This window comes from Trichomycterus rosablanca, chromosome 2 (genome assembly GCF_030014385.1).
Source record: "Trichomycterus rosablanca isolate fTriRos1 chromosome 2, fTriRos1.hap1, whole genome shotgun sequence".
NCBI lineage: Eukaryota > Metazoa > Chordata > Actinopteri > Siluriformes > Trichomycteridae > Trichomycterus > Trichomycterus rosablanca.
In genome coordinates, this window is record NC_085989.1 from 22,711,386 (window position 1) to 22,831,921 (window position 120,536).

The following is a 120,536-nucleotide window of genomic DNA, read 5'->3' on the forward strand; positions in this document are numbered from 1 at the left end:
GATGCAAAGAGGCACACTAAACATCAGACTTTGTCTAACGATAGGACAGTGGAAGTTTCAGGGTCTCTATTCACTTGGCAAGTTATCAGTACTGAATATCAGCATTGTGGGTTGTCTGAGATTACGTAGACAGGCACTGGACACTTCAAGACGTTGGCTGGACACAGTGCTGTTTTCAGGCAAAAAAAGGACACAGACATCATGGAGTTGCAGTCTGGGTTCACAGAAATGTTGCTACATGTTTACATCCTACAACTTAGGAGAGTTAGCAGAGTTATATTTACAACAATTTGCCACAAAACCAAAAGATGGAACCATTATCCAGCAGCAAAACCAAGTAGAGGCTGGCAACAGATTTGAAGATAAGAGAGAATTGAGGAACCACACACACCAGACTCATGGTTTAATTTTAAAACACTGTACCTTCAATAGTCTATCAACATTCCACTCTATTTATTATATTATTCTTTTGCTTTTATGATATAATATTTTTATCATATTAGTCAATGCATGTTAATGTCCAAATCGTGTTCTTTTGCATCCTCTGTAGTTCATGATGTAATGATTTCTTTAATGACTTTAATTGTAGCATTTTAACATAAACATTAAAAAACAAAGAAATCTGTTTCTTGTATGTGGCAACGCACTTATGTAAAACAATATCAGTGTTCAAATCCTTCCTTCTTTCCTTATTAGGCTATCAAATTGCCTTTTTCATCCTCCCACTGACTACCCTTTGAATTTGTTTTAATTACTTCTTAGCCGGTGTTTCCTGAATTCAGAGCGGCACCAGTTGTACCATTCCTAAGATTGTGCCAGTTTTGGTGTGGAGGAAATGAGTTTTCTGCCATCTCTATCGGTGACGTGGAGTCTAGTCGTCTTGTTGTTCACCCTTTTGCTTATGTAAGTATGTCCACCAACCGTTAAAAGAAGAAAGTGTACTTGTAGCAACAATCATCCTAGTTGTGATTTCTTTTAAATAATATTTTGGACTTATTTTTAGTAAGTACTTTAAGAGATAAGACGGTAACAAATCTGTGATGCCACAGTTCGTTAGAAGTGCCAAGTGACCTGTTTCACAGGTGTCATGTTTTGGCTAATGAGTATTTTAGAAGGAATTGGGGGGTTGGGTGAGTGTTTAATTGTTGTAAAAAAAAACTGCTCTAACAAAAAATTTACAAAATTTATTAAAAGGTCCTCTGGTGCATGCAGTACATAAAAAAAAAATCCTTAAGGGGGCAGAAGACAATTATCAAAGTGTACATCAAGTTTTTCAGGAAAACAGTATACCTACTGACGATGTAGAGGTTTCTAAAACTTATGTATCAAATGATACACTTGGTGTTATATGGTTAAGAACATCTTCATGCTGTCATTAACAGTACAAGCTCAGTGATTTCTTTCCTTGGTTTTAGAAAGCATACCACTGCCATCTCTGGGTTTTGTGTTACTTTTTAGTAATGTGGTTTTAATTTAAACCTAGCTTGTGAAGTTGGACTGAGAGTCATAATGCTCATATTATTAGGGTTAAGCTATAAACCTAATCCTGTATCTTAAATGCCACAGTTACCTGGGCAATACTCCAGACAAACTGTTCAGTAATCAATTTAACTTTGTGTGGATATTATTTTTATTGGACTTTGACTAGCGTTCACGCTTGTGCTTCACTTTATCAATCGCAAAAATAATGCTTTTTATTGTAAGAATTGAATTTGAAATTGGATGAATGATATGTCCACATTGAGTTTAGGCTGACTTAATAAGAAATCGAATTATTCATACTGTTAATTTTTACTGTATGGCGAAATATAAGCTTTACACTGGTGTCTTAGATTTTTATATCTGACTTATAATTAACCAGATGTGCTGTTATATAAAAGTATTAGGACTTAACAGGTTTATGGACTGTTAAGAGATTGTATAACAGTTGATATAATCTCACCATGTGCTACGCAGCAGTATGCTCTAATGTTCATTAATGTAGCCGTTAATGCAATGCAAGTGGTGCATATAACCTTCTCTCAGAGCTTGCTATAGGTGGTTATTCTATAATACTATTTTAGGTTATGTTTTCTGCTTAAGTTGAGTTATCCCCACTTGATGCATTCTGCGTGCCGGCAGTTTCTATCTATTTGATCTGTTCAAAGCAGTAATGTATGCATAAACGTACAAGCCAGGTATTTTAGGTTAACAATAACAACAATGAGAAAACAACACAGCTGTGGGTAGAGAATACACTCCTCATTTGTTAAATGTTATAAATCTTCTCCAGTGTAAATTACAAGAGTCACTTCTAATGTAAAGGCAGTTTAAAAGCTGCTTGTGGTGAAAATGAACTCTGAGTGCTTGAGCCATTAAATCTCTGATATGTGGCAGTATTTAAATGGTAAATCTTGTTGAATGCAAGTTGGTAAGCATTTGGGTAATGTGTGTTTCCTGCAGCTATGGAGTTTGGCCCTATGGATTCTTTAAAAAGCTTGGGATCCCAGGACCAAGACCTCTGCCCTTCTTGGGAACCTTTTATTCTTACAGAAAGGTGAGTAACTGTCAGTAGCAGAGGGTAAATGTTGGTACTGACTATGTGTATGCAACTGATGGCTTCTCTTTGTCAACTATGCTTGTAATTATTTTTAGGGATTTTACAATTTTGATATGGAGTGTTTCAAGAAATATGGAAAGGTTTGGGGGTGAGTATTGTGCAAATCACAAGCTTTGATTGCAGTTTAATTAAATATTTAAAAAAAAACTGAATATATGTAATGAGACAGATCTCGCCACTAAGGCACCAGGTGTAGCATCACACCTGCAAGAATTGAAAATGGACCCAATTTTTATGATGCCCAACCATGTTAGAGCAAAACTGTGTTTAAAAAGCCACAAAGAAAGAAATTATGGGGAAAAAAATACAAATAAAAGCCACAAAATGGAAAATATCCACAGCTTGCAACTAAGTAAGTGGACAGAACAGGGATAGTGCAGAAATTGCTGGTTTGTCACAGTATAGCAAGCTGCTCAGAGCACCTTTAACAACCAGGTTCTTTGAAAAAGAAGGAACTGAAACCCAAAACAAGCCAACAAATAGAAATGCATGAGTGCCAGGCAGTTTTGTTTTTGTTGTATAATATACTTTCAATGCGTATACTGTATCTTATTCAAATACACACACATATATATACACTGACTAGGCATAACATTATGACCACTAACAGGTAAAGTGAATAACACTGATTATCTCTTCATCACGGCACTTGTTAGTGGGTGGGATATATTAAGCAGCAAGTAAACATTTTATCCTAGGAGTTGATGTGTTAGAAGCAGGAAAAATGAGCAAGCGTAAGGATTTGAGCGAGTTTGACAAGGGCCAAACTGTGATGACTGGATGACTGGGTCAGAGCATCTACAAAACTGCAGCTCTTGTGGGGTGTTCCTGGTCTGCAGTGGTCAGTATCTATCAAAAGTGGTCCAAGGAAGGAACAGTGATAAACCGGCGACAGGGTCATGAGCGGCCAAGGCTCATTGATGCACGTGGGAAGCGAAGGCTGGCCCGTGTGGTCCGATCCAACAGACGAGCTACTGTAGCTCAGATTGCTGAAGAAGTTCATGCTGGTTCTGATAGAAAGGTGTCAGAATACACAGTGTATTGCAGTTTGTTGCATATGGGGTTGCATACCTGCAGACCAGTCAGGGTTCCCATGCTGACCCCTGTCCACCGCCTAAAGCACCAACAATAGGTATGTGAATATCGGAACTGGACCACGGAGCAATAGAAGAAGGTGGCCTGGTCTGATGAATCATGTTTTCTTTTACATCACGTGGATGGCCAGGTGCGTCGCTTACCTGGGGAACACATGGCACCAGGACGCACTATGGGAAGAAAGGCAAGCAGTGTGGCAGTGTGATGCTTTGGGCAATGTTCTGCTGGGAAACCTCGGGTCCTGCCATCCATGCAGATGTTACCTTGACACGTACCACCTACCTAAGCATTGTTGCAGACCATGTACACCCTTGTATGAAAACGGTATTCCCTGATGGCTGTGGCCTCTTTCAGCAGTTGAAGGAAAACATCAATGAGTTTAAGGTGTTGACTTGGCCTTGAAATTCCCCAGATCTCAATCCAATCGAGCATCTGTGGGATGTGCTGGACAAAAAGGCCGATCCATGGAGGCCCCACCTTGCAACTTACAAGACTTAAAGGATCTGCGCACCTTCAGGGGTCTAGTGAAGTCCATGCCTTGATGGGTCAGGGCTGTTTTGGCAGCAAAAAGGGGACCAACACAATATTAGAAAGATGTTATGCCTGATCAGTGTATATAAACACACCCATCTGTTGCCAATAATGATTTCAGTTTTTTATGTATATTAAATGCATTTGTGTTGTTAGTCTTAACTATAATATTGCCCTGGTCTAATGTAGACAAATGCACATTTATTTTTCTCATTAAGAATCTATGATGGAAGACTGCCAATTCTGATGGTCTTAGATCTTGAAATGATCAAAGCCATTATGGTAAAAGAATGTTTCTCTGCCTTCACCAATAGAAGGGTAAGCCTGTATCATTATATAAACACTTACATTACCATATTTTTACATAACACAAAGTTAATCATTTTTTTAATCTTATTATGCACACATATGTAATATATTTCTCTGTTGTTTCATTTAGGAAATGAAAATGGAACAAGCTGGTCCCTTAGCTGATGGGATAACTTCTGTGAAGGATGAGAAATGGAAACGAATACGTAGTTCGCTCTCCCCCTTGTTTACTAGTGGACGACTAAAGGAGGTGCAGCTTTTCGAAGGCTTACGAAATGATATATTGTCCTTATAATGTTATAGTACATTGTCAGATCCAGAATTCCTAGCACCCTTGGTAAATATTAGATAACATACAGTAGTTATAGCTGTCTAATGTCCTAGCTTGTCATTGCAGAGGCCCAAGGTTGAAGTCTCAGTGGTGCCACTAGTGGTGCCCAACTGATACTGTTGGCCATGTCTTATGTTAAACCAAATAAAGGCTTAATGGTGAATCACCTCCTTGTAGTTGCAACATCAACTTCTACTGTCTATTTGAGGTGCTGGCATGGAAGAAGCAGACAGCTTTATGTGTGTTGGAAAAGGTGTGTGCTATCCTGCGCACTTCCTTGGTTTGCAAGGGCATCATGCAAGAAGCAGGGAACACTAAAGTGCTCAGGGTAATTGAATATATCCAAATTGGGATAATGCAATGGTGGGGGGCGGGGGTTTACAAATGTATGTGTTAATTAAAATACACTTAAATTGTAGACTAAAGTTTTCAACAAAACTATGTCACTATATATTATTAACACCATGGAATTTAGTACTGAACATTGCACAACTCAAAGTTAAAACCACTCATTGAGTAAGAAGCCGTGACACTGATGACTACATGTTGGTCAACAACCAATTTGATTCAATACCATCTACATCTCTTCATATAAAAATCTTGTATTATGTGTTAACCTTATTGTCAACACATCTCTGACAACTCACAAAACTTTTCTTTCTGCTTTTTTGCCTTAAATGGCTCTGCTGCAGATTATCTGTGTTCCTTGATTCTTTTTTAGCTTCTCTGAGCGCTAAGGATGCTTTTACAAGATCTCACTTTTCCCATGTTCTGGTACCTGCCTGGTGAAACGAGCTTCTACTGTTAAGTTTTTTTTTACTTTGCTTGCTAAGCGTGCGTTATACTATTACCCCCTTTATATAAAATAAAGTATATGTAAATGCAGCTTACAAAATTTCCTCAATGGCTGCTGTCACACATTTGATTAACCAATGTATGCAATTATAAGCTGTTGATTTCTTGGTTTGAAAAATAATGTTTAAGGAATGAAAAATTTTACCCTTTTCATTTCAAAACAAATTTGAAAGATGACAAATCGCTTTGTCATGAATAAGTTTATCTTATTTAATCCATTTCAGATTTTTCCACTTGCTGAGAAATATGCAGATCGCTTTATTAGCAGTTTAAAGAAGAAAAACCTGGAAGAGTCAGTTAAAATTAAAGAGTAAGTGGCTTTAAAGTGGCAACTATAAATAAATATATAATTATAATTAAGTATATAATATAATTTTATATATACATACATTAAAAGGAACATTGTTCTGCACAATTTTGCACAATTTCTATTCATTTGCAAAATTTTAGGTTAAACAATCAAATGTGCTGTTGGTTTGTACATTCCTCAGTTTTTTTCTCAATATGTTAAATGCAGCAAAATAGATGTGAATAAAATGTACGAAAGTTTGTTAATCATAAGAATATAATAAGTAGAAAATTATTAAAACATTTGACCAAGCAAAAAAACAAAAAGTAAAATTTGAGTATTTTTTTAAAATATGAATTTAATTGACTTGTATCAGTGTTTTGTACTTCTGTAATTAAAATGTAATTAGCAGTAAATTCATAAAGATTGATTTATTGTAAATTATAAATATATGTTAAAAATAAGGTTTTTTTTCTTTTTTTCAGGTTATTTGCTCCCTACGCCATGGATGTTGTCACCAGTGCTTCATTTAGTGTTGAAACAGATTCTATAAACAACCCAAATGACCCATTTGTTTCTAACATCAAGAAATTTCTCAACTTCAGCTTCTTCAGTCCTTATCTTCTGATTACCAGTATGTTCTATTCAGGTTACATTTACTTGTAGGTCATGTAGGTTAGTGCAGACAACTGTTTCTGCCATTTACTTGTACAGAGCTTTCAAGACTTGTTTATGATGTTATTCGTGTGGCTCATTTTTGTGGCTTGGTGATTTAAGCATAGACAAGCCACAAACCGCTGACAGGTTGTTGAACAGCCAAAAGTTATTAATGCCAGAGGACATGAAGAATATAGCATCTGGTACAGACCAACAGAAGAGCTATTCTGGGTGAAATTATGTAAAATTGTAATATTGATGATCAGGTGAATGTGTCAAAACACACAGGGAATCAGACTCTTTTGTGTATTAGTCTGCTTAGTCACAGGCTTGTCAAAGTGCCCATGCTAACTGTTCACCATTAAAAACACCTAGAATGGACGTGCATGCATTGGAGCAATGGAAGAAGCTTGTATTCAAATGCTTCAGCTGTATGCTCATAATTTAGCAGTGATGAAAACAAATACGTTGACAACTACACAAAGCAAATGTTCTCTTTCATGTTTTAGTCTTATTAATGCAGCATTGTAGGCAGGGTTTGTGAGTAAGTTTCTGGTGTCTGTGTAAATAAACTCTTTGTATTTCAGCTCTCTTTCCATTTTTAATTCCGGTCCTATCAAAAATGGGATTGACCTTGTTTTCCAAGTCAGCTATGGACTTTTTCTACGGCTCCTTGAAGAAGATCAAAGACCAGCACAACAATGAAAATGTATGTTATAATCAATTACATAATGTTACTGATTAGTTTATTTATTCATTAGGTTTTTAACGTTATGTTTTTGGTTATATTCATGACAGAAATGGTAGTTACTGGTTACACAAGATTCATCAGTTCACAAGTTCAACGTCAAACTCAATCATGGACAATTTTGTATCTCCATTTCACCTCACTTGCATGTCTTTGGACTGTGGGAGTGTCACTTGAGTAGTGTTTTGAGTAGTGTTTTTAGCTGCTCCACTCTTCGACATCTTGGACATTTTGACTAACAGATTACTAACTGGATTGCTGTAGTAATGCTAGTGTAACAGACTTTTCTGTAGTATAGTGTGCTGTGTTTACATATTGAGTGCATTTTGTCCCTTTGTGGATTCCATAATTAACAGAAAAGTGTGCTTCTCTACACACGTGATCATCTCTCTGTAGTCTGTCCTACGCAGTATTATTCTTCAGATAGTTTGTCTATGTACAGTTTATTTCTTATTTTATAAACTCAGCAAACTCTAAAGACGTTTGGTTACACTAGGACTGCCTCAGTGCAAATTAACCAGTAAATGTAGGGCACTTGAATGCTACGCAAATGAAAAACCATAAAACACAAACTTTAAATTTTGAATTTCACAGCAAATTGCATATTACCAATAATAATTGCTATTCTAAAGTGTATGTTATAGCACGATACAGCCTAACGACAGTGTCACTAAGCCCTTCATCATGACCCATTGTACTGACAATGTTTGACAGTAGGCTGTATGATTAAATATATGCACCTGTTTGCACTTGCTGTGCCTGAAATGACCAAATCCACTAATAAAGGGGGCGTTTACACACTTTTGACCATTCAGCATACCCTACAGCCATTGTGATAAAGCTCTGCTTTTTCTGTTGCTTTCAGAAACGAGTGGACTTCTTGCAGCTCATGATCCAGGGTCAAATATCTGATGAACAAGCCGAGAAAGAATTGATTGAGCAACCAGCCAAGGGTAAGAGCTGTTAAAAATCCAGAACTGTTATTCAAGAACTGTATTAAACAATGTCATAATCTATATTTTTTATTTAAGCAGATCATTTTAAAAAACAAAATATCCTTCCTTGTTGTTTACAGGGTTAACTGATCACGAGATTCTTTCTCAATCCTTAATTTTTATCTTTGGGGGCTATGAGACCACAAGCACCACCCTGACTTATCTACTGTATAATCTCACCGTAAATCCAGACTGCATGAAAAAACTGGTGGAGGATATTGATGACACTTTTCCCAATAATGTAAGCATATTTAAATATATAAAGTATATAACCAAACAAGTTGAACACAATTAGTCATGAGAGACATCTACACTTCACAGTAAAAAGTCCAGGCATCTTATCCATATATCCTATATACAGTGGGGAAAATAAGTATTTGATCCCCTGCTGATTTTGTAAGTTTACCCCCTTACAAAGACTTGAACAGTCTATAATTTTTATGGAAGGTTTATTTTAACAGAGAGAGACAGAATATCAACAAAAAATCCAGAAAAAAAACATTAAATAAAAGTTATAAATTAATTTGTATTTAATTAAGGGAAATAAGTATTTGATCCCCTACCAACCAGCAAGAATTCTGACCCCCACAGACCCCCACTGTATTTCTTCCATTTTCGATAATTCGAAAATGGAAGAAATACAAGATCACAGTCAATGGCCCTCGCTCTGGAGCTCCATGCAAGATCTCACCTGGTGGGGTAAGAATGATTCTGAGAAAGGTGAGGTCAGTCCAGAATTACACGGGAGGAGCTTGTCAATGATCTCAAGGGAGCTGGGAGCACAGTCACCAAGAAAACCATTAGTAACACACTTTGCCGTAATGGATTGAGATCCTGCAGTGCCCGCAAAGTCCCTCTGCTCAAGAAGGCTCATGTACAGGCCCGTCTGAAGTTTGCCAATGAACACCTGAATGATTCAGAGAAAGCTTGGGAGAATGTGATATGGTCAGATGAGACCAAAATTGAGCTCTTTGGCATCAACTCCACTTGCCATGTTTGGAGGCAAAGAAATGCCCGGTGGGGATGGTGTTCTTGGGGTCATATCCAGCATTTCTCTGCTCCCAGCTCCCTTGAGATCATTGACAAGCTCCTCCCGTGTAATTCTGGACTGACCTCACCTTTCTCAGAATCATTCTTACCCCACCAGGTGAGATCTTGCATGAAGCTCCAGAGTGAGGGTGATTGACTGTGATCTTGTATTTCTACCATTTTCGAATTATCGCACCAACAGTGGTCTCTTTCTCACCAAGCTTCTTGCTGATGGTCTTGTAGCCCATTCCAGCCTTGTGCAGGTCTACAATCTTGTCCCTGACATCCTTTGATAGCTCTTTGGTCTTGCCCATGGTGGTCGAGAGATTTGAACGGAAGAAACTGATTCTGTGACAGGAGTCTTTTATACAGGGACAGGACTAATTTGTGTGCCTCATGGGCACATAACCGGTCTGTGGGGGTCAGAATTCTTGCTGGTTGGTAGGGGATCAAATACTTATTTCCCTTAATTAAATACAAATTAATTTATAACTTTTATTTAATGTTTTTTTTCTGGATTTTTTGTTGATATTCTGTCTCTCTCTGTTAAAATAAACCTTCCATAAAAATTATAGACTGTTCAAGTCTTTGTAAGGGGGTAAACTTACAAAATCAGCAGGGGATCAAATACTTATTTCCCCCACTGTATATAGCCAGATGTATTTGGAAATGTGGCCATGAGCTTGTTGAACATCCCATTTCAGAAACAAAATGTCTTCTGATAAAGCTTCTCATAGCTTCTCAGAGAAAATTGAAGTATGTCTGTGAGAATTCAGTTAAAAGGGGATTCGTATGGCTTGGTGCTGATGTTGGTCAAGAATTATTTAGTTGATGTTCCAGAGCTGAGACTGAGATCAGAGTTCTGTTCAGGCCACTGTTTCTTGAGTTTTTTTAAACCAGACTTTTCTTCATGTCTTTATAGACCTTGCTTTGTGCACAGCCGCACAGTTAGGCTGGAACAGGAAATGACCTTTTCTAAACTGTTGCTGCAAAGTTGGAAGCGTATAATTTCCTTTATATAATTGATTATTACACCTGTTAGCAGTTGTTGGGGCTGAATCACATACATTCAAAAATTACAGGGGTGTCCCAGTACTATTGTCCATATAGTGTACTTAGTTAACATGTTGTTTTTAAAACCTTAGACGTTGATATTCTGTTGGTCTGCTATAGCTTTTTAATTTTATTTTTTTTATTATTAGATATTGAGGTCAGGCAATTCATCTTCCAAAGTTTGGGATACAGCTAAAATTATAACTTTGAGGAAGCCCAGTCAAGCAATGATCCTGGATAGTTTCACTTTCTAATCTGAACACTTACAGTAGATCATCACAGTTCTAGAAGAGTAAACACTAACGAAATGACATAAGATGACATACAGATATACATTTTTAAATTGTGATATTTGATCATATTGCCAAATCCATCTTGTACATGTTTTAAAATAAAGGAAACCTACGTAGACACTGGGGGAAAATGCCAAACATATTGCAAACGATTGGAGGCAAGGTTTAAACCTTGTTTTCTTGGACACTGGTGCTGTCCAGCTTCCCTGTTACCACTGTGCCACTCTAAATTCATATGTTCATGCAAATGTTTAATTAACAGGTTATTTAAAAAGATTTTACCATATCTGAAAATTTGAACAAGAACACCTGGCTTGCAATCAATGCTTCACATCATTCCAAAGGTGTTCAGTGGGGTTCAGTCCAGCTCTGTGCAGGAAACTGGAGTTTCCTCAAACCAGACACACCAATTTCTTTTTTCCTTGCTTTTTTGCTTTGATTGACTACTTTTTCTTTCAAATCTAGTGGTGTCCAGATTCCCAGATTGTATGTTGCTCTCCCACTGCTGCCCTGACCGATGGGAACTGCAGGCTATCATGCACCCTCTTTGACATGTGTGCAGTCACTGACCACATTTTTTTTTTTTACCTGTCCAAAGGCAAAGTCTTGCAGAGAGCCATATTGCATACAGAGAGTCACACACTGCTTGCTGCCACCATGACCTCTGCTGTTTGGACAGACAGCAATGAGGAACCCCTTTGACCTCCCTAAGGCAGAACCGATTGTGCCTGTTGGATGCCTAGTTATGTCACGTATGCAGAATTATGCACTGTTGTCTGTGAATCATTCATATTTACTTTAACTGGAAACACAAGCTGCTACTGTCTTGAATCCCAGAGTTTTCATGTCTGCATGCAATAGTCAGGAAAGGCCCTGTATTAACAAAGTACAATATAGGCATCCCCAGTACTACAATAGACACAATCATGATTGCAGTTTTCCTTTATATCATTTAAAAACATATTATCTGTACTTTATTTATATTATCAATAAAAATACAACTGTGGTGTGCTGTCTCATTTTATCAGCCAGCCAATGTACATGTTGTGCCTACTCACAACTGTATGTGCTTTTTGCCAGACTCCTGTAACCTACGATGCACTGATGAAGATGGAGTACCTGGAGATGGCGATTAATGAGTCGATGCGTCTCCTCCCTACTGCCCCACGTCTGGAAAGGATGTGTAAGAAGACTATAGAGCTCAATGGAATCACAATACCAAAGGGCACCCTGGTGGGAATTCCTGCATACGTTCTAAACAGAGATCCAGAGCTGTGGGAATCTCCTGAACAATTCAGACCTGAAAGGTACTGACTGCACTAAAAAGTTGTTGTGGATACAATGTATATTTATTTTTAATAGAACAGTAAAGGTATATGAACTTTTTGGGGGTTGATACTGATACCCGTTACCAGTCACAAATTACAGGGTTAACAGTTTCATTCTGTTACCGTGGGTCCAGTTCTGCCCTGAAACGCTGAGTGCAGAGCTAGATCACACTATAGACTGGGAATCAATTCATTGCAGTTCACTTACTTACACATTTGCTTACTCGCTCACACATGGGGCCAGTTTAGAGAGAGACCAGTCAACTTTCTAAATGGGAAGCTGTGTGAGGTTGTGGCATAGTCCAGGCCCAGAATGACTAATTGCAAGCCATAGTGGGTTACAAATTGCTAAAAAAAACACTTGCTAGTCTTCTGGAAATAAACCATTTAACCCATGTGTTCTGTTGTAATTGACCTTACCGCCTTGTTCTTTGGGGTCCAGAGACCCAATTAGGGCTGCTGCCATTGGTTGACCTAGTCAATGTCAATACTATGTTTATAAATGATCCTTTTTCATTTCTACAGTGTTTCCATTCATATAACCATTCATGTGATTTCCCTCAGCACTACTTGCTGCGTGCATGACCTAAGTCGTATTTGGTCCAGTCACTTCTTAATCGCGGAGATCCTGTAATACTGTATTTCTTAGCGAGTTCAGTTAGAGCGCATGAGATGCAGCAAAACTTTTACTTCTATATTGTTTCAATAAGCTTCTTATTCGCAGAGATTTTGGAATACCGTATTTCTTAGCGAGTTCAGTTAGGCCACTGCACACTTTGTTGCGCAAAAAGCTTCTCATGTGAAACACTTACCACTTTGTTTACATACGTAAGTTTTGAGTGAATGTGTAGGTTAGAATCTGGGCTCATTCTGTCGTTACTGTACGTTGGACTAACTGTCAAACTATTTTATTTCTGCTATAAGTTTAAGCACTTTTTGTGTACCTTATATAAGAAGCTTAAATGAGATTCAATCGTTTAGATTAATCGACTAATCGATAAAAATAGTCTATAAATCAATAGAAAAATAGTCGTTAGTGGCAGCCCTAGACCCAATTGTTGTGGGGTAAAATAAAATTACATTGAGTTCAAAAATAACCAAATTAACTTCAGAGAAGGAGTGGTGGAAGTCAGTCAGCTTTATAAAGAACATGAAGATGTATTTCCTTTAATCATGTGCTCTACCCCAAACAGAAGTGTATACATTAGAGGCTAAGGATATTTTATGAGCTGGTAAAGAGGCTCTGGAGTCTTAGGGACCCCAAAAAGAACATGAGGGTTAAAGAGACTTTAATCCACTTTAATAAAGTCTTGGTAACTGTCTTCATATTGCATGAAATCTTCAGCACACATCTGCTAATTGTGTAAACCATTTTTGAACAGTAAATGCAGTAACGTTGTGGACTGATTGGGCCTCAGCATTTGGTCAGTTTAGGATGATCTGAATCTCATAACCATAGAAAGCTGCTGTGTCATGAGAACTCAGATGTTCATACTTTTATATCTTGGAGGTATTACTAACTTGGTGGTGTCTCTGAATTCTTGTGATTGCTTAAGGTTCAGTCCAGGTAATGACATCAGCCCCTACACATTCATGCCATTCGGCCTCGGGCCCCGCAACTGTGTGGGAATGAGGTTTGCTCAGATGATCATGAAATTGGTGATAGTGAAACTGCTGCAGAACTTCAATGTGGAGACATGCAAGGAGACACAGGTAAGAGCACTGCTTGTGAATGTGTATTGAGCCCCAGTGTCTTGCACTGATATTCCATAAACCATTTATGAGAGAAAATAGTTTTCATAAACTCAGACTCAGTCTTTTCTTTTATTAAAGAGCCAACCTTATCCATTTCCCCTCTAACAAACGACTTGTAGGACAGTATGTCTAAGCAATGCTCTTTTTCTGTTCCAGATTCCCATTCAACTGAATGCTCTGTTTCAACCTAAAGTTCCTGTGACTCTAAAACTGGTACCAAGATCTCACCATGAGGAATAAGTCAACATGAGGCAGGGTTTTACTAAAAAAAATTATTTTTAATGATCAATATTTGGTGTTTTTTCACTAATGCTCATTTTAGGTTTTTTATAACTAGAAACAGCTTCATAAAAACAAATAAAATAATGAACAATGCTACATTGGTTCTAATTTAGAACATTAGTTCTTCTAAATTACAAAGTGATGGAGAATTTTTTTTCTTTTAAAAAATTTATACTTCTTAACTTCAGGTCTGGCAGGGTGTTAAAAGAAATTAGTAAAAACATCCACTTTATTTTTATAAATGCTTTATTTTAAGATGCAGCAAGAGAACAATGTTAGCCAGTTTGAACTAATGGACCTGAATCATATATTTTTAAACTACACACTATTGTACCAAGGTGTGTCCTGTATCATTTTTGTACTTTGATGTGTAGAATTATGGTTTTTACTAGGCAAAAAGACAGTTTCAGTTCTTTGCAGAGAAATTGTTGTGTTGGGCAGCATGATGACATTGGCTGCATCCCAAACTGCATTAACTATTATTATAAAGTCCTTAAAAGTCTCAGCAGTCTCTGTAATAGTTCTAATGACCAGAAATAATGATTAATTATTACCACTCATCCCGATTCTTATAATACAACCCCAAATCAGGTTGGGACGGTATGGAAAATGCAATTAAAAACAGTTTTATTTAAATGCAGACAGTATGAAAGAAAAGATATTTCATGTTCTGTCTGGTCACCTTCATTTCATTTGTTATTATACATTCAATCCTGCATTTCCAAAATACCAAAAAAAGCCTTTACCACTTTATAATGTTCCCATTCCATCAGACAACACTTGAAAGATGTTTTGGCACCGAGGATACCAAACAATTTAGTGTTTCAGGTTTTATTGTGTCCCATTGTTCCTGCAAACACGTCTTAATGTATGTAACAGTATGGGGTCGTCGTTGCATTTTTTGGTTTAAAATTCTCCACACATTCTCTATTGAGGTAAACAGGCAGGCCAGTCTACTAGCCATACCCTCTCCCTCCACAGTCATATTTTTGTAATATGTGCAGCATGTGGTATTACATTGTCTTGTTAAAAATGTAGCATATGTTGAACTTTTCTGCATTAATTCTGCCATCACAGAAGTGTAAATTATATTTGTCAAGAGCACTGACACAACCCCATACCATGACAGACCCTGGCTTTGGACATGTTGCTAATAACAGTCCGGATGGTCCGTGTTGTCTTTGATCTGAAACACAGTGTCCATTTCTTTAAAAAAAAAAAAAAAAAAAAAAAAAAAAAAAAAAAAAACTTAAATACTGATTCATCTGACCATAATTCATATTTCCACTGTGTGATAGTCCATTCCAGATGCCTCAGAGCCCAGAGAACTTGATGCCACTTCTGGACATGGTTAGCATAAAGCTTCTTTTCCGCACAGTAAAATTGTAAGTGCCACCTCTGAAAGTAACTCTGGCAAACCTTCGTCAAGCACTACAATACAAAGTAATCACTTGCCAATGTGGTTATATCAGCTATTGACGCCCTTGCTCTTCATGCACTGAAATTACTCCTGATTCCTTGAATCGTTTAATGATATTATGCACTGTAGAGGGAGAAATATGCAAATCCCTTCCAATCTTTCTTTGAGGAACATTTTTTACAATTTTCCAAATCATGATTACAATCACCTGTTTGAAATCATATCATTATTTAGTTTTTTAGCCGCATTACTAGCCCTAAACTGCCCCCGTCCCAACCTTTTTTAAATGTGTTGCTGGCCTGAAATGCTGGTTTATACTGCAATGAAATGAAAGTCAATGTAAGAAACATTGCATTTTTTATTTGCATCTTACATACTGTCCCAACTTTCTGATCTGGGGTTGTTTATCTTTCAGTCATCTGGTTATTATTTTATTAAAATCCATCTTTAAATTTGATGATCTATGCTGGATCTGTGTATCTGTCAGAGCTCTGTTGTAATGGACATAGCAACTTAATTTGATGAATTAATTAAATTGCCTAATGTTAGAATTCAGATGCACGGTCAAAATAAAGTTGTAGACTGCATATGAAAAATGATATTCCCTCTTACACCCGCCATGTGTTCACGGATGATCTGCATACAGAAAAAGTAGTGGGAGCTTGAGATTGCATAGATGAATACAGATGAAACAAATGAAGGGTAATACATTACAATATCCGAAAATGTAAATGTACCAATAAATTGCAATAAATCTTTATGCATTCCGTTAAGTCTGCTGCTTCATGATAAATCATTTTATGTTTCAATCAGCAGTGCTCAAACAAGAATTTTAACAGATCACGATTTGCATAAAGTTGTAGTGATTGATTTATTGTTGGGCATTCTTGATTGCTGTATGCATGAGCATCTGAACATTACAGCTGTTTACATAGCCTAAGAACTGGAAAGTAAGTATTAGTGTAACCATGTGTAAAATTACTCTCTGCTGATTTTGCTGACTTAAGAACTGTGAAGGAAGTAAAAACACCTTTGACTGGAAATGCTGATTCATATAAACAGCTCTGTAATAATGATACTCATCAGTAGTGTTGGCGCTAATGCAGTACAGTCATGAATTCCTGCAATCTGTTAACCTTTCCATGTTACTAAACAGGGAAATAGAGTTAGTTACTGGCCATATACACCAACTAGGCATAACATTATGACCACTGACAGGTGAAGTAAATAACACTGATTATCTCTTCATCACAGCACCTGTTAGTGGGTGGGATATATTAGGCAGCAAGTGAACATTTTATCCTCAAAGTTGATGTGTTAGAAGCAGGAAAAATAGGCAAGCATACAGATTTGGATTCCCTGATGGCTGTGGCACCTTTCAGCAGGATAATGCACCCTGCCACAAAGCAAAAATGGTTCAGGAATGGTTTGAGGAGCACAACAACAAGTTTGAGGTGTTAACTTGGCCTCCAAATTCCCCAGATCTTAATTCAATCGAGCATTTGTGGGATGTGCTGGACAAACAAGTCCAATCCATGTAGGCCCCACCTCACAACTTACAGGAGTTTAAGGATCTGCTGCTAACATCTTGGTGCCAGATACCACAGCACACCTTAAGGGGTTTAGTGGAGTCCATGCCTCGACAGGTCAGGGCTGTTTTGGCAGCAAAAGGGGGACCAACACAATATTAGGAAGGTGGTCGTAATGTTATTCCTGATCGGTGTACAATCCAGAAATGTTGGAGTTGGCAGTTCTTCAAAACACATCTAAAACAGATGATACAATCATACAAGATCAGCATTCGAAAAGGCCTAGCCTTGCCACCTTGCCAGTGAATCAGAATCGAGTCTTAACAAGTTATTGCAGGGTTTCTCAAGCATTTTACCCTGACTGTGTAATCCAGTCAAAGATTGTGGGTGATAGGCAGGCCTGTCTGTAGTAAAAAAAAAATGTGGCGCACAAAGTACGACAATTGTATTGTTACACAACAGAGAACATGCATAATGGAATTGCCAAACATGCATTACGTTTGGAATAAGTGTATGTATTATGCAGCAACAGACTGTTAATTGACAACGTTTTTCCCAAGCCCATATGGCTAAATGTAGCATAGTAGCATGATGGTTTTTTGAGGGCTTGAAAGTCATGCACATTTAGTAGTGGTTTCCGAACTTGCCTTACATGGACTGAAATTGCTCTGGATTCCCTGAATCTTTTCACATTATTATGTATAGTAGATGGTGAAAGTGTGTTTTTTGCATTAAGAAAGGATCTTATTAAACAGATTGACAATTCTTTTATTAAGTTTTGTACAGTGTTCTCAGTCACTGCTAAAGATGTTAATGATTAACCGATAAATAAATGCAGTTGAATAAAAGTGTAATTTAAAATGTCTAACAGCTAAATCTAAATTGATACTCACACTCAGCACACATTTGCTACCTCTGGGTACAAATAGGAAGAGTGCTACAGTTCTAACCCAAGCAGGACAACTTTTTTAAGCATTTATATTATATATATTTAAATCATGAAAACTCACAAGTTTAATATTATTAAAATCACAGGCATGGAAGCTGTTTTGCATCAGTACTGAGTTTAACTGCATAATAAACACTGCACGTGTGGATCTTGGTGTAAATGTATTACTCCAGTATAAAGTAATTGATAAACTATACATTCTATTTTTATAGCATTTTATTAAATGTCCCAGCTTATCTGGCAATGAGTTTTGTTTAGTTCAAGTCATTGTTTCCTGTTTTTACTTGCATTTAACACCCTTTTATACAGACCTTTGCTGTTGACATCCTGTACGAATATAACATGATACTATGACTTAGTACAGCGTGGGAATGACGTCCTATGCGTGGTAAGAAGATAACTACAGTGGGGCCAAAAAGTATTTAGTCAGCCACTGATTGTGCAAGTTCTCCTACTTAGAAAGATGAGAGAGGTCTGTAATTTTCATCATAGGTACACTTCAACTATGAGAGACAAAATTAGAAAAAAAATCCAGGAAATCACATTGTAGGATTTTTAAAGTATTTATTTGTAAATTATGGTGGAAAATAAGTATTTGGTCACCCACAAACAAGCAAGATTTCTGGCTCTCACAGACCTGTAACTTCTTCTTTAAGAAGCTCTTCTGTCCTCCACTCGTTACCTGTATTAATGGCACCTGTTTGACCTCGTTATCTGTATAAAAGACACCTGTCCACAGCCTCAAACAGTCAGACTCCAAACTCAACCATGGCCAAGACTAAAGAGCTGTCGAAGGACACCAGGAAGAAAATTGTAGACCTGCACCAGGCTGGGAAGAGTGAATCTACAATAGGCAAGCAGGTTGGTGTGAATAAATCAACTGTGGGAGCAATTGTAAGAAAATGGAAGATATACAAGACCATTGATAATCTCCCTCGATCTGGGGCCCCACGCAAGATCTCATCCCGTGGGGTCAAAATGATCATGAGAACGGTGAGCAAAAATCCCAGAACTACACGGAGGGACCTGATGAATGACCTGCAGAGAGCTGGGACCAAAGTAACAAAGGCTACCATCAGTAACACACTACGCCAAGAGGGACTCAAATCCTGCAGTGCCAGGCGTGTCCCCCTGCTTAAGCCAGTACATGTCCAGGCCCGTCTGAAGTTTGCCAGAGAGCATATGGATGATCCAGAAGAGGATTGGGAGAATATCATGTGATCAGATGAAACCAAAATGGAACTTTTTGGTAAAAACTCAACTCGTCGTGTTTCGAGGAAGAAGAATGCTGAGTTGCATCCCATGAACACCATACCTACTGTGAAGCATGGGGGTGGAAACATCATGCTTTGGGGCTGTTATTCTGCAAAGGGGACAGGACGACTGATCCGTGTTAAGGGAAGAATGAACGGGGCCATGTATCGTGAGATTTTAAGCCAAAACCTCCTTCCATCAGTGAGAGCATTGAAGATGGAACGTGGCTGGGTCTTCCAGCATGACAATGATCCCAAACACACCGCTCGGGCAATGAAGGAGTGGCTCCGTAAAAAGCATTTCAAGGTCCTGGAGTGGCCTAGCCAGTCTCCAGACCTCAACCCCATAGAAAATTTGTGGAGGGAGTTGAAAGTCCGTGTTGCCCAGCAACAGCCCCAAAACATCACTGCTCTAGAGGAGATCTGCATGGAGGAATGGGCCAAAATACCAGCTACAGTGTGTGCAAACCTGGTGAAGACTTACAGGAAACGTTTGACCTCTGTCATTGCCAACAAAGGTTATGTTACAAAGTATTGAGTTGAACTTTTGTTATTAACCAAATACTTATTTTCCACCATAATTTACAAATAAATTCTTAAAAAATCCTACAATGTGATATCCTGGATTTTTTTTTTTCTCATTTTGTCTCTCATAGTTGAAGTGTACCTATGATGAAAATTACAGACCTCTCTCATCTTTCTAAGTAGGAGAACTTGCACAATCAGTGACTGACTAAATACTTTTTGGCCCCACTGTAAGTCTGGGTCACACCCGGCCAGGGAAACAAATCCAGGCCCGTCTTGCTGTGAGATACCCGCTGCACCTCTTTGCCATTTCTCCTAAGACAATATATACATAAATATTAAGTTACCTATCTGCTTAAGTCTATACAATTGTTTCAATTTTTCTCTTGAAGTTAAGTCGGAGCATTAGTGTAAAATGAACTTGCGTTCATGCAGAAAATCAAACTCAGAGGTCAGCATGACATTCTTCCCACTGAATTCAAAACTAAACTGCACCAAAACTAGTCCATGAGACGTTCAAAATGCAGCCAGATGTCTCCTTTAATACAGATTTTAGTACACAGCTGCAGTGTTTCAGACTGACTGAGTATGAGCCAATAAAATCATGTAAATAAACTCATACTGACTTGGCGGGTTATAAATGTATTGCCTGCAGCAGATTCACTTTAGTGCCCTCTGCTGAAATAAGTATGCACTTAAACTGCAGAACTCTGAGACAACTTTCATTGCTACATGACTAAAGTTAAGCAGATTGCAGTTAGACCGAATTAAGGTTGTAAACACAATATACTGGTGCTGGTCATAAAATTAGAATATCATGAAAAAGTTGATTTATTTCAGTAATTCCATTCAAAAAGTGAAACTTGTATATTATATTCCTTCATTACACACAGACTGATATATTTCAAATGTTTATTTCTTTTAATGTTGATGATTATAACTGACAACTAATGAAAACCCCAAATTCAGTATCTCAGAAAATTAGAATATTATTTAAGACCAATACAAAAAAAGGATTTTCAGAAATGTTGGCCAACTGAAAAGTATGAACATGAAAAGTATGAGCATGTACAGCACTCAATACTTAGTTGGGGCTCCTTTTGCCTGGATTACTGCAGCAATGCGGCGTGGCATGGAGTCCATCAGTCTGTGGCACTGCTCAGGTGTTATGAGAGCCCAGGTTGCTCTGAAAGTGGCCTTCAGCTCTTCTGAATTGTTGGGTCTGGTGTATCGCATCTTCCTCTTCACAATACCCCATAGATTTTCTATGGGGTTAAGGTCAGGCGAGTTTGCTGGCCAATTAAGAACAGGGATACCATGGTTCTTAAACCAGGTACTGGTAGCTTTGGCACTGTGTGCAGGTGCCAAGTCCTGTTGGAAAATGAAATCTGCATCTCCATAAAGTTGGTCAGCAGCAGGAAGCATGAAGTGCTCTAAAACTTCCTGGTAGACGGCTGCGTTGACCTTGGACCTCAGAAAACACAGTGGACCAACACCAGCAGATGACATGGCACTCCAAACCATTACTGACTGTGGAAACTTTACACTGGACCTCAAGCAACGTGGATTCTGTGCCTCTCCTCTCTTCCTCCAGACTCTGGGACCTTGATTTCCAAAGGTAATGCAAAATTTACTTTCATCAGAGAACATAACTTTGGACCACTCAGCAGTCCTCAGCACCCAGCGAGACGCTTCTGACGCTGTCTCTTGTTCAAGAGTGGCTTGACACAAGGAATGCGACAGCTGAAACCCATGTCTTGCATACGTCTGTGCGTGGTGGTTCTTGAAGCACTGACTCCAGCTGCAGTCCACTCTTTGTGAATCTCCCCCACATTTTTGAATGGGTTTTGTTTCACAATCCTCTCCAGGGTGCGGTTATCCCTATTGCTTGTACACTTTTTTCTACCACATATTTTCCTTCCCTTCGCCTCTCTATTAATGTGCTTGGACACAGAGCTCTGTGAACAGCCAGCCTCTTTAGCAATGACCTTTTGTGTCTTGCCCTTCTTGTGCAAGGTGTCAATGGTCATCTTTTGGACAACTGTCAAGTCAGCAGTCTTCCCCATGATTGTGTAGCCTACAGAACTAGACTGAGAGACCATTTAAAGGCCTTTGCAGGTGTGTGTAATGAATGAATATAATATACAAGTTTCACTTTTTGAATGGAATTACAGAAAAAAAATCTACTTTTTCATGATATTCTAATTTTATGACCAGCACCAGTATATTGGGGGATCCCAATGTTTAGATATGTTCAAAATATTCCAATATAATTATGTAAAAAATGATAAACGAACATATTCCACTTGCTTGTGTAATGTTAGGACTTGTTGATATGGCAGGAATGGTTTAGAATGGCAGGAACCCCCAGGAAGATTGCCCCCTGCCCCCCAATGTTCAGTTCATGGCTACGGCCTTGGACCGTATATCACCTTTTAGAAATTTTTTTTAAATTTGCATCCAAAAGTACAAAAACAAAAAAAAAGTAAATTGTTAAGAGGTGTAATATGATTATAAATAAAGATTTACAAAATAGCCTGGCATGATTCTATGTCTGAAATGCTAAAAAACATACATTGTTGCTATATTAGACATCTTAATAAGTTATTTAACACTGCAAAGTCAATCCACACTTAGACACACTAATTCTTGTACTCACCCACTTACACCTGAGGACAATGTAGAGTTGCCAGTCCACCACTGACATGTTTGGAGGTGGGAGACACTAAAGAACGTGCCAAACTCGAGGCCCGTGGGCCAAATCCGTGTTTAACTGAGGCGGTTTTTCAACAAGTGATGTTGAGAAATAGTTACGAATAATCCCAAAATGTACAAGAAGAGAAAATTGAGGCAGAAGGAAGGGAATTTAATGAAAGATGGGAAAGTGAATACAAGTTTGTGTTTTAAGAAGAAAAACCAGTACATCTCTTGTGTTATGAGGCCATGTCTGTGGTAAAGGAGTACAATATAAATGTAGATATACTACATTATAAATGTACAGTATAAATTTGGCATTTTTACACCAACAACAAAATTTAGCCTACAAGAAAAACAACAAATTGTCCAAGAATTAAAAGGCAGACTGCAATCACAGCAGGACACATTACAATAGGCCCTTTGAGGGCCACCATAATGTGGATGTGGCCCTCGGTGAAAATGAGTTTGACACCCCTGCACTAGTAAGTAAAACTAACAAGGCACTCATATTACCTGCACTCATTGTCAATCAAGACTCGTCTGTTTGTATGAATATTATAAAATATATTTACACAAAACTCTCTTAAAGAAATGTGATAGGAACAAACTTTGTTTAAGTCTTTAGGTGTCATTTCAATAGCATGTGCTTTTTTCTTGCAGGGCAGCCTGTAAGCCCATAATTATATATACACATATTATATATATAACACGTTTGACTGTGGACGGTGATACCTGGGTTCCAGCAGTGTTCAGTTACGTTTTTGTGTGGTTCTAGGATTACATCTGGAAACATTGAACACATTAAATAATTGTAAACATTGTAAACATTGTTCAGGCAGTAAGCAAAATCTTGGTGATAGTAGTCTATTGATTCTGTTGAGTAGGTCTCACCTTTGGATTCTGACGTCATGTTGTCATTGTGAAGGTAGTTTCATGCTTATCGTGTTAGAAACTGTGACTCTAATAATAATACTAATAATAATAATTACCTGATACATTGTTTAAATTCCCTAGAAAGTTAACACAAAGTAATACTTAGTAATTATACACCAGCACAGGGGCTTAATAGTTTGAATTAGAAGTTTTTCGTCTTAAGTTGTGGGGCACACTATGTGTTCTAAGGATGAGGATTTGTTCTTTGGGCAGGATGTTCTCTCTGTGTCTGTGTATCTTTCCAGGTGAGTCAGTTTCCCAAGCCTCTCAGAAATATGCAGTAAGTAAGTAAAAGGGCACTTTCACTTTTACTATTACTGTAATGCTGTTTTAAAGGATTGGCACCCTGTCCAAGGTGTATTCCTGCCCTGTGCTGTGTTTTTCCAGGTGTCACCAGACCCACCATGACCCTGATCAAAATGAAGCAGATAGTGGATAGTGAAGTTAAATTAACACATTTAACTTCACTATCCACAATTAACACATTCCCAATTTAGACATTAATTATTTGTTTTTAATTTTGTTTAGACATTCATTTAGTACTTGATTGGGGCAACGCGCTCATCAGTGCTGCCGACTGACTGCGGGCATCTACACAGACATGATTGACTATGTTAGTGGTCAAAGCTCTGCGATGGAGGGTATTCCTGCCTTAGCCCCGTTGTTTTCAGGTGGAACCAGACCTGCTGTGACCCTGACGACTAAAATAAAGCTTATACAGATGAAAATGAAATAAAAAATATGTATTAATTATACGCTATTTTTGGGGTGGCATACTGGGTGCAGCAGGTAGAGTTTGGGACATAGTTCAGGCTCCCAGTTTGGGGTTCAAACCACTCTCTTTGTGGACAATGGTTTGAACCCCTGTCAGGACTGGCACAGAACTTTTTTTTACTTTTACTGTAATGCTGTTTCAAAGGATTGGCACCCTGTCTGAGGTGTTTTATACCTCACTAAAACACGCAAAAGGGGGATTGTCTGTTCTAAATTGCCTCTAGATTTGTGATAAAATACTGAAATATTTGTTTTTGACCTTTTTCTGTCTATAAAAAACTTAAAAAACATAAACAGATTATTTAATATATAAAATATTAAACAGGCTTTTTTGGTCTTTTTATGTACAATTTGTTGTATTGTGATTTAAGTGTTTTATATATTTTAAAAGCTGGTGTTTTTGGTATATACAGTATGTATGGAGGATTTAAATATCAACTGAATATCAACTGGTCTGAATAACTAAGAATGTCAAAATATATATATTGGCTTTTAATCAAATTAAACAGCTACATGATAAACCATGAACATAAAACAAAATTTATGTTTGGTATTTACCTAGTTTATATTTATTTTTTGAAATGCATTTTCTTCCCATTTTCCTCCCGATTTAGCGGACTCAATTTTTGTCTTCCGCTGCTGAGAGATACCAGATTGCATCCAAGGAGAGCACGTCACTGTACACACCTCTTCCGACACGTGTACAGCCCTCCTCTTCTCGCCCCTGCATTCTGCACAGGCGTCTCTTCCGCCAATCAGGGTCATTACACAGCGTATGAAGACCCACCCACCCACACATAGTCCGGTCCCCACCCTGCAGATACAGTGGCCAATTGGTATCTGCTGCAGGCACTGCCAATTATGCCCGCCAGATGGCGCCCAGCCGACCTGTGGCAACACCGAGTTTTGAACCGAGGAGTTCAGAAACTCGGTGCTGGTGTGCTACCTGTTCTCCTAGTTTATTATTTGATACATACCTGAAAGATATGGAATGCAACATTAGAATTAGTGCTGCTTTGCCTTTTTACCACTTTGCTTTTAAAATAATTAAAATCACTTAATAATTCATGTTGTATGTACTTGGTTTGGTTTGAGATGTTTAAAAACGTTTTATTAAAGAACACTTTGACGTTTACTGGCAAATGAGATAAAACTCACAGAACCAGAGCTACTGAACAAGCAGATGGTCTTTATTCAGCTGTATCATTTTATTAATGCTACTGCATTTTGTTCTGCCAGCCATCATTATTCACAATAAACTAACACAGTAAACAAAGACATGAAAGAATTGTGTGAAAGCAGATTTTTCATGAGACAGTATTCAATTGTTTCTTTATAGTTTTTTAGGGAAGCACAATATGATATTCCTGATACATTCCTGCTTTGTGCATAGTATTTCTGAGTGCCACTGTATCTAAATGAAGGGTAGTAAAAATAAAACAATAAATAACCAGGATATCTGCAGAACATTCTGTCTTCTGTTTGAGTCATCATGCTTTTAAATATTTATTGTTCCTGAAATTATATCCATTCATCTTGTTGCTGTTTATCCACATCGTCCTTAACCTTAACGTAACTGTCTTTTTCATTGAACATTGAATTGGCTCTTTTTATAATGTGTACAAAATAAAAGAGATAATTTGGTTATGTGGGCTACAAGTTAGAGAATAGGTTTGATTTGGTTGAGGAAATGTTTGTTTTATCTTCTTCACTATTCATAGCACTCACAAAAGTGTGCCAGCACTAAAGTTCAAAGGCATCAATAGCGTTCACATTCATAAAGAACCACAGAGGAGACCATTGTGTGGACAAATCTGATACTTTTGTGGAGAGACAAAATCACGTTTAAAGATCTTTTAGTTCCTTTATTCTTGTTCTGTTAAGTGCCAGTCTATGCCATATTCCCTCACTGCTGGGTCATCTGCTGTAAATAATTGATTAAAGTGGGCAAAAGCTCTTCACCACCTTCTCCATCAATGGGAAAGTTATGGTATTTCCTTACTGAGCTAAAGTCCCATTTTTTCATGGGACTTTTATGTGCAATGTACAATGAACAGAAATAGTGACAGAATGTAGCTTTGTCTAATTCTGTTGTCAATGTTGAACCAGTCTGTCCCTTTTCTGTCACAATTGTGGCTTGTTAATCAGTGATATGCAACTGAACAATTAAACAAGAAGAACATCGCAAATATCTATATATTCTATATTACTTTTTACACGGTATTGAAAATCAATGACCATATTTGTTATATTGAGTATGCCTGGGATACACACATTACCATTTAAGAACGTTTAATTAAAACAGAGCACAAAAGCACTGTGCAACACGCTCTCCTCCACGCATGAGCGGGTGGGCTGTGCAACATGTTGGCCCACCATTATCAATGTATGCCACTATACTAATTTTCCCCTCGTTCATTAAGCTCATTCAGGTCTACCTCATTAATATCTAATAAGTCAGGTAACTATGGAGAAAAATTAAGTAAGTGGCGAAGATTTAATACCAAAAAAGACGTCGCATGGTTTAGTTGTCTGGAAATGGTTCGGCTTCTGTAGGGATGATGCGCAACAGAGTAGAGTTTTGTGCAAAATATGCAGTAAATATTCTGGAAACATGAAGGAAAACATTTTCAAAAAATGGATTTTATTCATAATGGAACAACACACAGGTAAAGATTTGGTCTCGATTTGGTCTCAAGAAGAGAAGCTCAGGTAAGCAGCGGTTATAATTTTATGCTGCTGTGTGGTTGTTCTGGGTCGCGGACAGCCCCGGTTCTGGACTGATTTGCCTGTTTTCCAAGAGCCGCTGCGTTGATTGGTCATGGCGCTGCCGAAACTCGATCGATTTGCTGTCCTCCGTGCAGCCTCCTGACGGAACAGTGATCCATTGGGCATTTTCCTGAACATAGATGAAGTCACCAAAGCAATGCACGGGTGTGCGAATACTACTAATTTGATGCGTTAGTGCGTATCTATTAATTCGCTGCCGATACCAGCCAGCATAACAAATTGGTTAAGTGATAATGAAAAAATTTTTTTTTTGCTTGCTTTGTGCTTGGGGGGCAGTGAGAAAATCGGGGGGCAATGCGACTGCCCTGGTGCGGTTTACTGTGCACTTTCATTTTGCAATGATAGCAAAGCATTATCAAATATTTTTGATGCTCATTTCTTTAAAGTAAAATGGCTAGCATAAATGTCATTGTGAGATTCTGCTGGTTTGTTTGATATAAATATTGTCAATATGAATACAAATACAGCCTGTAATAATACAAAATATAAACAATGTAATTAGTTTCAATGTTTTGTGTTTTTAAGATATAAAGATGAGTTAAATTTACATTGCTAAAAAGTACACATTTTAAGCTTTCAAATGGTACCTTATATATCAGCAAGGGATGTGTTGATGATGTAGAACTTACTTACATTAATTATTGTTCATTTCTGTGCCCGAATACGGGCAGTGGCCGTTGTACTTTGTTAAGTTTACATTATATCGTATCATATATCTTCCTGAGACCCAGCAATTCATTTTCGTCCTCTGGGGGAAATGAGTCTGAGATCTCTAACTTAAGCACCATTTATGCAATCCATTCGATTACTAGTGTGCTGTATAGGGTACATCCTGGGCTTTTGAGTAATGTCACATTTGTGGGGGTGTGGCAAATGTAGCTCATGAACTTTCTTTTCAAAATGGCTGCCATCTTATATTTCACATATTATGGCAACAAGATCAGTTTTTGGTGATATTATGCTTCTGTTGCTGATAATCAAATTGTTTCATCTATATGAGAGTCTTAACTTTAAATCTTAAAGATTTCAGAAATGTCCAGCAATTTTAACCCTTTCAAAACACAACATTTATTTAATGTCCTTTGAACTGGACAGCAGTACTTACTACCCCCTGTTTTCTTTTTTTTTTTGCCAATTTCTGAACAAGGAAGCATAGGGCTGAGTGAGGCAGAGAAGATTTGATCAAGAATTTATGCAGAAGAGTCAGATTTAGAGCTGTAAGAAGAGGAGGCCTGTTGAACCACAGTCCAATGACGAGGTAAAAAATATGGGGCACTGCATTTGCCAAAATTGCTGATTGCATTACATGCATCACCATGCAGGAGAGCAGGAATCAAAGGAAAAACATGTGTCAAATATATTAAATGTAACAGGGCTGCTAAGTGGGTAGCACTGTCGCCTCACAGCAAGATGGTCCTGGGTTCGATCCCCAGGTGGGGCAGTCCGGGTCCTTTCTGTGTGGAGTTTGCATGTTCTCCCTGTGTCTGCGTGGGTTTCCTCCGGGTGCTCCGGTTTCCTCCCACAGTCCAAAGATATGCAAGTGAGGTGAATTGAAGATACTAAATTGTCCATGACTGTGTTTGATATAACCTTGTAAACTGATGAATCTTGTGTCATGAGTAACTACCGTTTCCTGTCATGAATGTAACCAAAGTGTAAAACATGACGTTGAAATCCTAATAAACAAACAAAAATGTTTTCAATGTAACATGTTTTTGTGTGTTTCAAAGACAAAATACTGCTTCCTGTTATACCATGCGTGATGCTGTAAATGTTGTGTGATGTGATTTTTAGGTGACTATTTAGGTGAATGCAGTTTGAAGAAAAACGCTCCACTCTGCGATGTTTTTCTTTTCTTTCCAGTGTTTCAATGTTCACTTGTGTTTCCTTTATCAAACTGTTTTAATGTAGGTAAAATGAAATGAAATTTAATTGAAATTTATACAAAAATAAATACAATATAATTACATTACACCATCCTATTTTTTAAACAAGACCCAATGTCCACTACAAAGGACAGATTATAAAAAAAAAAAATAATAATAACATTGTTGAAAAATAAAGTTTTGTACTATGTTTCTTTTAACCACAATACTTAAATTATCAAAAAAATCCTAAATATCAAAACCTTTTTTCTTCTGGGTCTCAGGAGGATATCGCAGACATCCCAAGTTGCAAAAACTCATTTCAGGGAGGTACCCCTGGACCCGGACCTCGACCATGACCCCCTAAGCCCAAAAAAAAAAAAAAAAAAAGCTAAAAAAGCTCTCGCACACACCAGAGAATATGGGTGATAACAGAACTTTTAGGAGCTGCTAACTGAGCTACTAAGCTAACTGTTCGCGTCACAAACACATTAATGTGTAATACATAGTGCACTAAATAGTGTGAAAGATAATAGATTTATGTTCCCTACATAGTGCACTATATTGTATATTAGAAAATAATTTATGTTCCTTACTTAGTGCACTAGATAGTGTACTAGATAATAGACTTATGTTTCTTACATAATGCTTTAGGTAGCGTATTAGTTAACGTATTTAGGTTCCCTACATAGTGCACTAAATTGTATATCAGATAACGGATTTATGTTCCCTACATAGTGCACTAGATAGTATTTTAGATATGAATGTATGTTCCCTACGTAGTGCACCAGATAGTGAATTAGACAATTGGTTTATGTTCCCTACACAGTGCACTAGATTGTATATCAGATCATGGATTTATGTTCCCTACATAGTGCACTAGATAGTGTATTAGATAACGCATTCATGTTCACTACATAGTGCACTAGAAAGTATAACTAGATGATGATTTGTGTTCCTTACATAGTGCACTAGACAGTATATTAGACAATTGATTTATGTTCCCTACACAGTGTGCTAGATTGTATATCAGATAACGGATTTAATACGCGATCGGAAAAAAGTCTGTGTCGCCTGCGTGCGAGTGTGTGTGTGTGTGTCGCTCTTGGCCGCTCGTTCTACTGTAGATTCCGGGAGATTTTATCTGACTTGCGGGCATCAGGGAGCCGCTATGTATATGCGGGAGACTCCCGGAACTTCCGGGACACTTGGGATGTCTGATATCGCCTCTTGTCAAAAGCATATCCAGATACGAGTGTTTTAGTCATATCGCCCAGCCCTAGATCACTGGTGTACAAGTGTAAACGCGTGAGCTTTACAGCGCGCAGTGAATCCAGGTTGAGATCCAGATCCAGGTTTTTCATGTGTTTTGTTCTTTCTATGTTTATAAACAGACACAGCGGCCAATGGCCAGTCAGCACTGACGTCACTGCTGAAGCCACGCTAAGTACAATAGACTCTTGAACTAGCTTATGATTTCGATGGAAAAGTAGTGAATGTCACAAATTGGAAGTAAAAAGCTGTAATGACCCCCTCGGTGTGAGAAATGATCGTCTGTTTGTGGTAGTTTCACTGCCACATGTAACGCACGTGTCGTCCGGTTCCAGGAACTGCAGCAGCGTTAACTGTTTGTTCTCCGGTCCGAGTCGCTCCAGGAGACGCTTTGAGTTATTGAAGGTTACAACAAGAGGAAAACCTTAATCCGAACATAAATTATGATTGTAAAGAGTTGCGCATTTTATTGACTAAAAGCTTGCGAGTGTTAGTTGTAAGTTTGAGGATTAAACACACACGCTGGAAGTTGAAGAAAAACTCCAGGTCGAGTGTTGCGTGTAACCGAGCTGCATGTTGTGACTACCAGCAGCAGCAACAGAGCGCTGTCTGACTGACGCTCAGCCATTACTTCAAGTTCCTGTTCAAGTCTTTTCTTCTTTTTAAGAAAATGGCTGATTTTACGGACGACACCGGAGCCCGGGCTTTGCTAGCCCTAAAGTCGGCACCGTGTAGTCCGGTGAGAGGAACGATTTCCCCGATGCAGCCGCTGTCTCCCCTCGCACCGGCCCTGGCTCGCTTGCATGCCCGCGACTTCGAGTTCATCATGCGCCAGCGCACTGTCACCGTGGGACGCAACTCCTCTCATGGATCAGTGGATGTTAACATGGGCCATTCGAGCTTCATATCCCGGAGACATCTGCAGATCACCTTCGAGGAACCGGATTTTTACTTGCGCTGCCTCGGTAAGAACGGAGTGTTTGTGGACGGCGTGTTTCAGAGGAGAGGAGCGCCGTCGATTCAGCTGCCCAGAGAGTGAGTTTCCATTCATATTATACTAGAAGTTGTTAATGTTGTATTCAGGTGCTCGTGTGTGCTACTGTTCTCCAAGTGATAATAACAAGGTGGACGGCTAACTTTAGCAGCTAGCTAGCCTGATCAGATAGCCCGTTTTTGTACTTTCCAAACACTTTATAAGTCTATATTGAAACAATCTCTATAGTGAACACAACCAAAGGTTGGATAGACAAGTCACTGTCTATGAATTAAACCAGTGATTAAAAGTGGAGTGTTTTAAGAAAGATAATAAACTTTACACAATCGATCATCGAAACAGTAATTTCCTCCGCCATTATCTTGTTTCGAAAATGCATCAAGTGTTGAATGTTAATAATTACTTTAAAACTTTAAAACTCCTAATTACGTTAACTTTGATAGCACGTGAATGAAGCATACATTATTAGCCAGTTGTAAACATTCTCTACCTAGTGAGTCGTGTTAATAGGCTTAGCTCACTAGAAGAGTCGACACACTTGGCTCCCAACCAACTCCGTTTGCTAGCCGCCCTCTATAAACATCACCCATGTCTAGCAATACTAACTATTTATTAATTTATTAATTTATTTATTTTAATGTCGGCTTTATCCCAATTATGCTTGAAGGGAAAGGGGGTAATTAATTGCAGTGCAGCATTCACACCAAGGGCACATTTAGAGTAACCAGTCCACCTACATGCATGCTTTGAGAAGTGGGAACACACCAGAGTAACCACAGGAAACCCTTTAGGTCTTTAGATCATTTATGTATGTATAATTTGTATGCATATTACATTTACTATAGATTAACCTACATACTTTCTTTAAAGATTTAAAATGCATGATCAGATCTACTGATCGGCTCATTTATTAGTTCATTAGAGTTGAATATGAATGTATACCCTTGAGAATTTGCACCACACATCAGTAAAGTAAAATATATAGAACATGAGTGCAATTTATAGTTCCTGATACAAAACCCTCAGGATTTGACTGCGTAATTGGTCCTAAAATAAAATCTTCACTTTCAGTCGACTCCCAAAGCTCATCTTAATGAACAGATTAAAGAGTCGATTCCTTCGTAAATGACACATGCCCGTAGCAAGTTAGCTGACCTGACAACTCCTAAAGTTGAACGACTATACAAGAGTTTAACTGATGTGCACTTCTGATTCCTAAACTGCTCAGCACAAACATGATTTTCCTGTAAAGTTATCGCCAGCTCGTTTAACTTGATATAAACTGTAAATGGAAGCAATCAGTGCGTGTGCGTGTTAGCTACAGCTAACACAGCCTTGTAATCACATCTTGTTTCTATCCATTATGTGCGTTTATGTTACCCTAGTAGTTGATATACTATGCGTAACAAAACCAACGTGTATTTTTTTTATTGAAGCTTAAAGGCTTTAATAGAAGTAGTTCTTTAGTAGTGTTTGAGGTTGGTAAGATAAACAGACAAAGATGAGGCCTACACTTGACGTCCTAGTACCAGGAGGCTTTAAGGGTAGTTCAGTGTCACATGTGGTCTCTAGATTTATATATAATTCCACCTTTATTAACACATCAGATGCAGAATTCTCTAATGAAACATGCATAAAAAATGGATAGTGGTGTAATAACAAGGTAAGAGTAAGCTGTGTGTACTTTGTAAACAGTATTTTGTTTGTGTGTGTGAGTGCAGATCTGATTGGCTCTGGCTCAGTAGCAGCTCCACCTCAGACACAGAGCTGTTAGACAGGCTATACACTGATCCCTTATGTCAACTGACTGATTTAGTTCAGCAAAGACAGGCATAAGTGTTGTTTAAAATCCGATTGCCAGTAGTTGTACTCAAACAGGTTTCTGTAAAGCCAAGAAAGAAACCAATCCCATATCAAATGCAGTTTTATTTATTTTCTAGGAAGGGAAAAAAAACCGTTGACCTTCAAAACCAGATAATTTGAATCGCTTATTTCACTTGTTCAATATTTATTTAAGCTGGGGGGCGGCACAGTGGCTCGGTGGGTAGCACTGTCACCTCACAGCAAAAAGGTCATGCGTTCGATTCCCAGGGCCTTTCTGTGTGGAGTTTGCATGTTCTCCCCGTGTCTGCGTGGGTTTTCTCCGGGAGCTCCGGCTTTCTCTCACAGTCCAAAGACATGTAAGTGAGGTGAATTAGACATACAAAATTGTCCATGACTGTGGTTTGACATTAAAACTTGAACTGATGAATCTTGTGTAACTACCTGTCCTGTCATGAATGTAACCAAAGTGTGTAAAACATGACATTAAAATCCTAATAAATAAATACATTTAAGCTGGGCTGAATCTATTTTGTAGACGGTGCCAATGTATATGCATAGTATTAATAGGCCTAAAAACAACAGTGGTCCACTGGCTCCAGGTTAGACCCCTACACTACAGACTTCCTGTACCTATTCAATGTGCTAAATATTTGTCATATTTTTACTTAGAATTAACAAAACATAACATTTGACCAGCGATGTCCAGACTTTTCCATAAGACTGCATGTAAAAACTGTAAAGCCTTTTATATGAGCTGTAGCTGTAACCTGGTTATTAAGGTACTGGCCCAGTAATTAGAAGGTTGCCGGTTTAAGCCCCACCACTGCCAGGTTGCCACTGTTGGGCTCCTGAGCAAGTCCCTTAACCCTCAGATTGTATACTGTCACAACTGTAAGTCACTTTGGATAAAAGCATCTGCTAAATGCAGAAAATGTAAATATGAGGCAATTAATATAACAGCCGATTTAAACCACTGTGGGGTTTACTTCACTTTCCTATTTTTCTTTTATGATTTCATCTTTTCCATCCTAATAACAAGTGAACAATTAAAATACAACAGAGCATGATTGTTTTATTATTTACAAAGTGCTTTATGTTTGCTATGTGACTAAATACAGTATATAGTAGCAAATATTAGACTAATAGACACATTTTGCCAGTCGACTGTCACGCTTATAGCTATCATAATCAAACATCACAAAGTCGTTATGCTTTTTTAATGGAAACAATGTAATGTAGAGCACTAACCAATTTTGCTCACGGTGTTAACGTTCATCTTAAATGTTCAAAATTTAGATTTAATACAGTCATATACACCAATCAGCCATAACATTAAAACCACCTCCTTGTTTTTACACTGACTGTCCGTTTTATCAGCTCCACTTACCATATAAGAGCACTTTGTAGTTCTACAATTACTGACTGTAGTCCATCTGTTTCTATACATACTGTTTTAACCTGCTTTCACCCTGTTCTTTAATGGTCAGGACCACCACAGAGCAGGTATTATTTAGGTGGTGGATCATTCTCAGCACTGCAGTGACACTGACATGGTGGTGGTGTGTTAGTGTGTGTTGTGCTGCTATGAGTGGATCAGACACAGCAGCGCTGCTGGAGTTTTTAAATATTGTGTCCACTCACTGTCCACTCTATTAGACACTCCTACCTAGTTGGTTCACCTTGTAGATGTAAAGTCAGAGACGATCGCTCTTCTATTGCTGCTGTTTGAGTTGGTCATCTTCTAGACCTTCATCAGTGGTCACAGGACGCTGCCCACAGGGCGCTGTTGGCTTTATATATTTTTGGTTAGTGGACTATTGTCAGTCCAGCAGTGACAGTGAGGTGTGTAAAAACTCCATCAGCACTGCTGTGTCTTATCCACTCATACCAGCACAACACACACTAACACACACTAACACACCACCACCATGTCAGTGTCACTGTAGTGCTGAGAATGATCCACCACCCAAATAATACCTGCTCTGTGGTGGTCCTGGGAGAGTCCTGACCATTGAAGAACAGCATGAAAGGGGGCTAAACAAAGCATGCAGAGAAAGAGATGGACTACAGTCAGTAATTAGAACTACAATTGTAATTGTAGAACTACAAAGTGCTCCTATATGATAAGTGGAGCTGATAAAATGGACAGTGAGTGTAGAAACAAGGAAGTGGTTTTAATGTTATGGCTGATCAGTGTGTAAATCCACAAAAGGATTTTTTTGCTTTGGATAAGAATGTCAGCGCTCTGTCTCTAAATAAGTTTGTACACAGAGTTGGCACAGGTACATTTGAGTCTCAAATCAGCAGGCTAAACTTCACATTCTTAGTTCAAATTAAAAGTCAGCTAATGAAAATAAATTTAATTGACCTTTTTAATTGTTAGCATTAACTATCAATGACTTTTTTTGTAGCTTATTGGTTAACCAGCTAATTATTAACAAATATTTGTAGCAGAATATTAACATAAAGCTTTATTTTTCAGATGGAAGAGTATAACTTGTACATAGGCAATTGCATATAAAAAGTTCATTTGCTGTGATTTATACTTTAATATGTGCACACAGTATGTGCACACAGTTAACCACATATCCAGTTATCACATACTGGTGTTGTCCTAATTACAGAGTAAATACTGCATGCTGCTGCATTTTGGAGCCTGACTTTTTTTCAAGCCATGTATTCTGTCTGACTTTTTGTGGAACCTAGACCTAACTTTTTTTTATTTATTTATTTATTTTATATAAAGTAATTTAAGCAGTGGTGCTTAACCACAGACTTGGTTTATGCTGCCCATGTTATGAGTAGCTAATCTACGTATGTACTGACAGAAATACTGCATTTAATTAACATTTGTCTAAAACCAAGCAATTTTTGCAGAATTGCAATAGAGGTTTAAGGTAGAAAATATTTGTCTGGATATGAGTTTCTCAAAATATTATCTTGGACATGGGGAGAATTTGGAGAAAAAACCCCACAGATTTTATGGCTGGTAGTTTCACACTGACAACTGGTGACATTTTAAACTAGTTTAACTTTGACCTGCTTCATGTTGATTCACAAACTCTAAGTGTACAGTTGGACATTACTACATACATAGATGGTTTACAGTCAGTCAGCAGGTTGAATAAAATGGTAAAAATTAGGGGTGTAACGATACACTCTACCCACGATGCGATGCGGTTCACGATACGATTTTTGTTCCTGATTTTTTTTAAACTAAAATTGAAGACAAATTATGACAAAGTTTCCTTTTATTATTTCTCTTAAAAAAAGAAAAGAAAATACTGTATTTGTGCTTATCTTTTATTTATCTAAATAATGAATGCCCTTTTATTTCTGAGGTAGGTACAAACTATGCAAAACAATTTTGAATTAAGCCCAATTTGGCTGAAAAACCCAGAATTTGGCAACCAGGCGTATAGCGCCAGTGACGTCAACCAGGCGAGGTGTGCCCTCTGCTGTTTAAAGTGAATATTGATTCATTTTACATGCCAAATTGATTTGAATTGTGACATTTTTGAATCGATTATTAACTGTCTTGTGATGCATCGTTACATCCCTAGTAAAAATGTAAATGTCTGTTATGGTTGGGATTTATTTGTTTTGTTTATTTATGTAGACCAAGTTAGCTTAGCTTGCTAACAGTGAGTGTGTTTATATGCTTACTAATAATGTGATTAAAACAGGTTCTGGTGGTAAACTGATACTTTAACTGATAATGTAAAAAGCATGTAAAAAGATAATGTACTTTATCTGAACTGAATTGAGGCTGATAATGAGTAATGTGATCAAGTTACCTGGTTTTCTGCCCAGCACCTAGTTCATTCAAATAATGTATACAGATAACTGTTCTACTTTTGCGTTCGCACATGTGCATCTGGAGATGCAATAGTAAAGATTACATAAGGCAAAAAAGTAACAATGGACGAAGTTGTTGACGTTTACAAGGTCAGCACGTAGTTATTTACCAGAATGGAAATGGCACCAAAGCTCATTCATGGACCAGAGCCAAGACTGAAGTTATGCTCGAACAGAGATGAAAAATGAAAACATACTCTTATTTATTAGATCACTGCTGTGTTTATGGGCCAGTATTTACATTAGTGTGCATGTAAGGAAATGTTTTAGGTCTGTGAATGTTTTGTTTATCTCTTAAGTTTAATGCTAAATAATTACAGCTGATGCATAGTCAAGTTTGTATCCCCAGTGCTAAAAATACGGCAGGTCTTATCTTTTATTTCTGGAATTCTGTGGTTGTCTTGTTGCTTACATCATTTGTTTACGTGATAAACAGACTGCTGAGTAGCTCAAGTAAACTGAACCTTTCCACAATCTGATAACTGCAGTGCTTGTAAACCCAATAACTGGATCATTGTCGTAATCCGACCATAGTGTGCATGTAAACACAACAGTGACTTGAACAGGTTTAACAGATTGCCAACAAACTCTCATGTGTACGAATTACACCTGATCTGGTTTCCTACATTGATTTTGTAAGGTAAAGTTGCACTAACGAAGTTTGCAAAACAAGAATGAATGCACAGCAAAAACTGCCTGACTACAGCCACATCTGTTTCTGTTGTGTTTATAAATATATAAGAAATAAGAAATGTTTTTTTTTTTGCATTAGAGGATTTGTGTTTGTATCTTGGTTACAGTTACATACAATTATCTCATAATTGTCGTTACGCTTGTTTGTCTGCAAAAAAAAGAGTTTACTTGTGATCTACTTTTTAGGTTGTTGACTTCATGACTAATTATTATACTCATTCACCTATTCCAGTTAAACAGTAGTAGTAGTTCTCTTTAGTAATGAAGAACTAAAAAACAATCCAATCCCACCTTGAGAGGTATTTGTGGCACTGGTAATTCCTAGTTCACACTACACGATGTTTGCCCTGATTTGTGCTCACCGACAGGTCGCGGCTAGCCTTTGCTCGAGAATTGAAACTCGGCTCTTGATCACTAAATATCTAGCATGTTAAATATCTGGACCAGTCGCACACTCAAAATCATGTAGTGTGAAAGGCGTTGTGAGTGGCAGTGAGTGCTTTGTCGAACTACAGCCAATGAGAAAGCCAGATAGGGGGTGAGGGGAAACCCTGGGGAGGAGGGGGCATAATATAGTTTCTATCAAAATACATCGGCACACACACAAGCTTTACAGTATTTGTGACCTTTTTGTCCACACCAAACCATAATACTCACACTGCATTGCAAAAAATACTTATTAACATTTAACTCACTACAGAACAAACAATCCCTGCTGGTCACGTAGCCCAATCCACTCATTTCATTAATTTTTTTCCTACTCGATTTTACACAGCACATCAGCGCACAAACAACTTTATTTGCTCGCTTATTATTGACGTGAATTTTTGGACATCATTTTTTTGGTATCATTAAACCCCTCGTCACTCGTCATTGCGTGTGTTTTCGTGACAAAGCGTAGTTTGGGAGACCAGATAGACTTGCCTAAGATTCCTCCTGGTGATAGATCGTGTAGTGTGTAACCCCATATCACCGATCAGTCGTGTAGTGTAAAATACACAATGACTTAAAAGACTCCCCATTACAAGAGATCCAGTTGTGTAGTGTACAGCGATCTGATGACTTGGAAAGTCGTGTAGTGAGAACTTGGCATTAGGTAATTCATGTACAAACCCCAATTTTTGAAGAAGCTGGGACATTTTGTGAAATGTATTAGCTGTAATATTACAACTGTTATTATAGTAATTTTAATACATATTTTTGCCCATTCTTGCTTGATACAAGGCTGTTACTTAACTCAACAATCCAAAGTTGCAGTTGTCTGATTCTTCACTTCATGATGCTCTGTACATTTTTATTAGGAGACAGATCTGTACTGCAGGCAGGCCAGTCACATGCTCACACTGTGTGTCTGCCAAACCACACTGTTGTGGCGCATACAGATTGACGCATGTCTTTGTCTTCCTAAACAAGACTAGCTAAAACAAGGCTAAACGTGGACTTCCCAGGAAAGGACGTCATCTTGATGGTTGCATATTTAACTCCAAACTCCAGATATATGCCTCCGTGTCAATGGTCCTGTTACACACATGCAACTCACCCATGTCGTGTGCACTGATCACCCTGATATATATTAAAGGATGTTGACTTTTGCACCTTTCGCTCCTAACAGGTCTAGCAAGTCCTCCTGATCTTTGGCATAGAAAACTCAACATCCGTTTTTCCTAAAAACAAGCTGAAACTTGGACTCATCCAACCACATCATATTTTTTTGATCCATCTGAGATATGCTTGGGCCTGGAGAACTCAGCAGCATTTGTACATAGAGTTTTATGACTGTTGTGTAAGTTTCAGGTTGCATTGGCCTGTGTTAAGTGACAATTCTCTCACAAAATTTGGCACAAAGTGGTGAGCCAAGATCCATCATTGCTCGCAAAGACTAAGACTTGATTGATCCCCTTTTTATACCCAATTATATCCTCCCCTGTTACAAGTTCAACTGCCTATTATACCCCTTCCAGCTTTAAGTGTTTTTTTGTACATGTCTTTGTCCTTTTGTGAATTATTTTGTAAAATGTCCCAGCTGTCCCAGCTTTTTTTGCTTTTTTCGCCCTGACTGAGGAGAGCGAGACGGACACACTCTACGACACGTGCAGTAGACGAGTGCATCTTTTCACCTGCACGAGGCGATTTTATATGCAGATCAGCTTTGCGTACAGTCACACCCTGGTCAACACGTCATTTCCCTACTCTGTGCAGATGCCATCAATCAGCCAGCGGAGGTCATAATTGCATTAGTTATGAGGTCCCTATCCGGCTTTTCCCTTCCTGTATGAACAACAGCCAAACACTGTTCATATAGCTGCCCAGCCGGATGGCAGAGCTGAGCTTCGAACCGACGAGTCCAAAATGTCAGCTCTGGTGTGCTAGCATGTGAAAAAAAACATAATAATTTAATCTTTCGTTAATTCAATTGCATACAAAGAATTTTCCTGTTTAAATGAGAAACTCCAAATGTGTCTGTACACAAAGCTGGTGCCTGTGCACTGAGGTTTAATGGGTTTGTATTAAAGGGACATTATAGCGGTTAATAAATTTGCCGGAAGTTTGTATTTTGTTCCAAGTTGTATGTGTTGAAAGATTTTAATTAATCGGTTAAACTCTTTAGTTTCATTTAAAACCATATTAAATCCACAGTGCCACTGTTGTTGCCACTGATGCTTTTTAAACTGGTAATCAAACATCATTAGTCATTGGTTTACCAATGAGCATTTATCATCCCATTAAAGTGTAGCACACATCACTGTTTTTCATATCAAAAAGACACATGCTTTATTGAGTAAAAAAAGTGTAACATATTGAACAGGACATTAATGTACAACAGTAAGATGAATATAAGTCTATTTTGTAGTTAATATCAGCTGATTCGGGGGGCACAGTGGCTGGGGTCCTTTTTGTGTGTAGTTTGCATGTTTTCCACGTGTCTTGTGTGGGTTTCCTCCCACAGTCCAAACACATGCAAAAAATTGCCCATGACAGTGTTTCTCAACCTTTTTTCAGTCACGGCACCCTTTAAAAGTGTTCAAAATCTCGAGTCACCCCAGTCTAAAATGTATTAAAAAACTTACATTCTGCATCCCTCGTACTGCTAACACACAAAAACACTACAGAGATGAGACGTACTGTGTTTGCATTGCATTAAGTTTCAGAAAAATCCTCTCTTGTGTAGAGATGAGCCTGTGTTTGTTTCTGCTTTAAAACATACGCGTCATGAACCAATCAGATTTAACATCATTAAACAAGTTTATAGTTTATTTCTCAATTATTTGTCATTTACCACTAGCACTGCTTATTGTCTGCATGGTTTTTCTGTAGCTCGGTTACGGCTCTCAAACTTAAACTCAAAAGAAGCTTTATTGGCATGACAAATACAGTGGGGCCAAAAAGTATTTAGTCAGCCACTGATTGTGCAGGTTCTCCTACTTAGAAAGATGAGAGAGGTTTGTAATTTTCATCATAGGTACACTTCAACTATGAGAGACAAAATGAGAAAAAAAAATCCAGGAAATCACATTGTAGGATTTTTAAAGAATTTATTTGTAAATTATGGTGGAAAATAAGTATTTGGTCAATAACAAAAGTTCAACTCAATACTTTGTAACATAACCTTTGTTGGCAATGACAGAGGTCAAACGTTTCCTGTAAGTCATCACCAGGTTTGCACACACTGTAGCTGGTATTTTGGCCCATTCCTCCATGCAGATCTCCTCTAGAGCAGTGATGTTTTGGGGCTGTCGCTGGGCAACACGGACTTTCAACTCCCTCCACAAATTTTCTATGGGGTTGAGGTCTGGAGACTGGCTAGGCCACTCCAGGACCTTGAAATGCTTTTTACGGAGCCACTCCTTCGTTGCCTGAGCGGTGTGTTTGGGATCATTGTCATGCTGGAAGACCCAGCCACGTTCCATCTTCAATGCTCTCACTGATGGAAGGAGGTTTTGGCTTAAAATCTCACGATACATGGCCCCGTTCATTCTTCCCTTAACACGGATCATTCGCCCTGTCCCCTTTGCAGACAAACAGCCCCAAAGCATGATGTTTCCACCCCCATGCTTCACAGTAGGTATGGTGTTCTTGGGTTTTTCTTCTTCCTCCAAACACGACGAGTTGAGTTTTTACCAAAAAGTTCCATTTTGGTTTCATCTGACCACATGATATTCTCCCAATCCTCTTCTGGATCATCCATATGCTCTCTGGCAAACTTCAGACGGGTCTGGACATGTACTGGCTTAAGCAGGGGGACACGCCTGGCACTGCAGGATTTGAGTCCCTCTCAGCGTAGTGTGTTTACTGATGGTAGCCTTTGTTACTTTGGTCCCAGCTCTCTGCAGGTCATTCATCAGGTCCCTCCGTGTAGTTCTGGGATTTTTGCTCACCGTTCTCATGATCATTTTGACCCCACGGGATGAGATCTTGACCCCAAGGGAGATCATCAATGGTCTTGTATATCTTCCATTTTCTTACAATTGCTTCCACAGTTGATTTATTCACACCAACCTGCTTGCCTATTGTAGATTCACTCTTCCCAGCCTGGTGCAGGTCTACAATTTTTTTCCTGGTGTCCTTCGACAGCTCTTTGGTCTTGGCCATGGTTGAGTTTGGAGTCTGACTGTTTGAGGCTGTGGACAGGTGTCTTTTATACAGATAACGAGGTCAAACAGGTGCCATTAATACAGGTAACGAGTGGAGGACAGAAGAGCTTCTTAAAGAAGAAGTTACAGGTCTGTGAGAGCCAGAAATCTTGCTTGTTTGTTATTGACCAAATACTTATTTTCCACCATAATTTACAAATTAATTCTTTAAAAATCCTACAATGTGATTTCCTGGATTTTTTTTCTCATTTTGTCTCTCATAGTTGAAGTGTACCTATGATGAAAATTACAGACCTCTCTCATCTTTCTAAGTAGGAGAACCTGCACAATCAGTGGCTGACTAAATACTTTTTGACCCCACTGTAAGGACATTCGTATTGCCAAAGCAAGTTACAGAGAAATAATGAAATTAACAATAAAAAAGAACAAATATATACAAAACAGTTACATGTGCAAAAATATAAAATAGAATAAAATATTAATAAAAACAGTGCAAAATAATAACAATAAAAATGATAATATTTACATCTCTCTGTAGGTGTGTGTGTGTCGTTTACTCTCTCCGCGATACTGAAAGTGATTTAAATTTCGACAATAAACAGCTCTTATTATGATTAATTCCCTCTACTGATAGAAGCGGAATGGTATTACAGCCAATAAGAAGAACTAAGAACTGCACAGAAATATAAATATATATTTTAACGGCTCCCAGAGGCGCGACTCGGTTCCTTTTGTTCATTTTAATGAGCCATTCAACAGAATCGGATTGTCAACCCGCGTTGACGTTGTAGCATGGGGAAAGGGGCGTCTGAGACAAAATTTTATGTTTGAGGCGGCTAATGGTCTATATTTTCATGATAAGTTGACTTTTTTTGTATTTTATTATTTTATTTTTAATTTATTTCATAATATCAGTAACGTGAGAATATTTCTGACGGCACCCCAGGGTGCCGCGGCACCCCGGTTGAGAAAGGTTGGCCCATGACAGTGTTTAACATTGAACTTGAACTGATGAATCTTGTGTAACCATTAACTACCTGTTCTGTCATGAATGTAACCACATGACATTAAAATCCTAATAAATAAATATCAGATAATTGAAAATCTACCTTTCTACCTTTTTATCTAGACTTGATGCAAAATACCCAAACCAATTTGTAAAAAAAATGTGTAGATTGACAGAGTGCAGGTTACAGTTTCATGCCATCTGCCATGCCATTCTGCACCATTAGGGGGCCTTGATTTCTTTAATCAGCCGTCTCTGTGCCATATGTGTTAACTTACTGCAGCTCTGAAGGTGCTTTAAAACCTGCTTCTTTGGTTACCTTGCTGCTGGCTGGTTGAATTGTGTATGTTTGTCACCTGCATGTTCTGCTAGGCCATTTTGCTTTTAACTCAGCCAACTGCCTTTTTTGTTTTGCAGTGGGCTGCTGTGTGATCTTGATCCTAGATGCAGGTAGCGTCAGGCAGTGGAGTGGCAGTTCCACCTTCTTTTCTTTTTAGCAGGCTGCGTTTATTTTTTTCTAGAGAGCTTGAGTTGCCACTGTGTGGTGGATCGAGTAGCTGGCATGGGTGGTAACTCGGCTTTCGTTTTTTCTTGATTTTATCACTGATGCCCCTGAGTTGAGGGGCAGGCGTATGGCCACCTGCCTTTTCTGACGTTTGCTGGGTTCAGCATATGTCCCTATGTGGCGAATGTCTTCTTTTTCTATTCTGTTTTTTATTACTTTGGCCACCTAATATTTTAGTTACATTTTTTTTTATTTTCTGTTTGTGGCTCTTTAGCCACAGCTCTGCCCTGGTTAAATGTTCTGCTATTGGATTGTATCTCTTGACCTCACAAATGGAGGTTTACCATCGGTCAGATTCCATACTAACATAAAACAGCTTGACCATTTGTGATTTTTAAAAATATATTTTTGTTTATGCATTTTCTCCCTTTTTCTCCTGACTTTAAGCGTATCCAATTACTCAACTGCATTATCCTTCCTTTCTACTTATGCTGATCCCCGCCCTGACTGAGGATAGTGAGACAGACACACAGCCCCTACGACACGTGTGCAGTACCGACGGAGAGTCACACCCTGATCGCCGGAAATAGACATTTTTAACCCACAGCATTAATTGAACAATAACAAATAACTTTATTTAAAGCAGCTAATGGCTAGCGGCAAAATAATTAATTCTAGATTGTAGATGCGTAGTTCTACTAGTACAAACTAAACTCTTATTTAACACAATAATAATAATAATATGCTCATTTTCTGTACAACCAGTTTAAACATGAAAATTGGAACAATTCAAGGTATTATAAGGAATGAATAATTTATTTATTTTAGGCTTATGTGTATACAAAGACTTTTCAATCCGCAGCCTTGCACTTGCAGAAACTGCTCCCTGCAAAAAAAAAAACTGTGAGAATGAACGTCCAGAAAATAACTTGTTGAAACTGAAATACATTTACACCGATCAGCCTCCTTGTTTCTACACTCACTGTCCATTTTATCAGCTCCACTTACCTTATAGGAGCACTTTGTAGTTCTACAATTACTGACTGTAGTCCATCTGTTTCTCTGCATGCTTTGTTAGCCCCCTTTCATGCTGTTCTTCAATGGTCAGGACTCTCCCAGGACCACTACAGAGCAGGTATTATTTGAGTTGTGGATCATTCTCAGCACTGCAGTGACAATGACATGGTGGTGGTGTGTTAGTGTGTGTTGTGCTGGTATGAGTGGATAAGACACAGCCGCGCTGATGGAGTTATACCACACTGTCACTGCTGGACTGAGAATTGTCCACCAATCAAAAATATCCAGCCAACAGCACCCTGTGGGCAGCGTCCTGTGACCACTGATGAAGGTCTAGAAGATGACCAACTCAAACAGCAGCAATAGATGAGCGCTCGTCTCTGACTTCACATCTACAAGGTGGACCAACTAGGTAGGAGTGTCTAATAGAGTGGACAGTGAGTGGGCACCGTATTTAAAAACTCCAGCAGCGCTGCTGTGTCTGATTCACTCACACCAGCACAACACTCATCCACCTAAATAATACCTGCTCTGTGGGGGGTCCTGACCATTGAAGAACAGGGTGAAAGCAGATGGACTACAGTCAGTAATTGTAGAACTACAAAGTGTTTCTATATTGTAAGAGGAGCTGATAAAATGGACAGTGAGTGTAGAAACAAGGAGGTGGTCATAATGTTATGAATGATCAGTGTATAACATATAAGACAACTATAATCCTCAAAAAAAGTTTTATTTTCAGCACTCGCTTGTGAAATTAGAAATGTTAGATTAATAACACGAAACATGCATGTGTGAAATGCAGCGTTTATGAAGGTTACCTGGCTGTGAAAATGTCACTCTGCAACACCATTATGTAACAACATTACAACATATTACACAATAGCAGGCTTACAGCACGGCAGATAAATAGGTAGATAAAACATCAGCCAACATTATTTAGGTTTTAGGTCTTAATACCTTATGAATAATTTAGTTTCTGTTTTGTTATCAGTTGATTGGTTGTTAACAAGTTGTTTTCGTCAGTTTGTTAATTTGATATTATAGCCAGACCTGTCAGCATAGTTGGTGTGTTTTTTAAAGTCATATTTGCTGAAGGTCAGTGCTTTTGAGTACAACCTATTCATCAGAACAGTCCGCCATTCAACTAACCTGCCTCTAGCCTTCCATTCATCAGTATGTCATTTGTGAAGAAAGGATTAATAATAACGATCAATACTGCAGTTGGAGGTGTACGCAGCTATCTTAATTAATCTGTTCAAACACATTTACATAGACCAAACTGGTCCTGACAGATGCCTGTAATATCTTTTCCTGTTTTGTGCATGTCTTATCAAAGTGAGAGACAGCTAAGTGAAGCTTGAAGCTTGTTGTCATGGTGCTTTCAATGGCTCTCTAACAACAGGGACTTAACCAGCGCTGAGTGTGTGCCAGACTTGTATAAATACATACACTGATCAGCCATAACATTAAAACCACCTCCTTGTTTCTACACTCACTGTCCATTTTATCAGCTCCACTTATCATATAGGAGCACTTTGTAGTTGTACAGTTACTAACTGTAGTCCATCAGTTTCTCTACATACTTTTTTAGCCCCCTTTCATGCTGTTCGGTGGTGTGTTAGTGTGTGTTGTGCTGGTATGAGTGGATCAGACACAGCAGTGCTGCTGGAGTTTTTAAATACCGTGTCCACTCACTGTCCACTCTATTAGACACTCCTACCTAGTTGGTCCACCTTGTAGATGTAAAGTCAGAGATGATCACTCATCCATTGCTGCTGTTCGAGTTGGTCATCTTCTAGACCTTCATCAGTGGTTACAGGACGCTGCTTACGAGGTGCTGTTGGCTGGATATTTTTTTGGTTGGTGGACTATTCTTAGTCCAGCAGGGACAGTGAGGTGTTTAAAAACTCCATCAGCGTTGCTGTCTCTTATTCACTACCAGCACAACACACACTAACACACCACCACCTAGGGCTGGGCGATTTTCACGATTAATTCGGTTAATTCGCATGAACGCTTTCACCCGATGTTAGAATGTGACAATCGCGATTGTTTACATACTTTATATTTTAATTAAAATACCAACATGTCACGAAGCAGAAACTGACCAGACGCCCGCGGAATATAAATCAGGGAAAGTTTAAAAACTTTCGGCGAAAACAGTGTACAAAATCAGGTAGAGTCCAAAACCAGCGAAAACCAAAACAGTAAACGGAAGACAACAAGGATTATACACGGTAACGGTTAGATTCAGTAATAAGGAGCGCAAACACGATCGGCAAAACGAGACACAAACAGAAGATTTTAATTAAGATTCACTGAATCAAACACCGCTTAACTGAATCATAATACGGAGCCGATGAGCGCGATCAGGATTGGCTGGAAAGTAACGAATTACATTTACTCGCGTTACTGTAATTGAGTCGTTTTTTTTGTGTACTTGTACTTTTTAAAGTAGATTTTACAGCCTGTAATTTTACTTTTACTTAAGTAAGTTTTGTACTAAGAATTGTAATTCGCTACATTTTAAATCACATCCGTTACTGAGTAAAAAAATCGCGTCTGGGCATGGCTGGATTACTGACCGGGCCAGTGGGGCCAGCACCCAGGGGCCCTTGAGGTCAGGGGGCCCCGGGGGGGCCCTGGCCCAAAACATTTTGCGATGCCTATCAACATTTATGATACAATATATTTTTATTTCCGAGGGCCCTCCATTTTAAGGATCCTCTGACTATTAGGGACTTTCAGGGCCCTAGCCATGCTTTTGGGGCCCCTAGCCATGCTTTTGGGGCCCCTAGCCATGCTTTTGGGGGCCCTAGCCATGCTTTTGGGCCCCTTATGAAAATGGATGAGGCGTTGTGGCACTGCTCTGACTTCGACTTCTGGCTATTAGGGGTCCTAGGAAAGAAGGGGGCATATTTTTAGAGGGCCCTGGTTATGAGAGCCCCTACCAGGGGGCCCTAGAGAAGAGCAGGGCATACCATTAGAGGGCCCAGACTATCCTTAATCCGTCCTTGCGTCTGGGAAACTGCTGCAGTGAATTCTGCGATAGGGAGTCGGATCTTTTGTCTCGGTTCCTTTTAAAGAGCCGTATGTATGTAACGACTCCCAAATGCGCGAATCGGTTCTTTTATTTTGGCTTAAAGGGCCGTTCAATAGAATCAAATAATTCTACGACACATAATAGTAGTTAATACAGTTTGAAAGTTTTATGGGACTAAAATGACACATTACACATCCTTAAATGTTTAAAATGTTGTATCCACCCCCCAAATCACAAGAGGACAAAATCAAAGCTGAGCTGAGTGATCACTTGATGCCCCCCCCCATGTAGATACTGATACAGACTCACTCAGTGGTGGAAACAGCACAGTACAGGCTTGTGTTCCTTTTAAGAAACCTGTAAAGAACTTTTTGTAGTTTTTTTCCTAATGTAAGGAGGTTCTGCTGAACATTATTTCAAATAAAAGTTGTTTGTGAGCTATTCTTAGATATAGATAGATAAGGATATAGATAATTTAGATCTATTTTGTTTTAATTATTGTTAATTATTGTGATATCGTTATTGTTATAAAGTTTGAGTCCCTTAAAAGGATAATTATAGGTGGGGGTGTTATTATTTTTGCACTTCTGCAGCCTTTAATTACAATGTAAAAAAAGAAATTTGAGTCTTATTTTAATTGCATTATACAAGAACAAAAAAAATCGAAATCGTAATCGACAATCGGGTATAATTTTAAAACAATCGAGATTTTTTTTTTTTTTGCAAAATCGCCCAGCCCTACCACCACCATGTCAGTGTCACTGCAGTGCTGAGAATTATCCACCACCCAAATAATACCTACTCTGTGGTGGTCCTGGGAGAGTCCTGACTATTGAATAAAAGGGGGCTAACAAAGCATGCAGAGAAACAGATAGACTACAGTCAGTAATTGTAGAACTACAAAGTGCTTCTATATGGTAAGTGGAGCTGATAAAATGGACAGTGAGTGTAGAAACGAGGTGGTTTTAATGTTATGGTTGATCGGAGGAAAAATGGGCAAGTGTAAGGATTTGAGTGAGTTTGACAAGGGCCAAATTGAAATGGCTAGACGACTGGGTAAGAGCATCTCCAAAACTGCAGCTCTTGTGGGGTGTTACTGGTCTGCAGTGGTCAGTATCTATCAAAAGTGGTCCAAGAATGCAAGTGGGGAGCGAGGGCTGGCCCGTGTGGTCCGATCCAGCAGATGAGCTACTGTAGCTCAAATTGCTCAGAAGTTAATGCTGGTTCTGATGGTCTGAAAGGTGTCAGAATACACAGTGCATCTCAGTTACAGGGCTGTTTTGTCAGCAAAAGGGGGACCAGCACAGTATTAGGAAGGTGGTCATAATGTTATGCCTAATCAGTGTATTTTCCCCTACCTCCCCTCCAGTCTCATTGTGTGTACAATTTACCTGATCATATTTACTTACTGCTGTAGACCTCCACTCCTGACCAAGGAGGACCGTAACTAACACACGCCCCCTCCGATACATGTGGAGTAGCTGACCACTTTTTTTTTTACCTGCACCAGGTATGGTTAATATGGAGATTAGAATTGCTTAAAGATTCACTTAGCCAATCTCCATTATTTCTTATTTTTGTGAAGATGCCATCAACCAGCCAGTCAAGGTTGTAATTGCAGCACTTTGGCCCTCCCTCCCCTGGACAAGCCAGTTATTTACATTTATGGCATTTAGGAGACACTTTTATCCAAAGCGACTTACAGTACTGTGACAGTATATTGTCTGAGCAGTTAAGGGTTAAGGGCCTTGCTCAAGAGCCCAACAGTTTGCAGCCTGGCAGTAGTTATGCCAAGTTCACACTACACGACTTTCTGATTTGTCGGGTCGCTGTACAGTTCACACTACACGACTGAATCTCTTGCACTCGGGAGTCTTTCAGTCGGTGTATATTTCACACTACACGACTGATCGGCGATAGGGGGTTTCACACTACATGATCTATCACCAACTGGAATCTCAGGCGAGCTTCTCTGCTCTCACAAATATCGTTTTGTTACGAAAACAAACACGAGAAGTGACGAGGGGTTTAATGATACCACATCCAAAAATGCACGTCAACAAGTAGCGAGTGATCAAAGTTGTTTGTGCGCTGATGTGCAGCGTAAAATCAAGGAGGAAAAATAAATGAATCTGAGTGGATTTGGCAACACGAACAGCTTGGATTGTTCTATAGTGAGTTGGAGGTTAATAAATATTTTTGCAATGCAGCGTTGGTGTTTTGTAGAGGACGATCAAGTCAGAAATACTGTAAAACGTGTGTGTGTACCAATGTATTCTGATATAAACTATATTATCCCCCTGTCCCACCTGTTTACACTCCTCTCCTGCGTTTCCCCTCACCCTGTATCCTGCGTTCTCATTGGCTGTTTGACATAGCACTCATTGCCAGTCGTGCAACTTAGATCAGATATCTGACATGCTAGAAATCTCGATCAGATCGAGTTGTTGAGTAGTTCGCACATAGCAATTGAGAGCCGAGTTTTGATCGCCGAGCAAACGTCGAGTTGCTCCCGAGCCGGCAAATCTAGCGCCGACCAGTCGCCGAGTGAAAATCAGGGCAAAAATCATGTAGTGTGAACTAGGCATAAACCAGCTTGAACCAGTGACCTTTTGATTACTAGTCCAGTACCTTAACCACTAAACTACAACTGCCCAGTTATTGTCTGTATAACTCGCATGTTGGAAATGTCAGCACTGGTGGGCTAGAGTGTTTTACCGCTGCACCACTTTTACATATTTATTTAGTTTTGAATTGTTAGGGATATTCAATCATTTCAAGTTCACTATGAAATGAGGTTAGATGTACCTCTTTTTTGTTTGTTGTTGGTGCTGATACATTTTAGTACAAACAGTTAGCGCCTCAAATAGCAATACATGCAGAGTGCACATTAGGATTTAGGTGCAGAAATGCACTTGCATGATAGTATTTATACTGTATGATGTGCACAGAGTATTACTAATATGTCATCTTTTAAATGAGAGTGTTTTTTTTTATAATATTACCTGTTGCATTGTGTTGAAGTGATGCACTCTGGTCAAGGTTTATGGATCATCTTGCATCATTTTTTCATATTACACTGGACAACAATGTTTTTGGCAAAAGTTCTGTTTTCTTGAATTTTTTTAGTGATGGTGACAGACCCATTCGAGCTGAACTCAAATGTAGTTTCTGATTGTCTGTATCACATAGAAATTTTGGGGAACATGAGATTAAGTTTTACTGATTATAACACATTCAAATCTTATTCATGTCATTAGTTCAACCAAGCTAAACGTGTTTTGCTTCTGATTTTTTGCTGCTGAGTGTCCAGCAATAGTCAGCCAGCATTGACAGATTCCAGTGGCCTTGGTAACATTTTTCCATTGTGGCAAATGTCTTGGTGAAAGCGCTCGCCATGTTCATCACTTACTGAATCAAGATTAGGGAGGAAATCCAAGTGTGAACTCAGGAAATGGATTTTCAATGACATGTTGCACTGCATCACTTTGTAAGCTTGAAGAAGGTTTAGTTTGGCACTCGATAGTTGCAAAAGAAAATTCTGAACTGATCATTCATGATGTGTCAGATTTGTGGACCTACAGAAATGCCCTAACTAATCTTGGCATCAGTTATTCTTGGGAACACTTGTCTAACATAACGAAAACCTTTCCCCTTTTTGTTTTCATCAGCTCAAGTTTTATGTCTTGTATCTTTTTTTGGGTCCACAACTGTTTTATGTGCCACCTTTTTTCTGCCCTGGAGTCAGATTCTGATGAATTGTTAGTGTGATATGACTCTTTTTAATCACAAATGAAGCAGCAATACTTGGTATATCTGAGCTGCAATCTGAGAAGCGGTGCCACTCTAAATCTCCAGATGTTTCAGTTTTAGTTGCTGTACTTGACGTGTTTCAACAACAGTTCCATGTTCTGGTACATTTCCTTCATGTGTGCAGCATGAAGCATGACAGGTACTGAAGGACATTGTCACTGTATAACAAGACAGCCTTGAGGCTTAACAATCATGAATAAATAAAATGGTACGTCATAGGAAATGTTCGAGGTGATTTTTGTTTTCAGCAGCTCAGAATACATAAGATACACCCAAAAGTGTTCAAGAAACAAAATCTCTGTTGACCATTGTTATCTGCAAATAATAATTACTGTTTTTATTAACCTTTAAAAAACTACACACGTCTTGTGTTTGGTGCACTTACACCCTTGTTAATAACAAACCTGTGTCAAAAGATGCAGTGTTTATGCTTTTGTGCAAGTCTGAACAAACAGACTTGACTATTTAATGAAGCTGCTATTTGCACCGGTGTGTGTGTTTTGTTTTCATTACTATCTTAATAACCTTGGTTTCATTTTAAAACACTGCACATGCACAGCAATTATGTGTTGAGATTGAGCACATAAAATGTTTAATTCACATGCATGATAAATATTTGTAAAAAGTAATGTCACATAATTAGCAACATAATACTCATTACCGAGCAATTCATACTAGTTTAGGACTTGTATTGACAAGAAAATGTAATATTTTATAGTCATTATTATGTTATGAAATACATTAACCTGATTGGCCTCCCAAACCACATGCTACTGCAGAGATGCGGGTTTGACAGGTTGAGTGGATGCAAGAAAGAAAAGAAAAAAAAAAAAGAAGAGAGAGGCTTGTCTGGGCTAAACACCACCACCAGTGCACTACTGATGGCTGAAAGAAGGTCTCATGAAATAATAAATCTACATTGAAAATCATCACCATACAGGTTTAGTGAAAGGTTTCCAACTGTCAGTTACTGTATGAAGAAAGAAGCGTGATGGTCTGGGGCTATTTTGCTGGATCCAGAGTCAGTGATTGGAATCCTGACCCAAAGAGGCTATCACAGTCTATCACATTTTGCAGCCTCATGCAATACCTTCTGGTCTACGTCTATTTGGTCAGAAGTCCAACCATACAGCAATAAAGTGACCGGAAACAAACCTTGAGTCTGGACTGAACAAGAACAAAGATGGTAGGCTTCAAATCAGGGAACTGCTAGCACAGTCTTCACACCTAAGCCCCTTTTCCAATGCACAGTACTGGGGTCAGTACTGGGGTCAGCACTGGGGTGGGAGGAGTGGGGGTCAGGCTGGGGTGACGTGGCAATGCTTATTGCGTCTTTAAGGCTTTAAATCAGGGAATTGCTGGCACAGTCTTCACATATAAGCCCCTTTTCCAATGCACGGTACTGGGGTCAGCACTGGGGTGGGAGGAGTGGGGGTCAGGCTGGGGGGACGTGGCAATGCTTATTGCGTCTTTAAGGCTTTAAATCAGGGAATTGCTGGCACAGTCTTCACATATAAGCCCCTTTTCCAATGCACGGTACTGGGGTCAGCACTGGGGTGGGAGGAGTGGGGGTCAGGCTGGGGGGACGTGGCAATGCTTATTGCGTCTTTAAGGCTTTAAATCAGGGAATTGCTGGCACAGTGTTCACACCCAAACCCCTTGTCTAATGCATGGTACCGGGGCTGGCGCTGGGGTGTTGGGGGGTAGTAATGGGGTGAATTGGCCATGCTTATTAAATCTTGGATGCAGACTGTATAGTGCAACTCGGCAGAGCAGATAGGTTCTAACTGTCACTGTGAACAGGAGTAGTATCTACCTATTAGGGCAATTTAAACATTTTCAAGTTTAAACTAATGTGCATGGCTACTTTAGCTTAAATTTGGTGATTTATATTTTCATATTTCTTACTTTTAATATTTTTGTTGGATACCTAAAGACTTGTTTTATTAAAGACTTCTATTCTATTGTCATTTAATCAGAATATTTAGATTTTTTATTTATTTTTTTATGCATTTTCTCCCAATTTTCCTCCCGAATTGGCGCACTCAATTTGTCTTCCACTGCTGAGGGATACCCGATTGCATCCAAGGAGAGCGTGTCACTGTACACGCCTCTTCCGACACGTGCACAACCCTCCTCTTCTTGCCCCTGCATTCTGCACAGCGTCTTTTCTGCCAATCAGGGTCCTTACACAGTGTATGAAGACCCACCCACCCACACATAGTCCGGCCCCCACCCTGCAGATACTGTAGCCAATTAGTATCTGCTGCAGGCACTGCCAATTGTGCCCACCAGATGGTGCCCAGACTACTGGTGGCAATGCCAAGTTTCGAACCGAGGAGTTCAGAATCTCGGCGTTGGTGTGCTAGTGGAATATCCCGCTGCGCCACCGGTGTGCTGAATACTACTAGGGTTTTTGCTCTTGGTTTGAAGTTGTACAGTCACAAAACAGAGTTGTTTTCAGTGTACTACTGAATATAGTCAGATTTAATAAAGGGGGGTAAATAAGAGGCTTTCTGAACTCTTGTATAGTGATCTGTCATTTTTTTATATTATGCATAAGCAAAGTATATTATTCAATTGAATTAATTTAGTGAATTTCATTGCAGTCTTAAGCGTATGCATTTGAAGACGCATGCACAATATTTCAAATTAAGCCAGTATTATTAGCTCTGCTGTCATTATTTATCATCAGGTTCAGCTGTTGTGGTTTAAATGCACAGACGTTGCGTTAGCCATACTGCTATCAGTATCAATAAATCTCAATAAATTAGTGTAGCCGTTCTCGTCTTGACGATGCAGCTGACATGGAAACTTTTTATATTAACCCATTTTTACTTTTTATTTAATTAAATATTATTACAATCCCCTATTATATTTATAGAGACAGATTTTTGGTTTTATTAACTCCAAACATCTCCAAAAAAATATGAAAAGTGGTAGCCTAGTGGTTCGAGCTGTGGGTTACCAATTACAAGGTCAGATCACAGCTCTGCTGTGCAGCTAGTGTTGGGCCCCTAACCCTTTTGGCTCCAAAGCTTCCAAAGAAGCTGGGTTATGCGAATTTTGTTTATTAGGATTTGAACGTCATGTTTTACACTTTTGGTTACATTTATGACAGGAACGGTAGTTACTCATTACACAAGGTTCATCATTTTGCAAGGTCATATCGAACACAGTCATGGACAATTTTGTATCACCAGTTCACGTCACTTGCATGTCTTCGGACTGTGGGAGGAAACCCACGCAGACACGGGGAGAACATGCAAACTCCACACAGAAAGGACCCGAACCGCCCCACCTGGGAATTGAACACAGGGCCTTCTTGCTGTGAGGCGACAGTGCTACCCACTTAGCCACCGTGCCTCCGGTTATGCGAATAAAGAATTTAATTGTACTGTACATGTGTATGTGTATACATTACAAAGGCATTTCATCTGCCCTAGATTATCATTATGATTATCCTTTTACTGGTTAACGCTAGTTACTGGGTTACTGGGAATGAAAATAATGATATTAATAAAAGACATCCTAAATGACATCACATTAATCCAAAGGGGGTGGGAAGAGTAATAAGTTGGCATCCCCTTACATCCCTACTCAAATCAAGCCCTGAACACAGCTCTGCTTTTCAGAACTGTTTTTGCATGACTATAGACATGCCTACTCATTGACAGTTGTATTTTAGTGGTTAGGGAACTGGACTAGTGCCCTGCCAGGTTGGCACTGTTGGGCCCTTGAGCAAGACCCTTAACCTTCAATTGCTTAGATTGTATACTGTCACAACTGTAAGTCGCTTTGGATAAAAGCGTCCACTAAATGCCAAAAATGTAAATGTTTTTCTGCCCCCTAGCCAAAAGGGTCCAGAACCGGGGCTGCATGATACCCTGCAGTACAATACCATACTTGTCAAAATATAGCACCATTCGTGCCATACCTAATTTGATACTGTCCGTTTCCAGTTGCACAAGGTTACTTGTGAAAGTACTAGAAGTTCGCTGGAGTTGAGGCTGTGACAGAATTTTCCACCAGATGTTGAGTGCAAATACGCAGTGGTATCTGTAAACAATAGCGAGAGCAACAACAGGACAATATTTACTTTGCCCCACTGAGGTTGTCTGTAGCCCTGTTTAAGATTGTTTTTTTCATTTCCCTGCTTTAATAAAATCTAATGCGGTTGGGTTTGAAATATGGCACTTGTATTGTTGTGAAAAATGAAACTATATTGTCAAAAAGAGCCATGTGTAAACACAGTTTTACATTCTTAAAACAGCTTTGGGCATCTTAACCCATTCTCTGAATCATCTGAATAAGCACTTGCTCACTTGTACCCAAGGTTAATATTAAAGATAAAATTAGCTAAACAAATAAGACAGCATTAGGACAGAAGAGAATAACATGCATGATTAAAGCAGGTAGAGGAGTAAACTCTGCTCTGTTGTTAATGTATGGAGGCTAAAATGTAACTGTACCATCACAGTTACAGGTTTAAATTATAACCAGGCTGGTGTCGACAGTATCTGAGGTGTTCAGTGGAGCTTAAGTATTGAGATTAGCTGCAGAATTTCTCAGAATTTCAGGAGCTCTTCACATGCGTAGCTTTAAGAACTTAATATTTTTTATTTGCACTAAACATCATAAAAAGCTACCCTGAGTAAAAATGAATCTGTAGACCGTGGTGTTTTACTCTAATTTCAAAATCAGGAGTTGCAAAATGAGTGCTACATACTGAAGGGATTTGTAATAAAATAAAATATGTGGATGGATGGGTTTGTACTCTTACCTTGAAGGCAGGGCTGCAAAGATAAAAACGAGAAAGCGTTATACTGTTTTTATACACATGTAAATTTGTGTGACTGGTAAAACCCTTTACAACATGAAACATTTGCTGTTTTTGCTCTTGATTACTAGTAAATATGCGTATCAGAATTAGTACATGTTGCAGCTATTTAAGCTAATCTTGGTTCTTTGATGATTTGGAACTTACTGTATGTAGTACCCTACGTTCACACTAGTGAGAAAGCAATAGGCAACCGTTCATTATGTTTTATGTAGAAGCGTGACACCGATAGAGAGACACACAACACTGGGTCAGACCTGTGGGTTACCAGCTGGAAGGTTGTGGGTTGGAATCCCATCTCTGCCATAAAGTTATTGTTGGGCCTATTGTAAGGCCCTTAACCCTTTCAACTCCAGGGGTGCCAAACAATGTCCAACCCTGCGTTCTCACCCCAGCTTCCAACAAGCTGGGATACACAATAAGAATGGTATTGTACTGTATGTGTGTATATGCATATATTACAAAAGTGTTCCATCTGCCTTCATTCATTTATTCATTGCCTGTTTAACTTTGGGGCGGCACGGTGGCTAAGTGGGTAGCACTGTCGCTTCACAGCAAGAAGGTCCTGTGTTCGATCCCCAGGTGGGGCGGTCTGGGTCCTTTCTGTGTGGAGTTTGCATGTTCTCCCCGTGTCTGTGTGGGTTTCCTCCGGGTGCTCCGGTTTCCTCCCACAGTTCAAAGACATGCAAGTGAGATGAATTGGAGACACTAAATTGTCCATGACTGTGTTTGATATAACCTTGTGAACTGATGAACCTTGTGTAATGAGTAACTACCGTTCCTGTCATGAATGTAACCAAAGTGTAAAACAGGACGTTAAAATCCTAATAAACAAACAAACAAACAAACCACAACTTTGTCCTATTTAGTGTCGCAGTGGGTACAATTCACCTGTCCTGTGATGGACAGGTAGGCCTTTCCATCACAGGGCAAACACATACAAATGTATGCACACATTCACACCCAGGGCAAATTTAGTAGCTCCAGTTAATCTGCCTTCATGTCTTTGGACTGTGGGAGTAAACCCACACAGACACAGGGAGAACACACAAACTCCACATGGCTTTGTTCCCTTCAGTCTCTTGCCTAAATTTAGCTTTCATTTAGCTGCTTTTTGCCCTGCATAAAACAAAGAAAAAATCTATAACTGAAAAAGGTTTCAAAATACATTTCAAAACACATATAAGATATTATATTTACGTATTAGCTTGTTACATTTTGGCTTAGAGCAAAATAATAAAATATTCATTGTTTGTCCTTGCTAATGACTGTTATTCATAAAATGTTGATTTATTACTGCTATATTGTAAGTAGACTGATATAGTAGTTGGTTACTGTAGTCACTGTCTGTCAGTAGTTTGTTTAAATGTTTAAATGTAGAAGTAGTTACAGTGTTTATTTTAAAATCACTTTGTGGGGCACAGAGGAAAGTCCTCTACCCTTTCATTCCGTTTTAATAAATGTTTATCCTGCCTTGTGTGGTTAAACATTAAAATAGTAAATGTTTGTAGCTCTGGACTAAATGCAGTGTTTGCAGAGGATTAACTTTTTTTCTTTAGTGAAGATTCTAGTTTCTTGGTAACCAGGCACTCTGGATGGATACAAACATTTTTAGAATAAAGGTTCACGGGTGGTTTATGTACTTGTTCTTTTTGTTCTAAATAGATGATAGTATCAGAAACACAAATACAACTGATGGAACAGTGTAATCAGAGCAAGTCTGTTTTATGATTGAGGGAATTTAACACTTGCACTTTTTTCTGTACTTACAAAAGTATGTTTAAGCTAAGTTAAGATTTTTGAATATGGTTTAAACTTACTGGCCTCTTTATTAGGAACACATACCCTGTCAGCACTCATTGTGGGTGTACAGTTACAGACTAGAACTGTTCTCTTTTTTCCATTAACAGTGTGTTAATCATCCTCCATTCTTGACCTTCACTTTTTTAATCACTGGATGCTGTTGGCTTTATGTATTTAGTTGGAGTGCTATTATCATCCCAACTTTGACTGAGTTGATTACATTTACATTTTTGGCATTTGGCAGACACTTTTTATCCAAACCGACTCGCAGTACTGCAACAGCATATGGTCTAAGCAATTGAAGGTTAAGGGCCTTGCTCAAGGGCCCAACAGTGACAACCTGGCAGTGGTGGGGCTTGAACAAGCAACCTTTTGATTACTAGTCCTGTAACCTCTAGGCTACAATTGCCCAACTGTTTAAAAATCCTAACAACACTCCTGCACCTACTACAACTGCCTAACTGTTACCATGTTAGTGTCAGAACAGTATTAAACATGGCTTACCACCCATCATCTGGTCGGTCAGTGGGGACCTCTGTGGAGTCCTTTTTTGATTGATAAATGGGGGTACAGGGGTGTGACAAATTATACAGAGCAAGAGATGAGCTACAGAGAGTAATTGCATACACACAGTCTATCTGTATGGTAGGTGTGGCTCATAAAATAACCATTTACTTAACATACCAGATAGGATGCACCTAAAGTGCCCGGTAAGTGTATAAAAACACTGAAATACTATTTTTCATGTAAATTCAATTCTTAAAAGGCTTTACTTCTGGTTATTTGAGCTAAGTTTGATAACAACCACTGATTTTTGGTTTAGAGGAACCACATCCTGAGCAGTAGTTCTACCTCATGCTCTTTAACATAAACATTTGACTGTAAAAATGGTACTTAGTCAGAATATAGGGGAAATGTAGCATGTTTTACACCTCCTTCCATGTCCTGCATTATCTTGACTGCATTCTGGCTACTTTACTTTAGTAGTACATACTGCTGCTGATTGAATGGGGTGCAACTTTTTGGTAAACAATGTTTGTGTTGTATTTTGCTGACCTTTGCTTTCCTAGGTAACAAAGGTACAATTTGACTGTTTTAACGTTTGAGGTGTTTAGTGAGGATTGGGTTCATATTAAAATAATATTTTATTGTTTTTCCTTCCAGGTGCACATTTCGTTTTCCCAGTACGGTGATAAAGATTCAGTTTACTTCATTGTACCACAAGGAGGCACTAAAGGAGGAGTCCCCTGTGTCCCCAGTACGACCCCTGTACCCGCAGATCTTGCCCTTAAAAATTAACATTCCTGACAATGACTTCAGAAACATGATGAGTCCCCTGCCTTCACCAACAGGAACCATCAGGTACCGTGGAGTTAAATAATTAATCGTACATTTGTGATCTCTTTAGGTTTATCGATAATTGAAGCCTAATACTGTTCACATAGCAGAGGTTGTCCTTAAACTTTATTCTAATTTAGAGATGTGAGATAACAGACAAAGAAGTCAGAGTTCCATTAATGCTGTTAAATGCCATTAATGCCAAACCATTAATGCGGTTAGAAATACACCATAATACATTTCCTTCTTTTTTTATAAAATGTATCTACCAGAAACAACAATAACTCTCATATTTCTCTATTATCTCCTTCTTTATTTCAATAGTGTTGTATTTTGTAGGTGTAATTGAACAAAAGAAAGACTCAGTGATTTACTCAGTGATTTCCTTCTTCTCTCTCACTCACTGTCCCCTTTGCCTGATACACAGTGACAGCTACTGGCAGGAGTAATTATACAACACAACAAATAGTAAAATATTTTTTCATTTTCTCAACACTACGCTTTGGGGCCATTTTAATAAAGAATTTTACAAAATATAAAGAAAACACCGGAAAAAAACCCAGTCCGCTGTCCGAATGTTCACTCACTGTGTGTGTATGTATATATATGTATGTATATGTATATATATATATATATATATATATATATATATATATATATATATATATATATATATATATATATATATATATATACAGGTGCTGGTCATAAAATTAGAATATCATAAAAAAGTTGATTTATTTCAGTAATTCCATTCAAAAAGTGAAACTTGTATATTATATTCATTCATTACACACAGACTGATATATTTCAAATGTTTATTTATTTTAATGTTGATGATTATAACTGACAACTAATGAAAACCCCAAATTCAGTATCTCAGACAATTAGAATATTATGACAAGGTACAATATTGAAGACACCTGGTGCCACACTCTAATCAGCTAATTAACTCAAAACACCTGCAAAGGCCTTTAAATGGTCTCTCGGTCTAGTTCTGTAGGCTACACAATCATGGGGAAGACTGCTGACTTGACAGTTGTCCAAAAGACGACCATTGACACCTTGCACAAGGAGGGCAAGACACAAAAGGTCATTGCTAAAGAGGCTGGCTGTTCACAGAGCTCTGTGTCCAAGCACATTAATAGAGAGGCGAAGGGAAGGAAAAGATGTGGTAGAAAAAAGTGTACAAGCAATAGGGATAACCGCACCCTGGAGAGGATTGTGAAACAAAACCCATTCAAAAATGTGGGGGAGATTCACAAAGAGTGGACTGCAGCTGGAGTCAGTGCTTCAAGAACCACCACGCACAGACGTATGCAAGACATGGGTTTCAGCTGTCGCATTCCTTGTGTCAAGCCACTCTTGAACAAGAGACAGCGTCAGAAGCATCTCGCCTGGGCTAAAGACAAAAAGGACTGCTGAGTGGTCCAAAGTTATGTTCTCTGATGAAAGTAAATTTTGCATTACCTTTGGAAATCAAGGTCCCAGAGTCTGGAGGAAGAGAGGAGAGGCACGGAATCCACGTTGCTTGAGGTCCAGTGTAAAGTTTCCACAGTCAGTGATGGTTTGGAGTGCCATGTCATCTGCTGGTGTTGGTCCACTGTGTTTTCTGAGGTCCAAGGTCAACGCAGCCGTCTACCAGGAAGTTTTAGAGCACTTCATGCTTCCTGCTGCTGACCAACTTTATGGAGATGCAGATTTCATTTTCCAACAGGACTTGGCACCTGCACACAGTGCCAAAGCTACCAGTACCTGGTTTAAGAACCATGGTATCCCTGTTCTTAATCGGCCAGCAAACTCGCCTGACCTTAACCCCATAGAAAATCTATGGGGTATTGTGAAGAGGAAGATGCGATACACCAGACCCAACAATTCAGAAGAGCTGAAGGCCACTATCAGAGCAACCTGGGCTCTCATAACACCTGAGCAGTGCCACAGACTGATGGACTCCATGCCACGCCGCATTGCTGCAGTAATCCAGGCAAAAGGAGCCCCAACTAAGTATTGAGTGCTGTACATGCTCATACTTTTCATGTTCATACTTTTCAGTTGGCCAACATTTCTGAAAATCCTTTTTTTGTATTGGTCTTAAGTAATATTCTAATTTTCTGAGATACTGAATTTGGGGTTCATTAGTTGTCAGTTATAATCATCAACATTAAAAGAAATAAACATGTCTACTGTAACTTTTTATACATATTTTGCTTATATTTAGTACATGTTTAGTTTTTAATAATGAAGTGCAATATTAAAAGGTATGGTTTGTAAATTTAATGTGGATACATGCACAAGTAAATTAATGCATGTTTTCCCCTCTTACTGTGTATTGTGATTGAAACCAGACTCTGATTGTGACAAATATGTGTTTATTTTTTTCTGTTTGTTCGGCTACATTGACTTGGCAGGGAATGTATTTTCATTTCTCCATGTGTTCCAGTGTTTTATTTACCATGCATGTGTGGAGAGGCTGTCTGCCCCCGGTGGCCGACATTGTCTCTGCACAGCATGTGACTGTGAGGGGTGTGTGTAGGCGTGCGTGTGTGTGCTTCTGTGTGTGTGTGCTCGTGTGTGTGTGTGTGTGTGTGTGTGTACACGCCTGCCATATATGGCATTAGCAGAGCTTTGCAGGCTCTGATTGGTGGAAGAGATCGTGTTGTGGTGTGGAGTTTTGAGCCAAGGATAGTTTCCGTTTTCCGTGGGCTCATAGGACCCCCCCCCCCCCCCTCCACCTTGGCCAGCCTCTACACCCAAAACAAACAGCATGCATGCTCTCTGTCCTTCCTGAATTTTCTTCTACCCCCCTCTGGCTTGAGCAAAGGTTTTCTTTTATCAGCCGGTCTGACTAGTTTTCCACTGTTGCGGATGTGTTTCTTTTCTTTTGTAGCATGCACCTTCAGTGCACAAGCTAGCTGGGGTTTTTTATGGCCATTTGGGGAAACTGGGTCATGGCCTGAACACATGACCAAACGACAGATGTGCTTAGTAAAAAAATTATACACGTGCATAATCTTATGCCAAAGTTTCGACAGCTTTTATTAAATTCCAGTTTTATTACACTGATTTTATAAATGACACAAGTTCACATCTTAATAAACTAAAAAGTGGGAACACTGAGCGTTAGGAATACCCTCGACAGTGCACCTTTCCATCGTAGGGCTTCGGGGACACTCCCACCCGCCCCACAATCAGTTGCGTCTGTGTAGATGCCCGGTCGGTTGATAGCACCCTTGACATTCATACTCGGAATGTAATAGATTGTCACCTAAGTGTACTGTATGTGTGTATAAAGCATTTTATAAAGCGTGTGAGCTAGCTTCGAATGACTGTAGTTTAATAGCAGTGAATAAAACCCCCCTTTTATACTATTTACTATTTGTTTTTAGCCTGAAATGTGTATTTGAGTCTGATAGAAATTATAGTTGGGTCCTAATATTTAAATGACATTGAATCTACACTTACTATTACTGCTATTTTATGGTTCTTTTGATGTAGTACTTTTTAATATTCTAAATAATTCAGTGTGACATACAATATCTGGCCATGAGAAAGAGGGAATTTCCATATTTACAGTAATTTACCTCTGGATCCAGAGCAGCTGAAAAGTTGGCAGTCATTGCTGAATTAAATTGCTGCTAGCCTTTTTGAAAACATTTCAGAGCACCTTAGAACCCTAAAAAGTCTTATAGAATATTTCTACCTTTCCATCGTAGGGCTTCGGGGACACACCCCACCCGCCCCACAGCCAGTTGTGTCTGTGTGGATGCCCGGTCGATTGATAGCACCCTTGCCATTCGTACTCGGAATGTAATAGATTGTCACTTAAGTGTACTGTATGTGTGTATAAAGCATTGTATAAAGAGTGTGAGCTAGCTTCGAATGACTGTAGTTTAATAGCAGTGAATAAACCCCCCCTTTTATACTATTTACTATTTGTTTTTAGCCTGAAATGTGTATTTGAGTCTGATAGAAATTATAGTTGGGTCCTAATATTTAAAGCCTTGTTTGTTTAGTTCTTTTGAATAAGTTAATAATCAACTCAGTCTGGTCTGTTAATCATTAGCTGTGGTAATATTTTGGCATTGATAATGTAATAATAAAAAATAAAGCTTAGAGCTGGAGTCTTTAGTTGGATGTTTGTTGACCGACACTCGGAGATCACAAGGAGGATGTTTCCAAATGACTAATAACCTCTCTAAATTCAGCATGTTGGTCAGGTTTTCACACTCTTTAGGCCACATGGTGAACATTTGGTCAGCTTGTCTGTGCTAACTGATACAAAACATGAGGCTTCTTGTTCTTGTTTTAAACTATATAACGAAGGATAAACCAGTATTACCCTCTAGTGGTTGGCATATGTACATATCATTAGCAAACCGCGACCCTTAACCTCAGCCCTCTAATGCCAACAGTCTTGGCTAACAAGGTACCACCTCGTGAAAGCTTATAATGCCTAACCTCGTTGATTTATGTTATTCTAAAAACCAAAAGTACACTGATAATCAAATCAATCACATTCATACTGGCCATTTTGGCCATACTCAAATAAATGCTCATCAAAACCCCAAAACGTTCAGTATTTGATCATGCTTTCTTTTCACTGCAAAACAAAAACGTGCAGTAAATCACAGCACTGCGACCCATACCCACAACAAAGAAATACACAAACATAAATTATATTACATAATCACTACTTACGAATATAAAGAAGCAAAAATTAAGTTGACAGTTTTTTTAAATATTTTTATTTATGCATTTTCTCCCAACTTTTTTTAAGCGTATCCAATTACCCAACTGCGTTATGCTTCCTCTCTACTGATGCCGATCCCCGCCCTGATTGAGGAGAGCGAGACTGACACATGCCCCCCCAGCCAGCAGAGGTCGTAATTGCCTCAGTTCTGAGGAGTCCCTAGCCGGCTACCACCCTGTATAAACAACAGCCAATTGTTGTTCATGTAGGCGCCCAGCCTAGTCGGATGGTAGAGCCCTGGGGCGCTACCGTGTTTTACCGCTGCACCACCTGAGCGCGATCAAGTTGACAGTTTTCAGTAAAATATATACTTTGCAGAAATATTAACTTAACGGGTCCGATTTTAAAATGCATGAGGGTCATGCCTACGTGGCTCTGTAGTCCGATAATGTTAGCAGCGACAGAGCCCACCCATTTAGAGGGTCAATTTTACTGTCTTTTATTCAATTGCTTTGCTATAGCTGGACCACCAAACATAGCACAACATTTGTATTAGCAGCAGTAGATGGTGGGGTTCTTTCATTGGACCCTTTATTATCAAACGCAGATTGAATAGGCAGGTATAAAAAATTTATTTGCTTAGATTTGTATTTGAAATGTTGATTAAATGTTGTATTTAAAGTGTTTAAATGTTGATTGTCAAACTATGAGTAGGTAAAATAAAATTATTGTTATATATTATTGTTATATATATATATTATTTTTAGGTTTCCTTCTGGTACATATGCACCATTAGTAACAGGTCATCTTATAATAGAAGCCTGACTATATCTGGGGCACTCATGTGGAACGGCATTAAATCATGCTAACCCACTATGAATGAATCCTTGAAAGCACAAGATCACAAAATTATGTCTATATGAAAATCAACCTATGATCAATTAATAAGAGACTGGAATCGATTTGAATTTTAAGGCCCAAGTGTGAAAATATCTTCAGATGATAAACAATATTGTGTTCAGCAAAGTAGTTGTCATTAACCCTTTACTTAAACAAATAACAAAAAATAATAATTATTACTATTATTACTATGATATTCATATATACTTAATTAGGTATGCTCTAAAACCAAGTGCAGTGGTACCTTGTTATTCGACATCCGATAAACTCGAAAGCTTTGAAACTTCGTCGAGAGATTTGTACCCTTATACTCGACATGAGTGTGCCTGCCATTTTGTTCAGTGCTCGGCTTGAGCGATGCGGTAGAACGTCATCAAAATGCGAATATGAGATGAATCTGCATTTGTGTGGAATAACAAATTCACTCTGAAAGCATCCACATGTATCTGTGTTTAGCTGGATTTTCCTCCTATTTCACTTTTAAACTTGTGCTATAAGCTCGGGGTGCTGAGAAATGGTGAGAATCAGCTTTTAAGAGAAGTAAGTAAGTTAAAGAGCAGGTTCTATTGATTTTAACTGTTTATGATTGTATTTCAGTGTTTTTCTATTATACTTGTGTTATTTTCAGTGTATAAGTTAAAAACAACCCCATTATCTTACACAAGCCTAAAATATATGCAGTTCCACAGGACCATGAAACGCATTAACAGGTTTCCCCATACATCCTTATGGAAAAAATACCTTGAAACTCAACGCCTTTCAAACACCACTTCCAGAACCAATTGTCGTTGAGTTTTAAGATACCACTGTAGCTCAATCATCAGCAGTATTTACATTTAACTGTCAGCATCAGTAGAATCGTAAAATTAAAATAGTAACAATAGCCAGGGTGACTTTGTGTCCAGAGTCTTCTGATCAAGTGTTCTCTCTGGTTACTTTTCCAGCGTAGTCTCAGAACAGAATGGCATTTACTGGGCATCATACACTCGCTTACTCACCCTGCACATAATGCAACATGTTTTCAAAGAGAATTGGGTCTAAACTGCAGGCAGGACAGGCTAGCACCAGCACTTTTGTGTTATGTATTCATGCTATTGTAAAACATGCAAAGTGTGGTTAATGATGTTAAAAAAGCATAAACATCCCTGAAAATAACGTTATATAGAGGGCAGCAAATGTTTCTCCAAAATGTATAGACACCTGTCATTGCTAACAGTGCATACTGTTGTGAATATGTGAATGTTATTGAAGTCAAAGGCACTAACACACATCCATTTCATAATGGACACAGGCTTTTAAAAGCTGGAAACGTCTGAATAGCTGTTTTTTTTTGCCCAGAGAACATAACGTCTGTTATGTTCATTAAGTTGTTTTTGTTCCATTTGTAAAAGGTCAGCTCTTACAACCATAATACACATTTTAGTTGTGTGTCTGTCCATTTCAGATGGGCCTGAGCCAGTTGAAGTCTGCCTTGTTTCTACAGTTTGTCTTAACTTGCTAAGCAAGCCGGTTTTGTTAGACCTGCCATCTAAAATATTACAGGTCACGGCCATGCAGTAATGGTTTAACTTGCCCACCTATGGCCAGACTCCCCAGTTCACTCTGGCAATTCACCTACTCTCCCAAAATCATTATGTATTATTATTATGTATACGCTGATCAGCCATAACATTAAAACCACCTCCTTGTTTCTACACTCACTGTCCATTTTATCAGCTCCACTTATCATATAGGAGCACTTTGTAGTTCTCCAATTACTGACTGTAGTCCATCTGTTTCTACATATCTTTTTAATCTGCTTTCACCCTGTTCTTCAATGGTCAGGACCCCCACAGGGCCACCACAGAGTAGGTATTATTTAGGTGGTGGATCATTCTCAGCACTGCAGTGACACTGACATGGTGGTGGTGTGTTAGTGTGTGTTGTGCTGGTATGAGTGGATTAGACACAGCAGCGCTGCTGGAGTTTTTAAATACTGTGTCCACTCACTTTACACTCTATTAGACACTCCTACCTAGTTGGTCCACCTTGTAAATGTAGTCAGAGACGATCGCTCATCTATTGCTGCTGTTTGAGTTGGTCAACTTGTAGACCTTCATCAGTGGTCACAGGATGCTGCCCACGTGGCGCTGTTGGCTGGATATTTTTGGTTGGTGGACTATTCTCAGTCCAGCAGTGACGGTGAGGAGTTTAACAACTCCAGCAGCATTGCTGTGTCTTATCCACTCATACCAGCACAACACACACTAACACACCACCACCATGTCAGTGTCACTGCAGTGCTGAGAATCATCCACCACCTAAATAATACCTGCTCTGTAGTGGTCCTGTGGGGGTCCTGATCATTAAAGAACAGAGTAAACGAAGGTTAAAAAAGTATCTAGAGAAACAGATGGACTGCAGTCAGTAATTGTAGAACTACAAAGTGCTTTTATATGATAAGTGGAGCTGATAAAATGGACAGTGTGTATAGAAACAAGGAGGTGGTCATAGTGTTATACCTGATATACAATATAGTGAAATACATATACTATACTGGTGCAGTTACAGATGTTTTATCTTTGACCCGATTGCTTTAAAAGTTTTTTGGAATTGGGCCTTCAGTTGGACAGCTTCAGGCCTGAACTTCAACCCCACATGCTGGCTGTTTCTCCTCCTCTAGACAATGGCCTTCTTTCCCATGAAACTCTACTCTCCACCCACATACAGCAATGCTGGCTACATAACGATAACAACAACAACACTGACCCTGCTTTGCTCTCTCTCTGGCAGCCTGCTACGCTTAGGTTGCCAGCCATTAAAATAGTGGAGTGGTGGGGCATGCCCTGGTGACAAATATAACAGAGACATAACAGAATCTCATTCCGGATTATTTTAAATGACCTTTAAGCAACACAGCCGTGATTTGATGAAGGCTATAATAAAATCCAGATTCTTCTAATACATTGTTAGGGTTTGAGCTAGTACCCAGTCATTTTGTGCAAGAGCGAAGAGAGAATAGGATTCTCATTACACAAAAGTAAACCTGTATTAACTTGGATTGTTAAACTGTTAACAGTAAATGAAGGTATTACAGCATTTAGTAAGTCTTCCACACAGGCCTGAGGAAACAGAAAGACTTGCAAACATCCTGCCAGATTTAAAGCAAACACGTTTGTATATGTAGTCATTTTTAAAGCCTTTGAGCCATCTGCTGGTCGGTCCTTTGAACGTCTTTTAGCTTATTTTTTTAAGTAAATGCCAGCATGGAATAAAGAGGGTTTTTATGTATTTAGCCATCTTTAGTAACAGCTTCATCTTGATCAGGGTCACAGATGGTCTAGTACTAGTCAAAAACACTGCACACAAGGCAGGAATATATTCTTGATATGCCAACATTCATTCAACCGTCCACTCAGTCACACCGAATTGCAGCTTTTAATGCTGCAGGTTTTTGGATATGAAAGGTAACAGAAGTACCCGAAAAAACCCATCGAAATACAAGGAGAAAATTGCAGAGCAGGGGCATGGTTCATGCCACACACATACTATCAGCTGTGCTCCCAAGCCTCCCAGAAATAGAGCAAATATTAGTAATACTGTTGTACTCAGATAAAAGCAAATGAACCATGAAGAAACAGGTCTTCCATGAATTAAAAGCTGCTGGTGCAGAATAAAGTATGTTCACAGTCCAGCAAGCTTTACATCGACCTATAGGCTGTAGCACAAACAGGAAACCAATTTGACTTAAATTTGTTGCTAATTGACTGGACAAAAAAGCAAAAACAAGGGCTTATTTTACCAGCCCTTGGCAATGTAAAGCTTGCTTGACTACAGACAGTGTGATGCATGTTTCAGAAGTCCCTAATTTATCACAAACTGTGTACATTTGTGACATTTTATGGACACAATCCAAACAACTGTGGCAACCTGGTAGAACCAGCAACCTTCTAATTATTAATACCTTATCAGTACCTTAATTTATGTGCTATAACTCCCCTATTCATTGGTCCTTATAATAGATCTGACCATTCAGATACATTTTCTTTCACTGTTAAGTAATGGGTGCAGGTAAATTATGTAAATGGGCAGCACGGTGGCTCGGTGGGTAGCACTGTCACCTCACAGCAAGAAGGTCCTGGGTTTGATCCCCAGGTGGGGCGGTTGGGTTCCTTTCTGTGTTGAGTTTGCATGTTCTCCCCGTGTCTGCGTGGGTTTACTCCGGGTGCTCCGGTTTCCTCCCACAGTCCAAAGACATGCAGGTGAGGTGAATTGGAGATACTAAATTGTCCCTGACTGTGTTTGATATAACCTTGTGTAATGAGTAACTACCGTTCCTGTCATGAATGTAACCAAAGTGTAACTGCCCTGTTTAGTGGTTCTTATAATACATCTGACCATTTAGATACATTTTCTTTCATTATTAGGTGATAGCTTAGATTTGCTACCTAGTAAAAAGACCACTGCTCAATGTGTGTTTTAATGGGTGCGGGCAAATTAGCCCCATTTAAATGGGCACCAAGGAATCACCAGCTTTAGGCAATCATATTCACTAAAGAAGAATTAGGAGGTCATGTCACAAATAAGATGACCTTATAGACACCAACAAATTAAGAATCTAAATTGTTGACCCAGCAGATTTTCAGAAACCAACTATAAATGTTTTGGATGAAGAATGTGTGTTTTTAAGTATTTCAGTGAGCAAGTGGCACAAAGCCGTCTAGAGGTAGTTTAGAGTAATTAATCCACCTTTTTATGTTTTTGGAATGTCTTTTATTACTGCTGTTAGGTTTTTATTACAATGGGCTTAATAAAGTGTACTCCATATAATAAAGTGTATGTCATTCTACAACATAAGAAAAACTAACATCAACTGAGATGACAAACAGGACAAATGTCTGGTAATAGGAAAGAGAAATAAAAAAGCTATATACCTTTAATGCGCCCATTTATAAGCAAATGATGTGCCTATTGCTTCAGGACTGTAGTGGTGAAACTAGAAGACAAATCATCCAGTAAACACAACTACTGCTTGCAGTGACTTATTTTTAACAGTATAGTCTTTATGTCCTCAAAAGTTGCCTCTTGATGTGCTGTATTTTTTTTTATTATTTTTTTTTTCAGTGTGCCTAATTCCTGTCCAGCAAGTCCTCGGGGTGCTGGATCCTCAGGCTACCGATATGGACACAACATCACCTCAGACCTGCAGCTTGCCGCAGAGTATGCAGCCAGGGCTGTATCAGAGCAGCACAAGGAGGCTTTAGACAGAGACAGTCCAAGGGTAGGAAGCCCACTCTTTAACACCAGTAGGATGGTAGCTGTTTTTTCACTGACAAGGTGCTGGTTCTGGAACATTTTTTGTAATTAATCAACTTGACATAAAATAATATTATTTGTCCTCAATCAATATTTATAAAAGAAAATATTCTGTAGGAAAGCCTCTATTCAATTTTGGGGAAAATGTGTAATTTCACAGACCTTGTTTTTCAAAAAATTACAGATTTCACAGATTTTTAAAGAAAAGTGCTGCATTTCATGGTAGTTATTAAATTACACTCATAAATTGTATAACAGAATAAATGTAAGCTACAATACACAGAACAGCTTACCTTAATAGTTGAATGGAAATCTAGAACATCCAGCAACAGTCTCAAATATGAAAATTCTTGTCCGTGTTTTGATCCCCCTCCCTCTGCGTCCACAGAATTGGTTGGGAGTTTTCCAAACTCAGCTACTCGAGTAGTGTTTTTAGACTTTAGAGTGCTTTAGACTTTGACATCTTGGATGGCTCATTTCACGGTCCTTGGCGAGATTTCCTTACCCATAGGAGAATGGTTGTGTCCATACAAATATATAGTATACTGTATGTATATATAAGCAAATGCACAAAAAAGTGCTCCATGGACACACACCCCTTCTTCCCCGCTCTTCTTTTTGCATTGTTCCAATTTGGATACACCCAATTTTCCAGTTCACACTGGCAACTTTTGCCTCACAGGCCACATGTGATGTTGCTGCCTCTCTTTACACATGCCGACACAACTTTCTCCTGGCACCAGTGCTGTGAATTCTTATATCTGAGAGCCAAACACTGCAGCAAAGGTCTAGTGGACAGTGAATTAAAAGCTGCTGCACAACATGACATGTCAAAAAAGCCTGTAAACGAAACGACAAGCTAATAAAGATAAACTTACTTTGTCCTGCAAAGTAAAAAAGAGGAAAAATAGAAATACTTAAGAGCTGCCCTTACAGAAAGAATTAAGACCGGGGTATGAGGCACCTCACCTAGAAGACAGTGGTCCAAACGGCGTGTGGAAGTAGGAAACTCCTCTCTGACGACGTTTGCGGAAGGCCTGCTCCACCAGTTTGGCCTCGGATGAGGGGTCCACGCGCCAGAACGAGCCCTTCCCTGGCTCTTCCTGTGAGCGTGGTACAACTAAGGCTACTGTAAGATATGCAAGGACTGAACCTATTTTTAATGAAATGGCACAAGCCAGTTTGAGAGAGATTACATTCCGGCCACACATCTAGACCAGTTACCTAAACCCGCTCCATCCACAGCTTTGCCACTGCTTGGTTTGAATAAAAACCTGTGGTCATAGATTCTTTACGTAAGAAAATAATTGCACCTGGTATACTGTGATGTTCATGTTCATTTAATAATAGTTCATGTTTTTGTCTTCTAGGATGAGTCCAAGCCCCCATACTCATATGCACAGCTGATTGTGCAGGCTATTTCATCAGCTTCAGACCGACAACTGACACTAAGTGGAATCTACTCTCACATCACCAAGCATTACCCCTACTACAGGACTGCCGATAAGGGCTGGCAGGTCAGTGTTACATTTAGGCTTTGTTCACACTGCAGTGGCCTATAAAAGTGGCCTAAATCCAATTTATTTTTCTCGTAGGTGACACAGATGTGTCTTTTTAATGACAATCACTTGAGCCACTTTCATATGCAGTAGTGAAATCTGATGAAGTGGTACTAAAATTTGCACCTTAGCCTAAACAGCTACATCAGAATGTATGTGACTTTAGAAATAGAATTACGTCATTTAACTCCTATTTTACGGAGAGCTGTATCACGTGTGGAGAGTCCCACTATGCTCACTGCAGATCATTCACCACTCGTGCAGATGCCTTGACTAGCTAGCAGAGGTCATGTTCCTCCCTCAGGCACAACCAACTGTGCCTGTTGGACGTCCAGACAGGTCGATAGCACAGCTGAGATTTAAACTTGAGATCCCAGCAGTGGTGGGCTAGTGAGTTTTTTTGCTTGTATCATTTAAAAAAAAAAATTTTTAATAATTTATCACTACGTTAAAGTTAATACAATTAAAAATTAATACATGACACAAATAATGCATACATTTAGACAAGTAAACATAGATTAAATGATAACAATTAAATATCATTTAACCAGAAAAACAGCTAAGTTCTGGTAATACCATTGCTATCCTGTTGAGAAAGCTCTGCCATTCATTTTGCTGCTTTGCCACTACCCTTTGAAGCCTTTCACTGTGCTTAAATGTTTATTTGAATTAAACTTCGACCCGGTTTATCAGTCACCTTTTAAGGCAATCAGGTGGCGGTGGTGCAATGGTAAATTACACTAGCCCACTACGGCTGGGATCCAGGGTTTGATTTCCCAGAGGTTCTGTCAGCTGGTCAGGCATCTACATACAGACATGAATGGCATTTCTAGAGGAGAAGGGGGGTAGCTGAGGCCCCACGATGAATTGGCGTCTTGTCCAGAGTGTGTTCCTGCATTGAGCCCAGTGATTCCGGGGAAGCCAGACATGGGGCAATACTGACCAGGATAAAGCAGTCGTAAAACATGAAAATAAGATGAAAATGTAAATACAGTGGAACCTTGATTTAACAGACTAAAAGGGGGGAGCACTGGTTCGTAAAATGCAATTGTCTGAAACAGTGAGTCTTTTTTTTTTTTTTCAAGGGGTGTGAAAATATACAAAATCACAGCACTAAGGTCCCAAAAAGTGCTAAACATGCATATATGACAAGTCTGTAAAGAAACATTAATATTGGTGTACTGTACTACTGGGGATAAATTTCATTCACCTTGTGTGGTAGAGATGTTTTTTTTTGGCTGTGATTGTATATTAGAGACTCAGAGTATCTGTTACTCTGCTGGTAGCTACTGGAGTCATAACTGAGTGCTAGAACTGCAAAAATGAAGCATAAAACACTGAGAAAAAGGTGAGAACGAAGCAAGCCTCCCTGACAAAATAAAACCCATCATTCATGTAAACGAAGAGATGTTGCTGGCTAGCGGACGATTACAGAACTACTGGTCTTGGTACGCTTATCACGGGAATTTTGAACAATTGGACCGGACATTTAGTTTTACAGATTTTGTCTGTTAAATCTAAAATTTGTTAAATGGAGGTCCGTTAAATCTAGGTCCCACTGTATATATATTTGCTATAGTAATATTTAAGTTCGATTAAAATGCTTTTTTGCTAATGTTGGTCTAATTAGAATGTGGATCAAGGGCTTATTTAAATGTATAGTATAAAAATGTGAACGCAGGGTTAGACAGAAGCATCTCTAAGCATCTGGCTATTTGATTGCAGAACTCAATCAGACACAACCTGTCGCTGAACCGTTACTTTATCAAAGTGCCACGCTCACAGGAAGAGCCAGGGAAGGGCTCGTTCTGGCGCGTGGACCCCTCGTCCGAGGCCAAACTGGTGGAGCAGGCCTTCCGCAAACGTCGTCAGAGAGGAGTTTCCTGCTTCCGCACGCCGTTTGGACCACTGTCCTCCAGGTGAGGTGCCTCATACTTCTCAGCACACACACTTGAGACTCACACTCTCACTCTGTAAGGGCAGCTCTTAAGTATTTCTATTTTTCCTCTTTCTCCCCCTCTCTTTCTGCTGCTCTTTTTTACTTGGCAGGACAAAGTAAGTTGTCTTTATTAGCTTGTCATTCCGTTTACAGGCTTTTTTGACATGTCATGTTGTCCAGCAGCTTTTAATTCACTGTCCGCTAGACCTTTGCTGCAGTGTTTGGCTCCGAGGTCAGGTGTCAGATATAAGAATTCACAGCGCTGGTGCCTGGAGAAAGTTGTGTCGGCATGTGTGTAATGGATTTATCCTGCTTTTAGGAGTGCTCCAGCCTCACCCACCCACTCAGGCCTACTCTCACCTCACTCGAGTGGCCTACAGACCCCTGAGTGCCTGTCTCGAGAGGGCTCACCCATTTCCCATGAGCATGAGTTTAGCTCCAACCTGGCATCTGTTCCTGAGTTCAGATACACTCAGAGTGCCCCAGGTGAGTCTCACAAGTCCTGTCAATTCACATTAGGAGATTTATATATGGATGTAGTATCTATACTATACAGCACGGGTGCAACACTTTCATGGCTTGAGATCTACTATTTCAGGATTTCAGGATAATTACAGCAAACAGGATGCACCTGACCACAATTTGGAATACCACAGCAAATGGTCTTTAATACTTTTGTGAATAAGAAATGTTAGCTTTTGATTAAAACATGTTTTGAAAAACATTCCATATTAAACCCACAACACAATGAAGTGTGCAAAAACTACAATTTTTGCAGCTTCAAGGGAGCCAGTAATTGTGTTTTGTTAGGATGATTTTTTTCCCTTAAGAATAAGATGATTTTAATTAAAGGTTAGATTTTCATATTTCTTTGCCATAATTGTCAGACTGAATGTATATATTATGTATATATAAATTGTAATTACTATTTAAACAACAGGTTCTCCAGTAAGTGCGCAGCCTGTGATCGTGGCACTGCCCTCTCATTCTTCGGCAGGAGTGGCTAAGCCCATGGCTTACATGCCCACCTCCATCCTTACCTCCCAGCAGGCCTCAGGTCAGGCTGTTCACGTGCTGCAGCAAGCACCGGCTGTGACCATGGTGCGCATGCTTACCACCGCCTCCAGCAACGGCTACGTTTTAGCCAACACTGGTTTAGCAACAGTTGGAGAAAATTCTGAAGAACACAGAGGTACTAGCATCTAGAATTGTCTATACATTTGATGCCTAACACCAGGATTGATGTTATATTAGATGTTATATTGATAAAAGAAGGGGACATAATGTTGGGGTTACAAATACTTGTTTGCATTTTGAATAAATTGTATTTTAGAGTAATGAGCTTACTATTGTGGGGTGTTTTTTTAGGTATTAAACGTGGTGGTTTAGCTCTGCTTGTGTTTAGCTTTTCTGTAAGCCTTTGTCCTGTCTCTTTGTACAGGTGCTGTGGAGATGGCAGCCCCATCTTCCATCCCTGTAGGTAGCAGAGTGATCCAGGCTGTAGGAAGCCATATGAGCTTGGCCAACAGAGGGCAGCAGTATCACAGCACTCTGCAGCAGGGCTCTGTGCCTTTGGGTCAACACCAGCTCCCGGTCCAGCCCATCACCCAGAATGGCAAACATGCTCTGCTCACCGCCAGCATCTCACCCAACACTTATGGTAGGTATTTTTAGAGAATGTGTTTACTGCTGCTTTAGCAATGTTTCTGACGTATGATGGACAACACTAGCTTATTTACCTATAAATAATAATAAGTATTATAAGCATCTATAGCTTATAATACTCTGGCATAGACATGTTACAATGTGACAGTAACTTGGTTAGTTTGGTGTTATTGTGGTTATTGTAGAGTTTCCTCCCACAGTCCAAAGACATGCAAGTGAGGTGAATTGGAGATACATAATTGTCCATGACTGTGTTTGACATTAAAGACCTAAACTGATGAATCTTGTGTATCGAGTGACTGCCTGTCCTGTCATGAATGTAACCAAAGTGTGTAAAAGACAATGTTAAATCCTAATAAATAAATAAATAAATAAATAAACATTAACGGCATGAAGTAATCAGAAAGATTTAGTGTAATTTTGAATGGCATGCTGACTACTCTTTTCTAATACTACTAATTCTTTTCCAGCTCTCACCAACCCTTTACAGATTCTGGCAGCGCAGGCCTCCACTTCACCTCCAGTCCTGGTTAACAGACACTCTAGCATGGAGATGGAGCAAGATGGCCCTCAAGAACCTGAGGCTAAACGGCCTAAGATGGAAGATGAATGCGTGGCATCAGTGCCCCAGCCTGTTATTGTTGCTATGTCTCAGGAGGCCAACAACTGAGTAAATGAGTGAGCGGTGGAGATCCTCAAGGCAAGCCCCCAATAATAGTGTTAGCCATGGTGCCATTGTTATTAAGGGCAAAAGGTTTTTGTTTGTTTGTTTTGTTTTGTTTTTTACATTTTCTTTTATTAGTTAGTACTTATTTGTTTTTGAGAGAACAAGTTAATCACAGGTAACAGGTCGTATGGCTTTCATGGCAAAAGAAAGATTAGCAGTGTGCATTTTAAGGGAAGATATAAGCTTCGTTGCATTATGGTTTAAGCCTTAAAAAGCAAACGCTGATGTGATTTTCATTTTGTGTTGTTCTTTCTAAAGGATGGGATCGGTCCCTTAAGGATATAAAAGGTATTAACATGGGCAGACTTGTGCTGCCATTTATTTCCTCACAAGGTACAATTGTAACAGTACTTACTCTGGAATAGGGTGGGACCAATCACTGAGCAGCTATTTTTGTGGGGGAGCGCAGCTTCTCGATGTTAAAAACAAACAAACAAAAAAAAAGATTATGTATTAAGCTTATTGAAGGCGGGGTTCCCTCAGGTCATTGCTGGGGGGAACCATGGATTTATTTATTCTGCACACAAGCAGATCATGATCTTTATATAAATAAGATTGAATTAACTCAGACCTCGTAAGGATTTCAAAAAATTGTCACACATGAATGGGGCAGCCTGTTTTCCTGGCCTTGCGTTTGAACATGCTATATTTAAATAGCATTTCTGTATAATGAACTAGTACATGCTGTAAAGTGTGAGCTTCTTAATTAGGCTGAAGAATGAAAACGAATGAATGTATTTAACTTTTGTCATGGTTCACAGCTCTCTTTTACCCCCAAAATATAATACATGAGAAATACAATGTCCTGAACTTTATTTGCTCAAAGATATATCTAATTCACTCATGCATTTAATGTACAGCAGACATACGCCTCTGTGTTTGCTGTATGCTACTTGGATTTCATGTATGTTTAAGTTTTGGACTGAATACAAAAGCATTATTTAATCATGATTAAACCACACATACATTGTAAATGCTTAAATATTTAACTATTATAAGGGTTACTAAAACCAGATGTTTATTTCTGTTTGTTAAAGACCCAGGAATGTAACAGATAATATAGATTTACAAGAGGCTAGTTTTTCACTGTCAGCCTTCCCTTAAGCTTATAATAACGTCGGAAGGTTAATGAATGTTAAACACTTTTTTAAAACTTCTTCTTTTTTACATTTTTCCTAAGTGTTATTCAGTCGTTATATTTTTACTAATAAAACATAGTACAGCACAGTTTATACATTCTTGAAATTTTCAAGACAATCACTAGCCAGGTGGGACAGGTTACTACCACTTACAGTCACGAAGAAGCATCACAACTTCTCACGCAATACAAACACCTCTCAAGACCAAATCTTCAGTAGTACCTCTGATTAGCAGCTCTACTCTGTAGCGAACATACTGCTTGGAAAAATACAACGCTGAAGCGTTTCACTGTACAGGGCTGTAATGAATAATACTGACTTTTCTGTCAGGTTCATTTAAGTATAGTTGTATTTAAGTGCACTATGGTTAAGAACTTTAACATCATAGTATCTCATATCACTGTTTAAACATGTCTGTCATGAATTTAAAGGATTGAATTTTACTGTTGGTAAAATATGTTTGCCTTCTTGAGGGCATCTGTGCCTGCAACAAGGGGAAGGGGAAGGAATTGGAGGAAATTAGTAAGAATTGAAGTTTCTTATATCAACGTTTTAGCTAATATATTCTGTAATAATGCGTGATAAGAAGGCAGTAACCCTTATAGAAACTTTAAATTTGGTTGAAAAAGCATTAATGGTTATATCTGAATGTGGAACAGGAGGAACGGTCACACACAAGTAGTCTACCTTGACTAAACGTTAATCTTATTTATTAAATCATTCATTCATCTTTAAAAACCGTTATGCTAATCAACACCTGAAACAGTGCCAGTCTGTCAACAATTTAGAGCAGCCAGTCCATCTAATGTTTTGTTTGTCCCTATGTGGGCAAAGAGAAAACGTGCCCAGACCGTGTGTAATGCAGGGCCAGGTTTGAACCTTGATGTTTTAAGGCACCCAAATAACCTAGTGTGCCATTGTGCTGGCCCTCACTAAACTAATGTTTAGAAATGTATTCATGATCAGGAGCACAGTGGGTCTGGCTTCCCCAATGCGCAATGCAGTAACACTCCCTAAATGCGATCTATCGCCGGGCCGTTGCCCACTTATAAACCATTATGATTAATAGTTTTAACCAGTAGAAGAGTTTTTCCCCAGTCCATAAAGACAGAATTATTTGAACTATTTGTCTCAGCTTCTTTTTGTTAGTTGTAAGAGTAGAAAGCTTTTCTTTTTATATATATATAATTTTCCCCACTTTTTCCCCCCAATTTTCTCCCCTAATCTAGTCGTATCCAATTTACCCTGAATGCGTCCTCTTTACTAAATCGACCCTCCACCGCTGACTAAGGACGCCTCTCAACTGACATATGCCCCCTCCGGCACGTACAGTCAGTGCAGACTGCATTTTTCACCTGCACGAGTCGAGTTCATACACCGACGGGCACTGTGTACGGAGGGCCACACTCCCATCAGCATTATTCCTCAGCCCTGTGCAGGCGCCATCAGTCAGCCAGCATTGGCCACAGTTGCACCAGTTATGAGGACCTATTTATCTGACTTTTTACCCCTATGAACAACAGCCAATCGTTGTTCATGCAGCCACCCAACCTAGTCGGAAGGCAGAGCTGAGATTCGATACAATGTATTCGAAACCCCAACTCTGGTGCGCTAGCGTACTTCACCGCTGCGCCACCTGAGCGGCGAAAGCTTTCTTTAATAATAATACAGCGCCAAGATTCTGAACTCCTTAGTTCGTAACTCGGCATTGTCGGCTGGGTGCCATCTGGCGGGCATAATTGACCACCGTATCTGCTAGGGCAAGACGACCGTACTATGTGTGGGTAGGATCTTTGTCCGCTGTGTAAGGACCCTGATTGGCGGAAGAGATGCCTGTGCAGAATGCAGGGGCGAACAGAGGTGGGCTGTACACGTGTCGGAAGAGGCGTGGGCAGTGACATGCTCTCCTCGGATGCAATCAGGTATCCCTCAGCTGGGAGGATTGGGAGGAAAATGGGAAGAAAATGCATTAAAAAAATTATCTGCCTGTGTGACCGTTCTCTTAATAGTGATAAAAGTAAATCATTTATTAAATGAGCACTTGGTAAACCCACTTTATAAACCCACTGAATTGAACTTTTATTGCCTGCTATATCTTGCATAACTACATGTGTCTTTATGAGCAATCTCTAAAGTGTTTTTGTCAGCTGATCTGATGTATTGATTTTTGTGCTTTTTCTTTTTTTTTGCATATTAGCTTATGCAAGTGTTTATACACTAAACATATAATTTAAAATCTAGTCTAATAATTTGATGCACGTTTTTGTTGACTTGTAAGTTGCTATGATCTTTACTCTTTGTGTACAGAACCTGTTAGTCCTTGCTCAAAAGCAGTGCATTCTCTTCAGAACCCTTTATTATGAAAAATGTCTTGCATTGATCAACATTTTTTCTGATGTTTTAACACAGTTTAATAAAAGAGCACAGAAATTTCTTGTAATGCTTATTTTTGAAATGTAGGAGAGCTTCAGTAGTGTCTCAAACAGTTATAATTTTACTAACAGAGCACTATTAAGTTTGTATCATTCAGCCAGTGGGATCACATTGGACTGCTTGTTCTATACTGGCTTGCAAGTGCAACGATTTATCATTTGTACAATAATATCAAACTGAAACATCGATTTTTTTTTTTTTTTTTTTTTTTTTTTTTTTTTTTTTGTCTATCAGTTTTATTTCTTATGAAATGTTTCACTCTATTTGTCTGAGAATATTGTATACCAGGAATTCTGTCTTGTTTCTGGCTCTTTAGTTCTTTTTTCAGATTCAGTACATCTTGATTACATAAACATTTCGAATGTAAAATATTTTCTATACACTTGTGGAAACCTCGAAAACATGCTGAAAACATGACCACAACCTATTAAAAGGTTTAAGCTGTCAAAAGCATCATGCTTGTTTGGTTTATTACTTTTAATAATAAGCTTAAAATTAACTATCAAACTGATAAAGTTTAAGTACAGTATGAAAACACTGGAAAACAAATAATGTTGCATGTTAAATCTGCTTACTTTGATACACAGAGTTTTTTTTTTTTATTTAACACCACCCATGATTACGTACAGGATGAGTAATATTTAAATGTTATCAAGTTGATCTCATTCAGTTTAGTGTTTAGAAAATGTTCCTGCTCAAAAATGCGTACATGGCCCTTATGAATGAGTTTTAAACAGTCTTTTCATAGCCTACGAGCTTAGGCTATGTGCCCTTGAAGTATGGAGACAATCGGTGCAATGTTTTCTCAGTTAAAGCAGTATACACTGATCAGCCATAACATTAAAACCACCTCATTGTTTTTACACTCACTGTCCATTTTATCAGCTCCACTTCCATATAGAAGCACTTTGTAGTTCTACAATTACTGACTGTAGTCCATCTGTTTCTCTACATGCTTTGTTAGCCTCCTTTCATGCTGTTCTTCAATGGTCAGGACCACCACAGAGCAGTTATTATTTAGGTGGTGGATCATTCTCAGCACTGCAGTGACCCTGACATGGTGGTGGTGTGTTAGTGTGTGTTGTGCTGGTATGAGTGGATCAGACACAGCAGCGCTGCTGGAGTCTTTAAATACTGTGTCCACTCACTGTTCACTGTATTAGACACTCCTACCTAGTTGGTTCACCTTGTAGATGTAGTCAGAGACGATCGCTCATCTATTGCTGCTGTTTGAGTTAGTCATCTTCTAGACCTTCATCAGTGGTCACAGGACGCTGCCCACAGGGCGCTGTTGGCTGGATATATTTTGGATGGTGGACTATTGTCAGTCCAGCAGTGACAGTGAGGTGTTTAAAAACTTCATCAGCGCTGCAACACACACTAACACACCACCACCATGTCAGTGTCACTGCAGTGCTGAGAATGACCCACCACCTAAATAATACCTACTCTCTAGTGGTCCTAGGAGAGTCCTGACCATTGAAGAACAGCATGAAAGGGGGCTAACAAAGCATGCAGAGAAACAGATGGACTACAGTCAGTAATTGTAGAACTACAAAGTGCTTCTGTATGGTAAGTGGAGCTGATAAAATGCACAGTGAGTGTAGAAACAAGGAGGTGGTTTTAATGTTATGGCTGATCAGTGTATGTGTGCTTTATGATTGGCTTGTTGACAACACTGTATAGAAATTCCAACAGTTTGATATATTATTTGTGTGTGGGGGGTGAAAATCCAGTTCACTCAAATATTTGTGTGATTTTGCATATTATTAGGTCAAAATCTAAGGGCATGAAACAAGTAATCGGTGGGAAAAAAAATTTGTCTCTACGTCATACATGGTAGGCAATACGGCGAACCAAGTTTTTATTTATTTTTTTATATACATCCATTCCAAAACAGGTGATGTCAACCTGTGATTGTAACCATTTTGTACAAAACCAGTGTCCATGAAAGTCTGAGTCTTTAAGGAGCAAAGATGGGCAAAGAATCTCCAATTTGTTAACAAATGCATAATTTTTGTACATAAAATGTTACGTAATTAACATTTCTGTGATGTCAGTGCAGAAAAGTACATTAAGATTTTAAAGAAACTTGAAGATATGCTTTCTTCAAGACATCCATGTGTTTTTAACAAAACAATTCTAAACCACATGCTGCACACATTACAAAGACATGACTAAGGAAGAAGAGGGTTTGAGTACTGGACTGGACTGGACTTCTTTGTTGCATGACCTGTGATGAAGTTTCTGTTATTGTTAAGAATAACAGATGCATTTTGCTACTGGGTAAACATTTTTTTAGGTAAATGGGACCAAATTAGAGTAAACATGACTAATAAATCTAGTAAAAATTAAGAGAGGTTGCCAGACCTCTCCAAGACGCAAGAAAGAGGACCCTACTGATAGGGTTTAAAGACCTTATTGTCCTTGCCAACTTTCCACATGTATGATCAGTTGTAAAAGCTATTTGTGCATATACGATGAACAGAAAAAATCATACCGCATTCCATTACTGGCTCTAAAACTGGGTCAATAATTTTAAGCCATCTGCAGTATTGTAGAATCAAATGCTATCAGTTGGGGAAATTATGACATAGCAGAGTCTGCAAAAAATCCAGGTAGGTTTTTCAGGCTAGATGGAATTAGTGCATCTCTACAGGAGCTATGAACAACCTTAAAAGAAGCAAGATTTAATGCGCCACAACTACTGTCTTTTACCCATGATGTCAAACATCTTTATATGGAAAAACAGACACTAATGGAAACACAGTGTTCAAGATTAGCCCCAATTTAAGGTGCTTACTTTGACCTTGTACAAGCAACACTTGTTATCCTCTTCACTATGCAGAGAGAGGGAGGAGTGTCTCATTTTCCAGCAACTGGTAAGTGGAGCTGATAAAATGGACAGTGAGTGTAGAAACAAGGAGGTGGTTTTAATGTTATGGCTGATGGGTGTATATACACAAGGTTCATCAGTTCACAAGTTTTAGTTTCAAACACAGTCATGGACAATTTAATATCTCCAATTGACCTCACCTGCATGTCTTTGGACTGTGGGAGGAAACCGGCGCTACCGGAGGAATCCCACGCATGCAAACTCCACACAGGCAGGACCAGACCCCACCTGGGGATCGAACCCAGAACCTTGTTGCTGCAGGCGACAGTGCTACCGATTGAGCCACCGTGTCGCCCCTTTTTTGTGTAGTTAATCCTTATGTAATTTGTCCAAAGACCTAACTTATTTTTAAAAAGCATATACCCTAAACTCATCCGTAATTTATGTTTTACATCCAAATGCTACCTCAGATGTTTCTTTTACCTAATAATTTTTTTCCAGATGTAATGCTGGGTATAAAATATACGTTTTTGGACCCTGTGTTCAATCTGTGGTGCAAATGTTAATTAAGGTGATAAATAAAAAATAAAAAAAACATTAATTAAGGTTTTTTTGTTATGCATTGCTTTTATTGAGGATTTTTTGAGCATGTCAGTGTGGTTGAACGTCTTCCTCTAGATCTCAAGGGCCTTTCCTGTAAAACACAAAATAACTGTTAGTAAAATGTGATGAAGATGTTATCTCAGAAAGATTTTTTTACTTACTGCTCATCAGTGTCATGGTTTTATGTCTTAATCTTCCATGCTATTTATCCTTTCTTTACAACTCCTGAATTTAAAGGTTATTCTACGTAAATTTGCTTTTTAAGGCCTGTTTGTCTTTTGCTTTATGCTCTTTCTCGTCAACCTTCTTGAGCTTTTCCATCTTTTTCCTGTTATTTCCTTTTCTAGATCTTTTTGCTTGCATATTTTTTTCACTCCTATTACTTTAGCATTACAGTATTATAGAACAAGTGCTCGGTTATTTATTTTCTTTATTATTTGTTTTGAAGTTAAATTGAAAAAAATTTAAGGTAGTCTCTCGTTAAATTTGACTATTAGCAACAGAAACAGTGAAAGATGCACTACCCAACATTTTGTAAATTTCCATGTGCCCTGTTAGCTACACCCCCATAACTGACATCACTACAAAGCTCATGTTGTCCAATTGACAGTGCATTAGGACCCAAATAGATTGCACAACTAGTGCTTGACTTAGAGATTGTAGACACATGCCCCCCACAGAGGATAGAAATGAATGATCATGTCTCATCATTCATCATTCATATTTTATTTTAAAGCAACTGCATTTTTTCCATGTACCTACCCAGCCCTATATTCCTTATGTCACCATCGGAGCCCAAACTATTTGTACAGGTAGCACAACACTTAGGAGTCTGTAATCAGCATATAGTCTTACATAATGTTGCACCAGTTAACATTTAAACATGGATCCTCACTGATAACATTTCGTAAAAATAAAAATTATAAATGGTCACAACTAATTCATACAGGATCAGATAAGCTCCGTATTACTCTTAGGTATTGGGTTGATTGTTTAAGTCATTTGTGTTCTATATAACTTTTATTAATCTGTAATCTGAGTTCAATCAGACTGGAGGAAATCTTTGCATGTAAACATGGCCATGGTGACACAGTCTGATCGAGCAGCTCCAGTAGCAGATGTAATACTGTGCTTGAGTTAATAACGATGTGGTAGACAAGTATACTCAGGAAAAGTACTCCTGGTCCAGTATATGCGCTTAATTCTGTGCATTTAATAAAGAAAATTAATAACAGATCACCTAATACTGTAATATTAAAGGTAATAAGGAGTAAAAGAACAGCGATGTTGTAGTACTGTATTAGGTATAGTTGTAGTACTGTATTAGGTATAGTTGTAGTACTGTAATTAGGTATAGTTGTAGTACTGATACGTTTGATGAATGGTTATGGTTAAGTCTGATATGGTTTGATGAATTAATGTCAAACTATTTTTATACAAACACATCAATGTTTCTCATCTACTACAAACCCTATATTTTAATATAGTTAATATTTATTTTATATTAATTTTAAATGAAGATCAGTAAAACTGTGATAATTTTATATTGGAGATGAATAAATCTATAAAGGTCTCAAGAAATTAGCATTCTTATATGCAAACAGTCAATGTTCCTCACCTACTACAAACCTTGTTTTTTCATTGTAATTTATTGTATAATAAATGTATATTAAAGATAAATAAATCTATTGAAGTCTGATATGGTTTGATTAATTAATGGCAAACTATTTTTTATAAACACATATTTATGTCCCTCACAGCCTACAAACCTTGTTTTATAGAAACTACTTTTTACTTTTTTATTTTATTTTAATTTATAATTAAGATCAGTAAATCCATAATAAGTGTATATTAGAGATAAATCTATTAAACTCTGATATGATTTAAATTAATAAAGTCAAACTATTTTTATAAACATATATTACTGTCCCTCACATTCTACAAACCTTAATTTTAGAAATAATTTTGGTGTTTTATATATATGTATGTAATGATTTTTAATATTATTGTGCAAATAAATAAATGTATTGAAGTTTTGTAGTTTGATAAATTAATGTTAAAAAAATTTTATACAATCACATTGATGTCCCTTACTTCCTACAAACCTTATATTTTTAAATAACTTTTGTTTTGTATTTATTTTATAAAAATTTTAAATGAAGATTAATACATTTGTTATCATTTAATAATGGAGATAAATAAATCTGTTAAAGTCTGATATGATGTCTTCATTTTTGTCAAACCACACATTCATTTCTCTCACCTACTACAAACCTTATTTTTTTAAATGCATTTTATATATTTATTTATAGTGATTCATAAATGTGATAATTGTACAGTGCTCATAAATAAATCTTTTAAAAACTTCGAGCACGAGCAGCAGCACTAAAATCGTGTTAAAAACATGAGAAAGTGAGTTCGACTGGCCTGACATCGCACAAAGACTACTGATTAGCAAATGCAAACAATACCAAAATGCTTCATAAACATGGCGCTAAAATCCTACGTAAATCTGGGACGTTTTGACTGGACATAATGGTCATTCAAGGTATCTACAAACACATTCTGACTATTCAGAATGATAATTCAAGATATCCGATACACAAAAGCCCTCTAGATGAAAAAATGTTCAAGATATCTTTAATGTATTTGAAGATATCTTAAAAGGACTTTTGACTAGTCAAAAATACAGTTCTGGATATCCCTAACTTAGTTTTGCCTAGTCATTATTTGCTTTCAAGATATCCGCAATTTAATTTGCACTAATCGGATCTTAGTTTCAGATATCTAAAATACATTTAAGATATCTTAAATAATGACGACATTTAAGATATCTCTAATTGCAATTATGATTAATCAGAACAAAAAGCGAGATATCTGTAATTTACTTAATGACTAGTCATAATTTAATTGTAGATATCTGAAATGTACGTTTGAGATAGTAATTAATAGCAGATATCTTGAACTGGAGCCTCCATACAACTCAACGGTAAATCTTACGTCATTTATACTAGTCAGAATGTAATAAGAGATATCTCAAATTGGTATTTTACCTAGTCAAAATATGATTAGAGATATCTTAATTAAGTAATATGTCTAGTCATAAATGAATTACAGATATCTGTAATGTAAAGGTGGTGAAGCCAATTTTATGTTAAAACGGCCTGCCATAATAGAGCTGATTATACTCAACACGTCACTACAAGCAGTTACAGGCGGCGGTGGACGGAACACTACGTACGTCATAATGAAAAAGGCTATAAAAGCAGTCCGCGCTGCTGGAGCCTCATTTGACTTTAGCTCTGCTCAGAGGAAGCTGCTCAAGTTCATTAACGAGAGAAAATATTCATCTGTTTCTCATCACACACTGTGGTAAGTTCCTTCTGTAGGAGCAGTAGATACATTGTACCTAAAGTAACACACGCAGCTTCGTTTCTGATATCTTTTATTGTTGTTCTTTGTTTTGTGTTTTGTATGGAAGTAAGAAAGTGGGTAAGGATGCGGAAGTGGATACAAATGATACGGAGACTGTTCGGTAAGCTCCGCAAAACCCGTCCTCTTCCTGTGAGTAAACATTTCATTTCTTTCTTCTTCATGTTCAACCTATTATTTATAACTACTGACTGTATTTACTTCATTCATGATGCTAACTATGTTTTTAATGCTGTAAAAGAAGGAGAAGGTGGAAGAGGATGCGGCAGGTTTCCAGCTGGAGGAATGTGCAGATGGGAGTCAGGAACAGAAGGATTGGGGGGAGAAACAAGAGAACCTGCAGAGCACCTGCAGCCAGGAGATCCTGTTATCACTTAACAAGATCTTCCAAAAGCATGCAGAGTGCTCTGAGAATCTCTTGAGAGAGATGACCAAACTGACAGATGTTATTGCAGAGGTTTGCACTTTATAGAACATCATACAGTAATATAATGTTCATTCAACTCAACACTGAATATACACATTCTTTTATCTCATTTTTGTTTTAGAGCACACAGAAAACAAGTGATGCTGAGATGGAATCTACTGCTTCTCTAGCAGTCAGTCAGGACGTTACACCAGCTCAAAAGTCTATGCTGCCTTTCTCTTTATCATCTTTCATTAGCTCGGCCAGGACCCGGCTTTCTTCATTAAAAAAGCTCCAGCATTCCTGTGTGGAGTCCAGCATGAATTCCAATCTGAACACTGGTGATGTAAAGCCACCACAAACACCCAAGTTAGCATGGGTGCCAAATCAGTGCTTTAAGAACACTGAAGAGATCATGCTGACCGACAACACTGATATGAATGATGTTGAGCTGCAAACTGTGGAGGAAGAAGCAATGAGTCCTATGATTGACAATATTCCAAATGTGCCCCTTGATGAAAAAACAGGGCTTTTGGAGATGGAGTTTCATGCCAAGACAGAATGGTTCAATAAAATGGAGGAGAAGGTTAAACTAAAGCTTGAGATGGACGAGGTAAAGCAGAAAAGACAAAAGGAAATTGAAGACCTAAAATTGGAAGTGAAAATTCTGAAAACGGAGGCCAAACGTGAAAAGCAGGAGGGGGAAACAAAGCTAAAGGATCTAGAAAAGGAAATAAAGGATGAAAAATCAAAGGTTCTCCTTGAGCTGAAAGAGCTAAAGAAGAAATCGAAGATGGAGAAAAAGGAGGAGCGTAACAGGAAGAGGATGGAAAAGCACATGAAGGTTGACGAGGAAGAGCATGAAGTCAAAGACAAACAGGCCTTAAAAAGCAAATTTAGAGTAGCCTTTAAATTTAGGGGTTAAAAAAGGAAGTAAGTATAGCAATTAAGTTTAAGACATAAAACCATAACACTGATGAGCTGGTAAGTAAAAAAATCTTTCTAACTGAGATAACATCTGCATAACATTTTACTAATAGTTATTTTGTGTGTTTTATAGGAAAGGCCCTTGAGATCTAGAGGAAGTCATTCAACCACACTGACATGCTCAAAAAATCCTCAATAAAAGCAATGCATTAAAAAACTCACACAATGTTGTTTTTTAATTTATCACCTTCTTTTACCTTTGCACCATTGAACACTGGGTCCAAAATAAATGCATATATTTCTGGAAAATTAAAAGGCAAAAGAAACACCTAAGGTAGCATTCTAATGTAAAAACATTTTTTTAAATATAATAATATGCTTTTTTAGAAATAAGTTAGGTCTTTGGACCAATTAAATGAAGATAAATTACACCTAAAAAGAGGAGTGTAAACTAACAAGCTTCTTGATCATTTAGAATTTAGAGTCAAATGGGATAATTTTCAAAAGCAATGACTTTTCATGGATAGGAGAAATATGAAAAGAAAAAAAATCAAAGCTATTCAATTCAGTTAGCACATACAGTATATCATTTTTGGGGTGTCAGAGATGTACAATAAATGTTGTTTAAAGGTTTTTGAGCACCTGTCATGTCAGGGCTATTAGTGATCAACAAAAATACCATCATATAGTCAGACTTACTTTGAAATATTGTAAATAATTTGATCCAGACTGCAAAATAATTGTATAGATACACACACACACACACACACACACACACACACACACACACACACACACACATACACTTAAATACATATGTGAGAAATGCAGATAATTGTTTTTTAAGTTCTCTTAAATTAAAAATTATAGTAATTCAAAAGTCTTGTTTTTTGTTTTTGTAAATTTAAAAGATTAAAGATGAGACCTAATTTATTAAGAATAGGTGTAGAGTTGGTATGCAACCTAAGGAATTTCATACATACAAGTATTATATAGAATATTATATCTTTAAGATCTCTGGGGTTGCTTCAAACAACTAAAATAAAAAACGATCAAATTTACTGAGAATATTTTATGTAAATCTTAATGATTATCTTTTGTTTTATTTTGTTTCATTATCTTGTGTTCATGCCAAACAGCCAGATGTCTGTAATGTTTATTTTAAACCAGGAACCTCAAAAATTTGCCAAGAGGAACAGTTTTAATTGGCTTCTGAATCACTGTAAACCCTAATAATTAAATCTACTCAAATAATTTAAGAAAATTCGTTGCCTCAAATAAAGTAAGTTTTAAAACTCGTTTTTTCATTAATTTGATTGAATGAAATGAGTCATTAAGTTAAACCTACAAACCAGAAATAGTTAGCACTCAAAACGTTGTGTACCTGTAACTTTATTTTTATAAACTATTTTCTTTATTGAGATTTTCTTTTATCAAACCAAAACATGCAGTGACTTCTAAGGAATAAAAGACAGATTAACAATAAATTCAATCAACAATAGAGACTGCAAAAAAACAAAACAACCCCATACAATAAATAAATAAATAAATAAATAAATAAAATAAAATAAAGGGGGGGGGGGGGGGGATGTTGGTTAAGGAAAACCCAACCCCTCTCTAATACAGTATTCCTTAGTAGTGTTAAGGACAGGCGACCAAGTTTTATAAAATGAATGTAGAGACCCCAGTCTGATGTTGCCCAAGAGCTCCTTGAGCCACCAGTTGTGGGTATAGGTGGAGAGGAAAGTTCCTATCTCAGGAGAATGGCATGTCTGGCCAGTAGAATACTAAAGGCTATTAGCTGGACTAGCTGGAATCTGAGAGCTGGAATCTTTTGAACATTTCAGTCCAAAAGGATGACAATTTGGAGCAGGACCAAAACATATGTGGATAATCCACTGGTGAGTAGCCCATCTCGTGGCGTGGAGGGATTGTTGTGATGAAGACAATTCAAGCTGTATCCATGGTGGGCCATCACTGGAGGAGTAACCCTTGGTCCAAAAGATGAGTTTCTGAATACTACAAGCACAGTAATAGTGACAAAAAAATTTGGTAAGGCCAATCCGCCATCAGACTTCCAAAGCTGAAGAGATGCTCTGTTCAGGTGTGGAGGTTTATTACTCCGAATAAAGGAGATAAGTATGCTGTCCAATCTGGTGAAAGAAGCTTTAATTAACTCAGAATGTGTTGGAACAAGTACAGAAATTTAGGCAGTAGTTTCATCTTAATCTATCTAAGTACAATACAACTGCATCATGCAGGGGCGAGTTAAAGTGAAAAAGAAGATTTTCATGTGATGATGATGTGAAAGCAGTGGTGCATCAGTGGCTACACGCTCAACCAAAACCATTTTTGCTGATAGCATTAAGTTGGTATGACGCTGGGAAAAATGCATCAGAAGGAGAAGTAATTTCATTTTTTTTTTTTTTTTTATTCTTATTAAATAGATTTTTTTAAATAAGTGAGGATTTTTTTTAAGAACCCTCATAATTTGCTTGTTTAAGTTTATTGCAATGATTTTATAAAGTTGCTATCAATCACATTTACAGACTGTACTGATTTTATTCCCAAAATGTTCGAAATTTTCTATTTTCAAATATTCGAAATATTTAATAGTATGTGGCACTAATATTATAACTGCAAAAAATCTAAATAAGCACAATGAAATCAAATTACAATTATTTATTTATTTATTAATTTTATATATTTATTTTATATAAATAAATTTATTAATTATTTATTTATTAAAATTTAATCAAAACTTACTTTGTTGGAAAAGAGCAGAAATTTCACATAACTATTATGACAAAACTTTAACAGCATTTTAATACAATGACAATCACAAAATACAATGAAGTTGATCAGTGATCTTTTCTTTCTACTTTTAACAGGTAATTAAAGATTTAAAAGAATCAACAAATCACAGTTTCTTCTTTTCATTGCGATTTTTCGGAAACTGGCTTTGTACATTCTTTCAAAAGATTGGAATATATTATCTATATTAATACATTAACAGAACTGCACAAAGACGGATCTATAGGCGCACAGACATACACAAAAGCGCACAGAAAAGCAGGGAAGTGCATAAAGGCTCTGGAAAGCGCGCAAATCTTACGCAGACGTGTATGAAAACACCTGAAATACACAGAGGAGCTTACAAACACAAGTAGTGTAGAGGTAGCTCAGTGATTTAAGTACTGGACGAGTTATCAGAAAGTTGTAAGTCGTTTTTGATAAAAGCGTTTGTTAAATGCCGCAGATGTAAATAAAAAAAAGACGCACAAAGACGCACAAAAGCCCAAAATGACGCTCCAACGCGCAAAGTAACAGACGGACGCGCAGAACAACAATATAGCAGCGCAGAAGAGCGCTCAAAGACGCACAAATGTACATAAGGCGCACAAAGACAATTTTTTGGTCGTTTTAAATGTCTGGGTGTGCTTAGTCACAGAGAGCAATCGAGTTTATGACTCGAGTCCGAGTTTCTCTCAAGTCGCATACACATACACTTCATGCGTGACCAAGGACGGATTAAGGATAACATACATACATAAATTAATACATTAAACAACCTGTCAATAACTAACCCTAACACAAGAATCTATTTTATATAAGTTTCTTTCTACTCTTCTTTCTTGCAAAGTCATCCACTAATTCATCAAAATTAAGCTGTCTGACCAAATCTGATTCAATGGCCAGAAGTGACAGTGAGTTCAAGCGGTTTTGGCGCATCCTAATCCTGAGTTCATTCTTAATACGAGCCAGTTTGGAGAATGAACGCTCCCCTTCACAATTTGTGATAGGCACAGTCAAAAAAAGTCTAAGTGCTATGTAGACATTTGGAAAGGTTGACTGTAAATTCAAATTTATCATGGTTTTGAGCATTTTACTAGGACATTTTTCTTTTTCTGTTATGAATGATTTGTATTGTATCAATTCATCTGCCAGGCTCATGTTCAGATCTGAAGGATATGCTGCAGCGAGTGAGTTAGCCTTTAAAGTGAGCTCACTGTTAGACATATTGTCAGGCATGAAAAGAACATCAAATAGCTCAGTTAAGTGTGTGTATGCATTCAAACGGTGGTTGAGACAGGACACAAGTTTGTCAATGACAACATTGAAAGTTTCGATCCGAAACTTGTCCTTTCCGTTAAATGCTACACCTGGCTCTGCACTATCATCAGACATAATTTTGCGCTTCTTTGTACGCTGGAGGTCATGCCTGTACTCTTGGGAGACAGCAGTGGTGACATTTAAAGCTGCCCCTTCAAACACCTCAAAGTTATCTCTCTGTGCTGCCACAAAGTCTCGTAAAGACAAGAGAAGTTGTGTAGCTGTACAAATGTCAATATCATGCTTCTGCAGCTGCAGGCTTGTGGCTTGGAACCTCTGTAGTATTGTGTCCCAGAAGTATGCCATGAAGGCCATCTCCAACGTGTCCAATTTGTCACAGAGTGCAGAGGCTTCACTTCGAGTTACACATTTCTCCTCCACATCTTTAGACATATCATTCAATGCCTCTCTCAGTTATGCATAATATTTCCAAAGAGCCTTAGTTGACTCAGCTCGTGCGCTCCATCGAGTACCTGACAGTGATTTCAGTGTGAGTTTGATATCAGTATCACGGAAAACCTTTCCCCACCTGTGTGTAGATGATGCACAAAATGTGTACATTGCCTGTACAAAGTCAAAAAAACGTCCAGCTTCTGGGCTACTGTCAACAGCATTGACACCAACTAAATTCAGTGAATGTGCTGCACAGGGGACATAACAAATCAAAGGGTTTCTTTGTTTAAGATGAGCTTGGACTCCATTGTACTTTCCCGACATGTTACTTGCATTATCATATGACTGGCCCCTACAGTTGGATAAGTCTAGGCCCAGATTCTCCACCATAGCAACGACACACTCTGCCAAACTGTCCCCACTATGGTTTTCAATAGGCTCAAAAGCTAGAAAACGCTCAACTACATGTCCGTCATTATTAACAAACCTGAAAATAAAAGTAAGTTGGTCCACATGAGCAAGGTCTGGAGTGGAGTCAACTATAACAGAGAAGTATTTTGGCTAGGGCCCAAAAGCATGGCTAGGGGCCCCAAAAGCATGGCTAGGGCCCCCAAGAGGCCCTGGGGTCAAAGTCCCTAATAGTCAGAGGATCCTTAAAATGGAGGGCCCTCGGAAATAAAAATATATTGTATCATAAATGTTGATAGGCATCGCAAAATGTTTTGGGCCAGGACCCCCCCGGGGCCCCCTGACCTCAAGGGCCCCTGGGCGCTGGCCCCACTGGCCCGGTCAGTAATCCAGCCATGTATGGCACTGTCCCCGTCCTCCTAACTCGAAGTAAAAAAAGTAACTGTTAGGGGTCAAGATTTTCAAAGTGACCCGGAGACCATAAGTGGTTTTTTAGGCTTACAGTGAGAACAGAAGGCCATAAGCTCACCAGGACCGTACAGGAGCCTCTCCTCGACGAGACGCACCGTATGGCACTGTCCCCGTCCTCCTAGCTCGAAGTTTTAAGAAGTAACTGTTAGGGGTCAAGATTTTCAAAGTGACTCGGAGACCATAAGTGGTTTTTTAGGGTTACAGCGCGAACAAAAGGCCAGAAGCTCACCCGGACAGCACAAGAGGCTCTCCTCTACGAGACGCACCGTATGGCACTGTCCCCGTCCTCCTAGCTCGAAGTAAAAAAAAAGATTACTGTTAGGGGTCAAGATTTTCAAAGTGACCTGGAGAACATAAGTGGTTTTTTAGGGTTACAGCGCGAACAAAAGGCCAGAAGCGCGCCCGGACAGCACAAGAGGCTCTCCTCAACGAGACGCACCATATGGCACTGTCCCCGTCCTCCTAGCTTGAAGTTTTAAGAAGTAACTGTTAGGGGTCAAGATTTTCAAAGTGACCCGGAGACCATAAGTGGTTTTTTAGGGTTACAGCGCGAACAAAAGGCCAGAAGCTCGCCCGGACCGCACAGGGGCCCAGACTATCCTTAATCCGTCCTTGCTTACACACAGTACTACAATATACATACATATATACTTACACACAGTACAACAATATACATACATATATACTTACACACGGTACTACAATATACATACATATATATTGTTACACACGGTACTACAATATACATACATATATACTTACACACAGTACTACAATATACATACATATATACTTACACACAGTACTACAATATACATACATATATACTTACACACAGTACTACAATATACATACATATATACTTACACACAGTACTACAATATACATACATATATACTTACACACAGTACTACAATATACATACATATATACTTACACACAGTACTACAATATACATACATATATACTTACACACAGTACTACAATTTACATACATATATACTTACACACAGTACTACAATATACATACATATATACTTACACACAGTACTACAATATACATACATACACGTATATACTTACACACAGTACTACAATATACATACATATATACTTACACACAGTACTACAATATACATACATATATACTTACACACAGTACTACAATATACATACATATATACTTACACACAGTACTACAATATACATACATATATACTTACACACAGTACTACAATATACATACATACACGTATATACTTACACACGGTACTACAATATACATACATATATACTTACACACAGTACTACAATATACATACATATATACTTACACACAGTACTACAATATACATACATATATACTTACACACAGTACTACAATATACATACATATATACTTACACACAGTACTACAATATACATACATATATACTTACACACAGTACTACAATATACAGTACATACATACACGTATATACTTACACACAGTACTACAATATACATACATATATACTTACACACAGTACTACAATATACATACATATATACTTACACACAGTACTACAATATACATACATATATACTTACACACAGTACTACAATATACATACATATATACTTACACACAGTACTACAATATACATACATATATACTTACACACAGTACTACAATATACATACATATATACTTACACACAGTACTACAATATACATACATATATACTTACACACAGTACTACAATATACAGTACATACATACTGTATATACTTACACACAGTACTACAACATCGCTGTTCTTTTACTCCTTATTACCTTTAATATTACAGTATTAGGTGATCTGTTATAAATTTTCTTTATTAAATGCACAGAATTAAGCGCATATACTGGACCAGGAGTACTTTTCCTGAGTATACTTGTCTACCACATCGTTATTAACTCAAGCACAGTATTACATCTGCTACTGGAGCTGCTCGATCAGACTGTGTCACCATGGCCATGTTTACATGCAAAGATTTCCTCCAGTCTGATTGAACTCAGATTACAGATTAATAAAAGTTATTTAGAACACAAATGACTTAAACATTTAACCCAATAGGCCTACCTAAGAGTAATACGGAGCTCATCTGATCCTGTATGAATTAGTTGTGACCATTCATTACTTTTATTTTTACGAAATGTTACCAGTGAGGATCCATGTTTAAATGTTAACTGGTGCAACATTATGTAAGACTATATGCTGAATACAGCAATATCCCTTCGGAGAATTGATTCGCATATGCATATGCTTCTTTCTGATATAATTCAATAGGTCCTGTCTGTTTAGGTCAATGATGTATATTTTTACAACAGTTCATAAAAATAAAAATGCAGGCAGCCAACCACCGTCGCTGTAGCACATTCCTTGAAAAACAGCTGTATAAACCAATCACAGCTTCCGAATTCAGATTTTGGGCGGAACTTCACTTGTTCCTCTAATCCAAAGCAGGATATGCTTTTTTTGCATTTCTTCAATGTGCATCATTCGGGTGGGCTGGCAATGAAAGAACTCTCTCTTTATTGGGGGGGAGGGGCATACATATATACTTACACACAGTACTACAATATACATACATATATACTTACACACAGTACTACAATATACATACATATATACTTACACACAGTACTACAATATACATACATATATACTTACACACAGTACTACAATATACATACATACACGTATATACTTACACACGGTACTACAATATACATACATATATACTTACACACAGTACTACAATATACATACATATATACTTACACACAGTACTACAATATACATACATATATACTTACACACAGTACTACAATATACATACATATATACTTACACACAGTACTACAATATACATACATATATACTTACACACAGTACTACAATATACAGTACATACATACACGTATATACTTACACACAGTACTACAATATACATACATATATACTTACACACAGTACTACAATATACATACATATATACTTACACACAGTACTACAATATACATACATATATACTTACACACAGTACTACAATATACATACATATATACTTACACACAGTACTACAATATACCTACATACATATATACTTACACACAGTACTACAATATACATACATACACGTATATACTTACACACGGTACTACAATATACATACATATATACTTACACACAGTACTACAATATACATACATATATACTTACACACAGTACTACAATATACATACATATATACTTACACACAGTACTACAATATACATACAGTGTATCACAAAAGTGAGTACACCCCTCACATTTCTGCAGATATTTAAGTATATCTTTTCATGGGACAACACTGACAAAATGACACTTTGACACAATGAAAAGTAGTCTGTGTGCAGCTTATATAACAGTGTAAATTTATTCTTCCCTCAAAATAACTCAATATACAGCCATTAATGTCTAAACCACCGGCAACAAAAGTGAGTACACCCCTAAGAGACTACACCCCTAAATGTCCAAATTAAGCACTGCTTGTCATTTTCCCTCCAAAATGTCATGTGATTTGTTAGTGTTACTAGGTCTCAGGTGTGCATAGGGAGCAGGTGTGTTCAATTTAGTAGTACAGCTCTCACACTTTCTCATACTGGTCACTGAAAGTTCCAACATGGCACCTCATGGCAAAGAACTCTCTGAGGATCTTAAAAGACGAATTGTTGCGCTACATGAAGATGGCCAAGGCTACAAGAAGATTGCCAACACCCTGAAACTGAGCTGCAGCACAGTGGCCAAGATCATCCAGCGTTTTAAAAGAGCAGGGTCCACTCAGAAAAGACCTCGCGTTGGTCGTCCAAAGAAGCTGAGTGCACGTGCTTAGCGTCACATCCAACTGCTGTCTTTGAAAGATAGGCGCAGGAGTGCTGTCAGCATTGCTGCAGAGATTGAAAAGGTGGGGGGTCAGCCTGTCAGTGCTCAGACCATACGCCGCACACTACATCAAATTGGTCTGCATGGCTGTCACCCCAGAAGGAAGCCTCTTCTGAAGTCTTTACACAAGAAAGCCCGCAAACAGTTTGCTGAAGACATGTCAACAAAGGACATGGATTACTGGAACCATGTCCTATGGTTTGATGAGACCAAGATTAATTTGTTTGGTTCAGATGGTCTCAAGCATGTGTGGCGGCAATCAGGTGAGGAGTACAAAGATAAGTGTGTCATGCCTACAGTCAAGCATGGTGTTGGGAATGCCATGGTCTGGGGCTGCATGAGTGCAGCAGGTGTTGGGGAGTTACATTTCATTGAGGGACACATGAACTCCAATATGTACTGTGAAATACTGAAGCAGAGCATGATCCCCTCCCTCCGGAAACTGGGTCGCAGGGCAGTGTTCCAGCATGATAATGACCCCAAACACACCTCTAAGACGACCACTGCTTTATTGAAGATGCTGAGGGTAAAGGTGATGGACTGGCCAAGCATGTCTCCAGACCTAAACCCAATAGAACATCTTTGGGGCATCCTCAAACGGAAGGTGGAGGAGCGCAAAGTCTCGAATATCCGCCAGCTCCGTGATGTCGTCATGGAGGAGTGGAAAAGCATTCCAGTGGCAACCTGTGAAGCTCTGGTAAACTCCATGCCCAGGAAAGTTAAGGCAGTTCTGGGAAATAATGGTGGCCACACAAAATATTGACACTTCAGGAACTTTCACTAAGGGGTGTACTCACTTTTGTTGCCGGTGGTTTAGACATTAATGGCTGTATATTGAATTATTTTGAGGGAATAATAAATTTACACTGTTATATAAGCTGCACACAGACTACTTTTCATTGTGTCAAAGTGTCATTTTGTCAGTGTTGTCCCATGAAAAGATATACTTAAATATCTGCAGAAATGTGAGGGGTGTACTCACTTTTGTGATACACTGTACATATAAACGTAAATGAAATAATTACAGATAATTGTCTTAGTGCCCTGTGTTTAACCGAGACCTGGGCTAGACCTGATGAGTATCTAGGTTTAAATGAAGCATCTCCTCCGGGTTACAGTTATGAACATAAGCCACGTCTTAGCGGTCGTGGTGGAGGAATAGCCGCAATTTATGATAAAGACATAGGTCTTACTGTAAAATCATCTCCCATAACAAACTCGTTTGAAGTTCTTATCTCTGACATAACCAATAAATGTTCATCTGATAAAAATAGTATGTTTAAACTGGTTACTGTTTATCGACCCCCTGGTCCTTACTCAGAATTTCTTAACGAATTTGCCGATTTTCTTTCTAAATTAGTTTTATCAACTAAGAAAGCTTTAATTGTTGGTGACTTTAATATTCATTATGAGGATAAGTGTAATCCACTCAAAATTGCGTTTGACTCTATTTTAGAATCCTTAGGCATCACCCAAAATGTAACAGGACCCACTCACCGCTGTAAACATACCTTAGATTTAATACTTACTTATGGTATAAACATAGACAACCTGGAAATTATACCACAGAATGACTTAATCTCTGATCACTCTCTACTAATTTATGAAGTGTCCCTGTCCAATAATATACAGCAACCAAATCGTTTTAAATATAAGCGCACTATTACATCTGCAACTGCAGCAGCGTTCATAAACTGCCTACCAGAATTACCAAATATATCAGCATCAGAACCTAAAGAACTAGATCAGGCAACTCAAAACCTAGAGACCGTACTGCGCACAACCTTAGATAACGTAGCCCCACTCAAAACTAAACTGATTAGGGAGAAAAAACTTGCTCCTTGGTACAATGACCACACATGCGCACTTAAACAAGCAGCACGAAAATTAGAACGCAAGTGGCGTCACACTACACTAGAAGTGTATAAGATTGCTTGGAAAGATGCTCTAACTGAGTATAAACATGCACTTATAAAAGCTAAATCTTTATATTATTCATCCCTAATAGAGAAAAATAAAAACAATCCCAGATTCCTTTTTGAGACAGTGTCCAAATTAACTAAAAACGTTAATGAAACTGAATCTAATATACCGCCTGACTGTACCAGCCATGATTTTTTAAAATTCTTTAATGACAAGATAGAAAAAATACGACTTCAGAGTCAGAGTGTGTCACTTGCCAATGTTAAGTATGGACTCACTCCGAGCAGCATTGGTGATAACAGTGGTGATAATAGTAACGAGTTAATCCAACTAAATTCCTTTAATCCAATCTCCCAAAATGAACTAACTGTGTTGATTAAATCATCGAAGTCATCATCGTGTATACTCGATCCTGTTCCAACTCGTTTACTTAAAGATTTACTCCCAGCTATTGTAGAGCCCCTGCTTACATTAATCAATGCATCCCTTAACCTTGGGTATGTACCTAAATTGTTTAAAAGTGCTGTTATTAAACCCCTGATTAAAAAACCTAATCTTGATCCACATGTACTAGCTAATTATAGGCCAATTTCAAACCTTCCTTTTGTCTCAAAGATATTAGAAAAAGTCGTTTCCAAACAGCTATGTTCTTATTTGAATGAAAATTGTATTCATGAAAAATTTCAATCAGGATTTAGACCCAACCATAGTACCGAAACCGCATTAATTAGAGTAGTTAACGAGTTGTTAATGTCTTCTGATAATGGATGTGTCTCTTTTCTTGTTCTATTAGATCTTAGTGCAGCGTTTGATACGGTCGATCATAACATTTTACTGGAGAGGCTAGAAAATACAGTAGGTGTTAAAGGACTCGCACTCTCTTGGTTTAAATCATATCTGACTGACCGCTCTCAATTCGTTTATGTAAATAATAAATGCTCGGAAACTACAAAAGTAAAGTATGGTGTTCCACAGGGGTCGGTACTGGGACCGCTATTATTTACACTCTATATGCTTCCACTAGGTGAAATTATTCATAAACATGGCATAAACTTTCACTGCTATGCAGATGACACACAGCTGTATATATCAGCCAAACCAAATGATACTGACACAATCAGTAAGATAGAAGATTGTGTAAACGACATAAAAAACTGGATGTCGTGTAATTTTCTTTTACTTAATTCAGATAAAACAGAGGTTTTACTTGTTGGCTCTAAAGCTGCAAGAGACAAATTGTCTAACCTGGTGCTAAACTTAAACACGTTCTCTGTTACTCCCAGCCCAGATGTAAAAAACTTAGGTGTCACAATAGATTCAGATCTCTCATTTGATACACACGTTAATAATACTACTAGAGTTGCTTTCTATCATTTGCGTAACATTTCTAAAATAAGAAATATACTATCTGTTAATGATGCCGAAAAACTGATCCATGCGTTTATAACTTCTCGGTTAGATTATTGTAATGCTCTTCTAACTGGATGCTCTGGTAGATCCTTAAACAAACTCCAGTTAGTTCAAAATGCAGCAGCTCGAGTGCTAACTAGAACTAAAAAATTTGACCATATTACTCCTGTTCTATCATCTCTACACTGGCTGCCAGTAAAATTTCGCATTGATTACAAAATACTTTTACTAACTTATAAAGCGCTACATGGTCTGGCTCCACAGTATCTGAGTGAACTTATTAATCACTACAGCCCAGCGCGTCCACTTCGTTCACAAGATGCAGGGTTACTTATAGTTCCTAAAATTAAAAAGATCACGGCTGGTGGAAGAGCGTTTTCCTACAAAGCTCCACAACTCTGGAATAATCTTCCTGCCTCTATTCGGGATTCGGACACAGTCTCAATGTTTAAGTCTAGACTGAAAACATATTTATTTTCTCAGGCTTTTGATTAGTATAGACAAAGGCGCAGAGCTTGGGGGTTCTTGGTCATAGAAACTTGTGGTGATCAGGGATGTTGGGTTGCTGTCGTTCTGCCTCTCTTGTCCGATCACTCAGGTTTGGTGACGGTGGGGAGATGGGCGCTGATGTCCTGTGAAAGCCTTCATGACCTTGTTACCTGCTTGCTCTCCCTTTTAGTTATGCTGTAATAATTAGGGCTGCCGGAGTCTAAAACTCTCTGTAAAACTGTTTGTCAACTAGCATTGTACATTATTAACTACATTCTCTGTTGTTTTACCCCGAGGGCATTCTGATGGAAACCTGTTTACCCGCCGAGGTTAAGGATTGAAGTCGAGACTGCCGGGACAACGATGCTGCTCCTGTCAGATGTGACTGGTCTGGAGTAATTGCAACGACAAGAAATCACTACAGACTTTATTGAAGACTAGAGTGGATAACAACTCTATTATTATTTAATTGTTTATTTATCTATTTATTACCAGTTATGACTTTTAGATCATTTAATTCTGTGTTTGTATGATTTGTGTAAATCGTGTATTTATTTAAAGTATCCTCCAGGCCACCCATGAAGGATGGGCCCTGCTGAGTCTGGTTCCTCTCAAGGTTTCTTCCTGTAATTTTCAGGGAGTTTTTCCTTGCCACAGTCGCCCTCGGCTTGCTCAACAGGGGTTTTTGTATCTGTTGGTCCTGGATTTTGTAAAGTTGCTTTGAGACAATGTCTATTGTAAAAAGCGCTATATAAATAAAGTTGACTTGACTTGACATATATACTTACACACAGTACTACAATATACATACATATATACTTACACACAGTACTACAATATACATACATATATACTTACACACAGTACTACAATATACAGTACATACATACACGTATATACTTACACACAGTACTACAATATACATACATATATACTTACACACAGTACTACAATATACATACATATATACTTACACACAGTACTACAATATACATACATATATACTTACACACAGTACTACAATATACATACATATATACTTACACACAGTACTACAATATACAGTACATACATACACGTATATACTTACACACAGTACTACAATATACATACATATATACTTACACACAGTACTACAATATACATACATATATACTTACACACAGTACTACAATATACATACATATATACTTACACACAGTACTACAATATACATACATATATACTTACACACAGTACTACAATATACATACATATATACTTACACACAGTACTACAATATACATACATATATACTTACACACAGTACTACAATATACAGTACATACATACTGTATATACTTACACACAGTACTACAACATCGCTGTTCTTTTACTCCTTATTACCTTTAATATTACAGTATTAGGTGATCTGTTATAAATTTTCTTTATTAAATGCACAGAATTAAGCGCATATACTGGACCAGGAGTACTTTTCCTGAGTATACTTGTCTACCACATCGTTATTAACTCAAGCACAGTATTACATCTGCTACTGGAGCTGCTCGATCAGACTGTGTCACCATGGCCATGTTTACATGCAAAGATTTCCTCCAGTCTGATTGAACTCAGATTACAGATTAATAAAAGTTATTTAGAACACAAATGACTTAAACATTTAACCCAATAGGCCTACCTAAGAGTAATACAGAGCTCATCTGATCCTGTATGAATTAGTTGTGACCATTCATTACTTTTATTTTTACGAAATGTTACCAGTGAGGATCCATGTTTAAATGTTAACTGGTGCAACATTATGTAAGACTATATGCTGAATACAGCAATATCCCTTCGGAGAATTGATTCGCATATGCATATGCTTCTTTCTGATATAATTCAATAGGTCCTGTCTGTTTAGGTCAATGATGTATATTTTTACAACAGTTCATAAAAATAAAAATGCAGGCAGCCAACCACCGTCGCTGTAGCACATTCCTTGAAAAACAGCTGTATAAACCAATCACAGCTTCCGAATTCAGATTTTGGGCGGAACTTCACTTGTTCCTCTAATCCAAAGCAGGATATGCTTTTTTTGCATTTCTTCAATGTGCATCATTCGGGTGGGCTGGCAATGAAAGAACTCTCTCTTTATTGGGGGGGAGGGGCAGCATAGTGGCTCAGTGGGTAGCACTGTCGCCTCACAGCAAGAAAGTCCTGGGTTCGATCTCCAGGTGGGGTGGTCCGGGTTCTTTCTGTGTGGAGTTTGTGTGTTCTCCCTGTGTCTGCGTGGGTTTTCTCTGGGTGCTCCAGTTTCCTCCCACAGTCCAAAGACATGCAGTTGAGGTGAATTAGAGATACAAAATTGTACATGACTGTTTGACATTAAACTTGTGAACTGATGAATCTTGTGTATGGCATAATGTTTCTGTCATGAATGTAACCAAAGAGTGTAAAGCATGAGGTTAAACTCCAAATAAATAATAATAACTTAATTGGTTGTAGAATTATAAGTGACAGCTTAGTTAATGAATTACCAGTCTCAGCATTTAACCACGAAAGCAGAGAGAATAAATTATCTGTTGGATATAGATATAAATATTCTGGAAATATTCTGTAAACATGAAGGAAAACATTTAGAAAAAAGTGGATTTTATCCTTAATGAAACAACACACGGGTATAGATTTGTCTTGATTTGAAGAAGAGAAGCTCAGGTAAGCAGCAATTATGATGTTATACTGCTGTGTGGTTGATCATGGTGCTGCTGTCGGGATTTTTTTTAATTCTCATTTATTTGAAGTAAAATTGCAGTGGCCTGCCATTGTACTTTGTTAAGTTTACATTATATTGTATCGTATCGTATATTACTACTTCTCAAAAGCATATCGAGATATAAGTTTTTTAGTCATATCACCCAGCCCTAGCTAGCTAATAGCGTTAGCATACTAGCTGCTACTGTTAGTCACTGTGCTGTGCAATTTGCAGACAATGAAGAGAAAGTCCACAGACATCTCATCTTTCTTTAAGAAACGTAGGCTAATAAGCAGGGATAAGAATAGGTTGGGAGTAGGCTATAGGTAACTTGTACATGTCTGTGTTAATGCTTTTTTGGTTTTGTTTTCCATTTTTGGACATAGCCTGTAATATATTTGTTTATAAAAATCACAACAACAGTAAAGTTCAATAGAGCTGTATTGGAAATAATTGGAGGCCTCTGTAATGTTTTAAACTTCAGCATTCTTGTTCTCAGTAAATTACTTGTTCCTTGCGATTAATGTACTCACTCAATTTATACCTGTACATTTGTATTTTTAAGAAATAGGGCAACTAGCCTATTTGAAGAACAATGAAGAGAAAGTCCACAGACATCTGGTCTTTCTTTAAGAAACGTAGGCTAATAAGCAGGGATAAGAATAGGTTGGGAGTAGGCTATAGGTAACTGTACATTGTCTGTGTTAATGCTTTTTTTTTTTTTTTCCCATTTTTGGACATAGCCTGTAATATATTTGTTTATAAAAAAAAAAAAACAGCAAGAGTAAAGTTCAATAGAGCTGTATTGGAAATAATTGGAGGCCTCTGTGATGTTTTAGACTTCAGCATTTTGTTTTCAGTAAATTATTTGTTCCTTGCGATTAATGTACTCACATAATTTAAACCTGTATGTTGGTCTTTTTAAGAAATAGGGTAACTAGTCTATTTAAAGAACAATGGATCACCTAATATATGTATATACAGATACATTACACAATAAAACAGGATTGTTGTTGTACGGTAAAATGTTAATTGTACCATATTAGTCTATGCACATCAGATAATTAGTTATCAGCTAGTCTGTATACTACCTAAAATGTAGTTATGCCTTCTCGTTTTGGTGTGCCACCCCAGGATTTTCAGTGTCCCCATCTGGCCACCCCTATGAATAATTTCTGTGGGTGCCACTGACCAGATGGAATGTTTCAGCTTGCTAATTTGGGATAATGTGGGGGATAATGTGTGATCAGGGTGTGTCTCTCTGTGCGCGAAACTAAGCCCCATATTAACTCGCTTCATGCAGGTGAAAAGATGCAGTCAGCTACTGCACACATGTCGGAGGGGGCGTGTTAGTCACAGCTCTCCTTGGTCAGGAGTGGAAAGCATCAGTAGAGGAGGAAAATGCAACTGGACACGACTAGATTAGTAGAAAAATTAGGGGTAAAAGCAAAATAAAATGTGAAAAGAGTGGAATTCAAAAGGAGACTACATTTATTTTAAAGTATGCAAGTATGCATCTATCTATCTATCTATCTATCTATCTATCTATCTATCTATCTATCTATCTATCTATCTATCTATCTATCTATCTATCTATCTATCTATCTATCTATCTATCTTATCTATTGCTGCTGTTTGAGTTGGTCATCTTCTAGACCTTCATCAGTGGTCATAGGATGTTGCCCACGGGGAGCTGTTGGCTGGATACTTTTGGTTGGTGGACTATTCTCAGTCCAGCAGTAACAGTGAGGTGTTTAAAAACTCCAGCAGCGCTGCTGTGTCTTATCCACTCATACCAGCACAACACACATTTACACATTACCACCATGTCGGTGTCACTGCAGTGCTGAGAATGATCCAACACCCAAATAATACCTACTCTGTAGTGGTCCTGTGGGGGTCCTGACCACTGAAGAACAGAGTAAAAAAAGGTAAAAATATGTAGAGAAATAGATGGACTACAGTCAGTAATTGCAGAACTACAAAGTGCTTCTATATGGTAAGTGGAGCTGATAAAATGGACAGTGAGTGTGAAAGTTTTGGGGGTTTTTTTTAACAAAAATTAGAAAGTTAATATTATTAATATAATTATGTTTGTATTCTGAATACAGTGCAACCCAACTCTGTCCATGTTCACGCTGCGATTTTAACGACACACTGAAGCTCTATTAAGCTAAGTTGGCACCCTACCGACGACCAATGTGTAAAGCTGTGCGGATCACGTGACGACCAATGCGGAACCTCTGGTGTCATGTGATTTGTAGTTAAAAACAGGGCTTCTGTTACGATCTATTTTCTAATAGTTTTCAGCGATACTGACCTCTTACATCAAGCCTTTCTGATGTTGTTAGACTGATCCGATACAGCATGTTCGCTCCCGGGACTGAGAGTCTGATTAAACAAGCAAGGTTTGAAATCTGAATAGCTTGCATTTTTGATGTAGTAAATTTGAACTGGTGGATTTGTCAGTGCACTATTGATTACTTTCCCTAGTGTACTAACACACGTAGCAAAAATCTATGTTATGTTTGTTTAAAATCTACTGTAGCTTTAAATGTGGAATAACTTATCTGCTTTATTTAGCAACAATGTCTTCTTACAATATTAGTTTATTTACAGAGTGCACAACTGCTTGAGGTTAGAGTATTAGCCAGATTGCTTTACCTAATTATAGTTGTTTGTAATTGTATGTTTTTAGGTATATAATTGTTGAGTAGACAATAACGTGTTATGAGCTTTGACCTAGCACTTCTTAAACTGCAATTTGCATGGTTTCCTGGGTTCGATTCCCAGGTGGGGCGGTCCGGTTCCTTTCTGTGTGGTTTGTATGTTCTCCCCTTGTCTGCGTAGGCGAATTGGAGATACAAAATTGTCCATGACTGTGTTTGACATTAAACTTGTAAACTGATGAATCTTGTGTAACAAGTAATTACGTGTCCTGTCATGAATGTAACCAAAGTGTAAAACATGAGGTTAAAATCCTAATAAATAAATAAACGTTTTTTATTTCAACAGCACATCTTTTCTTCTTCCTGACTTGTCCAGGTTAGAAGCAGTGTGTCGTGATCGGCACTTTTATACAAGCATGCTTAACGTGACTTCATGTACGAAAACAATGGTCTAAAAACACCACACTTTTTTTTTAACTTATTACTGCTCACAAGCAAGGCAGTAATCACAATGTATATTGTGCCCCCTCCAGTATTAAAATGCTCCCCAATATACTGATATGTAAACAGATTACCCACTAATGTAAGGATCAGTCAGTGCTACCATCAGTTGTTGAAAAAAAACTGAACTAAACATGCAAGACCACACTATACACCGATCAGTCATAACATTAAAACCACCTCCTTGTTACTACATGCTTTGTTAGCCCCCTTTCATACTGTTCTTCAATGGTCAAGACCCACACAGGACCACCAGAGTAGGTATTATTTAGGTGGTGGATCATTCTCAGCTGTTGGCTGGATATATTTTTGGTTGGTGGACTATACTCAATCCAGCAGTGACAGTGAGGTGTTTAAAAACTCCGTCAGCGCTGCTGTGTCTTATCCACTCATACCAGCATAACACACACTAACACACCATCACCATGTCAGTGTCACTGACATGGTGCTGGTGTGTTAGTGTGTGTTATGCTGATATGAGTAGATAAGACACAGCAGCGCTGATGGAGTTTGACCCAAATAATACCTACTCTATGGTGGTCCTGTGGGGGTCCTGACCATTGAAGAACAGCATGATAAGGGGCTAATAAAGCATGCATAAGAAACAGATGGACTACAGTCAGTAATTGTAGGACTAAAAAGTGCTTCTATATGGTAAGTGGAGCTGATAAAATGGACAGTGAATGTAGAAACAAGGAGGTGGTTTTAATGTTACGGTTGATCGGTGTATATTCTACTTTTTAATATATTTATATTTTACTTTTATAATGGGTTCAATGGGAAGAAAAAAGCTTAACACACAAATAATTACTTTCCTTTGAACACAGGGTTTGTCATTTCAGCAGTACAGAGTACTTTTAACCACTAGTATTTAAGTGAAGTTTGGCATTCCTATGCTGTTGTTTTTTTATATTAAGACGTCATTCCTTATATAAGAAACAACAGTTAATGCAGGGGGTAGTTATTAATTGTAACATTAATTGTAACCCTGGTGAACAGGATCAACATCAATTTCTGACCATACAAAATATAATGGACCACAGTTCCCACAGACACACTCTAAAATCTCATGGAAAAACCTCCCAGAATTTGAATTACACTGGCTCAGATAATGCAGGATTTCTGTTATAAATTTAGTGCTGCATTTTTGTTATGCTTTTCAGAGAAATACAAGAAGATGAGCTCCAGAAGTTTTATGGTCGTGTATCTAAACTACTTCATTCAAGTCGGGAAGCTGGAGGAGAAGTGGCTGATTCTCTTCAGAGGCTCCACTTGATTGTGTCTGCCAACAAATATGCCAGAACGTAAGTTGAAAAACACTTTACAACCTTGACCTACAATAATCAGTAAGTCTCAGCACCACACATTCACACACAGTTTTAATATCTTGTGTAAAAGAAACCATCATACAATGAGGACTACTGCAGAACTGTAGAATCGAATGAACCTTCTTTAGACTTGGGACATTTCTGTGTATCTTACCTAAGCATCCAGGGACGGTTTAAGTTTTTGCACAACTCTTATAGTTTCTGTATATCAGGTACTTTTCTGTGGATTTGAATTCTTGTCATAGTAAATGCTGCTAATTGACAAAACACAGGCTTCACAGAATTTAATTTAAAAAGCAGTAAATTACGCTTCTTTTTTTTTAGATCCGAGTGGTCCAGGCCCTTTTCTTTTGGCTTATTTTTTACAGCTAGGGATTAATTATGTCTGTAGGTTTTTTTTTAGCAGGCTAGGATATTGATACAAAAATGCAAAAGTACATTTACATCTGTCTTGCTAAATAGAAATACAACTAAAGTTTTGGAGTGGTCTAGTTGAAGTCCTGAATTTAATAGAATAGAGATGCTGTTGTAAGCATTGTGTCTAATTTCAAGCAGTTCTGTAAAAAACTAAAATTCTTGGACAGCAAGAACTAAGCTAAAATTAATGGACAGCAAAGTTAAAGAGTGGTATCAAATTATATACATTGTATACGTCGTTTCTGCTAAATAAGGTGCACCCAGTTATTAAATTAAGGGGATGTTCACTTATTTAAATAGGTGTTGAACAACCTTCTCCCCTGAAGCAATGAGATATGATTTTGTCTTTTTATTCAAGCTCTTTGTGTAACTTATGTTAATTCTGATGTTCACTACCAGGCTCCCTCCTGACCTAATAAAGAAGCTGAGGATGTTGCTAAGCTTGCCATCCTGTCCTGAGCAGTTTCAGGTCCTGTCCTCAGCCATCTTGAGGGAGAGTTTACCCCTCAGTGTGCACAGCCTTTCCACAGAGCTCAGCCAGGACAGCAGAGCACTTACTTATATAACCAGTGTGGTGCTCTCTCAGGTAACTGCTCTTCATGCTTCCTCTGCATCTTCTCACAACACATCACAATCACAATATTCTCTCGTGATCTTCACTATGCCCTAACTCCTCCAAAGGTTACAAACACTGTAGTGATGACTCTAATAGGCTCACTCTGTAGAGGGAATAAAATACCAAAAATAATCTCATTGTCTAATGCACTCTGCACAGGCGCCTCTATCCTCCAATCAAGGTCCTTACACAGCGTTTGCAGACCCCGCCCACGTATTCCAGTCATCCCTCCCTGCAGGAACTGCCAATTTTGCCCGCTAGATGGTGCCCAGCTGACCGGTGGCAACGCCGAGTTTCGAACCGAGGAGTTCAGAATCTCGGCACTGGTGAGCTAGCGGAATATCCCACTGTGCCACCTGGGCGCCCAGTTGTTCATTTTAAAAATCATAATTTTTAAAGAATCTCTGAGGTGAACGCTTTCAAAGCGGTTGTTGGGGGGCGACCACACTTTAATCGCCCTCTGTTGGAATGCTCACTTTAGATTGGACTGCAGCCCCTGTCTCTTTACACTTTGCTATAACATAACATCCTGTTTCTCAGGCTGGGAGCAAAAAGGATCTGCTTCCTATCTGCCAGCATTTACTGAAGAGTCTCGAGTCAAGACCTCCTGAGATGCAGGTCCCCAAGCACACACTTCCCATTCTGTCCAAAATGTTAAAGTTCTCACCAGATATTCTCAGTGAAGGTGGGTCCTTAATAGTCAGCTATGGTTATTTAATGCTCTGTTTTATTTTATGAGATATATATGACAGTTTGATTTTTTTATGTTGTGCTCAGATCAGGTGAATGTAGTTAGTCGAAAGTTGGCTGATTGGCTGCGATATGCCAGCATTCATCAAGGAGCTTCCATGTCCTCTGGAGGATTTTTTACTAGTCCCAGAACAAGACAGGTGCAGCAAAAGCTTTCTTCCTTACAAATATGAGACTACAAAAAGTTAAAAAAGTGATTTCTCACCTGCATAACTGTTTTTTTTAGCCAGCACTTATGACTGAAGTGGATGGAGCAGTGGCTGGAGACTTCTTCACAGTGCTGTGTTTGGGACAGAGCTACACTGAGGATCAGTGGATGAACATGTACACTTTTTCCATGCTCAGGAGCTGGCTGCTCACCTATGACACAGGTGGAACCTCCAACACAGAAGCAGGTAACATATAAAACACAGGGTGTTTGGATTAGCTAAAAAGTTGTAGAATATGATGTTTTACTGTTATTTTTTTTGAGGCATAATAGATGCATGGAGAGTTTAAATGGATATTGCTTTAACAGTGATCTGTACAGTGTGCATAAATAACTCAGGATTGGATTTTTACTTTTGCTAGCCCCAAAAAGAACACAGGTCACTCATATTTCACAGCAAGGTAAGCAGTGAGCTGCAAGTTTGACATGACTGACCTAAAGACATAAACAGAATTCATTTCTTTCTGCTCATTTATGCCCAACCCTGCTCCTGGAGATTGCTTTTATAAAAAAAAAAAAAACAAGTAAAAAACCTGAAAAGTAGAATGTAAAGAAACATCTGAATATTGAAGGCAGGCATAATTGTACGTACAGCTGGTAATACAGCTAAGTATTATACTAAAGTTATAAAATATGAAAATATGACTTCTGAATTTAATACACTAATCTGTTTTATATTGTTTGCCTGATAATGTATTTAGTTGTTAATGAATGGAGGAAAACTGTCTCCTCCTCTTTTAGAGTACAAAGAAAATTATTATTTATGATGTGCCTGTATATAATTACCACAAACCTAATTTAAAAAGTCAACTGTATGGAAATATATTATAGTTAAAATGCAAACAATACAGCCATAGTTTAATTCAAACAGCAATTTAATAATTAAATCTCTCTAGTACACTAGTAGGTCTTGAAACAAAAGATAAAACTGTAAGAGTTTAACCTATCATATCTTCTGCCTAAAACTACCTTGTTTTGTTTTAAAATATGCTTTATATTTTGTCTGTAGTATATACGTACTACAGGGTGGGCCATTTATATGGATACACCTAAATAAAATGGGAATGGTTGGTGATATTAACTTCCTGTTTGTGGCACATTAGTATATGGGAGGGGGAAAACTTTTCAAGATGGGTGGTGACCATGGCGGCCATTTTGAAGTCGGCCATTTTGGATCCAACTTTAGTTTTTTCAATGGGAAGAGGGTCATGTGACACATCAAACTTATTGAGAATTTCACAAGAAAAACAATGGTGTGCTTGGTTTTAACGTAACTTTATTCTTTCATGAGTTATTTACAAGCTTCTCTTTGTTTACAGCCATTGACATGTCGCAGAGGTTAACACGTGAGGAGCGGATAGAAATTGTGTTGATGTCTGGTGAACGCAGTACCCGGGTCATTGCAGCAGATTTCAATGCAAGACACCCTACGAGACCACCCATCTCCCATGCTACAGTTAGCAAACTGCTTGTTAAGTTTCGTGAAACTGGTTCAGTGTTGGATTTGCCAAAATGTGGACGCATGAAAACTGTCACTAATGAAGAAACATCAGTGGCTGTCCTAGCTTCATTCAGCAAGAGCCCACAGCGTAGCACTCGCCGCATGTCACTGGAGAGTGGCATCAGTCGAACATGGTGCACCACCACATTATGGGTGTCAGGTCCGAGCATTCCTAGATGAACAGTTTCCTGGAAAGTGGATTGGTCGTCGTGGGCCAGTTGAATGGCCCCCAAGGTCTCCCGATCTGACCCCCTTAGACTTTTATCTTCGGGGTCATCTGAAGGCAATTGTCTATGCTGTGAAGATACGAGATGTGCAGCACCTGAAACTACGGATACTGGAAGCCTGTGCTAGCATTTCTTCTGCGGTGTTGCTATCAATGTGTGAAGAGTGGGAGAAGAGGGTTGCATTGACAATCCAACACAATGGGCAGCACTTTGAACACATTTTATAAGTGGTCAGAAACTTGTAAATAACTCATGAAAGAATAAAGTTACGTTAAAACCAAGCACACCGTTGTTTTTCTTGTGAAATTCTCAATAAGTTTGATGTGTCACATGACCCTCTTCCCATTGAAAAAACTAAAGTTGGATCCAAAATCGCCGACTTCAAAATGGCCGCCATGGTCACCACTCATCTTGAAAAGTTTTCCCCCTCCCATATACTAATATGCCACAAACAGGAAGTTAATATCACCAACCATTCCCATTTTATTTAGGTGTATCCATATAAATGGCCCACCCTGTAGTTAGTAATGTCCAAGAGCTGGTTTGGGTATTTTCTACTCATATTTAGAAATATACACATTTTTGTCTGTTGTAACTAATGATGTTTTTTCCAATTAGTCAATAACCAAGCACCATAATCAGTGAATAACAGCTCTGCTGATCCATTTCTTTCCTAACCTGGTGACTTAATTACAGAGCCTGTCAAATTAACTTAAATTTGTTATACTCTATGTTGATTCCATTTTAATTGCCTATAATTGTCATTTTTAATCTTTTTATACTATGGTCAGTGCATTGTGCTATAATGTCAAACACATTTTGTTTTAGTCATTGAGGGTAGTAGTGGATTGTTCTTTGCTCTCGGTGTAGATGATCGATCTGAGTTGGACAGCTCGGTCATGTCCATGGTCTCAGCCACATCCTCATCAAGCCGACTCCTACCACCGAAGGAGCGACTCAGGGAGAAAGCATTTGAGTATTGTCACCGGCTCATTGAACAGAGTGACCGGAGTGAGTTAACCACCATATCTCTAATACAACTTGTTTACAATTAGGTAACGGTTTGTGAAAACCACTTTCATGTTTTATTGTAGAGGCCATGAAGAAATTTGATGCAGAGCTACAGAAGGCGGTAAGCCACACTACATTATCTAACTTTTCTTAATGATTTCTTTTTTAAAGTCACATGAAGCTACATTATTTAGGTATTTACTTGTTCATTTATCCATTGAGTTTGTCCCATTTTCTCATAGTTTTTATATAATCTGCCTAATGTCAGAAAATGATATTTGAATGACTTTGGAGCAGCTTTCTGAAATCCTTTAATATTTTATCATGTTATGAAGTGTTCCTTTCTAAGTACTTAAAGACAGGTTTTTTTTTTATTAGTACTTAAAGACAAATATATTTACAATTGAAGTCAACAGCCTAAAACAAATACAATCTAGAATTTAAACCCAAAAACACACAAGATATTAGATTAAAACATGTTAGATTAAAATTTGACTTCGAAAAAAAACAAAAACACTACCAACTAGCCATATCAAGCTACAATGTCTAAAAAATAAATGAATGAACTTTACCACTAGCCATATGTCATTAAAAAGTTCATAACACAAAAAATTGTAATTATGATGAGAGACGAGGCTGAATGTTTATTAGCAAGATGAACTAGTTAGTTATTATTATTACTAATAACAAACTCATAGCCTGTAAACTACTTGACCTGGCTGCCTTGGTAAGAGATTTATCTACCCCTGAAGCTGGTTAGTTGAATAGATGCTTTCTTTTGTCCAGTGCATTGTGGAGTCAGTGGCCATAATGGACATCATTTGCAGTGAGGACCCATCCTATGTGTACCGTGCCTTTCCTTGTATCAAAGCACTATACAGCAGGCTGAGTACAGACCTGGGGTTTGCTCGAGCACTACTGCCCATCGCTCAGTTCTACCTCAACCACAGTGAGTGAATGCAATCTACACTGATGAGCCAAAACACCTATAATGTAATATATGTAACTGAACCTTTTTTTGGGTGGGGAGGGGAGGGTAAAAACTGATAATGTGGTTGCATAAATATGCACACCCTTAAACGATTTTAGTACAGGTTAAAGGTCTAACCTACTTTTTTTTACATCACGAAAACATGGCATTAGTAAAGGAATATGTGGACTTTTAATATATAATATATAAATATTAGATATTAGATCCACAGCTGATCCACCTTGCAATATACAGTAGCTGAAGGCTGATACCAAATAGCACAGCACACCTTCTGAGATTATGTGGAGCCCATCGCATTAAAGCAGCACACGAGAGCACAATGGCATATTGGATGGACGGTCATAATTTTTTGTTTTGTTAGTGTAAACCTTGAACATATTTTAAGGACAGTCAGATTTTAGTTCTCTAAAAGTCATGTTCTTTGTTTAGGTGAAACCGCCGCTGTAGATTCAGAAGTAGTCCTCTGCCAACTCTTTAGCCGCTTTCCAGCTGAGCTCTTCAATGAATCCATTCTGGCCTTCGAGTTTATCCAGTTCTGCCTCCACAACATGAAAGTACTGCAGGATAAAGTACCTATCTACAGGCAAAGCTTTCCTAACCTGCTTAAGGTAACTTTTCTATTCAATTAACAAATTTTAATCCACATCTTTATTAGTGATGTTCCATACGCTCATATCTATTTTCTTTTCAAGTTTCTGGCATGGAACAGTCCAGGGCTGATATCAGAGTTTATGGAGCTGCTGCCTTCTTTTTTGGCTCCTGAAACAGCAATCGAGTTACTTCACTCACTGCTAGATCTTCCCTGTCTGGCTGCAGCCCTGGACCTCCAGCACAGGTTAGCTCGTTATACAACTTTATTCTAAAACTAAATCGTTGATGGTTTATGATGGTTTATCAAACTTTTTTTAAATGACCCAGGTAACACGATGTATTTTACTCTCTGTCTGTACAATCTGGTCCTGTAACATAAAGCCTCCACAAGGGGGCGTTTGCGTACAAGTTTATTTATTTATAATTTATTACTTTTATCTGTGGCCCATTTTTTTTCGACCCAGGGTTTAAAAACCCTGCATTAGACTCAACAGCTACAATTCTTTTATATTCATGTGTGTTTACATCAGTGCTAGCACTATTTTAGTATTTTTGCAGTTTAGTGTTTACAATGCCATGGTACACCTGGGACAAATCCTAAAATATTTAACACTAAGAGCAAGGCTGGAATACCCTGGAGAGGACACTAGGAGTTCAGTGGCACTCAAAAACACTAAGCGCAGGGCACAAATACACCTTGGAAAGGGCGGCAGTGCATTGCACTTATTAAGTGTGACAAATACCACTGTAAGAAGTTAGTGAAATCCAGTAATAAACCTGTTCAGATTTTAGACATATGTGGGATTTCTGTGGGTTTAAACTGACTGTAAATCCACTGCAGGTCAGCGTGTTATCAGGCCAGTGAACGAGTCATTTGGGACCAGCAAGGTTCCAGGATTGCTGCCTCTCTGGAAGCCTTTCGCCAGCCTTCATACAGAGGACTCTTCCTTTACATCCTTCGACCAGAAGCAGGCAGCGGAGACACCATCGACAGGTGACATTAGATTATCACTTGTGAACTCCTTACCTCATATTTTTCTAAATCCAATTTTCCAAAGACAAGTCCAATCCCCTATTGCAATTCTCTTGCTGCTTGTACCACATTACTGCTAGCCGAAAAGAGAAAACAAAAAGTGAACACCAATAAAAGTTTTAAAATCACTTACACTGGTGTTGAGGTAAAATCATTGTAAAGTGCTCTCCTATTTTAAATCTCAGGGGTACAACCTGATGTGTGAGGGAGGGAGGAAGGCTGCATGGGGAGTCATCTGCTGCAACAGTGACACCTAATGTCTTGTAGAGTTGCAAGCATGAGTGATGGAAGAATACAAAAAGCAAAGTGTGTTCATTTATACACTTTAAAGCTACCTAGTAGGATCTGCCACAGTTTGGCCACACGTTTTAAAAACCTGAGTCGCTTGCTAAGTTTCAGCCCTCCTAGGCCAGCGTGACTTCAAGGACTTCAAGCATGTTGTTTAATCTTGTGATGTTATCAAACTGCTTTGTGCCGCTCTCCAGGTTAAGTATGCTTCACGAGGCTCTAGAGGGAATGGCGGAAAGTCCACGTGTGGTGCGCTGTGCCCAGATTGTCCCTGTACTTCTACATGTTTACTTCAACACAATTACTCAGGTAACAGCCACCACACAAACCTTCCAGTAACCTGAAGCATGTTTATTACAGCATTGGTAATGAGGAAGGTCATTATGAACCCTCTACACACTCGATTTCCATAAATATATTTTCACTATATATAATGTAATAATACAGTGGTACCTTGAAACTCAACATCAGTTGGTTCTGGGAGTGGCATTAAGTTTTAGGGGGGTTTCAAGGGATTTTTTTCACCATAAGGATGAATGGGAAAACTGTGTTACATGGTCCTGTGGAACTGCATATATTTTAGGCTTATGTGAAATAATGGGGTTGTTTTTGACACTTATACACTGAAAATAACACAAATATAATATAAAAAAAAACACTGAAATACAATACATCGAGTTTAAGGGAAGCATCGAGTTTAAGGGTACAAATTTCTCGACAAAGGGCGTCCAGTTGCAAGGTACCTCTGTATGTGCAACTTTTTGAGCTGTTGCATCAGCACACCAGTGTTAGTGGCTTGGACGTCCAAATACACCTTGGAGTATAGTTTGTAGCGTCAGTGATTGAACTAGAGTTCTTTCTCCTTATTCAATATTAAATTGATGTGATTTTACAAAACCAGAAAGGCCCAGAATTACACTATTACCTTTATCTAGAGTATGCAACCTGGAAATGCCTCCAGTCCTATGTTTCTCTTTTTCCTATTTAACCAATGTTGTATGACCTGTGTTTGCAGTATTAATAAACATGAATTATGTCAAAATAATGTCATACCAGTAATCTTTATTGAGCTTTGACCAACCTGCAGAATTCTTTCCCAAAATGGATGATATCACTGGAAGAATAACTATAAATTAGTGACTTACTGACTGTGTGTGTGTTTGTATGCAGATGGCTGATGGGAAGCTTATTAACCAGCTTTTGTTGGTACTGCTGGAAAGAAGCAGTCTTCTGTACAACGTCAAGAATTTCAGCACTGAAGTGCAGAGGTCAGTCACTTCCAGAGAACAGTAGATGAGACCTAGTCTTTTCATGTGTATATATTAGGCTTAGGACAGTGGCAGTAGTTCTCAGCCCTTTCAGCTGGGCTAAAGCAGATCTTGCAAGCCCTACAAATTCATCAATAAAACAATTAAAAGTACAGAACATCAGACTTCACTGCTGTTTGTCAGACTTCAAATAGCACAAGGGCTGCAAGTTGGGAACCGTTGAACATATGTTATAATTATAGCTTTTTAAAAAAGCTTTTAAAAAGGTTTTAAAAAAAGGACAAAGTTTGTATCTGTAGTTTGATTCTTTGCTGCACACTGACTGTTGAATGTTTGCTGTAGAGTGTTTAGCACACACCTGCGGGCCCTGTGCAAGCTGCATCCACCTCTGATTGTTGATCAGTACAAGGAGTTGCTGGAATTTGCCAGTGCTACAACCAACATCTACAGTAAAGAGGACTTCTACACACATGTGGTAAGTGGCAAAAGCAAGCATGACTCATGTAAGATACACTGGATTATTGTTTTTAATAAGTCAGTCATTGTATGTCTATATGTGTCTAGATAAAAATATAGTTGCAGTCCGAAATATTTACCCCCTAACCTTATTATAGTGTTTTGGTGATTAATTAGAATGAAATATACAGCTTCTACATTTCTTGACAATTGTTAACATGCACAAGCTTTCAACCCCAGCCTCAGTACTTGGTGGAAGATCCTTTTGCTTTGATGATCTCTAATAAATGTAATAAATTTCAATTAATGCTGACACCTCTTTTGTGAAATCTTCACCCATTGTACACAAACACTTTAATCTCTGCTGGTGTTTATATAACACATCACAGCTGAAGCATTTAGGGTTGTTATTGAGTTTCCAATGCTTTAATCATGCTGTAACCCAACTTTAGATCATACAGAATAGCACAGGGTTTTAAGATCAGCAATATTAGGTAAGGATTGAATAAATGTGACATGGGAGCATTAACAAAATGTCCTGCCACTCTAAAATACGACAACATTCATTTTCTTTTTATATTGCTGTTAATTCAACCAATAAAAACTTTATTTATTGCAACTGTGTACATACATACATACATACAAACATACATACACGTGTGTCTGTGTTTTCAGGTGTGGGTAATAGGGGAGTATCTGTCACTTTCCTACGACCCTCGCTGCACTGTGGATCTAATAACGTCATTTTTTGAGGGACTCGAGCCAATACTGTTTGAGATCACGCAGGTGCGACAGTTTTCCAGCCCACCACGCTACTCTCCACGTTTGCTTACTGTGCTCATGACTGCACTGGCAAAGTTGGCATCCCGCAGTCAGGACCTCATTCCCCGGTAAGCCAATGTTTCCAGTCACATTACAAATGATAATAATAAACATAATACAAGGCCAATACAAATAATACACATGTACACATAAAGCATACACATAGGCTATATGGCCAAGAGTTTGTAATACACCCAGAAACCAAACACAGCGGGCCCCAATGGCTGCTATTACCACAACAGTCATTCTTCTAGAAAGAGCTTAATTCAGCTACAAAACCTTACTAGGCTCAAGTAATAATGTTGTGTGATCTGGTCTGGCTTCAGTCTGCTTTCCAGTACATCTTAATGTATGACTTCTGGACATCACTTTTGGTTTGGGGATTGTCATGCTAAAATCAAAAGGACTTTTCGTCCTGAAGGTATTGTTTAAAGAGGTGTAATGTGGGTAATGCTTCAAAGTAAAAGTATATTATATTATAAATTTAAGCTGTCTGTCTTTCAGAGCATCTCTGTTCCTGTCTAAGATGCGTGCTTTTGCGCATAGTGGACCAGTGACATCATGCTTCAGTGAGGAGGACAGCGAGGAGATCGTTACACGAGCCCACGAACTTATAAACCTCCTCAAGCTTCCTAATGTGGCCCAGTTTGTACTGGCACCATCGACTCAAAGTGACAGCCCTCGGTGGCACAGAGACACTAATGCTGCATTACCACAGCACATGAGAGCTATCAGTGACGTGCTTCACTGCCATTCCAACTTTCTGCCTGCTTGAAGCTTCGCTGGGTGCGGAGACATAACGACTCCTGTCTATCACAAGTACAGAGTTCAGCACAATCTCGCTTATTACCATCAAGACTTTAAATTATACACATTGTTACTGGATTATAACATGTCTGAAAAAATAAATGATACATTTCTGATGACCTCTTTGTAAAGGCATTTTTATTTTTCAATGTTAAAGAGTGCTTCCATTGACATACAAACTGCATTTCCAGAAAAGTTGGGACATTTTGTAAAATGCGAAAAACAGAATCTGTGATTTGTTAATTCTCTGAAACCTTTATTTAACTGACAAAGGTACAAAGAAATGGTTTTTAATGTTTTGACTTAATAACAATATAAACAAATTTGGAATTTGATATCAGCAATACAGTCAATAAGAGTGAAATGTACATTCAGGTTCTGGTATCAAGCACCACATTGTGCCAAAAAAATTGATAATTCGGTAAGAGCATTGTTAATTAGTTTAAAAGGCACATTACTCAATATACGATATTTTAGTTTTTTTACCATATACCATACATAACAGTGTGAAAAGGTTCAAATAATCTGCATTAAAGTGCAGCCAACATCGGTCATGGTATGGGGATGCATCAGTGCCTGTGGCATGGGTGACTGGCATATGTGTGAAGATACCATTGATGTGAAGATGCATATTGGGATTTTAAACATGCATGTAAGCTCCTTCCCCAGGAAGTACATGGTTATTTCAGCATGACAATGCCAGACCTCATTCTGCAATTGCATAGCTGAAACAGCATAGCTTCATACTTAAAATGTATATGTGCTTGACTGGCCTGCCTGCAGTCCAGATCTGTCTCCTTTTGAAAATGTATGGCACATCATAAAGAGATCAGACAACAATGAGAATGGAATGTTAAGCAGCTTTTTCTGTCCTTTTCTGGTTCAAGAGAATTTTAGATTTTTAACTTAAAATACTAAAATACTCCTTAATACTGTTTAATTTTTAAATACACATTCAAAATATTTAAAAGATTTAAACTATCCAAGTGCCAAGCCTTTCATATAATGAACAATACTGGTCCCCAGGTATTGGTAGTGTATGTGGCAGAGGAGTTCAGAGTTCATTCATGAGATATTCACCCTTAGCACCAGGAGCATATGGAACACCTTGTCTCTAAATAAATAAATAAAATA

At 38.3% G+C, this 120,536-nt stretch overlaps 4 protein-coding genes across 12 annotated transcripts; all 4 read left to right on the forward strand.

Annotated features, from left to right (window-relative positions):
• The first annotated feature begins 767 nt into the window (after positions 1-767).
• On the forward strand, positions 768-16,342 carry LOC134331241 (cytochrome P450 3A40-like). The gene is made up of 13 exons (XM_063012573.1): positions 768-903; positions 2,443-2,536; positions 2,635-2,687; positions 4,444-4,543; positions 4,665-4,784; positions 5,945-6,030; positions 6,495-6,643; positions 7,254-7,375; positions 8,280-8,367; positions 8,490-8,650; positions 11,865-12,091; positions 13,669-13,825; positions 14,024-16,342. Exons 1-13 carry the CDS (start codon positions 836-838, stop codon positions 14,105-14,107), a joined length of 1,509 nt encoding a protein of 502 aa, XP_062868643.1. The 5' UTR covers positions 768-835; the 3' UTR covers positions 14,108-16,342.
• A 14,450-nt stretch (positions 16,343-30,792) lies between these two features.
• On the forward strand, positions 30,793-79,829 carry foxk1 (forkhead box K1). The gene is made up of 9 exons (XM_063012586.1): positions 30,793-31,191; positions 59,309-59,506; positions 70,176-70,332; positions 71,738-71,884; positions 73,652-73,845; positions 74,185-74,351; positions 74,806-75,057; positions 75,307-75,525; positions 76,001-79,829. Exons 1-9 carry the CDS (start codon positions 30,827-30,829, stop codon positions 76,198-76,200), a joined length of 1,899 nt encoding a protein of 632 aa, XP_062868656.1. The 5' UTR covers positions 30,793-30,826; the 3' UTR covers positions 76,201-79,829.
• Positions 79,830-86,574: 6,745 nt separating this feature from the next.
• Positions 86,575-88,259, forward strand: LOC134306895 (uncharacterized). Of its 5 annotated transcripts, none has more exons than XM_062990405.1 (6): positions 86,575-86,640; positions 86,750-86,832; positions 86,942-87,157; positions 87,249-87,328; positions 87,634-88,039; positions 88,167-88,259. In XM_062990405.1, exons 2-5 carry the CDS (start codon positions 86,767-86,769, stop codon positions 87,677-87,679), a joined length of 408 nt encoding a protein of 135 aa, XP_062846475.1. In that variant the 5' UTR covers positions 86,575-86,640; positions 86,750-86,766; the 3' UTR covers positions 87,680-88,039; positions 88,167-88,259. The 5 variants fall into 5 exon arrangements, with proteins under 5 accessions (XP_062846475.1, XP_062846477.1, XP_062846476.1 ...); XM_062990407.1 differs by having other exon boundaries at positions 87,249-87,299; XM_062990406.1 differs by having other exon boundaries at positions 86,754-86,832.
• A 17,947-nt stretch (positions 88,260-106,206) lies between these two features.
• Positions 106,207-119,521, forward strand: ap5z1 (adaptor related protein complex 5 subunit zeta 1). 5 transcript variants are annotated; one of them, XM_063012597.1, is made up of 19 exons: positions 106,207-106,326; positions 106,934-106,963; positions 108,252-108,392; positions 109,233-109,419; positions 109,990-110,134; positions 110,227-110,339; positions 110,426-110,594; positions 110,770-110,808; positions 112,964-113,146; positions 113,230-113,267; positions 113,933-114,095; positions 114,567-114,745; positions 114,830-114,972; positions 115,570-115,722; positions 116,247-116,358; positions 117,220-117,317; positions 117,660-117,792; positions 118,449-118,663; positions 119,100-119,521. In XM_063012597.1, exons 1-19 carry the CDS (start codon positions 106,286-106,288, stop codon positions 119,368-119,370), a joined length of 2,553 nt encoding a protein of 850 aa, XP_062868667.1. In that variant the 5' UTR covers positions 106,207-106,285; the 3' UTR covers positions 119,371-119,521. The 5 variants fall into 5 exon arrangements, with proteins under 5 accessions (XP_062868667.1, XP_062868684.1, XP_062868675.1 ...); XM_063012614.1 differs by having other exon boundaries at positions 106,208-106,326; positions 113,006-113,146; XM_063012605.1 differs by lacking the exon at positions 106,934-106,963 and having other exon boundaries at positions 106,208-106,326.
• Positions 119,522-120,536: the final 1,015 nt, after the last annotated feature.

Coding starts and splice junctions, on each gene's coding strand:
- LOC134331241 (XM_063012573.1), top strand. CDS start 836: ATGAGTTTTCTGCCATCTCTATCGGTGACGTGGAGTCTAGTCGTCTTG. Junction 7,376..8,279: donor ACCAGCACAACAATGAAAAT/GTATGTTATAAT, acceptor TGTTGCTTTCAG/AAACGAGTGGACTTCTTGCA. Junction 12,092..13,668: donor GAACAATTCAGACCTGAAAG/GTACTGACTGCA, acceptor TGATTGCTTAAG/GTTCAGTCCAGGTAATGACA.
- LOC134306895 (XM_062990404.1), top strand. CDS start 87,426: ATGAATTCCAATCTGAACACTGGTGATGTAAAGCCACCACAAACACCC.
- ap5z1 (XM_063012597.1), top strand. CDS start 106,286: ATGTTCGCTCCCGGGACTGAGAGTCTGATTAAACAAGCAAG. Junction 108,393..109,232: donor GCCAACAAATATGCCAGAAC/GTAAGTTGAAAA, acceptor GTTCACTACCAG/GCTCCCTCCTGACCTAATAA. Junction 118,664..119,099: donor AGTCAGGACCTCATTCCCCG/GTAAGCCAATGT, acceptor TCTGTCTTTCAG/AGCATCTCTGTTCCTGTCTA.
- foxk1 (XM_063012586.1), top strand. CDS start 30,827: ATGGCTGATTTTACGGACGACACCGGAGCCCGGGCTTTGCTAGCCCTA. Junction 71,885..73,651: donor CTGCCGATAAGGGCTGGCAG/GTCAGTGTTACA, acceptor ATTTGATTGCAG/AACTCAATCAGACACAACCT. Junction 75,058..75,306: donor AAATTCTGAAGAACACAGAG/GTACTAGCATCT, acceptor CTCTTTGTACAG/GTGCTGTGGAGATGGCAGCC.